The sequence below is a fragment of the Synchiropus splendidus genome, chromosome 16 (assembly GCF_027744825.2).
Source record: "Synchiropus splendidus isolate RoL2022-P1 chromosome 16, RoL_Sspl_1.0, whole genome shotgun sequence".
NCBI lineage: Eukaryota > Metazoa > Chordata > Actinopteri > Syngnathiformes > Callionymidae > Synchiropus > Synchiropus splendidus.
The window spans coordinates 18,421,473-18,548,567 of record NC_071349.1 but is presented as its reverse complement, the minus strand read 5'-3'; the positions used below and the strand labels follow the sequence as shown (position 1 = coordinate 18,548,567).

General features: G+C 43.6%; 11 protein-coding genes and 2 long non-coding RNA genes across 24 annotated transcripts; 6 read left to right on the top strand and 7 right to left on the bottom strand.

Moving 5' to 3' along the window:
- Nucleotides 1-466: 466 nt before the first annotated feature.
- larp1b (La ribonucleoprotein 1B) lies at nucleotides 467-18,294 on the bottom strand. 4 transcript variants are annotated; one of them, XM_053845923.1, is made up of 19 exons: nucleotides 16,104-18,294; nucleotides 13,463-13,524; nucleotides 12,650-12,706; nucleotides 11,792-12,020; nucleotides 10,837-11,007; nucleotides 10,456-10,581; nucleotides 10,208-10,370; nucleotides 8,895-9,039; nucleotides 8,582-8,759; nucleotides 7,739-7,908; nucleotides 6,936-7,289; nucleotides 4,958-5,066; nucleotides 4,452-4,621; nucleotides 4,272-4,378; nucleotides 4,026-4,186; nucleotides 3,811-3,955; nucleotides 3,205-3,314; nucleotides 1,746-1,873; nucleotides 467-1,676 (listed from the first exon to the last, which is right to left on the bottom strand). In XM_053845923.1, the coding sequence occupies exons 1-19, from the start codon at nucleotides 16,441-16,443 to the stop codon at nucleotides 1,419-1,421; spliced, it is 3,183 nt and encodes a 1,060-aa protein (XP_053701898.1). In that variant the 5' UTR covers nucleotides 16,444-18,294; the 3' UTR covers nucleotides 467-1,418. The 4 variants fall into 4 exon arrangements, with proteins under 4 accessions (XP_053701898.1, XP_053701899.1, XP_053701900.1 ...); XM_053845924.1 differs by having other exon boundaries at nucleotides 11,798-12,020; XM_053845925.1 differs by lacking the exon at nucleotides 10,837-11,007 and having other exon boundaries at nucleotides 16,104-18,293.
- On the top strand, nucleotides 15,287-23,447 carry LOC128747779 (dr1-associated corepressor). 3 transcript variants are annotated; one of them, XM_053845937.1, is made up of 6 exons: nucleotides 15,287-15,385; nucleotides 20,255-20,327; nucleotides 20,488-20,581; nucleotides 21,027-21,140; nucleotides 21,347-21,437; nucleotides 21,569-23,446. In XM_053845937.1, the coding sequence occupies exons 2-6, from the start codon at nucleotides 20,273-20,275 to the stop codon at nucleotides 21,593-21,595; spliced, it is 381 nt and encodes a 126-aa protein (XP_053701912.1). In that variant the 5' UTR covers nucleotides 15,287-15,385; nucleotides 20,255-20,272; the 3' UTR covers nucleotides 21,596-23,446. The 3 variants fall into 3 exon arrangements, with proteins under 3 accessions (XP_053701912.1, XP_053701908.1, XP_053701909.1); XM_053845933.1 differs by lacking the exon at nucleotides 15,287-15,385 and adding an exon at nucleotides 19,772-19,933 and having other exon boundaries at nucleotides 21,569-23,443; XM_053845934.1 differs by lacking the exon at nucleotides 15,287-15,385 and adding an exon at nucleotides 19,796-19,859 and having other exon boundaries at nucleotides 21,569-23,447.
- On the bottom strand, nucleotides 21,985-26,075 carry LOC128747775 (activator of 90 kDa heat shock protein ATPase homolog 1-like). Its single transcript, XM_053845927.1, has 9 exons — nucleotides 25,863-26,075; nucleotides 24,494-24,684; nucleotides 24,327-24,409; nucleotides 24,140-24,257; nucleotides 23,969-24,060; nucleotides 23,762-23,890; nucleotides 23,594-23,695; nucleotides 23,479-23,530; nucleotides 21,985-22,709 (listed from the first exon to the last, which is right to left on the bottom strand). The coding sequence occupies exons 1-9, from the start codon at nucleotides 25,940-25,942 to the stop codon at nucleotides 22,537-22,539; spliced, it is 1,020 nt and encodes a 339-aa protein (XP_053701902.1). The 5' UTR covers nucleotides 25,943-26,075; the 3' UTR covers nucleotides 21,985-22,536.
- Nucleotides 26,076-27,770: 1,695 nt separating this feature from the next.
- cdca4 (cell division cycle associated 4) lies at nucleotides 27,771-33,783 on the top strand. 4 transcript variants are annotated; one of them, XM_053845931.1, is made up of 2 exons: nucleotides 27,771-27,981; nucleotides 30,996-33,783. In XM_053845931.1, the coding sequence occupies exon 2, from the start codon at nucleotides 31,421-31,423 to the stop codon at nucleotides 32,336-32,338; it is 918 nt and encodes a 305-aa protein (XP_053701906.1). In that variant the 5' UTR covers nucleotides 27,771-27,981; nucleotides 30,996-31,420; the 3' UTR covers nucleotides 32,339-33,783. The 4 variants fall into 4 exon arrangements, with proteins under 4 accessions (XP_053701906.1, XP_053701905.1, XP_053701903.1 ...); XM_053845930.1 differs by having other exon boundaries at nucleotides 29,568-33,783; XM_053845928.1 differs by having other exon boundaries at nucleotides 27,771-31,133; nucleotides 31,412-33,783.
- Nucleotides 33,784-36,100: 2,317 nt separating this feature from the next.
- On the top strand, nucleotides 36,101-40,167 carry si:dkey-177p2.6 (uncharacterized protein LOC568712 homolog). Its single transcript, XM_053845932.1, has 2 exons — nucleotides 36,101-36,247; nucleotides 37,365-40,167. The coding sequence occupies exon 2, from the start codon at nucleotides 37,370-37,372 to the stop codon at nucleotides 38,096-38,098; it is 729 nt and encodes a 242-aa protein (XP_053701907.1). The 5' UTR covers nucleotides 36,101-36,247; nucleotides 37,365-37,369; the 3' UTR covers nucleotides 38,099-40,167.
- Nucleotides 40,168-50,895: 10,728 nt separating this feature from the next.
- Nucleotides 50,896-67,580, top strand: LOC128747773 (protein AHNAK2). Of its 2 annotated transcripts, XM_053845921.1 has the most exons (7): nucleotides 50,896-51,142; nucleotides 55,851-55,900; nucleotides 56,609-56,719; nucleotides 56,811-56,915; nucleotides 57,004-57,157; nucleotides 57,249-57,397; nucleotides 57,484-67,580. In XM_053845921.1, the coding sequence occupies exons 1-7, from the start codon at nucleotides 51,085-51,087 to the stop codon at nucleotides 66,961-66,963; spliced, it is 10,107 nt and encodes a 3,368-aa protein (XP_053701896.1). In that variant the 5' UTR covers nucleotides 50,896-51,084; the 3' UTR covers nucleotides 66,964-67,580. The 2 variants fall into 2 exon arrangements, with proteins under 2 accessions (XP_053701896.1, XP_053701895.1); XM_053845920.1 differs by lacking the exon at nucleotides 50,896-51,142 and having other exon boundaries at nucleotides 55,706-55,900.
- Nucleotides 55,134-68,334, bottom strand: LOC128747780 (uncharacterized). The gene is made up of 3 exons (XR_008412705.1): nucleotides 68,200-68,334; nucleotides 67,614-67,686; nucleotides 55,134-56,684 (listed from the first exon to the last, which is right to left on the bottom strand). It is a non-coding gene; the product is annotated as an uncharacterized LOC128747780 (long non-coding RNA).
- Nucleotides 68,335-78,045: 9,711 nt separating this feature from the next.
- LOC128747853 (uncharacterized) lies at nucleotides 78,046-80,133 on the bottom strand. The gene is made up of 3 exons (XR_008412719.1): nucleotides 79,596-80,133; nucleotides 79,186-79,361; nucleotides 78,046-78,179 (listed from the first exon to the last, which is right to left on the bottom strand). It is a non-coding gene; the product is annotated as an uncharacterized LOC128747853 (long non-coding RNA).
- A 4,042-nt stretch (nucleotides 80,134-84,175) lies between these two features.
- Nucleotides 84,176-96,910, top strand: exoc3l4 (exocyst complex component 3-like 4). 3 transcript variants are annotated; one of them, XM_053846065.1, is made up of 14 exons: nucleotides 84,177-84,402; nucleotides 86,029-86,267; nucleotides 87,009-87,068; nucleotides 87,318-87,539; nucleotides 87,800-88,421; nucleotides 88,501-88,618; nucleotides 89,009-89,134; nucleotides 89,473-89,573; nucleotides 90,220-90,318; nucleotides 90,985-91,108; nucleotides 92,664-92,786; nucleotides 93,102-93,254; nucleotides 95,590-95,711; nucleotides 96,145-96,910. In XM_053846065.1, the coding sequence occupies exons 2-14, from the start codon at nucleotides 86,060-86,062 to the stop codon at nucleotides 96,356-96,358; spliced, it is 2,292 nt and encodes a 763-aa protein (XP_053702040.1). In that variant the 5' UTR covers nucleotides 84,177-84,402; nucleotides 86,029-86,059; the 3' UTR covers nucleotides 96,359-96,910. The 3 variants fall into 3 exon arrangements, with proteins under 3 accessions (XP_053702041.1, XP_053702040.1, XP_053702039.1); XM_053846064.1 differs by having other exon boundaries at nucleotides 96,142-96,910; XM_053846066.1 differs by lacking the exon at nucleotides 87,318-87,539 and having other exon boundaries at nucleotides 84,176-84,402; nucleotides 96,142-96,910.
- A 2,228-nt stretch (nucleotides 96,911-99,138) lies between these two features.
- Nucleotides 99,139-105,087, top strand: tnfaip2b (tumor necrosis factor, alpha-induced protein 2b). The gene is made up of 12 exons (XM_053845340.1): nucleotides 99,139-99,251; nucleotides 100,535-100,748; nucleotides 100,808-101,435; nucleotides 101,937-102,048; nucleotides 103,044-103,166; nucleotides 103,236-103,330; nucleotides 103,390-103,482; nucleotides 103,552-103,678; nucleotides 103,739-103,861; nucleotides 103,921-104,076; nucleotides 104,146-104,267; nucleotides 104,560-105,087. Exons 2-12 carry the CDS (start codon nucleotides 100,541-100,543, stop codon nucleotides 104,702-104,704), a joined length of 1,932 nt encoding a protein of 643 aa, XP_053701315.1. The 5' UTR covers nucleotides 99,139-99,251; nucleotides 100,535-100,540; the 3' UTR covers nucleotides 104,705-105,087.
- Nucleotides 105,088-106,414: 1,327 nt separating this feature from the next.
- gnmt (glycine N-methyltransferase) lies at nucleotides 106,415-111,968 on the bottom strand. The gene is made up of 6 exons (XM_053846047.1): nucleotides 111,700-111,968; nucleotides 109,385-109,512; nucleotides 109,208-109,321; nucleotides 108,746-108,888; nucleotides 108,553-108,674; nucleotides 106,415-107,102 (listed from the first exon to the last, which is right to left on the bottom strand). Exons 1-6 carry the CDS (start codon nucleotides 111,906-111,908, stop codon nucleotides 106,931-106,933), a joined length of 888 nt encoding a protein of 295 aa, XP_053702022.1. The 5' UTR covers nucleotides 111,909-111,968; the 3' UTR covers nucleotides 106,415-106,930.
- A 2,372-nt stretch (nucleotides 111,969-114,340) lies between these two features.
- LOC128747835 (thrombomodulin) lies at nucleotides 114,341-116,038 on the bottom strand. The gene has a single exon (XM_053846040.1). It carries the CDS (start codon nucleotides 115,933-115,935, stop codon nucleotides 114,880-114,882), a length of 1,056 nt encoding a protein of 351 aa, XP_053702015.1. The 5' UTR covers nucleotides 115,936-116,038; the 3' UTR covers nucleotides 114,341-114,879.
- Nucleotides 116,039-117,183: 1,145 nt separating this feature from the next.
- On the bottom strand, nucleotides 117,184-119,114 carry LOC128747834 (complement component C1q receptor-like). Its single transcript, XM_053846038.1, has one exon. The coding sequence runs from the start codon at nucleotides 118,922-118,924 to the stop codon at nucleotides 117,302-117,304; it is 1,623 nt and encodes a 540-aa protein (XP_053702013.1). The 5' UTR covers nucleotides 118,925-119,114; the 3' UTR covers nucleotides 117,184-117,301.
- Between the last annotated feature and the right edge of the window lie 7,981 nt (nucleotides 119,115-127,095).

Sequence of the window (127,095 nt, the reverse complement as noted above, 5' to 3'; positions counted from 1 at the left end):
TTGGATTCCATCCATCCGAACCTGTGTGGACTTGTTTACGCTCTCCCCAGCATTCATAGGGCTCCACTGAGAACTCTGGTTTCCTCCCACCGTCCAATTTAATAGCTCAAAAATCTCTGTGAATCTACATGTGTGTGCTGCAGTGGCAACCTGTCCAGGGTGTCCCCCGCCTCCAGCCCCCGACTGCTCCATCAAGGGAGTGGCATGCAGCCTGGATGCTTTTAAATGGATCACTTTTACACGATCATACTATTGAAAGCTGCACGACAAAAATACTGCGTTTCAAACATCAAAGTCGGCGCAGACTCTGGGCTTTATGTCTTAGTCAGCAGCCGCAGTTCTTTGTTTTTGGAAGCAGAAACCTGCCGGTCAGGCTGCGCGCCGCGCCTGCCAGATAGTAAACAGCGAGACGCCCTAGTTGCTGCTCCACCTCTGGGAAAAGATCACACAGACACAGGCTCCTACAATCAAGTGTTACTTTATATTTTTTGCATTTTACATTTCAAGACTCCGACATTAACATGCATGGTATCATCCTAAAACACACTCAAACCAAACTATTGATAAAATAAATCACTTCTTAAAATCAAAAGAATAATCAAATAGCAAATGATTTTTTATAGTATTTACATTTTTTTTTCTTTAAAGTCAACGCTAAAACCTTTTAAAGTCCATTTGGAAAAGAAAAGGAAAGGATTAAAGTGCTCTAAAGCACCAGCCTCAAACAGAACAGAAGGTAAATGTCAAGCTAGAATAAACAGATACTAAGCCGAAACCCAACATACTACCAGAAATTATATTCCATGAGCAAAAGCCGTTCCAAACTGCCGGGATCTCCTAAGACTATTCGGTCAATCAAGTCGAAGTCACATACAAATGAGAGCAAAACAATAAATTATACGGTCTCTTGGTGTCGCGGGGGGGGACGCGGTGCTCAGTTCATTGAAGTTGCACTGGTAAAGATTGGCCTGGATCACTGTCAAGCTCAGGTCCGAATGATTGTCACCATGAATTAACTGATGGAACCAAAGTGATTGGTGAGTAAACACTTCTCACCGTTGTGGCACTGACTCTCCCTGAGGGAGGGGTGGGGGTCAGAGTAAGGCACCAGACTCGTGGCACTCATGGTGGAGCAGCTCTGCTCTCAAGCTGAGGAGGTCGGGAAACCTCTCGAGGAGTTTGGCATCTCACAGAGTAAAAAGTTAAAATGCAACAGGAATGCATTTTTTTGTAGTTTTTTTTTTTCGTTTCTGTAAACCAACAGGCTGCTCAGACTCAAGCGCGCTGCCTTCGCTTTACGTTCAAATGAAATGCTCTGAGAACAAAAATCTAAATTCCTCTTCACACCCTTTGTCGAGAGTAAAAGCCGCGCCCTGCTCCACGGCACTTTCTAAAAAAAAAAAACCTCTTGAGGCACTTCATTTATTTGGTGCTGCGCTTTTTTTCACCGTCGCCGGCTCGGCCTTCTTCCCCAGGACGGCTGCTGTTTTAGGGGCGGTGAGAGGAGGAGCGGCGGCAGCGGCGTTGGAGCCAGATGCAGCGGGTTTAGCCGAAGACTTGGCGGCAGCCTGCATGGGCTTTGAGGTAGTGTTGGAAGGATGGCGCCGACGCCGGGCCTCGTCCCCAGCCGAGGACGAGTGGCGCCTCCTCCTGCCTCCTTCCTCTCCGCTCGGGGGCTGCGGACACAGAAGCCAGGGCCATCAACGGCAGCACTTTGGAAACGTGAACTGGGCCCGGAGACTCACCACGACCCGAAAATCCTCCAGGTTTTTGAACTGGGAGAGATGCTCCTGGAGCTGGGGGTCGATTGGTTGGTTTTTAATCCTGGAATACTTGAGGAAAGCCCAGAACTTCTCCAGCCCATAGAGCTGCCCTGAAAGCAGAGCACACATCGACCCTGAACGCAACATCACGACACTTTCATATACAAAGAATTGAAATATTATATAATACATTAACAATAGCATAAAATTCCAATGACATAAAACCCATGCACACAAGAAGAATAAAAAAAAAAACCCTTCCACAAATTTACAGCAAAAAAAAAAAACACTTTTTTTCCTTCAGAAATGGATCAAAAAAAGTTTTGTGTCCTTCAACCTTTGTATTAAGTCGTGCAGCTGTTTGTGATATCAAGCATCATGTGCTCGTGGCTAATCTTCACTCATCTGTGACCCAAACGTTTCATGTGGAGCTTGGATCATCTCAGTTCCTGAGCCACACCATGTGACCTGACTGTCCCTGTGGTGCTACCACGACAGGAGCCGGTTTCAGCTGGGTCGGCTTCATCAGGAGGTTCTGCCTGCTGGCACCGTCCCAGAGACAGTTGAGCGTCTGAACACTCCACCTCACTGAAACCACCTCTGACGTGATACACCCAGGCCTTTAAAAAGAAAACCACGCTGACGGACGAGCTCCGGTTTGAGGAAGGTTTTACTAAACACAAAAATAACTCGGCTGGAAATAAAATGGCCGACAGCTGTTCTGCTCCAGTGAGTCATCAGCTTTGAGTCGAAAAATTAACTTGCTTTTTTTAGCTGTGTTACATGCTGCTTGCTGACTGAGATGGTGCACAGTAGAGATGGGACCAAAAAAGTTATCAGGATAAATGTGGTCATTTCAGAGATAACAATAATGATCAGGATAAATCCATGTTCCTTCTCCTCCATGTGTTGGACACTACAGTCTCTCTTGACACTGTTTGATGATGGAACTCAGGAGTGGAGTTTGTCTCCAGCATCATGGTTTGTTGACGTCTCAATAGAACAGTTAACTCAGTGCAGAGATGAGAAACTCAATGTTTCTGGTAGAAGCCGCTGGTGTCTGACAGGCTGCTCTGCCAGCTTTATTTAGGGGTTAAATGGAGCCGTCTGTCTGCTGTGTCTCATGTCTCTGAACAGTTGACTTGAACTATGGAGCACTCTGGACACGTTTCCTAGATGCTACTGAAGAAACATTATAAATCAGGTGAAGAAGTGATCATGGAGTCAGATTCTATTCTCCAGATCATGATCCAAACTGTTAGTCCTTTGTCTTGTGTGGTGAGCCGCGTGTTTATCAGATTTATGGTGCGATGCAGAATTGTCTCCGTGGAGATTGTGTTTGGCAGGGTATGGTGTACGGTAAGTTAACTTCCACTTCAACTCAGAACTAAGGTCAGAGCACATGGTTCCAGCAGGTGAGCAGATGCTCTTTTTCACTTACCTTTCTCAAAGTCTTTCAGCGTCTCCTCTTGAAAGTCCTTGAACAGATCCAACCTGAATCTCTTCTCCAAACCGTAGCTGTAGTATCTGAAGAGACATTCCAGTCCGTACCTGGCAGGAAAACCACAGCGGAGAGGTTGAACAGGCTCAGAAGCCAAAGACCCATCACCTCAGAGGGAGTCTGGTGAAGGGCCTCAGAAGCTGGGGCAGCATCTTGTCAGCGTTCCTGAACCCACACACTCCCAGGTGAGAGCGCTGAGGGTGAGACGCTCCAACAGTCGGCCAAGAATGCAACCTGGCAGGACTGTGACAACACCTGCCTCCTTCCTTAAGCCAGGAACAATGATGCTGCTGTGGAAAGACCCACACACGCAGCTAACCTCCTGCTCCGAGAGCAAAACTGCATTTTGAGTTTCAGAACAGTTTTTTCATTTGAGCTTCGTGATGCCTGTCGGTCATCAGTGGTCATTTTAAGCTTGTTGCTGCAGGACTGTTATGTTTCTGAGACACAACCATCTGTAACACCTGCCGATAGCCTGAGAGGGCGCTGCACTCTGAGAACACGCAGTTCAGGAACTACCTAGGTCAAGGTCAGACGACCCCTCACCTGTAGTTTTCTTTGGCGTCCTCCACCGCGCACTGCTTGAAGTCCTCGTACATTTTCCTGTTGAAGTTGTCCCTCAGGAAGAAGGACCAGAACCTGAAGAGGGTGTTCATCTCCTGAGACTGGCCGATGCCCAACCGTTTCCTCTCTGAGGGACACCCAAACATTAGCTTCAAGACTTCAATGCTTCAGAGGCCGATCCGGACGTGGCACGTTACCATTGAGGCACCTCCGTCGGTACTTGTGGTAGCCTTGCTGAGTGAAGCCGTTGTCCCTCAGCAGATCATGTGACGGGTGCCAGAACTTGGGCAGGGACTGGGGCGTGCAGCCGTAGCTCCCCGACAGCGGGGCTCCCTCTGACGGCGAGGCATTTGAGCTGCTGCAGAGCAATATGGGACACACGCTTCCATGTCAGCGGGAGAGGCCCAGCTCTAATGTGGCTTGAGTGCAGCCGGGGGTCTGACCTGATGGATGCAGAGCGCGGCCGATGCTCGCGGGAGTCCATCACCCAGCCAATGTGAGCCTCCTGTGGGGGGTTGGAGCTGTGGCGTGTCTTCTTTTTCCTCGGCGTCTGAAGCAGAAGACCAGCAGCTGGTCACTTTAGCGAGGTAACACAAAACGGTCTGTAACTCCGGAGGACTCACCTGTCCATCCACGGTGACGCTCTCCTTCATTACGGGGTAGAATCGCGGGGTTTTGGTGGGGTCCTGGCGTCCAGGGGTCCGAGGTGTTTTGGGAGTCCTGGGCTGATGATCGCTGGAAGACTCGGGCACTGTTTTCGGCAGCGAGCGCGCCATTTCTGCTTCATTGGCCACTGCAGAAACAAGTGGATCAAAGTGATCCGGGAAGCTTGAAGGACTATGCAGCACAGAGAGCCAAAGCATTACGACCATGTGCGTGTCACTGTTTCAATTCAGTTCAGTAAATGGTGGGGTGGGTCTCTCGCTGGATCAGACCTCCACTAGCACTCCCTAGTGACACAGTTTAAGATGCTGGCGCTGCCATCTGGCACCTTCAGCAGTGGAAGATGGGCAACACGCCCAAACCAACCATGATGCACGAGTCGAACACCAATCTTCCAATGAAGAGCAGAACTGAACTACTCACAATGAGGACATGCTTCTGCATGAACATGGCTGCGGTGACTCACCAGGCATGAGGGGCAGCTCCTGAGTGGGGTCCACAGGAACCTTCGGGGTCAGAGTTTCAAATTCATCTTTGCTGATCATGTTCAGCTTCTTGAAGTTCTCTGCCTCCTGCTGAAAGAATACAGAGGGGCATATTGACTAGAAAGTCACCAGTCTCTCACTAGTCTGCAGTCATGGACTCCGGTCCACCAGTGACGTTGCAGTCAATGTCGTTGGAGGAAATTGGACATTTGAAATGTGATCACAGCGTGGCATTATTGACTTCTTTTATATGGTGTGTGATGGCAAGTAGCATGTAGATTGAAGCAGTGTGTTGTATCTGCACTTGTTCTCCCAGATCCATGTGACTCATCCACATGTTCAGGTGTTTTTACTGCATCACAATATCCGTGTTGCCTGTGAACATCACACCTCAAACCGCAGTTCTGATTGAGATCAAAGATCAACCTTTTGCAGTCTTGATTCGGCTCTGCCCACAGAGCAAAGACATTTCTGTGCCATCAGTCTTGAACTTGTAAAAAAAAAAAGTTTAGAATCTGCAAAACCTTTTAATTCATAAATATAATTTGAAACAAAAAAAAAAACCTTTCAAATTACTTACTATTAATTTTCACGCTGCATTGAAAAGTTCTTCTTCGTATTCAAACCTTAATAATGTATCAAAACATTTTTCGGAATGTGTTTATTTTTTTCGAATTCAAACCTCGGTGGCATCCCTCCACACATTGGGGACTAACCAAATAAAAACCACCACGTGGCAGTCAAGCTCTGGTCGCCACCATCCAGGCGTGTGATGAACAGCAGATGTGCACTGTACTTTAAACCTGGCCTGCCAGCGCCAGGCCTATCACTAACCAGGTGACCTCGGCTCGTGTGTGCTCAGGCGTGATCGTTCCCACATGTGCAGACGTTACTCGCAACCTTTGCCCTCTGAGCACGCTGACGCTGCAAAAGGCTGTATGTGCCTTTCATTCAGGATGAGTGGCGTATGTGCAGCAGTAAAACTGCTCAACACAGTGGGATTACATAATTGTCTTGTTCCTCCACTCCTTCTCAGGTCAGTCGCTCAGAAAATCAGGTCCGGCCACTCAGGACCAGGGTTGTGACACACATGCGCGCTTCAGTCGTGGGGGGTAAATAGACCTCTATATTGGTCTCATCTACTGGACGTGGAATCGGCTTCTCAGCTCTGTCACACGGTCTCCACGTGCGAGCTAAGCTAGCCCCTAACGTCTGACCCCTGTGCACACGATCCGATCGCCCAGATATTCATAAATAAATCGTTTTGTTTGTCTTTATTCCACAACTATCTTGAGAAAACTCTCTACCTTTATTCAGTTGATATCAGTGCATGCACCTTTGAAAGCAAAAATCTTGGTTGAAACTGTATTGTTTACAAGTCATGCTTAACCCGCAGTAAAACATAACAAAATACCTGTAAGAAAACTTGTACTAACAGGATGGACAACAATCATCTCCATGTCACCATAAACCCTGCCTCAACTTGCCTAGTAGCTTCAGCTGACGGCCTCAGACCAGGACAACGGTCAGCAATTTGGTTTAAAAAAAAAAAAATTGACATAATATTACTTGACTCGTTCACTGGATACTGCATACAACTGTCTGCACTCATTTCTATTGTATGAATGGTGAGTACAAAACGGTGAGTACTTTGAGGTTTTTTTGCTGTTCAGTATGTAGCAGTAACATTTTTGATGGTGTAATAACTGTCTGAAAATACATTAACATAAAACATTCAAAAACTGCCGCTGAGGAACTGTACCGACCACTAAGGAGAATTGCTGGAGATTACCGTAATGACAGGTGTATGCGTACCACGCTAAAGCGTTATTGAGTAGTTGAAGTGTGCATGTTAAAGTAGTCGCCGAGTTGGAATCCATGAAACAGACCTGACTATTGACTGTTAACTCCAGTTATTCCATGACAGTGCGGCCAACAGATGTGTAACAGCCAACCAACCTTGGTGCACTCCAGCTGCTCCACTCCCTTCCACAGGTCCTGCTCGTAGTAGTACAGGCCGTCGTTGATGGCTTTGGCCAAGTCGGCTGTGATTTTGGCTCGGGACTCGTGGTTGCCGGTGCGGTCGCCTCCGGGATGCTTGCGCATGTACGGCGGCGTCTGGGTGACGATGAGAATCTTGTTGACGTCCTGATCGTCCAGTTCGTAGTCCGAGTCGTCCTCGTCCGACCAATCGGTGAACTTGTTTTTGCGCGGGGCCAACTGCTCCATTTCCTCATCGAACATGAAGTCAAGCTCCTCCTGGTCGGGCTCCCCTGGTAAAGGGGCCAGTTGGAGGGGAGAGACGCTACGTTCCTGCAGCAGAGCAGTTGCATGTTCACAGAAGCTTCCAATGTGTCCCTAATAGTAGTATAGCATGGGACCTGCTGATGGCCATAACAGTGACATACATTTTCATCCGAATATTGTTCATCTTCAACATAAAATAATACATGAGATTCAAAGTACATGATCCAGATAGTTTGACCAGAGGGGATAGAAGAAGCGAAAGATGAATCAAGAGTTCACAGAAAGATCTTTTTGATGGGGGGGTGGAGGGGTAAGTACTCAACTGAAGAGGGAAGATCAATTTGGAGCACTGGAGGAGGGGAGGGGGTGAGGCTCACATCTGCATCAACATACTGATGTGGGAGATGGAGGATGAAAAGGAGCAGACAGCAGAAGATACGTGAAGAGACGGGGAGAAGGGAAGGTTGTCAGTGGAAAACAAATGTTCCAACTCCACAGTCAGCCTCACTCAGTACCTTTCCCTTGCTCAAGGGCTGTCGATGGCGCTTCTCCACCTGTATCCAGGAGTCCGGGGGGACGTTGTGGGTGCCAGAGGGGGGAAGCGCATCCTTGTCGGTCGGGTCGGAGCCGGTCGAGGTCTGAGGTAGGGTGGACTCAGATGTAGGCTCTTTCACAGGCGATGAAGCTGGAGAAGAAAACAACGCTGTCAGCTCCTATCTGGGCCAAAACGCCAGGCCGTGCAATAGACACTGACGTGCATGAGAGCAGTCCACTACAGAAGACACCGTTGAAGAAGTTGTTTTACTGAATACATCTTTGTCACAGGCCGAACAAAAAAAAGACAACTTGTATTAGGATTTGAAAAAAAAATCTAAAAAACAGACAATAAGCAAATAATGAAAATGTGTCATTTAATTAAATATTTAGTAACGAAAAATACATGGAATTTCACATAAAACACCATTTAACAGTTAATTTTACTTCTATAAATAAATAAAATAAATAAAACCACACTATTATTTGGACAGGAAAAAGGTCCAGCAACCATTGAAAATGACTCAGCGATTGAGATTTTGGACCAGGTCAGAATCACTGATTCAAATCCCGACTTACCAGCCTTTTTTGTGTGTGATGGAGAAGAAACTATTCCAAGATCGGGGTTGATAAAAAATAAAAATAAAAAAAAAGATAACTACACTGTTTCTAAATATACACACTCTTTACGACCCCCATGATTTGCAGACAGACAGAACCAAATGTTCAGGCATCTAGTTATCCACGTCTTGAGCAGCAAAATCAAACTACAATTGACTCCTCATTCAAAATCAATACTTGGATAAACTTATCACATCAGTCACCAGTGTTTGTAGAGTTGAGTGTCTGACGCGGAACAAACTCTGGACAGTTGATCAGCTGAGAGAAATCGGTCCGAGGGGAACCCACGACGGCCGGGGCAGGGATCGGCCAACGCTCCGGGTCAACCTTACATCGGATCCGCTCGTCGACAAGTTCCAGTTCTTCACTACTCTTCAGGGCCTTCAGAGGAGAAGAGGGAAACACAGCCTTCATGACTCTTGTGAATCAGTACCGTACTTTACGTCACACTCACAAATAAAATTCCCAAACTAGGGAAAAGTGGGACATAAATGGATTTAGATTTGCTGCGTGTACCTCCATTATGAGGTTGACGTCAGTGGTTAGAGCCTGGACTCGGTGGAAGCTGGCGATGAGAGAGATGGGAAGGAAGCCCTGCGCGTCCATCTTTCTTCTCAGGAAGAAGTCTCTTTCAAGGTTGTGCAGGCTGAAGTAGTACTCACTGCAAGACATACATGGGATTCGCTTGGATCTGGTGCAGTGTCCGAAGTCGAGGGTCATCATTGAATTCTTACAATGAAAAGTTAGTGAAAAGCACTGTGGTAAAATGCATATTCTAATTTGGTATCAGTTATTTAAATCCATCTTTGCTCCAGGGTCAGTGTGGTCACTTTGCATATCAAATAGTGTCTCACAATTTAAATAGAAAGCTGAGGAGATGAGTTGGGTTTGATGAGCGATGGTAATAAAAATCAAACAAGAATCGATGGCCGTCGGTGGATAAAATGTCAAATGGAACTCGTGCTTGATTTTTGGACCCACTTTGATCATCCGTAAAGTAGTCAGTCAAAAGAGAAGTGAAAATGCCGAATCCAAAACAAAGACTGGTTAAAAAAGGGAGCATTTTCTGCTGTAAAAAAAAAAAGCGCATTGTCTGTATGACTGAATCTTCAGGCCAAAAAGACTCTGCGTTTCTGTCGGGGGCGCACACGCTCGCGAACAAAAGCCTGCACACACTCAGCCTGCAGGCTGTGGGGCCCATCATCGCCGAGCTCGTGCAGGGAAACTCTGGCTGACTGAGCAGCCTGAATACAGCTGAAGGAGACGAGAGGGAAGATGACACTGGCGCCCCCCTCCTCCACTGTCATGCCCCCACCATGAAACACACTTTTATACATTAGCCACTCATGACTGGCTAGAATAACTCATCTCATTCAAGACTCAGGAGTATATTTAGTGGACCATCTGAGCATGTGCAACACACTTGTCCAAGGAGGCCAAGCCAAGGAGTCACAAAGCAAGTGCTGCCCCCTGCAGGAGACCTTAAACAGTCGGGACATCAAGCCAATTGATTCATACTGATAAAAAAATATATATCTTTACCGGGGACACCCTGGAGCTCAATAGTATGGTAGCTTTTCATTGTTCAATTTTCATTTTAGACAACACACTTACCTCCAAGTTATGTAACATTGTGACGTTATTTTTATTGTATTTTTAATCTACAATATATTGAATACACCTCCATAGCACAGAGATGTTTCTATGGAGGTAAATATTAGCTGTTTATGTTTCAATGGAATGTTGCATCAGAATGACTGATAGTACAACACAACTCTAAAACAAACAACTTGGTTTGTAGACAAAATGAAAATGTTGAAGTCACTCACATTTGGCGTTTGATATACTCTTTAAGTAGCTTTTCATCCACTGTGTACATCTGTACTTTGTTGCCGTCGTCGTAGTAATAAACCATGTTGTTGCCAAACTCTGAGGATTGGCCCCCGGAGCCATCGGACTGGGAGTCCCTGTAACTTGTGAACTCAAAGCGACCTGAAGGAAACCATGGGAGACTCTGTATTATTTCCACGGTTTCCAAGGAAACGCATTCATACTGTAAAAGCACAATTACACTTGCCTCGTCCACGACCTCTCCCGCGGCCACGACCCTTCCCTCTGCCTCGGATTCCACCACGTATGCTGCCGCCGTCGCTTCTGACAGTGGAAGAATCGTCCCCAAAATCTCTCGGTTCCCTCCTCCAACCTGTGAAAAAAGCAAGCAAAGATTTTAACTTGTTCCAAACCATTACAAACGTAAACATTAGTTGGTCAGCTATGTAGCAAGCAGTGAAAGCTGATTCTCAGGGATCCACATTTGTGTAAAGGGTTGATAACTCACAAGTGCATTAGCAAAACGCGCTTAGTACCGGACAACAATCAAACACAAGAAGTCAAGACAGACACAACCGCAAAGCCAAAGTAGCAGAAGGACAACAACAGCGAGCTACAGGCCACTTACTCCTGCCATCATGCGCCCTGCTACTATGCAGCGTGCGATTGGGCGACGTCAGGTCGGGAGATTCGCTTTTGGGTTCAGTGTCAGAGCACGCCGGGACCCAGCCGTGAGTCTTGGTGCCTTCCTCTTGGGTCCCTTCCTCCAGGGGCAGCGAAAGCCACTTACGTTTGTTACCTAGCAATAATCGCACACCGGAAACAACAGCTTGAAGAGACTTGACCCTGAAAACGCTGGCGAGTCTTTTTGTCACAGAGTAGCAAGTTTGGTGCTGGAAACGTCAGAGGGCTTTGGAATTTGGATGCATGTGCTGCGCAGGTAGTTCAGGATGAATGACTTGCTATGGAAACAGCAAAAATACTTAAGATTGTAGGGCGACAATTAAAAAGCAAAAATCTTTTATACGAAACTTTTGAAAAGCTTATTTTGTACTATTAAATTGGTGACACAAACTAAATGGGCTCTTTTTATGACGTATTTTAGCAAATGAATTTTCGTTTTATCTATTCTAATCTACTTTGCTAATAAATTCACATTTAATATACTACTTTTTATTTAGACATACTTTTTTTACGTTTACAATTTACGTGTTTCGTGAATCTGTTTTTTCACTGGCTGCCACAGTAATGGCTTCAAAAGAAACTCAAAAAATATTGAGGATATTGTTGCAGAAGGGTCCAACAAATTGATTTTCAAACAGCTGGGATTAGTGCCAACTATTTCAGTGCATCCAAACTGATTAAAAAAAGCAAACAGCACATGCACCAATCTGCAGCAAATCAGATCAAAAGTCAATCAAACACTCATCTGTGCAGGAATTGTTCCTGTCCTTTCACGTTCTTCTCAGCGAATTGGGCCAAATTCAAATGAAATAATTTGGTTGGACAGTGAATAAATATGCACAGAGGTCAGGTGATTGCGAACATGCTGGATTTTAGAAGAGAAAAAAAACCCTCCTCACCCTCACCTCCTCTCTTCTTCAGGCTGGCGTTTTTAGCGTCCTGTCCCACCTTCTCTTTATCCTTAGTCACCTCCTCCACAGGCTCGATGGGAGTCTCCTGGTTCTCTTTACTTTCTCCGCCATCGTGACTGCTCTCGGACTTCCTGTCAGGTCGCTCTCTCCTCTTCTCCTTGTCTCGGCGTGGAGGAGGAGGCTTCTTCCCATTGTTGTTCAAAACATTTTGTTGTTGCTGGAATATGGACAGTGCAACATTACTAGACCAGTAGGCACATACAACAAGGTTCTGTGTGAAGAGGAAGAGAAAGTAAACTATTTATAAACTAGGGAAAACAATGTTTTCAAATATTGCTGTAGCAAAGAAGAAAACCTGGCGCTTTTACAAACTTGCACCTCAAAAAGCAGGAAATTCAAAGGATGTTCAAGACAGTTATGAATTTCAAAATCCATAATTCTCCTCAAGCACAAAAAAGGGGGGCACTGCTAAGTTTACCAGTGGCCTAGCTATTTACAAGTCTGTGTTTTTAAGTATATCTGGAACAAGAAAAGAAACCTGCTGACATTCATTTGAGAAAACGACTCAAAATCGATTTTTCTTGTATTTGTATGACAAAAACTCATAAACACAGTTGTTTACACATACACGCTTAGTGACCTTTTCACTTGAAAGAGAAACAAATATACCTAAAGAAATTAAACAATTTGGAGAAAAAAAACAAACAGAAAGGCACATTTAGAAAACTGCCCTCTTGTGGAGAAATGAGTTACTAAAACATGACTCCTTGACATGGACGATGTAACTCAAGCTTCAGCTCAGTGTCTGTGCTGTTATTTTCCCCCCACGATCAGCAAACACACTACCTCCTTAGCAAGTTCACCAGGTGTGGGCCAGTTGGTGATGTCACTGAAGTCACTTGACTGCACAGAAGAGAAAGACAACAAACAAAAACAGGAGGATTCAGAGACTATTTTGTACAATGAATAAACTGTGGATCAACAGTGGGAGGTCAGTGATCCGCTTCAAACAAACACGTCCAACACACTCGTGGTGGGTGATGAAGGTTAGACAGTTCAAAACTGTGCAGTCATTACAGTCAAAAACAAAGATGCTTGACTATACAGTAAGTGAAGATGAAAGATCCTGATTGCAAGTCTGCTGTCTCACCCAACATTACACTGAAAGCATAAGTGGGGAAACAATTTTATCCATCTTTAGCAGCATTTTCCTTTTAAAATATTGAAACTAGTTGGTACGCAGCTATCACAAGAAAACGTGAATTACATACCATAAGATCCACTTTATCACTTTTTGTCAAATTACACGTCTCATTTCTTCAACATAAATTTCTTTAATATGTGTTTGAAGTTGTGTGTTCATTAAAATTCTAAAATAGTTCCCTTAAAGGTTGATCTTTGATCTCATTTGGTGGAAAAACTTGTCTGGAGAGTAAACATTAGAACCAGAGAGCAAATGGAACCACTGAGTGTTTGGATGGTGACAGATGTCAATTTTCCCATCCTGCACTCAGTAACAAACGTGAAGATGAAGAAACATGAAGTGTTTTTCCCCCCAAAATACAAGACCCCACTAAACAAAATTTCCCAGTCCAAGAATCTCTTTCCCTTGTTTTAACTGAGAAACTAGTGTAGAGCAGTGAATAAAGGGTTAATTACCTTGCTGGATTTTCTGGTTCTGGGCTTTGTGGCACGGACAACCTTCAAAGCATTCTGTTGATCTGGAAGAGCAGAGTGAATAAGTGTAATCATTCTATCCAGCAAAATGAAGAGTTTTGAGGCCCCTGATAGAAACCGCTGTGAAACTAGGCGGGTTGCTCAACAGCCAAGTGAGCAGCCGGACTCCAGTGACGGTGTGTTTGAGAGCATTTGGAATTTCTTCCTCGGCCTCGGGGGGGTTGTGTGTCTTAATGAATGTTGGGTGTTTTGTGTAAAACCAGCGGCGGTATGTGGATTTGTCTTTGCAGGCAGCTGGGAGTGGCACGCTGTAGCACGACAGTCCCTATCGCTCTGCTGGGGATGGCAGCTTTGATAACAGTGACCGGGCTCCTGCAAGAAGCCTGTAGACTCACACCCGCCCTGCTGGTTGTACATTAACTGTAAAACGATGCCGGTGCTCCTGCCAGAGCTGCGCAATTCAAATATAGCTCCTCTTGGTGCCCTGCGCTCTTCGACACACTTTCACTGGAGCATTTGAAACGGTTACTGTTGCACTCAAGGCCTGAGCGTCCCACTTCACGAAAACCCTGTCCTATCAGCCTGTTGCGAGGGGAAATGTAAACAAATCGCCAACACAAATCAAACATTCTCAGGTGCAGCGCAACTCCAGCAAATATCCAGGAATTTGTGAAGTTTTCAGTAAGGTGTGTCACACTGAGCTGTCAAGCTGCCAACGGCCTCATGAAATAATGGAACGCAGACAGAACAAAGCTCATTTGTGTGATAATAATATCACTCATCCTAGTAGTACTACTGCGCTTTGGTCATGGACTAGCTGGTTTAGATAATATGCAAAGCCTTTAATCACATGGAGTTTTTCTTTTTTGGGGGGGGTGCAGATATTATCAATAAAACCAAAGAACAACAGCCAAACTTGGTACTATTATAATTACTATAATTATAATTACACTGGGTGATAAAGAGTGTTTTCGGCATTTGTGCCAGATTGGAGCCACTACTTTGTCTTTGGGAGATTGTGTTGGGGTGAACTGAAGCCGGTTGGTGGAGGTTTGCGCTCTCCGAGTGCTTTTCTAGCTACATTTGAATTGCTTTTCATGCTGTCATCTAGCCGTCACCACCACGCTTTAATAACATCATATCTTTGCTCAATTCTTACCAATTTGGAATGACAACAAAGACTCCTTGAAATTTAGAAGTAGGTAGGCAACTCCAATTTTCCCAGAGATTTCTGCCAACAAACAGATAAATTCCGAAAAAAAAAAAAACGCCTCTGCTGCAACTCACCGTTGATATTTGAGGTGTAATATATGCGCAAAAATGTCAATAAAACTTTTAGAAGTTTGCTCTTGGCGTGTTTCTCTCCGGTGACGACATCAGCAGTGTATGTGAGGATAAAATATTTATTTTTTTAATCACATTACTTATCTACTGCATATCCTATATTGTATTTAATGTTGCGATTATGTTCACACCATTTTTCCCACAGTGTTTATCAAACACTTTGCTGCATTTAATAATGTCAATAACGTGTTTACTAATTGTTTACTTACACTTTAATGTGAATATGCTTCACTGTTTGTCTGTTCAATATAAATGTTATAGTAAATAGCTTTGCAAACTGACTTACTGAATCGCTGGAAAAGCAGCCTGTCATGAGCGAATGTACATTTCTTTCTACAGTATATAAAGCATATTACACCCCAAACATCAACAGAGGGGATCGGCCATTTTTTGGTCAGAACCCGTCAGTGGAAATGCCCTGTAACTCCGCCTCCAGACAATTTGAGGAGCTGAGAGAATAAATGCTATCACATTACTGACCTCCTGTAGGAAGTATGTGCTTTCTACTTCCTGTACCTTTCAGTAATGGAGCGAAAGAATGAGGCATTTGCTGTGGTGTAGGTGAGTTACATTAAGAACAGCTTTGCAATAGACACCTCAAATGCAACTCTGATGAGGTGAAATAAACATTGGTTGACAGAAAACATGTATTCACCTTAAACTAACTTTGACAGGCGTTAATAAATAGGCCCCACTGGTTCCGAGAGAACACGCATCATTTCAGCAGCTTCACAACTTTCACACCTGCCAAACCACTTTTCTGACAGACTCGCTGGATCACTGGTGACAGCGGAGCGGAGTCGCCTGGTGGGAGGACCTGAGTGCGGCCAGGCCATTGGACGCGCACAACATGTGTTTTTTAACGCCAACAGCATCTCGCACACTCGCCCGTGGCCTTCATGAGCAGACCTCCCTCAGAAGCACACGATCCCTGCGATTCTGGCAGAATTCTGGCCGCGTGTTGGCTGTAGTTTGGTGTCAAACCCAGGCAGATGCTAACATGCTACAGCAGTAGCACTTGTCAGCGTTCAACACGTGGTGCCACCCGAGTCCGGAGGGGGAAGGGGCAGATAGGCTCCACTTCAGTGCTGACGTTCACATTTAACAACTTCATTCATCTATAAATAATCCCTAAACGAAGCATGTCACACGAATAAACGCGCAATTCCGGCGTGTTTTCTAGCCACCAAGCTGTCAACTGCAGAGACAACGTGCTCCTGTCGCTCAGCGAGCTGCCATATTGTGACATTCTCAAGTGTTTTTTCACCGACTTACTCACCTTTCTCCTGCGATGTAATGTTGGGGACCGACACTCTGCCTGTGGTTCTCTTGGTCCAGGCGTTGACTTTCGGCAGTGGAGCCTCCACAACTTTCCTCTTGACGGTCTCCACTGGCTCGGAGGTGCCGCCGCTTTGCTCGTTCTCTTTGTCGTTTTCCTGGCAGTTTTCGAGCTCGTCCGCGGGGGCCTCGGCGAGGACCTTCTCCGCGTCCATCTGCGCTTCACCTTCTTGCTCCACGGCTGAACTTTGCAGCGGAGCCTCCACGAACTTGTCTGGCTCCGCGTCCGGGGCTGCTGTCAAACCCGAGTCCAACTGACTGCTCTCGACCTCGGCGGACATCCTGCTGGTTCCCTGGCAGTACACGCGGTTAAATCCAGTGTGAAAGTCTGGTCCCGGCTTCCTTGACCTGGAGAAAAGTTGTGAGACGCTCGGGGGGTCCCCACATCCACAACTTCAGGAGAACAACTTCAGGGCCGGAGTAGCTAGCTCGGCTAACTAGCTAGCTGGCGACCGTGCAGGCGTCAGCAAGCGAAATTCGGCTCGTTTGCCTCGCCCGTCGACCGCCTCATTTCAACAGAGCGCCGTTCAAAAACGTTTAGAAGACAGCGGCTGTCCTGGCTCCTCACCTGCGAGTGTTTTTTGGAACTTTTCAAACTAGTGCGGTGCTGAAGTTCGCCTGCTGCTACTGCTGCTGCTGCTGACTTCTACTCCACGCTGCAGCAACGAGCTCTGCCTGTAAACACTGACTCTGCTGCCCCCGCAGGTGGCTGCGCGCTACTACAACCTCAGGACGTGTACGACAATGTCGGGGTTGAATTCTGACCATTTTAGGAAAGTTGTTGCTTTCCACGCCCGATGTTTGTCACCACCAAGGCAGCACCGGCGCCGCAGTTGCACATTCAAGGCAATATTTTCTTATTATTTGCTTCAGCATCTGTTTTGGGCCGCGACGACATCGCCGACTATCGACCGGGAATATTCAAATCACATTTTGAGCGATAAAATATGACGTTTCAAAAGAGCGTTTCATGAAAGTGTTTACTTTTAACAACACAACAATCAGACGAGTCGCTCGAGTTTGTCAACCCGCCCACCTTGTCGTGACTAGTTGACTGTCGATATGGTTGTAATTTAACGCTATTCGACTTTTTAACGAAGTTTTCGAGTGACTATTTACAACAGTGTAACCACACAAGTTTGTGCTTGTCAGCCTGTACACGTCATGCATGGCATACATGTCCACTCACCATAAAGATAAATCGTGACTAGTCGACTATGAAAATAGTCGTTATTTGCTACACTAATTCAATTTTACTTGACTCATCCTATTTGGGCATCTTTTTTATCTTTTGCTTGACAAACCTAATGACAAATGCTGCTTCTCATGGACCACCATCATGGGCAGAGGATTGTTGTGTTCTTGTCTATCCTCAGGAGGACGCCGCAGTATTGTTAGTCATTCACCTTATGACTGAAGAATCTAATGTCCAAACTGGAAAGACCAGAACCAATGGTCCCAGAGTTAGAGGCTGGTGCTCATCCCGGCTGCTGCTCACATAAACAAGCTATTAAAGGTTATGGACAGAAATAAACTTCATCAAACAGCAGTACAAAGGCAGAAATCAGTCTTAAACAACCCTAAATCAATCTATGCAGGAGGCAATGTAAAGTCAGTGACATTAGCTGGAAAGGCTTCATCACTGAGGCCCCGGGAAACACAAGAGGAAAAGCTTCAGGTCAAGATATGGTTCATGTCATGACAACATCCCATAATCGTACCATTGGTGGGCAGAGAAGTGTTATTGGATCTGAAAACATACCCTCTAACCTGCAGGTTGAAACTGAGGGAGTAAAATGAAATGCAAGAAAATAGGACAAATATTGTGCTACTTGGGCATCTACACATTTCAGTCGACAATTTCTGTGCCGTAAATATTAATGAAGCACCAATGATTTACAAGAGCAGTTGTTAATCCCATATATCTCAACATTTTTTTCATTTAGGAAAATAAGTGTGAAAGTGCCTCTAAGGAATCTACAGCGATAATACAATTGTAAAATCTAATGAAACAGACGACTATATTGCTCCATAGGCCTTTCGCCAGTCCTTTGACAGTGAAGCGGAAACAATCCGCCGTGAAGAAACTCAAATCGATTCCTGATGTAAACAAACAAAATTAATAATAATACAAACATCTCCCTTACTCCCCCCACTCCACCACATTATACAGTGATTATTATATAATATAGTATCATAGTTATTATATATCATACAATGATCATGTGTAGTAAAAAGTAATGACAAAAAGAATTAATAAAATGAGGTCAGTGAAGTATTTTTAAAAAATGGCATTACACAGACAGACAAATAATGAATGAGAAAACCATTAATTACATTTTAAAAATTAAAAAGATAGAATAAATTCAACGGGACAAAAAAAGTAAAATGTTGTGCTGCAGTCTATCTACTGAAGTGAAACTATGATACACAATAATAATGGTGATGTACCGAGCTTGCAGGCTCCATATACCTGTGTGTTTAATACTACTTTTATTTTGAACGTTATGCTCATGGTGCCCACCAGGGGCAGTCAAGAGCCCTCCCCAAACTCCCGCACCTATCACTCACTCATCTTTTATGTGGCGTTTTCTGAATATCTGAGCATTAATTTGCTGTTATTAAGATTGTTGACAATGATTAAGCCCGGTGTGTTTTCTTCTTTACAGCCCGCTGCTGCTGAGACTTTTACGCTCCCTTACTGACCCCTAGTGTTTGGATGTTGAACTGACCGGATTCGTGTCGTTGTTCTTGCCTTTTATTTTTTATTTCAAGGAAACTTCTATCATTGTTTAAAATGAAATACCACTGAATACTAAAAATATTAATGTAAACTTATGGAAATCAAACCTTTTTTAGCTGCATGAGCAAATATCCATACGTTTATTATCACCACCATCATAAATCCAATAAGGTATTATTAAAATACTCATCCAAAACTCACGGTTACTTCACGTCTGCACCTTTCACATATTCGACTGAAAAAAATCCAATAAATATCAATAGAAAAACGAACTTATTCCTTAGTACACGAATCATAAAAGCTTCCACCTGGGAGGATGAAACTGACGCCACAGAAACATACTATTACAAGCGAGATGAAATCACTCACAAGAATAATAAACAGTCATATCCAGAAATAAATTCAAACTAAGTGACCTAAATAGTTACCTCATCCACTCCCTGTTTCCTCTTCACTGTCACGTCTGAAAGAGACAAAAACAGCACCGTGTTTCCTTTAAATACGCAACATTCAAAATATAAGAAAAGTAGTTGAACTTGCCCAGCAGCAAATGCGCAGATGACAGATAACAAGTAAAGCAACATGTTGGTGTCCGATTGTCCCACCTTCTGTTGCACAAATTACAAAGCAGAAAAGGAACTTTATAGCAAAATAACAGTCTGAACATGCGTTCACATTTCAGGCTAAAAACAACCTCATATTTACATCACAGACCAACCCTTCATTATCATCGTAGATTCATTACTATTCAGAGTTAAAAAAAAAACAAAAACAAAAACGTTTTCGTGCCTAAATGTCGCTAATAAGTGACGTATCTCGGGGCCGTGACGTCACCGCCGCGGCCACCTGCGTTGACCTCAGCTGTGATTGTCCGGCATCACATTTCCGGGGTTACTTCCTACCTGAGGTAAACAAATGGACGCGGCGGCTGTTTGCGGCGAAAACATGAGAAATGTGAGCGACCAGCGCGAACTAAGCCCACTAAAATGCCCGGAAAGAAAAAGAAATATAACGTTTGCTTCCCCCCGGTGAGTAGCGCGACTGTTGAACAGAGTTACTTCGCTGTGATTTACCGGTTTAGCTGCTAACTGAGGTCGAAACTTTGTTGTGACAGCGTCACGAATTACTGCCAAAATGGGGCGGAAAAAGCAGCTTGGACAACGAGCCAGGCTCGTTCATATATATATATATATATATATATATATATATATATATATATATATATATATATATATATATATATCAGAATTGTCTGTCTGTCTGGCTCCGTGTGAGTTAAATAATTGCGTGAGGAAATTGAAGATGTCACTTTAAAAGATGACTTGTCTGTTTATTTTTATTTTTTAAAGAGTCGCATAAAGAAGATCATGCAGAAGGACCCAGAGGTGGGGAGGATCGCCAAAGCTGTCCCTGTTGTCATCTGTATCCTTCCTGAGCTGCCAAAACAATTCGTTCTCCTCATTGTTTCATGCTCGAGTTTGGACTGCAGCTTCTATGTTTTCATATTTTGAAGCCATGATCAGTGTTCTGAAGTGAACCGGCTAATACGAGGCAACTCTGTGTCCTGAACGCCGCACCTCAGCTCGAGTGTTGGAGATGTTTATCAAGTCACTGTTGTTGAAAACCTGCCTCATCACCGAGTCCAAGTCCAGCGGGACCATGTCCGTCTCTCACATGTGAGTCCATCTTGCCACGGTGGATTATTGATCTGGTTTTTAACTCACCCTGATAAAGCTTGTCATCATTGTTTATCATAACAGGGGCAGCTACATTTCCTCAGGGGCCACAGTATTAACTGCTTAGTGTTTGGGGCCGTCAGGCCTAAAGAAAGAAGGAAAATGTAACTTTAAAATTTGGGATATGAGAAACAGAAAAACTGTAATCACACCATGACATTATATGGTTGATATGCTCTTTTTTTCTATTATTAAATACGTTAATAAATATTGTTATAAGTACTTTGTCAATGTCTTTTATTCATTGATTTTGAGGCTACAAATACTGTTATACTTATTAAAATGATCTAATCAAATAAAAAAAGAAAACGAATGATATATTTAGACTTCAAATAGCTGTGATTGGTGCTGCTCTAAACTCTAGACCTCGCCTCACCCCTCACAGGATGCAGTGCATCGAGTCCGAGTCCCTCTTCCACTTTCTCAAAGACTTGGCGGAGCAAGCTGTGCTGAAAGCTCAGAAGGACAACCGGAGCCAAAGTTTGTGGCCCCTTTACAGGTAACACTCAAGAGGGGAGGAGGCTGGGAGAAAATAAAAGGTCAAACTGGATTCATAATCTGAAAGTGATGTGGTTGAACAAAAGAAAAAAAAAAGAACCCATCTCTAATCTAAAATCGGACATGGCTATGTAAGGTGTGTTGGGTTTTTTCTCAGCTCAAGACAAGGTTCACTTTAACCCGAAACTCAACTTCCCTTCTGTCAAGGTCAAAGCTGCACGAAATTTCAGTGAAAAAGTCTTCGGACGTCGGCACGAGGCAAAGAATGGACTCTCTGGATCAGGACTCCAGCTCCAGTGTAAAGTCACTCCTTCGTTCCCATTTAATAACAACAGCACCATCAAGCGGCCATGCTGTTAATTACATCATTAAACTGCCTATTTGATATAAATGTTTCCATTTAAAAATATGCATTTTTTTCTCTCGTAGGAGGCGGAGCTCTTCATCTGCCTTTGATTTGTCAGGTGTGACTGCAAGCGTCTGCGTCTTTGAAGTCATTTAATTTCATTATTTCTGTTGGAGCGAAGTGTTGAAATGTACATAAGTCGTAAATACGTTCTGTTCAAAGCATTGAGATTTAATTTGGGATTTTCTTTTTGACAATGGAAAAAATAATTTACTAATTTAGATGAATATTATATAAAGAAGATTGAACAATTGTTTTTGTTTTAAAGGTACTTGTTGATTGGACGTATTGTTTAACTGGATGCCCAGTACATTTCCCCCCTCAAATTGGAAGTGGTTTTCTTTCCATCCTGGTACTTTGTGGTTTCTGTTTTGAGCGTTTTTAAATTAAATTAACGTTTTTTAAAACAGCAAACCTTTAATGCCAAGATTAAAGAGCAAATTAAAACGAGATGGAGCACATACATGGACTGCTTTATTCCAAGAAACTAGTCTCTTGTTTACAGAATGAAATGAGGAATAAATAGATTTGCAATTGAGTTCAGCGTGTGTTATCCGTCTGCTGCTCACCTGGTGACAGCTGCAGCGGAGGCGGGCGCTCGGATGGTGAACGCACATAAATTAATCATTTGAAATGAGATAAACCAGTGAATTTCTGCGGACAACGTCCAGCAGGTGACACGTACAGCAAAAGAAGACTTTAAATTGTCGACATCTCTTCCGTAACAACAGAAACATTGATTTTATTAACGGTTAATTCTGTCACTTAACGGAAGGACGACTCTCACTTTCAGTCCGACAAGGATCAGTCCGTCCAGGCTGGGTCCAAATTATTGAAGGGAAAAAAAAAAAACTAAAAAAAATTTAAAACCATTCACTCAAAAACATTTGAATCTTCCACTGGATCTCCTAAATGATATCGTGCGGTGGGGATGCATGTGCCCGAAAGATCAAGACAGTTAAAAAAGAGAAACCAAAACAGGCGAGCAGCTTCAGAAGAGGCTCGCTCCGTAGCCAAAAGTCTGTTTAATAGCTTCAAAGTAGTATCGCTTCCAGCCTTCTTTCGTCCTCTCCTCTTCGTTCTCGGGGACGCCGCGGAACTCCACCTTCAGCTCCGTGTCGCTGCCCCGGTCCACAAAGTTCATGGTGATGGCCGAGTAATGCTCTGGAACGTAGTCGCATCAGTGAAATCATCGTTCTTTCAACCAAAGAAAAACACTGTGGGATAAAGATTGACCGCCCGGTTTTGGTGCTGAATTTAAGGTTATCAAAAGAAAATACTCCAAAAAGTGCACTACGACAGTACGGCAGCCATGACATGTAAAGCTATAGTTTATTTACTGCCTTGGAAATAAATATTATTTTGCAGGTAAAAACATAGTTGCCTTGTTTTGTATTTTGTATATTGTTTCATTGTTTTTAATTTATATTTGTTTATCTGCAGTTATATTTTTATGTAAATCCTGCTCTGATCAGGATAGTTTTTTTTCCTTGTCAATTTTTTCAACTTTCCGAATGTCGCGCAGCCTTCTCCTGAGGAACCAGTCTCACTTTCATGACCCCCGAAAACTCTGTCAAGTGCTGGTGCTTTAAAAACCGTCTTTAATTTGTGGCATTGAAGCCTAGTAACACATTTTCACGTGCGTGTGCTTTCCATGACAGAGTGAAAAAACTCATGCTGCTGCCAAGTGAGCAGCGAGTAGGGAGGAGCACGTGATTGTCATTCACATATCACGCGTTATCGGCCAATCATGATCGCAGACCAATTGGTCGTCGCATCCCTAGTATCCAATATTTTCGTGGATATGAATGTGAAATTTGCATCTTCAGTTGAAGTCATCGTTAATGAGTTGTCTCATGAACAATACTGATCTGACAGGAAGTACTGCCAGCAAATCAAGGCAGTGTGGTGGGTGTAATAAAGGTGTACTTACCACTTGGCCAGTTGTTATACCGCCACTTCATGACTATTTTCTCATCACGCACCTGATGGACGAGCAAACGTCGGTGAGCGACCAAACTCATCGATAAACAACCAGCAACACTTACCAGCTCTGTAAATTCACCAAAGACGTTTCCATCCAGCAGCCGAAACTTGCCGCCTTTCTCCCCCTCCACTGTTGCTGCAGCATGTGTGAACGCCTGCACCATCTGGAAGCACCATCCAATGAGTCACCACCGACCCAGAACTGCACTGAGGTAACGGTCGACACTCACTTCCTGGTTGAGAAACACTCTGTACAGATCGGCGGGAGACGTGAGGAATTTTTCCCTCATGCTGAATTTACAGGTGGGGATCTTGACGCCAGTGTTGACAGGGGCAGCCGTGCCACCTGAAGACGAAATCTGCCCCACACATCACCACAAGGGTAAGAGGTTATATGGCATTACACTGGATTACAGCCTATTCACGTTGGTATTCACCTGAGTTTTGTTTAGCTTGGCTTTCGACTGGGACGTGGCCTGTGGGGGGGGCACTCCGTTGGCCGTCGGCAGAATCATACCCTGTGTAAACTCTGCAAGGATGCAGAAGAGAAATGTTTAAAAGGGCAGACGAGGTTTGGTTGGAAACAGGAAGTGGATTTTAGGGTTCACCTGTTTTCAAGTATCCAACATAGCTTCCAAGAGCTTCACGGATCTTCTCCGCACCTTTTGTTTTCATGAGTTTCAGCAGCGGCGTCTCTGGTTCATCTTTGCCCAGAGAAACGGAAATCTGCACGGAGATTAGACCATTAAATTCATGCCACCGGACCAGGACCAAGATTTCAGAGAGGACACTTACATCAAGATCCTCCATGTCGTTTTCATCGGACAGGTTTGGGACTTCGATAGTTCCTTTATACTTTAATCCAGCTTTCGATTTCCCTGGCAGATTTAAAATTTTAAATTAAAATTGGAGGTGGTCGACACATTTATCTGGTTCAAGTGAATCTTTGAAGTGACACCTACCGGTCCAAGTTGCTTCGAGGAGCCACTCGTAGAAGAATATAAGTTTCCCTTTTCTGTTATTGATGGAGGCCTCTCCTTTCACCTTGCCGACCTCGGTAATCTCGCAGGCCCCTTCTTCATTTTCCACTTTTAACCCCATTAACAGAGATGTTAACTTTTCTGTCGACCAGTTTGTTGCATCTCGTTCAGTCCTGAAAGGTCAAGATAAACGTGATATAAAGTGAACAAATGGCCACTCCTCATCATAAACATTCATCAGACTCCAACACAGGCACCACAGGACGTGCAGCTGATATAAATATTCCAGAGTGACTGAAGCAGCAACAGAGGATTCCTCTGCTGGAAGTGTATTTTTAGCTCCAGTCCACCCTTACATGCAGTGCACCTCCTATAAGGTGCCACTTTAAAGAATCGATGATATTTAGAAACATGAATTAACTGACTTAACCCAATTAAACAGAAATTCTAACCACTTCTATTCATATAAATACCTTAAACAGATACACACCAAGCAGTTCATTGGGCCTGGGAACGAGATCGTCTCTGTCCCTGTTCTATTCACAGGTCTTTGTTAGACGACTTGTGAATGATAGTCAAGATGTTTATGTTTTGTTTGGGACACTTAACAATAATCAAATACCTTAAAGTGAAATTTGAATTAGCAGTGATGCAAGTTTATGATCCAGCAACTACTTTTCGACACAACTTTGGTCCTGTAAACAGACGGATCAGTAAATCTTTCAATCATAATTCACACCGGGCGATACTATTACAGTACTGCCTGTACAGTATACAGGCTTTAGCGAGGTCGACTACCACACACCACAGTGAACTTCATTCACGTCGATAACAATCTCTAACATTAACATTAATTCTATCCCACGTGCTACACTGGGCAGTACATCGTTTAGTGAGGGTAGAATAATCAAGATCGAACTGAACACCCGGTAATTCATGTGTACTGTAAGTGTAACACGTTGTGGTGATGCTACCACCAGCCCACATGCTTTCCCCAGGACTTCCTCACTCAAATAGCCATTATTATTACAAAAAACGGTCATGCAACGTAGTAAGTCATGAAATCACGACTGTTATAACGCAGTGCGAATGTTTTGATTGAGATAACATCAAAACAGGCATGTGGAGCTAACCAACGGAGCTAACTTTAAATCGACCGCTCTCGTCCATTGTTGTGCTTAAAATGTTTAATTTTTATTTTCTCAACACAACCGACCTACATACTCTTTTAAGTTTAGAGTGAGTAGTGTACAAGAATAAGGATGAATCTTCCGGTGGATATATGGATACTAACGTGATGCTAGCATTAGCCGGCTAGTTAGCCGAATGTGTCCTTTTCTGAGGGTCTCACCAGTGCCAGTTGTTGACATTAGTAGCGTCGGCTCTTTCCTCCACGATCCAGCGCGGGTCTCCTTCTCCCCATTTCGCCATGTTAGCTGCGGTATAAGGACTGAACGACCCAAACGGGGTGAGTACTCGGACTGATGATGACGCCGGGCCGGCCACCCTTGTTCTAGAAGCCTCTGCGTGCTGCCTGCGACAGTAGCGGTGCTCACGCGCAAACTCGCCGACCGAGGAAATTGCTGGAAACGGAACTTTACAGGACGTCGGAGAAAATAAAAGGTCCGCCCCGGACCGGAAGTATAATTATAGGTAAATAGCGTCGGAGTTACGCGTGTAGTTCGACGACATAACTTTACTGCAATTTGGCTTAACATTGATGGAGTAATTCTACCATTTTGGGGGCTATTTTTAAAAAAAAAAAATTAAAGCTATCTTAGCAACACAACTATTAGTAAAATAAGAACAACAATAACACTAAGACACTTTACGACAAGGTATTTTTCCAATATCAATCTATTTTGAGGGAAAAGAAATAGGAATAACTCATGAAAATGATCTAATTTAAAATTTCAATATAACTATTAGTAGATATGGAGGGAGGGAAACACATGGAATGAGGAGTGTGCAGCAGGCTTTCAATTCTAAATATAACTTAGAGAAGCTATATTTAGAATTTGAAACCTAATGATTGATGAAAAAAAGTATGTTTTTTGTGGTTTCGCTCCGGCCTCGTGACAGCTGCATCGATGCCAGCGAAGGGCCACATTGGCTCCTGTCCCACACTACACTCCCAGGTGATTTAAGGACTTTAAAGTGACGCTCAGAGACCATTTTCCAGGTGTTCCCAAGATGGAGAACAGAATACGATCCTGCTTTGTCACTCTTGCCTGTATATAAATACTACCCTGAAATTACTTTTACATTTTCCTCTACAGTTTTTCTTTTGGCTTGGTCTGATTATATTGAAATGTGTAACACCAGGAGATCTAAAATTACAGTAGAAATAAAAGGGTCACCGAGCTAAATGACAGGAACGATGAAAAGCAATTGTCTTTTGTGACTTGAATATTAAAAATAGGGAAATTGTCCTTACACTATGGTACTATATGTTTGATTATCTATTATTTTATTTTATTTAAATACTCTCGGTATAAAAAAAATAAAATAAAAAAAAACAGAAGATTTCGGGATCATAAAAAAAATGTGAAAAATGTAACATAGGGTCATTTCAATAAAATGTTTGTCAATTATTATTAATGGCAACAAAGGTTCTCAAAACAATAAAAATAGAAAATGAACAAAGACATTTTATATAAAGCAGAAGATCTGCATAAAAACATGAATATGATTTTGAAAAAAAGGCCATAGTGTAGAGGAACAGAGAAAAGTTAAAATTATAATTATCATCAAAATAATCTAATTCAGAAATAAAAGCAAATGAAAAACATAATGAACACTTGAAAAAAGGGTAATATCTGGAATTGAAATCCCAACTCTGCATGTGCTATGACCGGCTGCATAGATACAGGTAAAGGGTCGCATGTGGCCCGGGCCACCTCTCTCTCTAAATCATCCAGAGATGTAGGTGTAGTGTGTGTTTGAGGGGACAGCTTTCATCTTTCTCTCCTGTTCTGTGAAGACAGACCTTGGAGCCCACAACGTCCAAAAACCATTCAGTCAGCATGAGTGATTGTGAGTCGCATGTTTAAATTCATGTGTGAGTGAATGGACCACTATTCAAACGTGCCCCCCTCACAGCTGTGATTTAAGTTGCAATGACAGATTTTTGTAGAATATTTCCGGACATAATATTAACGTAAACAAAGAAACAAAAAATACCTTTTTATAATGTGAATAAAATGTACGCTCGCTCCCCTGAAAATGCCGTGATCGGGCATGTGCTTATTTGGAAAGTCAGAGAGGAATCTGAGGAGGCATATGGCAGGCTGCTGTGCACCCCTCCCCCGCCTTCCCCTCCGCCGCTCCGCAGCAGCAGCAGCAGCAGCAGGACAGAGGTACTTCAGTTTTTGAAGCCGTGGCATGAATGATCTCATCTGAACCTGATCTCCGCTTTCCCTGCCGTCGATCCTATGACCGAGACTGGAATAAAATAACGCCAACAGAAGGTGAGTAGGACCTCGGACACCGTTAGTCGCTTACCGCGGGTATCTAGAGGTTTGATTTAACGTCTTGTTCCAGTCCGCCAGCGGCAAAACTCTTGTTTTTTTACTCAGAGAAAGGAGGAAGGACCGCGGAGAATGGGGTGGGCGCTCGGCTAATTAGCATGCTAACACTCCGTTTAACCCGGACCGCACGTCGAGGGCTCGTTCCGAGTCAACCCGTGATGTTAGTTTAGTTAACGACCTTTCTAATCACCACGTGGATATAAATGTGAGCGATCCGAGTTCGCTACTCGAGTCGGCGCTAGCCGGTTAGCCGTTAGCTCCCAGTTAAAATGGCCTCATTGTCACTCGGCAGTTCAGACGCTGGGAAGACAAAGCATGCGGCAGCCACGACTGCACGCTGCCAGCTGCGCGTCTACACCCGCAGCGAACACAGATAACCCCCGGCTCTTTACTGCGCGGCGTCTTATCGCTCAGGTGAAGACGCGGAGCCTAAACGGCGTGGTGGTTTGTTCATTAGTTAGTAATAAATTTGGGGCCGTGTGAGCGGTGGGGGATGGGCCGCGCAGCAGCCATTGACGTAAAGCGAGGCTGCGTTGTGTTTGGCTGATATCCGAGAGAAAGCCCAGATACGCTTCAATACCAGTCGAGAATAACGCAACAATTTAGCCATATTCACAGTTACATCGTGTTGATAACCGGTTACACCTGAACCAAAACCCGTACGCGGCTTGTTTGGCTTGTCACAGCGTCCCGATGTTAATGATGTTGATATTGTTTTGCTGTTGTTTAAATGATAAACGAAAGTCTCTCTTGTTATCGTGTAGATCACCAGTCACTGCTTTAATAGTCCAGTCAGTTGCGGACTCCTGGTATAACACATAACACCGGGTTATTCAGTGATACACGTGTTCCTTTAATGTCGGGTAATAAATCAAAATTACAAATGAATTGACATGTTGCGACAAGTAGAGATAATCGGTTATAAACGACTGACTAGTCGCCTCCAGCTGTGGCGCCGTCGGCTCAGCTCGCTACTTCAACGATGAAATGTCAAGTTTCCAAACCGCATTTAACGGTGTTTACTACGTACAACATTACAATCGGACAAGTCGCGTGTACAGTGCGCGTCACCTGCCGGCAAGTTGGCGTATTAAGACAGTCGTGACTAGCTGCTTGTCAATATGGTTGTAGCACATAACTAGTGTTTAGGACAAACATTTTGTTATGACTGTTTACAACAGTATAATTACACAAATCTGCGTGTTCATCTAAGATAAGCTTGCTAAGATAGATGTTGACTCGTCCTAGTTGTTAGTTGCAGCCCTACTGTCACTGATCCGTGTGCTTTAGTTTAGAAAAATCCTTCCTACATGATAGCTATGATCCAATTCTTGATTGAATGAATGAATTTGATCTATTATGTCTTTTCTTCAGGGACCTAGCACCCCTTAGTTTCTCTCGTTTAACAGGAAAAAACCATACACAAGAAGATACAAGAAGACAACACACATAATTGTTAATTTCTTTCACTTGTGTTTTAGATTCCTGGGCACTTCCTTAATGTCTTCTGTCCCTTACTTTGTCAGGAAATGTTATTCTATGAAAGCGGGGAGTCGAGCCATTCATTCCATTATTGGTATGGATCACTTGTATGGATTTTTTTAATTGTATATTCAGATTATTGCAGTCCACCTGTGGTAAATGGAGTGAAGACGGTAGTTGTGATTTTTGCATGTAATGTATGTGGGCTCGCTGAAGAAGCACAATTAAACCATCTCCTGTATGGACCATTAAGAACATAATGATTTGTTCTGTAATGGTTACTTTTTCACGTGTCTTGTACTAATAATTTTCATATTGTGTGGTGTCTTTTGATAAGTTATTTTTGTTTCTAATGTCTCCTGGGTGTTTTTGGTGAAATGTCATTTGGAAAGGCAGCGATTATTTGAAAGAAAAAAAAACATCTCATGAGTGTGTGCAGGAGATGGCATCGACTCAGCTGTAGTTTTCTGTGAGAAGAAGGTCATTCATTTAATGCATTTGTAACATAAAATCCCTGACTGACTGTAAAAAGAAAGTCTTGTGTTGCTGTCCAATTTTTTTATACTAGTGTGACCGTTAAATAAAAATTCCACCTTCCATTTCTGTCAGAATGTGATACCAATCTGTCAATTTGTCTGGCAATATCTGTTCAAGATGATATCAAGCACCAAGACTAACTTGTTTTAACTGAAGAATATATCTAAATCTGAGGACTAACATTGTCTTTTTGTTAAAAGAAAATCTCTCCTCTGATCAGGAAATACACCTCAAACTAAGACGTGGAATCTGGAATGTTTGCAGTCAGTGTAAGCCGCTTGTAGTCTCAACTGTTTAGTGAAGCATCTCTCTGTGAAGTCAATTGTTAAGTGAAGAATTACTAGCCCAAGCGCCATGTCGCGCTCTTGCAGAGCAGCTGCTCCGACCAGAAGCATCTGCCCGATGGAAAATGCAACGCCTCAGACTGTTGCACTGCTCAGGCACATCTATTTATTGGAATCTGTTTATTTTGGGGGGGGGGTTACGGGACGTTAAACGTTGGCAGGAGGCTTGTTTCACTCCTTTTTAGACATTTTTGTTTCAATGGGAGCGCGTCAACATAAGGATGACGATACCCCCTCCCCTCCCCACTTCAGAGAGACAATCTTGTTCTACTAGTTCTGAGGCGTGTGTTGCGAGTAGACCTGGAAACGTAATATCTTTTGTAAATATTTGTGTGGCACGAGCATAAAATGGTGTTTTTGTGTTGTGAATAATGTTGTTTTTGCATTTTAAGGACATTCCTTCCTAAAAAGCTACACTGAGGAGGAACCCCTTTTATTGAGTACAAGATTTTGCCTAACTTGAGTGATGTCTTTTTTTTGTGACAAAGGTCTGTCTAGTCTTACTTTGATGCAGTGTCCACTTTCAGTTGGTAACATGCTATTTTCGGTGGCTCAGTGGTCTGTTAAAAGTGTGGTTGTTCCGCCCAGCAGGAGTCTTGCCTCTGACTGGCCTAAAATGGGCAGAAATGGTGCTGAACAAAAGCCGCTTGTCACTCGTACAAAAGTACTAGAAGCGTTGCAGCCTGGACCAAGCTGTTATGCTATTGCCTGTGCCTCTCAACAGGAAAGGTATAGCAAACATCAAGATAAAACCACCACAGACAATTCACTGTTAAATGTAAAGCTCACACACCTAGTGTTTTTTTTTCTTAATTCAGTCAGCTCACTACAGTTCGCTTTAATGTAAATACCATATAGCCTTATTACATTATACACATCAGTCACATGACACTAGTGAAATTATTTTCATCTTAGAAAACAAAAGTCTCAAATTTACTGTGATACATTTTCATAAATCTAAAAGGTTTTCATCCGTCTGACTTTGACTTTCTTCTCATCATCACCAGAGAGACAACATGTTCCCCAAGGGCACCAAGCGCAAGTTCTCCGACTCTGGAGAAGAGCCAGTATCCACTGGGGACCAGTGTCTGCCGGTTCCTGCTGCGGCAGCTCGGACGCTCTCCTCCACGTACAGTCTGCAGCGGCAGTCTTTGCTTGACATGTCGCTTATCAAGCTGCAGCTCTGCCACATGCTGGTGGAACCCAACCTCTGTCGCTCAGTGCTCATCGCCAACACGGTGAGGCAGATCCAAGAAGAGATGACCCAGGATGGCACCTGGCAGATCATGACCCAAGCCCTGGCAGCTGCTCAGTGCCCGACCGATCGCCTGGTAGCCACAGAGGTTCTGTGTCGGCAGACTGATGCTGCAGCTCAGGCGCTGCAAAGCCCCAAACCTTTTGCTGTGGTGGGGCTCGAGGAAGGGTATCACTCGGAGGAAGTGGTGATGGAGGGCGAGGTGGAGACAGAAGTTAGCATGTCTACATTGTCACCCGTTTCCACGCAGTTGTCGTCCGCATCTTACCTCGCAGCGCCCTTCGGAATGGGGCCCTGCTGGGGCGAAGAAGATGAGGACGGCGACTGCGAAGAGGATGAAGAGGACAGCGAGGAGTGCTTGTCCGAGGCTGAGGAGGGGGACGGGGACCATCCCACGGCAGACACGAGGTCAGAGGAACAGGTTTTTGGGACATTTGAGATCAAACACCCCGCACCACCACCTGACTCTGCGCTCGAGGAGCTCTTTTCAGATGTGGACCCGTCCTACTATGATCTCGATACGGTGCTGACAGGCATGCAAACTGCTCCCAAAATGGGGCCGTATGATTTGTTAGAGAGCCTCTCCTCTCACGCACCCGCTGCCCTGAGCTCCAGCTCCACATGCAGGTCAGACCTGAATGAACTGGATCACATCATGGAGATAATCGTGGGGTCCTGAGGGTGATCACGTCTGGGGACCCTCATGGACCCCTACCAGACTATGCGCAGTTCACATGCGTGTTATGAATGTGGTAATGTTACATGCAGGCAGGAGGTTCTCTGACAAGGTGGAAACTGAAGTGTTGACCTTTTTTATTTTAGCAAAATAAAACTTTACAAAGCCAACGTGGCCTGTCAATCAAACAGTTTCCCCCTTGCTGAAGAGCTCCGCCCATGTCTGCACAGAGGCAATGATAATTAACTATACCATGTTGCATTCTTATTTACATATTTACTTGTTTACGTCTGATGTTCTGGCCCCACCTGGGAGCTGTTCTGTCCATTTCTATTTATTCTTACATCAACCGTGGAACAATTCATCACACTACACACACACACACACACACACATCCAGAAGCAGAACAAATTGTAAGCCCAAATCTATGAATCGATGCATATTTTCCTAAAGATATGAGGAACTATGAATGGATTATATGTATATGTACGTATGTGTATATAGAAATATATTTTTTGCATTATACAGCTGGGGAATTTTAAAAATATAATTTGATAAAATTATTACCGTTCCCGCCCTCGACACGGTTTTTTTAAGATTTTAATGTAGCCAGAGTTAAGACGGTGTCTTCCCTCGGTTTGGCATCTTGAGTCGACTGTGTCCTGACTGACGCTCGCAAACCTTAAAGGCGCTGTTCTGTCATTTTTCTCAAAAGCTTTACGCAGAGAGGGAAAATAACTGCCAATCTCCTTGTCAGCACCACTTTGGTTTGTTGACAGTGAAGTAATAATAGTCATTTTCCGGCCCTGCTCGTCCGACTGATCTCATTAATATCAGCTTTTCCTGCTGCATTTGGAGAAACCCCAGGTTGATAACTGCATCAAGAAGCCATATTGCTTTAACTCATTTGTCTGAACTTCAAATGAAGACTTCTCTATGTAAACCCGTCTAATTTATTGTCTTTATTTATTGTATTTATTATATCTAGGTACAGACGATACAATAATGGATACAAAAGAACCATCCGCCACAAAATAATTTCCCATTGGTTTCAATCCGGTTCCTATTTATTCTCGTCCTTATGAGTAATTACTGGGCTTCTATGGCGATCACTATGCAGCTCTGTCATACGCATCTCAAAATGATTGTACACGACTCAAATGTCCCTTATTCTCTCTTATGCAACCAGTTGCCTTCCTCATGAATAAAATCCAATGCATTTTTGGTGATGAAGAGACTAACTCAGGCAAACAAATTGTATTGACGAAAATACAGTATTAAGACACACTTGATACCACAGCACTCCTGAAGGATGTCACTCTGGTCTGAATGGGAGCTAGAATTTCAAAGACTAATTACCGTTGTAAAATGTATGCATTTTTTTTATATCGAGGAAAAACATTGTAGCATCTTTGTAAATATTTTTTATAATAAAAGGTGCAACTATTTGTGTGTCGTCCTCTGTGTGTTCTCTGACTGTCTCGATCAATCTAGCATTGCACTAGTTTGTGGGGTCAAACAGAGGTGTGGTGAGGTGTCGGGCAGTTACTTCTAATTTGAATTTTATTTGCCTAACTTAATTGCTAAATAAAGTAGAGTGGTGGGTCTGACCTGGTCTGGCTTTGGGACCCAGCATGACCCCTATTGTAAATGTATATTTAAGATATACACAGACCTGTCACACAATATCACAGCTTTTTTTTTAAATCCTGGAAAATGATATCATCTACATATGGTTTCTGAGCCACCAGATGAGAAGGACTGTATTAGAGTAAGCCTCAGGAAGAATATAAAAAGTAAGGCAGACCTTTGGTGGGTCTTCAGGTAAGTGCCGGCAGCATTACCAACATTTCCTGCCTTCAGTGAACCAAAAGAATAGAATAGATTGAAGTGAAATGATGAAGTCTCCTCCATGTGAAATGAAGGTAGGCTTAGACCAAGTGTGTTCATGAATAGAAGTTGAGTGAACCTTTACGTCTCAATATATATCAGATTGTTTCAAGTGTTGTGCATTTGCCGACCCTCAGTTTTAATAGTGAAATAAAACAACATCAAAACAAGAAAGGTGTTGCCTTCAGTGCTGAAGGCTGTTCACATGAGAATGTGTCCTCATATGCTCTCACATGACTGCTGAGATACTGTTTCACTCAAAACAAAAACAGCACTATTGTCTGTCCTAGTGTGAGATATCGTCAACATCTCTTCATTTTGCTTAGTTTTGGACATTATGAATATTCCTGAGGAGTAAAAAAAAAGGTGCAGGTCGCCAGTGGGTCTGCTGCCTCCTCTTGGTTACGCTGTGGTTAAACATTAATGGTCTCTCAGTGACTCAGCAGAAAAAAGCAGAGGAGAGCTGGTCATCAGAAGCCATTGTGTCTCAAACATGATCCTCAAAGAACGGGCCGTCGTCGGCGTCTCATGTGTCCTTCAATACTTTTAGGCAGAAAAACATTTTTTCCATCTCTGTTTTGGTTTCTCCTCCTACGGAGTTGTGCGGTTCTGTCGTTCCTCACAAATGAAAGTATTATTTCCAACATTTTTCCATTCTGGATTCATACTGGAACCTGATGGTTTGCAATATAATCAAACCTGCAGTGAGAGAAGGGGCGAAGAAAAGTCTGCTCTTCAGACACTTTCTCATATCATTCATGTAAAGAGAAGTGCAAAAAAAAGAGTTCTATTTTGGGGGTGATAGGGGTAATAAAGCAGAAGTCTGTTTAAAATGATGAATACAAATTACAGAATTGTGAACCTGATATTAATAGATTTAAGCTAAAACATTTTTGTCAAACATCAATTCACCGGATTCTCATTAGATCACTTCAAAATAAGTCAGATATTTCAGTGTACTTGTTTGAACACTGACTTAAAAAGGACACATTTAAAAACAGCATTTAGCTCATTAGCCGGGACTTTTTCTATTTGTCATAATAGTCACGACTAACAACATAGTAACAACTAAATAAACAAACAAGTGGGTAAATGGAAATTCAAACTTTTTTTTGTTTCTTTTTAAACCGCAGACACTTGATACAGACCCATTTAATTCTGCCCTAAATTACGCATTGATAAGTAGGTCAGTGAATGCTGCCACGGCGTGTTGACTTCAATGTTCAAGGAGGAAGGAAGACAAAAATGAAGAAGCTGAAGTTGTGGCAGCGGCGGTGCAGGAAGAAACGTGATTGAAGAGACTCCTTTTATGGTGGTCACCCTCCTCCCATCCGGTCATGCTCCGTCCCCCTCCTCCTCCCACTTGAGTCATCTGTCTCTTTAAAATGATGCGTTCAGGTTCAGTCGCTTCTCGCCGATATTTTCGGTTCCTTTTAGCGATACTTGTGATATACCGCACACAAAGATACCATGTAAACTGACGGCAACAGGCATTATCAGTTGGAATGTATTACAAAACATATGACTGACAACATATTCAGTCAAACTAGTAACTGCACCCGGATGGCGCCTTGAAGTTGTGCTAGCATTTAGCAGTCAATAAGATAACGTCGCCACATTAACATAATGAATGCGTATTTATAAAGTTAAAATAAAGGGGTACGTTAATGTATTATCGAGAAGTATCCATTTTCAATCCGTCGCTTTCGTTGCTCACGTGTACGTTTGTAAAGTGCTCAGTTTTCCGAGCCGCACCGAAATGCACCAGCAGCTCTCGTCAGAACAGACGTCCGCACATTCGCAGCCCCGTGAGTGGAGGAGGTGGAGGCTTGATCAGCGGGTGCGCGGACCAATCACAGGCGCGCCTCGCCCTGGCCACACCCCCATCTTTCAGCCCACCCTCTGCTCAGCTGCCGCGGACCGAACATTCCTCATCTCCGGACGAGATCACGGCGACGAAGCCCGACGAGCCCGAATTCAACGAATCTACCATTTCCATGACTCTCCGAAGGGGCACGTAAGGTAAACCGATTTAATCCCAATAACCACATATGATTTTAACTCTCTTTTCAGCCGAGTTAGTGGTTGTTGTGTGTGTTTAGCGGTAGTCGAAGTTTAACATAGAAATAACGGGAGTTAGAGTGAGAATTACAATATCATTATTGATCATGAAGTCAATACTTTACACATATTATTATATAACAGCATAATCCCATTTATAAGAGCATGAATTCAAGTGTCGGCGTTGACTCACTTCTATATGGATGAGTAGTCTGACATCCTGTACTGAGTCATTTCTGTGTAATGTCTGCACGTTTGGAGCAGTGAAGTTATCCTACATGCCCTCAAGAGTCAAAGCGCGTTTAGAGTTTTAATGCATGTGTAATGGCGGGATATTCAGGGGACACGGTAAAGCAGACACGTTGTGACTGTTACATAAATTAGATGCTGGTGCAGCTCAGAGCAGCAGTTCGAATCACTTGTGGATAATCGGAATACGCTGTGTGGATATGCTGTTGAAAAGTTGCTGTGTCTCTGTTTAACTTATGGTGCAACTGCAGTAGCACAACTCTTTCTTCCCAGCTAAGTTGTACAGGATGTGTATATGGATTTACATATCAGTCCATATGCCTGAATAATGGATACGACATGCAACTTGATGTACCAAAATGGAGCTCTTGGTTTTATGTAACAAAGCAGAAGTGGGCAGAAATGAATAAAGGACAAATGTTTGTGACATTTTACTGCTACTAAAACACATTCATAAAAGCCTTTGATTGATGTAATAGAAAAGTATGCTTGGGTCTTACAGCGTTTTGGGGCAGGTATTGAGCATCCAGTCAGATAGAATGTTCTTGTAAAGTGGGTGGAGCTGATGTGAATCATCAGCAGGGGTGACTGGCTCACTCGGTCTTATAGAGCCATGAAAACTTGCCAGTTACCAAGCTGAAAACGGCGTTTGACGCTCACAGCGTGGAAGGTTGTAGTACTGTTTTTAAACGTGTAAATGGCTGGACTGAAGTTTCATCTTACACAAAACAAGGTGATCTAATTGAGCTTGGTAAATTGAATACAACAGACGAGTGATGGAGCTGTCTGCTGTCAGCCGCTTACAATGTTTCACATGAATCTTCTGTAGGTTCGATGTTGGGTCGCGGCGTGAAGAGGAAGTGGAGCTGTGTGGAGGACATTCACACTGCTGTGAAAGAAGAGGAGCAGCAGGATGGGTTGGGGGATGTGGAAGCTGCTAACTTCAGATCGGAGGACATGAGCCACCTGCAGCAGCGTCAGCGGGTGTTCGGCCTCTGTTTGCAGAAGCTGCAGCGCTACCAGGCCGGCATGGACCTCAGTCTGCGTCGCTCCGTGCTGCTCATCAACACTCTCCGGCAGCTGCAGGAGGACATGCAGAGCGACGCGTCGGCCAAACCGGATATGTTTCTCAATGGTGTCCATACTGACTCGCATCTACTCAGGGACGACATGGCCGTCACCTGCTCTGGGTGCTCGGAGGCCGACCAGCAGAGCGTTTCTCTGTTCCCCGCACCAATCCAAGAACCGTCTTCACAGGAAGAGCTAAGCTCTGACCCACAGAAAGCACTGCCTGCTTATAGCGACGCTGTAAACACCACGGGTTACCTCACTGACTTTGCCCTGGACGACATCTTCGATGACATCGACACGTCCATGTATGAGACGGCCGATCTGCCCTCGGCCTGGGCGATGGGCTCTCTGTGGCCGATGAGTGTGTCTCTATGGGCGGAGGAGGATTTAAAAATGCGGCCCGGGAGCCACTCCAACTCTGGGAGTCACCAGTCTTGTCTGATGGACCTGAATGAGCTGGATCACATCATGGAGATTCTGGTGAAGTCCTGATCGAAGTAAGGACCTTTACAAGAGTTGTAAAGCAGTGACTTTTGGAAGAATGCAGTATAAAATACTGTTCCTGATGGATTCTACCATTTTTCAAGAAGTCTTTTGTTCAATTTTGCATGTCCTTATATTGCAATCAATGTTTTCACAACTGAAATTCGAACAACTCGACCATTTTTGGTCACACAGTAGCACCTCTCCTTTACAGACTAGTGTACGTCACCACCTCCAAAATATAGGATTCGAAACTATGTTCACACCAGGCTAAAGCGCTACAATACATGAGCGACTGGCACGACATGTTTGGGGCGACATGTTTCGCTGCCTCAAATCTGATTAACCAATCAGAGCCCAGATATCAAGTCCATCAATAAGACAGAGTCAAGTTTGCCTCAGAAGGCTCTGGTAGACCTGGAGATGGCAGCGTCCAAAAGTGTTTTTTATGTTAACATGTCCACAGTTGATAAAGGGCTACAATTCTGCTTCACCCATCCACCATTTTGACTTCTCACTAACTTAAGTCCTCCCAGCAAACGGACCTACTTGATGTTGCTCATCACACGGGTACTAGTAGTGCGACAATTCAGAGTGAACGTACCTTTGGTGCCATTTTACTTCTCAACTCAAATCATCAAAGAAAAAAAGCTGGACCAATTTGCGAGCACGTACTTGTGTATGTGTCATTACGTAATAGTCACAGAGTAACGTCTGACCAGGCTAAAGACATTTTGTAAATCTAGAATGATAAAAGTTCATTTCTGACAAACCAGCAAACGTAACTGAGTTCCTCCTCGTCTCGGCACGTTTTTTTTTAAATGCCTGACTCAGTCTGAGTCGCCACTAAGACATGTTCAGTCAGGTCCTGGTTGATTATTAATTAAATCCCTTTATTTACTGAGGCTGATCTGCTGGCGTCCAAAGTGTCTTTCGCTGTCCAACGTGGACGCTGTCTCTAAAACCAGCCATTTATTTATTTATATTTAAAGTCAGGTGACTCAAGCAGGAAGACAGTGATCAGGGGAGGGGGGTGGAGGGTCACCTCATTTGTTCTCTTTATTCTCCTATTTATGAATGAAACTCGACCACAAACTTTCTTCTCTGTATGTGTTCATGATTGGTTTTGTGTGCGTGTAACTTATGATGGCTCTTTGAAGAGTGTCATGGATGCTGGTGGTTCTCCTCTACGGCAGCTGGCATGAAGAAAACATGTATTTACCAGTATATCTGAATTGTAAAGCAGAGACTCCTATGTATTTTTATGGCCTTTATGGTATACATTTTACACCCAGGACAAATCTGTACAAACTCTCCTAGATCGTAGAAGACTTCTGAAGCATGTGTATGGTTTCTCCTGCTCTACCTCTCATGTTAGCCAGTTTACTTCCACTGAAAACAGTACCTTTGTTTCTGTCCAAAGAAGCCAAAGACATGTATTCTTCATCACATTTTGACAACGTGCCTTTCCTACTGAGCAGAACTCTTAAACTGTGCTGCGGCTCATGGCGTTAAAGGTGCAATTTGAAAAGGAACGAAGAGCCAGAGCCGCCATCGTCTCTCCCTTCTTCTTGGCCTTTTTTTTCTGTGCTTGCTGAGCACCACTTGCATATGAGCTTAATGTTTCCTGACAGGCTGACAGCAAACTAGCTGAGGGAGGAGGTGTTGGAGAGGGCTGGGAGGGAAAATGCGAGGAGGAAGTGGAGGAGGGGAGGAAACCGCCTACGTCACTTTTCCAGTAGGAGGAGCTTGGTGCTTGTTTTGCCCAGACTCTCACCAACATCCAATCACATGGGTTGTGGAGGAAGCACACTGCCTCAAACAACAACTTGTTTTGATGGTTCCTGCACAGGCAGATACACTATGAAGCTGTTGGAACTCAACCTGAGTATTCTTTTTCTATAACCTGTATGAGGGCAAAACTGTGTCGTACTTGAGGGCCTACAAAGCACAACAGTCCGCGTCGATGGTCAGATGATATTAATGTATTCAAATGAAGCATTTGCTGGGTGTAATTGATAATGTATTTTTTCTGTGAAATATTTTATAGATTTTATTCAAAATACAGTTAATTGCCAAAAAAAGCTGTCTGTGTCCTTATTCTTTGACAGTCTCACTGTGTTTTACTTCTAGCAACATTTGTGTCTAAGGAAAAAAAACGAATCTGCAGGATGATACTCTATTGCACACATTAAGCCACCGACTGGGTCTCTCAGAAGCAAAACGTATTTCACCCCGAGTATGATCTTACAGGCATCATGAACCACCAATTACATAAAATATACATATCACATATCTTTACTCTCACAACAGATCGTATATCATCAGCAAACATCGTAGTCCTTGGCGACATCTCCCTCACTTTGTCTGTCTGACTCTCCATAACTGGCAGAATTTATGTCCCTGCATTTTTTTGTGAGAGTTCTGCGGTTGTCAGAGGAGTGTCTGACATATCCAATATACAGTACATGGACTTGGATTGAGGTCAGGTGGGAAGCATAAAAACATTTTCCACAAGAGGTTGAACCTATGTGACACACAAAAGCTGTGAGGCTTGAGTTGTGAGTTCAATATGATAGCTCTCATCCAGGCATGTCCAAAGTCAGGCCTGGGGTCCATTTGCGGGCCTGGTCTCAAAAGTCACGTGGCCTACAGTCTATGTCAGAAAATGTTGGTTTTTCTGGCAGAGAATGTAAAATTCAAGCGCTCACATGTCCACACGCTGAAGCAACAGCATTAGTGAATAAATTATGTTATTGTTTCTGTGCATCTGTTTGAAACTAACGAATGCAGGCACGTGACTTTAATCGATGGGATGATGTGTGTGTCATGGCAATCGTGCTAAAGCACACCTGGTTCAGGTGAGCACAGGCTAACAGAGGACAAGGGGCCATCGTCGTCAGCAAGGTTCAGAATGAATGGCTCGAGTGCAAGTGAGTGCATTCATCTGATTTTAACAAAACTTGGGTCAGCCATCACCACTCATTCTAACCATAGACAGACGCACAGTAGAGAGAGATGACAGTCACAACCTCTTTGTAGTGTTACAGCAATGTGAAGAGAGAGCCTGTATAGGACATTTGAAGCACTAGTCATCTGTCCAGAGAGACTCCTGCCTCTTCACCTGAAGCACTGTTACAGTACTCTTTCCATGTTGCCTCAAACAAACTACAACTGAAGCAAAAACCATTGCAGTGCTCTTTGAGGTCGAACCACGCCTCAGTTCGTCCGCTCTTTTACTGGAAGCATGGGAAGTACCAACGGAATTTAAGTTTATATAAAGAGGAGCCTGCAAGCCTGCGACCAGGGTAACATACAAAATGGCTACTACAGCAGCGGTAAAAATAAGTGTTTGCTTCCCTCTGCTGGACATACGACGCAAACCAAGTGAGGATGACGGTGCATTTATCTGCGATGACCTCTTCCCATTCTAATGCTGACACAAGCATTGTAATTTTATATGGGACTTTACTGTAGTCAACAGTAAATATATGTCCTATCTCTAACGATTTTAAATAAAACATTGCACCAAGATCCATACAAGTGCTATATGTGAAATATGATGAAGGTGGTGAAATAGAATTCCCTAAATGGCCCAGGGTGCCGGCAAAAGCCCATCCTTTAGAAGGTGTGAGATGGATTTGATGCACGGAGTTTCGAAGACGATTTATGAAACATTCTGCTTTAGCAGATAGTAGCAGGGAATATGGAATCATCATCTGTGGTGCTATTAACAAGACTTTCCGTGGGATTAACTTTTTCCACACAATTGATCGACTTTTTAAATAAATATTGTAAGGCACTTTATAATATTTGAGGTAATTTATTCCAGACAGGAATGGTGCTTCATAGCTGACCCCTCCATATCTCAAGGCTGTGGGAATACGGCTGCCAAATTTCTACACTCATAATAACTGTTTTGATCAGTTCATTTTTCATTCATCTTGGCACAGTGCAGTCATCATGCATCACTTTGATCTTTAAGAAGTTCGAGAGCAACCTCTCTGTAAAAGGAGTTCCCGCTGCCCATGTCCTTTTCGGGCTTGAGGGAGTGTCCGTCTGCATGCGAGCGTGCTGCCGTGCACCGGCCTGGTTTTATGTTTCCCTGCAGACACACATCACCTCACTGCAGTGGAGACCTGCCTCCGTCTCCCTGATGCTGACTCATCACGTGCAAATAAACTGCAGCTACAACAATATTATGCTCAGTACAGCTAAACGGTCTTTGAAAAGACCATAAGGCTTTTCATGAACCTGAAGTGGGTTTTAAGAGAAGACAGATCTGGTGCAGTTTCAGAGTAAAGTGGTCACTGTAAAATGTGTTGACCAAATTACTAACCTACTATTACTAAAACTCTTTAAACTTCCACACCAATCCCACACTGTAAATAAAATAATAAATTTGCTAGAAAATTGTAACTCTACTAGAAAGGCACTGGGACAGTACATACCTCTGCTGAGCCACCCATTTACACCCAAAAGTGATTTTCATGTGTCTGCCTTACATGTATGTTATCTATATAATTTGTGTTAAATATATTCATGGTGCTCAATTGGACAACAGGTGGCAGTACCACCAGAAGAAGTACATTGCGATCCACATTTTCACTCATGAAAGTTGATTCATTCCTGTAATTCGGCTAGACGTAGCCATTTATAAGCTCAGGAGCTTTACAATCTTCGTAGATGAAACAGTCAAAATGCACGGGACACCCTGGACAGGTGGCCAGTCCACCACAAGCCACATGTAATTGGACAACCACTCGTATTCACGTAACAATTAAGAGGCACCGACTGATCAAACAAATGGAGTCAACCATGTTTTAAACCCAGGAAGACACAACCATAGTACACACAGAAAGGACCCCGATATTCCCCATATGTAGGGTTGAACCAGGGACCTTGGGGTCTAAACTGAAACAAGCTCAGATTCAAGAATGAGAGACTAGCACATGGACAAAGAAAATATCACATCACAATTGCTACAAACATTGACGCTAGCTAGCCGAAACAAGATATTCATTCCTGCACCAATCCATGACAGGATACAGGCAAATGCATTCGCCTGGTGCCCTTATTTTTTTGGACGCACAAATATGTAGCTTCAAAGTGCAATAGAGTGACCATCCTTGTCTGAGTATGAAAATTAAAAGTGTAATAGTCAAACATTCACATGAACTTGGCCCGTAACAATCACTTCATTCAAACCTGAACAGTTGATTTATCATGCCTCTTCAAGTCACGCTGCCACAACCTTCCCTTCATGATCTTGAGGTTGAAGATTATCAGGGTCTTCATATGACAGCTATATGTCCCAGCATGGAAGATTTTAAATCAAGAAATGTCTCGTGACTGTGGACAGTGTCTGTGAACTCAGGCTGTCTACGGCTGATACGGAATGTGTATCAAAAGCATCATATTTCAGCAATTTACAAGCCTCTCAGACATGTCTGACGAAACATTTTCAGGTATGAAATGTGAATATCATGCACTGATGGATTTTCACCCGCATCAAGTTTTTTTTTTCATGTGAAAACAAATTAACGTCTGGTATGTTGTTTTCTAGACTGCTGACTGAACGATGAGAGAGTGCTTGTTTGCACAAGATGATTGGTTAATAGACAGTGAGATTCATGGAATGTTGGAGTCTCGTGCCAATAAATGTAACTTTGAACAGAAACTCAATCCCCAAATGGACAAAAAGACAAAACTAAAATTGTGTTTGAATTTGAATTTACTATCTATTTATTAAATCTATTAAATTTATTATCTAATATTTCCAAACAGAGTGAGACGATAAGTATGAAATAGACAAGGTCTACCTACATTGTCTTGGTCAGAAAAGGTGGTTGGAGTCTACCTGGTTTACCTGAATTTTAAGGAGCTCGGAAAGTACAGCACATTGTGCATGTGCCACTAAAGCGCAGTGCTGATGATGGGGGTGCTGAGCAGTAGGTGAATACAACAATCCTTGCCTCACTATAATGCATTCCACCAAGAATTTTGCTGTGGGTGAGAATCATTGACAGTTCAGAATATGGAGGAGCAGCTGGTCTTCCATCAGGAAGTCTAATTCGGTGGATGCCTATTAGGATGAACGCGGTGCATTTGTATTAGGACTAAAGCATGCACAACATGCCAATAGCATTTCACGTGGTGCGGTAACACTTTCACACAGAAAGGCCTCACTGTAGAGCCGGTTTTGAAACGTAGTCAAATTCAGCTAACCACAATGCCTTTGTCACGTAAACAGCAGCATCGGACATTAAACTGCTTCATTTTCCTCACACCTTGTGTCGCCAATGGACATTGGGTAAAACTACTCAACGGACCTCGAGCCACTCTCCTCTTACGAGTGTTGTTTCTCCCTCTTTCCTTCCTGATTTGTGGCACACGTCTGGAGCCAATCATCTCCTATTCACTTGATCTTAAGAACACGTGGACTCCAGCAACGTGTGCCAGATCGACTCCGTTTGTCCCCACTGGTAATTTGCTCTGTTTGTTGCGCTCTTCCGTGTTCTGAGTTTTTGTATTTTGATTCCCTTTGTCTCCCTACTTTCTACTTGTGCGTTCGTTTTCTCTGCTCGCACTCTTTCTCCCGGACTCTTTTGGATTTCTTTTCTTTTCTCCCGATTCGATGATGCCTTTTGTTGTATATTTAGTATTATTTATCAAACCATTGTATTTGACTCGCATCCTGCCTCCAGTGACTCTTGCATCACTGCAATTGGGTTCCGCCCCGCGTCTCTCTGACATAACAGGTTCGTCTTGATCAAGGATCACTACACTCAGCTGTCACTATGGCCATCGTGGATGTGAGCAGAGATCACTATGCTTGGTGGTGCTGTATCCCAAGCAGAATCGGTACCAAAAATGACCCTTCCAGACCTTGTTCACTAATGTTCCTCTATGTGGGAGAAGCCTTTTAATCACATTGAGTTGGAGACAGGTTCTGACACGATACAAACTTGAGAATTGCAGCTCAATTCAGTAATCAGCAAACACTTGTCTAAAGTCCCGGCAATCTTTAGTGATAGTATGGGGTAATGATGGCATGGGACAAGTGAACTGGACAAAAACATGTCTCACGTTACTGTCCCTAGGTGAAAGTAATTACACTGTTGCAAGGGTTTGTGTAACATAATCACAGAAACTCCAAAATCATATGGCATGAAAAACAGTGCAACTCAAAGTTTGAGACCTTTGTCTCTGAACACTGAGGATTCTGGGGATTTTGAAGAATTTTAAGGATGCTCGTACCGTGACCAGACACCAAACTAAAACCTGCTTGTACGACTAAGGAAAGACTTGTGCAAATCAATCCTCACCCTGACATGGATGACTTCAGGTTACGAAGGAAAAAAAAAACAGAGGATAAGTGGATACAAGAAATGCCAAAGCAAATTCCTCATTTATGAAAGTTTTCTTCCTGGAAGAAACGTGGATTCTACGCTGACAGTGATGAGTCTCGGCCAGGAATTAACCACAATCCTAAAGACGTTAGAGGAGAACAAGAGTGAACTTGTACCACAGGGCTGCAGTGAGTCCACATCCCAATCTAATTTGCTTCAAATTAATCATAAATGTGGCTAATTAAAGGCAAAGTAGAAGCGATTAGTGTGAAGATCAGACACGTGTGTAAAAACGTGCTTTCATGCTACATGCATCATGTGGAAATCACATGAGATGGCTACATTTTTCACTTATATTGATGCTTCAAAGAGAAGCAACGATGCAGGAGGACAAGAAGAAGGTCCTGATCCAGCTTGAGGTGAACCTAGGTCTGTCCAGTACAGAGTTCGTACACTCCCCTCGTGCTTGTGTGTCCTGTTTTCAGACACCAGGATGTCTCCCACAGACCAAAAACATTCATGACTGGTGTCTAAATTGTCTATAGAGGTCAGTGTGTGTGAAGAGGAGATGGAGGAAAAACCTTTGGGTTGTTTGACTGATGACCATAAAACAGATAAGTCACAGAACTCCTTGGACGCAAAAAAAACAAGAACGCCACTGAACAAGATGGCAGGGAACAAGAAAGCATGTGTAGCCCACGTACGGCTGACTATTATTTTAATCCTCCCAGTATAGGTGCTTCTTGTGGACAGAGATATACTATGATATCTCAGTGATAGTCAAGAGCCACTTGGAAAAAAATATTTACGTGTGACATTGCACTAGCAAACACTGTAGCAGCCGAAAATTTGAAAAATATTTGTAAGTTTTCAAGCTGTATACAGGCTTTAATAACAATTATTACAGAAAAAAATATATAAATCCGTTGACTATTGTGGCACAGCATAAGATGTTCACATTCCAATCATACTTCATGTCACGCTAAGCACGTGGATCTTGAATGGGTAAACAAAGCGAGGCAGCCATGTGAACGGTTACACAACCAGCGGGAGTGAATCCATTCATCTGCACCGAAATGCATTTTAACAGATGCGCAGTCCATGACATTGCATGACGAGCAGCTGCTGGGGAGTAAAGATCCAATGTCCAAGAGAAGTAAGATGAAGCCTGTTGCTCGATACTTTCATTAGTCTACACAGAAATGTGGAAATCACAAGATCATCTCTGTCATTACTTCATGCTGATGCATTTTTAATGAATAGTTTCAGTCCCATCATCAACTCTTTCAATGTCTTTGGCAGCTACATGTCAATATGGGGGATTTTTGGTCATTTGTTTGGACACGGAAGGTTAATAGAAGAAGAGGAAAACAACCAGTGAGGTTCATGGATAAGGCAAACTGGATAAGATAAACTGGAGGAGCCCAAATTGCTGTGGTGACCTCTAAAAAAATCACACACATCAATTTGTTTCAACTGCTAGAAAGAATCACAATAATCGCTATTTCTTCTCGACCATGAACATAAATGAATACATCAAAACGATCAGCATAGAGGAGGTAGAAGAAAGTGGAGGTAGTTACTCTTTGTGTGATCAGCAGACTTTGGTTCCAAATGTGTCACACTCGATAGAAGCGCTGGTGTCTTGGAGTTTCTGATACTAGCTTACTTCCTACAAATATCAATTCTTTTGTTGCATCACTTAAATAAAAAAGAAGACAATAGTTACTTGTATTAAAAACATGTAGTGCTTGTAAATGTCCTGTGAGACAAATAAAATATTTAACAAACTCAATTTTTGTCCCATCTAGGGCAAACCATCTTTGTCTTCTCCGTGAAAAAGTCTTAATTCTAAAATCTATATTACGACCACAAAACATGCCCCCAATAACGCCTGCACCATTGCCTGTAATTTTAAAGCAAACTTCACATCCTGAATTCAGCGAAATAAAATCCACTATTCATAAAGAAGTGATTGAACAGCTTTAACTCGGTTAGGATCATGTGACTTCAGCTGAGATCATGGGTCGTGGACAAGTCCTGATGCGCATTCCAGCAGAAGTATTTTGATGAGATCTGCTGAGCAAAACACAGATCGCGGTCGGGCCCTGACCACATACTCGGCTTGTCCCCGAGTGAACGTGTTATCAGTGCATGAGGATGTCAAGTGAAACTCATCAGCAACAAATTAACCCTACTTATTCAATGAAAATGAAGGAAACACAAGTATATACAGAGTAATAACACTATGTGTTTATTATGTTATGAACATAGTCACAGCACTACAGTGCATTCAAAAAGTTGTCTGAAACACAAGTTTATTTTACGTGTCAAATACGTAAGGTATTCATAAGTGTTAAATTAATTTCCTCTGCTTATTCCCTAATGCAATGTCTTAATACATGATTTTTATTACATGTTTCAACGGCAATTATTTAAGTGTTCTTTTAATGACGTTTGATGTGTAATATTTCTGAGTAGTTTGTACGTTTGATGTGTGGGGGAGAAAGTATCAAAAAAAGTGCTGAATCAGACCACAATGAAAATGAATAGAAACAGACTGATACAGATGGTTTTGAACAATAAGAATCAATCCAAACTGAAAACTAGCCAAAGAAAAAATGAATCAAGCAGCATCAACAAATCAGGCCACAAGATGATTGTATTAGTTTTCAAAATCAGTTATCAAAGAGACAGATCATGTGCATGGTTTGAGGTCAGAAATTGATTTTAAATGACAATGTATTTTGAACTGAAGCCAGAACAAAATGCCATGTCATCGTCCTGTGTCCCGTAGGAAACACAAGAAAGGGGATTTATCTTAGAACTGGTCATTTCCATCCAATGTCTGTAACTAGTTCAGTCAAAATTCTGTCATTTTTGACAATGTATTCATGCCAATATCAAAAGGTGATGGAACAGCAAGCACATGCAAATGAAAAACCTCAAAATCAAGCCCTCCTATATACAAGCAGTTTTGACATAGACAGTACCATTTGTTGTTTTAACCAAGGGATCACGACTCTGGTTAATAATTCATCAGAGTACACGAGAGTCCGTCTTCAACAATGACATAGCAAATATCGTAAAAGTTCCATCATCATTCAGTATTCATTGAAGGAGTATTGAGGGAGAAGCTTGCAAAGTGCAGACCTCCACTAAAGATGCTCATCTCGACCCATATTTTTTCCGCTATGATTACATTCTTTAGTATTTGAAACAGCAATATGATTTATCGGAGTTCCAGAAGTTGCTGCAACACACTCCACCCTGCAATTCTAGATGCAATAGACTGACACACTTTTCAAAACGACAATATGAACCACCACCAAAATGTCCTCTGTTGCGTGAGTTATTTTGCAAACATATTGACGGAGAACTAAACGTTGGACGAGCACAAAAGCATGAAAATTCAAACGGCATACCAATATTACAGCAGCGCTGGCAGAAGCTGCAACAATGAAGATCGATAAGTCGCCAGGCCATCCCAGGGCTCGTAGAAGCAGATAACATTATAGGCCCAACAACTTGTCGCAGAGTAAATGTCTTATCAGCTACCAAACTGTGATGATGTAAGTGGAATTCATTAGCCACAAACGAGCTTAAAACAACAAGCCTTTGCCTAAAGTGAACTAGACACATCTTGATACGCAGTAATTACAAACCATACCGTAATAATTGCTCAAAGGAATCGAGGCGGCTCATTGTATATGGTTTGATGATTTGAATCACTGATAGATGCAAATTCACGTCAGCAATGAGCAGTTTTTGGCTTTGGATGGAAACCAGTGTGCTCAGTAGAAACCAGTGGTAGCAAAGGGAGTAGTAAGGCTGATGTGCCAGGGATAGCTGCACTTCCTGGCTGAGTAAATCAGGGACATTGATCAGGGCAGAATTGAAACATTCTTCTTAGATCTAGGAGTTAAAGGAGACTGTCTGTCTTGTATTTGTTATGTGTTCCTGACAAAAGCGAGCTTGTCTGAGCATATGACGTGAGCAAAAGTCCTCGTGCTAGCGTAACGGACCAGATTACAGCTTGGTGATGTAGCGGAGCTTGTACAGTTCATACATACTTGGGAAGTCATCTGTGCAATTGAAATTCTTGTGAGAATATAAACTGTACTGACAGAGGAAAAAGAGGGTAAATGCATCTTCTGTATACCATGTACAAGAATAAAAAAAAATCACTGACACCAGCATCTATTGGCTAATGTAGCTGATACCTGCTCCGCCAGTCAGTCCAAAATGCTACCTTGCATTTCCTCTGTATTGATCGGAACACTTGCTGCAACATTGCTAATGCGCTGCTACACTCTTCGCTCCAAACATCACTTAGCACAACAGACGGGATGGGTGTGGATTCACTGGGTTTCAGTGTGTGTCTGTGCCAGCAGCCGACAGGTAGGCTTATCATCGGACATGACTGTATGTGGGTCCCCATCACATGTAGTAGCATCCGGCAATGCTTCATTGAGAAAAGTGAAAGACAGCTATTCTGTTGAGTGGTGCAATAACTCTCTCCAACTACTGAATAACATGCATCTGTTTTTGAAGCAAACATTCAGCATCAAATAGCTGGACTGGACAGCAATTTCCTGTACTGCCTTTACTGCCCTATAATTACAGTCATCCCTCTGCACTTATAAGTGAGTCTGTCTTTGTGGTTGATGCTTTCTTTATCGCTTTATACAGTAGTTTGGTTGTCATTGAGGAGTTACACAACTTCAATGACAACTTTAGCTGCAGCGACTATAAACGACAACATTCAACATGAAAGGCTGATTTGAAAAACATCAGTAGCAGTAAGAACATATATATTTTCCCGGGCGGACTCATCCCCACTGTTCTTAGCATGAATATGAATATTTTGTGTATTGCAAAATCGATTTCAAATATTAACTTGATGCATAATTTCAAAACAGTTCTTGTGGAATCATGGTGATACATGAAAGTAGGATTCAATCATGGACGGCGACCAACCCTTATTTGGTCAGAGTCTGTCTATCAGTGGTATTCTACAGTTTGTCTTTCTCATCCATCTGGTCATCACATTGAATTAATTAGTCTCCTCTAACTGACCTAATCTTCTGGACTAATTTCGACACGTGTAATCTGTTTATTCATTCATCCTCCTATCGCAATATAGAGCTTTTAACTGCATACACAGAACTTAAATGGAGTTATCGAGTCTCCGTGTCAGTGAACTATTTCTGATCCTTCTGTCACTGCAGGATTCAGAGATCACATCCTGAGTGTCCTTGTCTTATTAGGCTGATCGTTGACAGTCCTCCACAGAGGGCGGAAGAAGGGCAAACAAAGTAAGAGGAGGAGAACAGAGGGATGTGTCAGACAGAGGTGGGGTGATTGGGGGAAGATGGAGGGGGGGTTGCTCCTCCCATAATTAAGTTAGTGTGCTGCACTGGAGGTCCATGTTCACGGGCCATTCAAGGGAGTTTCCATCACTCGCAGGACAGCAGTGAGCTCTCTCACTGTCTCATCTTCCGGCATTTTCTGCGACTCATCCTTTGCTGTATCAGGCCGGCAGGCAGATTAGGCCAGGACGAGTCGAGGGGACGCTGCAGAAGCTCTGCGCTTTCGCTCTGCCAAGACCCCTTCTCTGCTGCCTCCACAGCCGCTTCCATCATGTGTGACTGTTTCCATCTGGCCTTCCCCAACTGGCATGACACCTCCTCAGGGACGGGTGAGAGTCTTCCTCTCTTCTTACTGTATTTGCGGAGCAATTCACAATTTTAGCAGCAGGGATCAGTGTTGCAGAGTCAGAGAGAAAAAGAGACGAGGAGGGATGCTCAGCGTCTGCTGTGTTATTGACCCGCAGAGAGTGCTGGGTGTGTCTGCAGAGTGCAGAGGAGTGTTTGAAGATCGTGCCTGTGTGGGAGCTGCACATCTCCCACCTGCTGCCTCTTAAGATGACTGACAAGCAAATGTGGAAAATTTCAAACACCAGGAAACAGTCATGACATGCCGCCTGAACTATGAGAAATGTGTGGCCGGTGAAACATGTGTGGCTTAAAGTTTACCACCTGATGCATTACATCATCTCAGAACAGCAAAGTGGTGTGGGCACTAAGAAGATTAGACGGTCCAGTGTTCTTTTCACTGCCGTAATTTGTATGCCTGTCTGTTTTATTCCATTACAGCTGGCGTCTACTTAAAACAGGGCAGTGGCTGCCCAAACAAGGAAAAGGATTTTAATCCCGAAAACATTTGGTTGGCAGTTTGCAATATTGCCCCAGGTTCGAAGTTGCATCACAGTCTGATCAAAACCACGAGCTCATTATACTAAACAAATCTTGGTCATTAGTATAGCTGGGACACCACCACTTAGACAAGTGAAATGTTCCATATGAATGACATGGTCAAAATGTTAAATGGGTTGACATACAGCTCATATGGGGCTCATCAGTTTTGTTGTACCCATATTTAACTATAGTATGAAGACAATTATTTTATTTCTAAATGAGTAGAAAAAATGTGTTGTAATTTAAAATTTGCGTGAATATAATATAAATATTACCATTATTTGAAAATGGTGGAATTATGTTTCTTATGTTTCTTATACCGTTTCTTAATATGAAAAGCCTGTGATAAAGTAGCAAAATCAAAAATTATTAAAAAATGTATTTAAAAATATATATTCTTATAGATTTTCTGGGGGGTAAAACCGGTGGTGAATTAATAAAAAAATTAATTAAAAAAAAAACATAAAAAACACTTTTTAGTAGCAAAAATATTCAAAAGTAGACACTTAGAAAATGCTAATTCCATAAAAAGTGAAAATATAAAAAAATTGGAAACAAAAGATTCTACAGGCATTTGTTTTTGTCTTTACTTCATCTCTTTAACTACAGGATATGGTCAGCACCGTAATATAATACACTATAAATCCTAAGATATGCGTATTTCACTACTGTTTTTCCACAGAAAACCTTTTTCAAAATGTTGTTTGCCAGCCACCCACATATCATTTGCAGCATCCAAGCATCTGTTTCGCTGCGGTAACTAAGAAAAAGCCCTTATTTGCATCAGCCTCGTTCAGTCATGTTCAGTGGAAGCAAAAAAAAAGAGTGGTACAGTAGAAGAACAGTCAGCGAATGTAATAAAACTCTGTGCAGCAGAGAAAGATTCACCAGGGTTAATGGCTTTACTTCTGCCGCTACTTTACGTGTAATTTGCTGGGAGATGTGGAGAGGCGTCTTGACATGCAAGGTCAGTGAGAGAAAGAAAAACAGAGTGATAAAGAAGGTTTGCTCGGTTCTCGGAAGTGAGCCAGACCTATTGGCTGCTCAGCTCAGCGGTGGAGCCTGAAGCTTTAAACCACTCGGCTCCATCAGCCTTCTGAATCGATATTTCACTTGTACAAGAGTTTACGTTGAGCGGCTATCACTCTAGCAACTCAAACTCTGAGGGAGAAGTAAGCTCAACCACGTGGTGTTGACTACTGAATTCAACGAATGTATCTGGTCAAAAACCATTTTCTTTTGATGTTCCGGGATCATTTGAAATTTTCACTGCAGTGTTCTGGCATAAGGAAGCTCACTTTCCACAAACATCGCGTCACACTTGTCTCACTTGTTCTCACTCTTCGGATGAGAAGCAACAATCAAAGCACTGTGCTCTGAATAAATGAGCCTCCGATCTCAGCATCCTGTCATGTGATTGTGATTGCTCCATATCCTCTCATGATGAGGTGTTTTTGTGCATTTTGTGTTAAATTAGTTTCAAGGTCTACGATGACCGGTTCTGTATCTTGAGGAAGATTCTATCTATGGTGACAGCCCTTGACACCTTAAAGAGGCGGGGCGTGGGAAGGGCTTTTAAAAGCTTTATAGGTTCATACATCGGAAAACAAAGATGTATTTATGGTTTTGACAGACTTTATCCAATCGCCAAGGTCCTGGAGGAATTGCTGCTTTCACGCAACATAATCACATTAGATTTTAAAGATATAAATGAACTCCTCGTTATAATCTCACACACAACATGAACACATTTATTGTCTTCTGAATAATTCAGGGGAGTCACGGCAATAGCCAGGCTAAGTATATGCATCGGCACTAGGCAAACACTATTATGTTTTCAGACTGAAATTCCCCCCTGCCTCTTTAAATCCAATCTATCTCCTGATCAATAAAAGCATCGTCTGAAAAGAACATGGCCCAAAAAGGGCCCTACTGGTTGCCATTTAGATAAAATTCATTTTAAAAACTTCATTCAATCACTACATAAACAATACAATTACAAGTACTCCATCATCAATCATTAGTGACAGTCGCGATCCACACGTGTACAGTTGTGACTCGAATGATTTGCACAAGGAGCAGCAAGAAATAACCAATACATCTCCCCATCATGCCAAAAGCTACCAAATCCTCTCCAGAGCTCTGAGCACACAGACACTCTGTGACTGAGCCGCTGGAAAATGACACATGATAGTGGACAGGCCTGAGAGACCCGGACATTCTGCTTAATTCAATCTATCTAATCAGTTCAAATTCACTTTGTCAAGACACAGCCGGCCCTCAGCGGCTCTTTTCATACCTTAAACAGACCACTGGTTGACAAACAACAATTTATGATGTCTAATTTGACCATTCAACAGGTTTTCTTCAACTAGTATGGAAACTAAATAATCATGTTTTCAGAACAATATAATCTTATCAGCCGACTTTCACTTAACTATGACTTGAGCCATGTATTATTTAAATACGCAACAGTCACGATGTTCACAACTGTATTCCAATGTCAAATATTATTATAATTAATCACACACTACTTATCAACCTTCTGTATCATGAAGGACATTTTTGTCATTAACTGCCATGGCTGTTTGTGCATTTGATACATTTTTGGAAGAAAACATATGTAACATTCGACTTTGTCAGGTGCTGCTGAGACAATAATAATCCTCGCTAAGACAGATAAAACAAAACAGTTCACTTTTCTGTGTAGAAAACAACAGCAGCATCAAATCAGTGTATTCAATAGTGCGTCAGAGCAGGCCAGAGTGAGCTCAAGATATAGTAAATAAAAACAACAACAGTGTCATTTCCGATTTTATTTATTAAAATAGTTTGGAAAATAACTTTAAATTCTTGTTCTTCATGTTAAAAAGCAATTTATGCCAAATCACCATAGAAGTCACAATGGAACTATGAAATCAGCTCCCAGCCCAGTGCACAACTACTGTTAGCTTGCATGACTTTAAATGTGCCCCACCCTGGTGACCATATGACAGTCACAGTATCACTCAAGAGACAAGGAGCTTTAAGAGCAGACTGACACAATGCAAGCATCACTAGATAGTCGGCAGGCAATAATGACCATTTGAGCAGGGTATAGTCTGTGCATTTTTTTTCTGTGCTTCACGTCTTAATAAAACATTATTGCAGATAATATTTACTATTTAAAGTCATTTTTGAATTAGTTTATTTTTACAATGATGTTGGAACACTCAATAAAAAATTAAAAAATAATAATAATTTCATTCAAATAGAGCCAAATAGTTGAAGTTTTGGATGGGATTTTTATGGATATGGAAGTTATTTTTTCTCTTTAACCACATATGCTCATAAAAAATAGAATTACAATGAAACAAAAAAAATCCACTTGTACAAAGATTTGGAACATAATCATAGAAATCTTTTACTCAAAAATCTCAACCACCCGTAGGAGAGTTTTAACCCCTGAAATTATGATGATTCAGTAGCACTTTTTGTGGAAAAAAGGGACTAAAATTGAAAACAAATTCAATGTGTAACCGAACACCAACAGGGAAATGATAACACAATGACTAATCTGATTCATTTGGTCGGACTTTCCATTTTTGGAAACCAAGAAAGGCGAGCCAGTCTAATCTGTCGATCGATACGATGGATCAGTTAGCAGACAAGGAAGGCAGCTGATCTCTTGGGGAATCATTGCCAGGAAGAACTCTGAATAGGCTCAGTCTCATCTCCAATATCAAACTCCTCGTCAAAACATGAAGGCCTTTCATGGCAACAGCCAGTAGCATGAAGGAGGCATGTCTCATAATTACGTGTGAGCAAGTGATGCTGTGGAGTTTTACCGTGCGCTGGTAGCCGTTGTGTGTTTAGAGAGACAGTCTCCTTATTAACATTAAATTGCTGAATATACCCACACAACTGAGTGCTTACCTGTTTGCTGTTGTTCTAATTGCAAGAATTGCTGACACTGCATTAGCGCAGTGAAACACTCACAGTAATGCAGCCACATGGGAATCTCTCTAATAGCTGTATAAGAGGCAGATTATTTGTTGTAATGATTGCAATGCACTTGTGGTTTCTTGATTTATATGTCGTCAAAAATGGACACTTACCTTCTTCCTCACGCGCCGTCAGTTAAATGTTGTTGTTTTGTTTATTTGACAGGAGCAGGGCGAAGGCTCCGAGGACCAGATCCGGGTGGCCCGGACGACTCAGTAAGTACAATGATTAACCATAAAAGACGGTTTAGAATTGTAAGCTAGTAGCCAGTAGGAAGATCTTTGGTTTGAATCTAGCCTGAGGCAACCACACACCTCTCTGTGCAGAGCATGTATACTCTATTTGCTTGTAACCTTTTGACAAAGCACTCTGGTTTCCTCCCACAGTCCAAAAGGGTTAACTGATGACTCTGAATTGTCCTGTGTTAGTAATTGTATGTCTCCTGATGGACAAGGGACCTGCTCTTGCCTATTGAAGTTATGACACACTTGCTACTTTAGAATCCAGGAAAAAGTGGAAGAAAATAAAAGAATAAAATAACAACATTTCTAATTCGTCAGTGGTTTTGCTCTTCTGTGTACTGTTTAAACAAAGTTATTTGGAATACATAGGGTATTGATTCAAACATGAATCAGTTTTGAATTATTGTAATGACACGATATAAAAAGGAATCATTGTTAAGATTTCCATCAAAATGTGTGACTTACAGTCTAGCTCGCACGACAAGTGAGACAATTTGTAACTGCCAAGCAGCTGAACTTCCAGTCAGACGACGATGTGAGTGAAGTGTTATTTTCACACATATCTTGGTCCATTTTCCACACTTTTTTTCAAATCACAGCTTCACTGAGTTGCAATATATTTCAAGTATTACCACCCTGAGAAAACAGCGGTGGGTACTTACTGACCCGTTATCCCTGCAGGTATGCGAGGAACCATCTCAGTACACGGAGGGAGAAAGGCCGCGCCCTCAAGGGTCATCGCCAGTGGACGAGTATCCTGAAACAGAGAGGTTTTCTGACAGTGATAAGGAGGTATAGCTAGCTATCGCTTCAAAAGCTTGTGAAACTATTGACAATGTTCAGATGAAACTTTTGTTTCTCATGATGATATTTTTTGTTTTAGTTTGAAACAGACCGGCACAGTAAAAAGAAAGAAAAGAAAAATCGAAAGTCTGGATTTGGCCACATGTTTGAAAAAAGCTCAACACCTAAAATGAGCAAGCTTAAGGTATAACGCAAAATCCTTATAGTATTTACAGTTAGATCAGGTAACAGGTAATGGAGGAAATAACAAAAAAGCCTCTGTGTTTGTGCAGGAAGCTCAGAGCCCTGATTCTGGAGTGATAGTGAAAACAGCGAAAGATGGATCTGCAGAAGGTCTTGTATATGGAGGAGGAGGCAAAGAAGGAATCTTCATTAAAGAGGTCGTCCCTGAATCGCCTGCCTCGAAAAGTCTGAAATTAAGAGAGGGTAAGTGACAGAAAATAGTTTTCTCAAGTACCTGGAAACTATCATAACCTCAGAATTCAAACGCTGAATATTTCCCATTTTTCTCTCTTAGGTGATCAAATCTTGAGTGCCACAGTGTATTTTGACAATGTACCCTATGAGGATGCAGTTCAGATCCTAGAGCATGCTCAAGCTTACAACGTGAAACTGTGTTTGAAACGCAAGCCTGAGATCACTGGAGTCGAGTCCGACGTCATCCCTGTAAATATTCTTGCAAGTTTGGCACTCTTTAATTGGTGTTTATCTTTAAGCTAAAATTACATTTATGTGTTGTTTCTGCTCAACAGGAGGATGGATCTTACAATTTAGAAATGAGGGACAGAGAAAAGTCCAGGAGACGTGGTGATGCTCGCATTTCATGGCCTAAATTTCCTACCCTTGGAAAAGGACGGAAGTCACATTTTAAAAGGTCTCATAGTTCCTCAGAGGCGGATGAACAGAGAAAGTTGGAGTTAAGTCCTACCACAAGTGACACTGAATCCCCGGTAAAATCCCAAGATGTCCTCAAAGGGAAGAAGCGGAACAAGATGAAGCTTTCCTCTTTGACAAAAACAAGTCGGGTAACTTCTTCTGATGGACAGGACACTGATGCTCCAATAACTGGGTATGAGATTGAAACACGGGAAATGAAAATGTCCCTTGAGAGTCCTTCCAAGGAAGTCGAAGGTGGAGAAGTAGACCCTGAGGACTCAAGACAAGTCATACCTCAATCCCCCGATAAGGTGGAACTCATTTCCATAGATACCACCTTGAAATCAGCTGATTTACCGAGTCCAACGAAGTCTCCAGATGGTAAAAAGAAAAAGAAGGAAAAGTCTGAGATGAAGATAAGAATTCTGGGAAAAGACAAGTCCTCAAAAAAAGATGCCAAAGCTAAAGCCTCCCCAAAAAGGCTAAAGACTCTTGGAGCTAGTCTTGACATTTCAGAGAGAACAAAAACTGAGGAATCGGATGGAACCAAATCTGTCGATGCTGCAGTGGTTGAAAAGGACTCTGGGAAGGACCAAACAGATTTATCTGATATTGCCCTTTTTGAAGAATCTCCACAGAAAAGCAAAGAGAAAACAAAGAAAAAAAGAATTAAAGACAAGACAAGTCCAAAATTTAAACTACCCAAAATAGGATTTGTTGACTATACAGTCGAGCAATCGCAAAAAACAATGCTAGCAGATGATCAGGGATGTGTCACGACACAGCCAGGTGAGAGTAAGGACGACCTTTATGGCAGCCTATCAAAAGATGGTTTCTCCAGAACTCAACTTCCTAAGCGAGAAGATATTGAGATTCCAGGAATGGAAGATGCATCTCGTAAAAGAATAAACGGAAATGGGGAAACTTTACAACTATCAATTGATGTTAACAGTGTAAAAGAAGCAGTTTCAAAACTGCCAGGATACAAACTACCCCAAGTGGACCCAGATGGCGTGCTCATCCCAGCGGAAATAATCGTCATAGATGCAAACGCACAGAGAATATCTGTGAAAAGTCCGACAAAGGTCACAGACAGCAGTGCAAAGAAAGGATCAAAACCTGACACCTTATCTTGTGATGTAACTTCACATGGAGTGGAAATTCCCACAGATGGGATTGAATACATTGATTCAGCCGGTTCCCCGGACAAGGAAGAACGGAGAACAGCTTTGGTGACAGACATTAAAGTTCAAGCAGACTGTGGGAATGCAGGTGTGGAAAGGACAATTACCCTACCCAAAGACGGAGATGACAAAGCAGAAGCAGAGGCTGTGCAAAAGGTTGCCATCAAAACACCGGACAAACAAGTAATGGGAGGCTTTTTCAAAATGCCCACTTTCAGCATTTCAATGCCCAAATTCACAGGCTCTGTAGTTGACTCAAGCAAAACAAGCGCAGTTTTACCAGAAGCTCAAGTTGAAGTCAAAACAAATGAAAATAATTTAATTGCTGAACAAAAACTGGAAATTCAGACGCCCACAATAGAAATAAAAAACAAAAACAATGAATTTGAAGAACAAAATGGGCAGTTTGAAAAGTCAGTCTTGGACATGACAATTCCAAAATCTGAAGTCAGTGGAGAAGCAGAGATGGAAGTGCCCAAAACTGAAAATCAAGATCAGTCTGCTGAAATGAAACTAAAATCCCCTGATATAAAAATTGAGGCAAAAAGTGCAACAGATTCACCATCAAAATTTTGGATGCCAAAATTTAAACTGCCGAGGTTTGACATTGGCTTTAGAGAGGTGGATACAGGTGTAGCCATTAATGGGTCTGACATTAACACAGAAGCAAAGGCTGGTGTTGATAGCGCTCCAACTGTTGAGCTTGAAGGTGTCTCGCTGGATGAAAAAATAAAGGCTGAGGACGATGGACAAGAAAGCAAGGCTAAGATGCCAGATCTTAGTTTATCTATGCAACTAACCAAAGATGTCGAGGTAAAGGTGCCAGAGGACCAAACAGTTGAATTGAAAGTTGAACTTCCTACCCCTGCTATTGATGGTAAAGATTCAGAAGTGAAACTAGATGGGCATGGAGCCAAATTTAAAATGCCCAAGTTTAAAATCCCCAAATTTGGAGTTGGCCTAGCAACAGTCTCTGCAGAGGCACCTAATGTGGATACAGATGTTAAAGTTATTTGCTCTGACTTTCCAGTGACAGAGAAGGACTTAAACATTGCCTCTACTAGTATTGGCATTGATGACTCTGTCACAGAGATTGGTGGCGAAGTCAATATTCCAAACATTGAAGCAGGAGTCAAACTTCCAGATGTCCATCAAACAGCAGCAGATTCCAAACCAGCAGATGGCCAAGCAGATGGTCGAGGAGGAAAGTTCAAAATGCCGAAGTTTGGAATTAGATTGCCAAAGGTTGAAGTGGCAGAAAAGGAACTGACCCTATCACAAAAAGATTCCAATGTTACATTAGCAACATCTGAAGCAAAGATTAAGGGACCTGATTTTGAACCTAAAGACCTGACAGTTGACGTGAACATCAAATCACCCGAGGTAACAATTGGAACCAAAAATGTGGATGATTCCTCAAAATTCAAAATGCCTAAATTCAAGCTTCCAAAGGTTGGAGGGGGTTCAGCAACTGCCTCTATTGAAGTTTCGGATGTCGACACAGATGCCCAAATCAAAGGTGCCGACATTAATATTCCCGAAGATGAGGCCGTTATTGACTTAGTGACCCCAAAAGTTGAAGTCGATGCTCCATCAGTGGAGGTAAAAACTACAGGAAGTGTAGAGGGAGGTAAAGGAAGCAAGTTTCGAATGCCCCATCTTGGTATATCAGTGCCAAAAGTGAAAGCTCCAAAGATTGATTTGAAGGTGTCCGACTGCAAAGCTGCCACGGAAATCCCAGAAACAGGTGATACACTGGGACATGGAGGGATTTTGGTTCCAGAACAGGACATTGAGGTCAAACTTTCAGAGCCTCATCAGACTGATGCAGATGACAAGCAATCAGACAAAGAAGTAGATGGGCATGGAGGCAAGTTGAAATTGCCAAAGTTTGGAATTAAAATGCCAAAAGTGAAAGCACCAGCAATTGCTTTGACTCTGCCTTCAAAAGAAACAGTGGAGACGTCAACAGAAGCTGGATTGGAAGTCCCTGAGGCAGCCCTGGAGGAAACCTCGCTGAATGTGGAAATCAAATCTCCAGAGATAGTAGCTGCTGCCAAAAGTTCTGATGAATCCACTCCCAAATATAAGACGAAAAAATTTAAACTACCCAAGTTTGGAGCAAAAGCTTCCACAGGAAAGACCAATGTTGGCATCCAACCCATTGAATCTGAAATGGAAGTTGATGTTAATTTGACAGAGAAAGAGCGAAATGTTGTCCCACCAGAGGTGAGTGTCAAAATTCCACATTCGTCCAAGTTTGAGGCAGACTTTGGAAAGATAGATGTTTCAATTCCTGCAGCATCAGGCCAAAAGACTGACGGTGAATCAAAAGGAGGATTGAAAATGCCAGTTTTAGGAATCAAAATGCCCAAATTAAAAGGAGCTGAGGTTGACCTATCAAAGAAGACAGAGGTGTCAGCGCGAGGCACCAAAGCTTCTGTCGAACTAACTGACATTAAACCTATTGAACCAATCCCAACAGTGGGGCTCAAAGTTGATGTTCAGGAGGGCGTTAAAACAACAATTAAAGATTTAGAAGAGCCTAAAATGGAGATTGATCTAGAACGCAAAACGATGCAAACAGAAAAAGAACTGGGAACCAAAGATGTTCATGGTGCTGTGGAAATCGAAGGAAGCAGATTTAAAATGCCGAAATTTGGATTATCCAAGCCAAAATTCAAAGTACCTGAAATTGATTTAAACCTGAAGAAGACAGATGTTGAAGTAGAGAACAAACTTAAAGATGTTGACACCACATTGACAGCAGAGATCACATGCCCAGAGATGAAGACAGAGGTGACCCTCCCTGATCCTGAGGTCAAAGTGCCTGAAGCTGAAGTTGAAATCAAGGCATTAGAGAATGACAATACACCTGAAAATTTGAATCAGTCTCCATCAAAGTTTAAGCTACCATCGTTTAAATTCCCAAAATTTGGTGGATCTCCAAAAGTCAAAGTAGATGTCCAGGTACCGGAGCTAGAAACAGAGTTCCAAAAGGAGGCTCCAAATCTCACAGGGGGAAAACAGGAGGACGTGGACTTAGAATTCCAAATGCCCAAAGCTGACCTGGAAGCATCGAAGCCAGAAATAGATTTAAGCCAATTAAAGTGTGATGTACCAGAAGTATCACTAGAAGTCAAAGGTCCAGAGGGAGGACAAGAATTGCCATCACCTGATGTAGAAATGAAAGCGCCTGAGCTGAATATAGGAGTTCAAACTGCAGAGAGTTCACCATCAAAGTTTTGGTTACCTTCTTTCAAATTACCCAAATTCGGATTTGGTGTTGTAAGTAGTACAACCGTCCCCGATAAGGATCATGATGTAATCATTGACAGCCAAGATGAAGTTGTCGAAATAGTCCTGGAAAAGGGCCAGCCGTCTATAGACATAAAAACAAAAGAAGAGAAAGAGCACATGGATGTGACACTGCCATCAGTCCAAACTAACACTGAATCCCTGTGTGTTGACCTAAGAGGAGATGAAAACGTTTCCACTGAAATCAACGTACCCACTGAGGATACCAAAGGATACCAATCTAAATTTAAGATGCCAACATTCAAAGTACCAAAATTAGGAATCGGCACTCCAAGTGCAACCATTGAAGTGCCTGATGTGAAGAAGAGTCTTAAAGTTGATGGCCATGAAGTGGTTAGTATTGCAGCACCAGCATTAGACATGGAGACTCCCAGACTTGAGCTTGAAGGAAAAAATACAGAACTTGTAAAGTTGGGTTTATCAGTACCTGAAGTTAAGGGCCCTTCCCTAGATATAAGCGCACCAAAACAGGATGTGAGTGTAGCAATACCCTCTGTTGAAGCTGATGTTCAACTCCCAGATGTTGAAACAAAAGACGTCTCTGCCACAGTGGAATTAAAGTCACCTGAAATGAAAGCTGTGGCTAAAACGGCGAAAGGCTCTCCATCAAAGTTTAAAATGCCGTCGTTCAAATTGCCGAGAATAGGAATCGGAAGTCACCAGGTGACTTTAGACGCATCAGGGCCATCAGTTGATGGTAATGTCGACGTTGAGGTGGCGTGCAAACCCAACATTGAAAGTGCAAGACCTGAGCAAGAGAGCAAAGAAATCAAAGTTGAGCTACCTCAAGTTGAAGTGAAATCACCTGACGTAAGAACATCAAGCAAAGATTTGGACGTCGCCTTACCAGAGGTTACAGCTGAGGTTGAGTTACCAGATGTCAAGCTGGAATCTCCAGCCAAAGTGGAATTGAAATCTTCTGAACTGAAAGCTGAATTGAAAGGATCACCCTCAAAATTTAAGATGCCGGCGTTCAAAATACCTAAATTTGGAGTGGGTTTTTCAAGCGGAAGCACGGAAACCCCTGATGTTGACAAGGTTAAAATTGATGACAAGGATGAGGTTTTGCAAGTGAGCATTGACATCCCGCAAAGTGACATCAGCTTGGAAACAAAGCAGCAGAAAGGAATTGAGATCAATCTCCCGAAATTGAGGACCTCAGTACCAGAAGTCAAAGATGCAGGCATTGATTTAAATGCCTCAAACAAAGAGGTGGACATCAATTTACCAGCTGTTGGAATTGATGTTCAATTGCCAGATATTGAACTAAAAGAAACCCAAAAAGTAGAAGTGAAATCTCCCGAAAAGAAAGCAATGACTGTTGATGCTAAGGGATCGCCGTCTAAATTTAAGATGCCATCATTCAAATTACCTAAATTTGGAGTTAGCATTCCAAGTGCAACAACACAACCCCCTGATGTCGACAGTAGACTTATTATTGATGAAAATAAAGAGGTTGGAGGCCTGAGCATTGTACTCCCAGACATTAGCACGATCCCATCCATGGAAGTTCAAATGACTGGTCCAGAAGAGCACGGGAAAGAAATAAAAACTGTGCCCGTAGATGTTCAACTCCCAGAAACTGAAGTGATGGACTCCTCCGCCACAGTTGAATTTAAACCCCCTGAAATTAAAGGAGCTATTAAGGAGACCAAAGGATCAGCTTCGAAATTCAAAATGCCAAGCTTCAAACTGCCAAAAATTGGGATTGGCACTCCAAATGCAACAGTGGAAGAGCCAGAGGTAGACAAAAGCATCCAAGGAAACGACGAGATCAGCGCCCAGATTAGCTTTGAAACTCCTGAGATTGGCCATGAGGGGAAAGAAGTTGACCTACAACTACCCACCATGGGTATCTCAGGACCTGAAGTCAAAGGATCTCACCTTGACATGGACCCATCCCAAAAAATACAAATGGAGTCACTGGTGAAAGTTGACGTCAAATCTCCTGAAGTCAAAGCAGTCTTAAAAGAAGAAAAAGGCTCACCGTCAAAATTCAAGATGCCATCACTGAAATTACCTAAAATCGGACGAGGAAGTGCAACTGTTGCAGTCCCTGAGGTTGACCCCAGTCTGAAAACCGAAGACAAAGAAGAAGTCATAAGCGTTAGCATGGTTGCCCCACACAGTGTTGTCTGCTCATCCGTTGGCATTGATCTTAGTGGGCCACAGCTTGAGGGGAAAGAGGTTAAGCTGGAACAACCAAATGTCGATGTATCTGCATCTCATGTAGATGTCACTCTGCCAAAAGTGAAAGCTGGTGTTGATCATGAAACAAAGGAAGCAAAAGTGGAGATGGTATCTACTGAAATCAAAGCAGCAACTAAAGATGCAAAAGCTTCACCATCAAAATTCAAAATGCCAGCTTTTAAACTACCCAAAATCGGAATTGGGTCGTCAAGTGCAACTGCTGAAGTACCAGAGATTGACAGTGGTCTTAAAACTGAGGGTGAGGCAGTAGAGGTTAGTATGACAGCACCGTCGATCACCATTGAAAGTACCAAGACTGAGCATGAAGGCAAAGGAGTTCAGATTGCCCTTCCAGCCCAACTCAAAGGACCTGCGGTGGACATCACACTACCATCAATAAAGTCGGACATTCAGCTCCAAGACAGTGAGTTCAAGGAATCATCTGCAAAAGTTGAATTTGAGACTCCAGGTGTAAAAGCTGCTGCCAAAGATGCAAAGGGATCACCATCTAAATTTAAGATGCCATCATTAAAGTTACCAAAATTTGGATCTCAAAGCGCAGCAGTTGACGTGACTAAAGGAAATGCAGATGTTGTAGTAGAAACTACAGATGAGGAACACGACAGGAAAGAGATGGAAGTTCAACTGTCTGATATTGATTCATCTGCACCTAAAGTAGATGGCGGAGAAGTGGATATAAGTTTGCTGCATAAAAATGTGGATGTCTTTCTACCAAAACTCGAGGCAGAATTTCACCACGAAATTAAACCTCCCACTCTTGATATATCCACAGATAAAGCGCAGGATTCATCTAGTGATGGCACACCAGCAACCAACCTTGAGGACAAAATAAAAAAGTCAAAGTTTTCATTCCCTAAATTCTCATTTTCAAAACAAACTTCTAAAGACTTTCAGGTTAATGCCAGCCAACCCACCGTCGATGTTTTGATAGCAGAAGGAAAAGTGGAAGTCATAGAGCCGCCTGCGGAAGTGAAACTAGTGGAAAGCAGTGCAGAAATTGAAGGAAAAGAAGGCAAGTTTAAAATGCCAAAGCTTGGAATCTCACTGACAAAACCAAAGAGTACCGAAAGTGATTTAGCTTTATCTAAAACAGACGACAATGCTACACTCCCAAAAGTTGAAATTACGAGGCAGGAAGTAAAGGAGCAAGCGGAAGTAAATGCACAGGCGAATGGAAGTGAAAGAGAGGGAACAGGAAGCAAGTTCAAAATACCAAGCTTTGGCTTCTCAGTACAAGGAGGTGACAACGATGGTGGGTTATCCACAAAGGATATTGAAGTCCAGTTGCCAGAGGTAGAGGCAAAGGTGCAACTTTCAGAGGAGGAAATGGAACCAACAAAAATGTCTGAAACTAAAGCCATTGAAACAGCGACAGAGGTAAAAGATGCTGGCGGGTCACCTTTCAAATTTAAATTGCCATCTCTGAAGATGTCCTTATTTAGAAGTCAAGCCACCACAGAAACTTCAATGACAGACAAAGAAAGTGAAACGAGACTTGAAGGAGCAAACCTGGAGGAGGACATGTCCGTCACAGAAAGCCCTGTTGTTGAGCATGAAGAGGACACTTCTAAACCTGAAATATCGGTTGCTGAGGAGACTAAAACTGAAGATGCGCCTGCAAGTCCAGTCTCTCCCAGTAGATTCCAACTACCCTTATTTAAAATTCCAACACTGGGCTTTTCAAGACCACAACCCGAAGAAGAATATATGTCAGTCGAAAGCAAAAACGATCAGCTTGAGATCAAAGTAGAGTCAAAGTCACCCAAATCACCAAAATCAGCGTTGGCCTCAGTGGGTGACATGATGCAGAATCTCACTATTGAATTTGATGTGTCTAAAGAGGAAGTGGAACATGTCGAAACTACAAATGGAACGCTGGAAAAGCAGGTGGAGGCAAAGGTGAAGCCAAAAGAAGACGTTCAGGAGTCACCCAAAAGATCTGATTGGGGTGGATGGTTCAAGTTCCCCACGTTCGGGCTGTCGTCTCCATCAGAACAGCGGAAGAGGGAAAATGTGGACGAAGAAGTAAGTCCCACCAGCTCTGTCCAGTCGTCAGATGCTTTTGCTGATGTCAGCTCCACAATAACCAGTGAGCCAACAGGCCTCTCTCCGTCTTCACCTACCAAAGTCACCGTCAAGTACACAGATCCCGATGACAAGATACACAGTAGCATAACCGCTTCCACTAAGAGAACTCAGGTAATATCAGTGGAGCCAATGATGGCAGAGAAAATAACCAATCTTTCTTCTGGAGTTTCGTCGTCGTCTGAAGACACACTCAGACTTGAATCCGGGAAGATTCATCTCCTGACGTCAAACATCCAAGCCACCCCGGAGTCCCACCACACAAAGCTTGTAACGTACGTCCATGACCAGTCAGAAGGAGGCCTTGCCATTGAAACAGAAGCAGGTGGACCCAGAAGTCCTGAACACCCATGGACTGGCAAGATTGGCTTTGAAAAACAAGTGATTCAGACACAGTCAAGTGAAAGTAGAGAAACCGTTGTCATCACCAAACAGGTCACACGCGTACTCAACCCGGCTGCAGAACCGATCACCCACGAAACAGCAACATCCATCCGGCAGCTTAAAGAAACAGTCCATTCTGAGAAAATGAGATTTTTTGATAAAGCCAAGAAATAAAAGTTGGTTTTAACCACAATATATCCTCAAGATTGATGCCGGAGAACATGACATCGACATCTTTTTTAGGCACTGGTTAATGCTAAATGATGACGTTACGCTGTGTCAAAATGCTAGATAGATTCTAAACGTCTGCAAATGTGTAACTCAGCAACATCAACTATATTTGCTTGTGTGTACAGGAAGCCTTGTATTTTGCTTATCAATGTACAATAATGTCAGAGTTGCTTGTTTTCTCATATAACACTACGGGCAAATCTTGGTGATAAATCATTCATAGAAGATCATTTGCATTTTATGGCTCAACTAATATGTATATAAACAATCCAGATAACCAAAAGCCATAATGTATAAAATGCATATTTAAAAACAAAGGTGGAATGAAACAGTCAATAAAGCTGGTATAATGCTGGAATATTTTTAAATATATTTTGCTTTAGATCTGATTTGCTACAATAATGTGTATTTATGCTACATATACAACTGCCTTACTGTATAAATGGCAACATTACTTTTGCTGTGGAAAGAATTTTTATTGACCCTTTATTCTGTACTGCAGTGTTTGTATTATACGTCAATTTTAACTTGACTTGTTTGCAATTATGAACAATAAACACTCTAACATCGAAGATGAGTGACTGTTCTTCTACCTCGAGCTCATCGTACGTCCATCATCTGCTTTTGGGCTGGAGACGTTCCTGGGGGGTTTGTGTTGTTTCAGATCTGCACACCAGAGGGAGACAGAGATTCTAATTACATTCGCTGTGACCCATTAAATCTTAATAATTACACTGACACGTTATTTTCTCGTTTGAAGTAATAACTGCAACATCAAATACTAACACTAAGTCTATTTAACCTTTCAATTACCTTTTGTTGTTTATGGAACAACTTTCTGAAGCCTTTATTGCGGCTCTCATTAAAAAAAGATGCACTAAAGATCATACTTTTCTGAGCTATTGAGACTATTATTATTATTATCATTATTAAAATATGTCAAACGATGCGATTAGAGACATTGGTAAGCGAATGGGTTTATGCATATGGTGGGGGTAGAGAGAACACTCACTTATTCACTTGATAAAATACAAAAATAACCATTTAAATCCCTCAGAAACAGAATGAGCGCAACCTGCTAAAACACAAAATACGTTAGCTACATGTTAGCTATTTATGTGCTACAGGACGCTTTCGTAGTTTTAATAGCTAATTTCGGTTGAAGCACAGCTTACTTACCTGGAGCTAAGACAAAATGTACGACTAAAACCCACTTTAAATGCTCTAAGTTGGTCAAATTCATTATAATACGGACTAAATGGGCACCAAACTACGAAATTGACGATGTAATGCTAACATTCACAGTATCACAAGTATCACCACTGTGAACGTGAGGCCATGATGCCTTCAGGGCCTCTCGTAAAATATCCATTAATCGACAATTGCTTAAAAATGACTATGGACATCAATCATAAATGATCTAGTGAATTAAAAAAAACGTCCCTTAATAATTTGTCGTTGTCATAGGTAATTTTCTCCCAGATTCCCATGTTAAGCATTAAAACAAGCCTTTTACGAGGAGTCATGTTCGAGTCTTGCCCATCTGCTGTTGCCGGCGAATTCTTTAATTAATGATAACCGCCTGCAGGACCCGTTTTATTTTGCGGAATGAGCCCCAAACACTTGGCTTTGGGAGTCTTCGCCAGACATTTTATTTTTTTGCGTTTATTTGAGGAACCTGACGTCCGACTACTTTAACGAGGAAGTGTCCCTGTTCCGTTTTATTTAATTTATTCACATCAAGACACGTGATTTACTGTCTCTTACAACAATCGCTTGAATGTTGTTTCGAGTGAGATGAAGTGCCTACATCGATAAATGTGGTTTAACCGCTATCCTGACAATGTACAAATGCGGAATTTCCTATCGTCGATGAATGCGCCACGAGCGCTTGCTTATTGCGCATGCTCCAAACACTTGATCGCGAACGGCAACTTAACCGGGAGCCTTCGCCGCCTCTCGCCCACAACATCCCGCATCATCATCATCATCATCTTCACCACCACCATCATCATCATCATCTGCAGCAGCAGCAGAATCAGTGTGATGTAGACGTTCCTGCTCTGAGAAACTGGATCCTGCCGCACACAGGTACGCTGCTTTTATTTTCTTTTCACCTGTGTGTTCACTTTTAAATCCTACATTACATTACATTATTGAGTATTGAAACAACTTTGCCTTGAAACTTAAGAAACATTCACTTCAATAGTGGATTGAAAGACGGATTTCTGACGTGAGGTAATTTGCCGATCAGCAGTGAAAAGTGTAGGTGGCTGGTTTTTCCTTTCAGTACAGCAATATCTACCTGTCGTCTGTGACTCTGGATTCCTTGAACTTATTTATGCTTAAATAATTTGAAACAAGCACATTTAAAATAGAGATTAAGAGTAACATTTGTATCATGTCACTTTACTTTTTAATATATGCAAAATTTAATGATGAAAATAGTTTTAAAAATAGCCTGACATTGTTAACATGACAAGGGTGTATTGAAAGACTCCAACGCAGTGTTGAGATGTGTTGCAGTGAAATAGGGGCTTTAGCCTAGAGCTCCTTCTCTGTTATGAAAGGTTAAGGTCAGTTTTCATGCAAATCAATCCTCATCACTTTTAAAACACCATAAGAAGTAGGATGTATGTGGGTTATAAGATGCTGATGTTCAATGGATTCGATGGATGGTTCATGGTTAAGCTGTTCATGAGGGGATCCAAGACCTCCTCTCCAGGAGTCGTCATCATTACCTCATGATCACCTTTCATCTTGTTGAGGTTTGGAAACCTCCTGAAGGAGGGCGACCATGTGACCTCCTTTTCATTCTCCAGGTTTTTCTTTCAAATCTTGAGGTGGCTCTGAGGGAACCTAGGCCCTTTCTGTGGGTGCTTGTCTGGGTTTCCTCTGGGTGCTCTGGTTTCCTCCTGCAGTCCAAAAACATATTGAGATTTCCATTAAAAAAAGACTGTCATTAGCTTCCACAAAACAACCCATGCCTACAGTGAAAACTGCCGATGCCTTCAGCCACTGCAGAATTCATTTGGTCTCTGCTCTGTATAGTCAGTTATTTTGGCCTTTCCTGATTTATTTAATAATATTTCAGACTGAGAGTTGTAGACTTTCACCTGAGAACTGAATCCTAGTTTCAGGCCAGAAAAAAAAAATCCTTCACGCTCAAAAGGGGAATTTGCTGTGAAGAGCGTCTCTGCATGTATTTGGAATTTGGATAAAACGTGTGACAACTTCAGAGAAACTGGAGATTGGAGACAGCTGTCCACTTGGAATCGGAGTTGTGAAGTCACGCTAGTGAAGTTATGAGCCACAGCTTCCTCTAACACCACTTGAAACCCTGAAAGAGGAAGGATATTTGATGATGCTGCACATCAATACTGGTGATGCAGAGTAAGATTTAATGGAAAGAAAATATTAACATCCATATTTCCAGCCTTTTCTTTTATTTTTCTATGCACTTAGGAAGGTAAAAGACTTCTTTACAATAATATAGTAATTAACCCATGCGATTTTTTCTTCAGTTACAATAGTTGAACACTTCTTTTAAGGCTATTAATTCATTAGTTCTTGCAATTCTAAGGTTAGTTATTTACCCACTAAAAATAAATACTGAGATTTTCTGTTTCTTTCTGGTAAAGTAATGTTCTGCAGTAATATTTTGTGAGTGCACACCAAGAAGGTCTGCGGTTCAAGTGCAGCTGGAGGCAACGCAGGGTTGAGGGTGGATTTTTAGTGTGGAGTTGTGTTCCTTGCGTGGGTTTCTTCCTGGTGCTCTGGTTTCCTCCCACTGACCAAAAACACAGACGTTAATTGATGACTGTATGTATAATGATTATGATGATCATAACAGCTAGGATGAGGCTCCATGAAACAGTTCTTTTCATTTTCAGCGCTCAGTAGGTGGCGCTCTTCAGCTAAAAATGATCATGGAAAAGATTTTGCAACTGAGACTGCCATCTAGTGGGCTCTGAAAAACAGGACATGGATTCGTGAAGCCTCATGAGCCCATTACTCCTAACATTCTTTATTGAGGCAAATGAGTGGCACAAAGTGAATAAATAAGTTGTGTCTTTGCTGCATGGCTTTTTGTCATCAAAAATATTTCCTTGAACCCTTCGTCCATCCATCCATCCATCATGCGTGGATGGTGAAGAATGCCAGAACCTCCTAGTGGCCTTTAATACCATGACAGGGAAACACCTAGGAAGGATCCCAACTACCGCCACTGGTGACTGCAGGGATAGTGTCTTGCAGTTTTGCCTATACTGCCCCCAGCTGGCTAGAGTGAGTGCTGAGAAAATATGATACCAACAGCGAAGGAAGAGGTTGTGTATCAGAATTGGACCCACTGAGTGCGTGAGCGCCACCTAAAGGAGACACCGTGAGGAGAAGACGATTCAAGTCTGGTTAAATCTGAAAGCGGTGGATGGAATTAAATTGAGTGGCACAGTTTAGAACTCCTTCTTCTCCCGAAATGAGCGATACAGAGTCCTCATGACATGATGTCAGTCTTTTGGACCCAATCTAAGTTTATCAGAATGCATCGTCACTATAGGAGAGTCTATTCTGGTCCTTTATGATACATGACGAATCCGAAATCATGTTTCGCCTTGAAAACAAAAGCCAGACTGATTGAAATTCCAGCGTCAGTCACGCTCCACATCGCGGCATCAGGCATAAGTCATGCGCTAACTCTCAGCTGCTACCTACAGAGGCTTCTCTTTCAAAGCCCAGACGTGCGATCCGGCCTCTGTGACCGTGCCGATTCCATCCCGGGAGACAATCGGAGCTTCTGAGGTGGAATAAAAGAGCCGTTGTCTCGGCGCGGCGGTGGAGGGGCCGAGGCCACTCCAGGTTGAGAAAGTCTCCCGACAACTTGAGGGGGACCGTGATTGCTAAATAATGGCTCAGATGAATGAAGCCAAATCAGCCTTGCACACTCAGCCGTCCTCAAGTTCTCCGGCAGTAGGAGAGGCATCATATCGCGACGGCTGATCCCTATGGCAACAGCAACCGCTGATAGCCGTCTGATTGAATGGAGGGTGGCGTTTCTGATAACTTGTCATGTGTCACATCTGTCTCAGTCTGGAGGCTGGTTTCTGGGCTGAGGCAAAGCACATTAATAATAGGATTCCAAAAGGCTCTGCGCTCCATTGACCCCTACTGTGAGCTGTCTGGAATTGTCTCGAACAGAATGGTTGTGAAGAAAGAACCAAGGGACCCTCCATGCATATGCCCCGCTCCTCACATGACCGCGTGACACTTCATACCAGGTGTGAACACAAGCATGACAAATTGAGGTCACGCTGATGGATGGAGTTCCACGAAGCTTTCCACAGTCACGTCGACTGAAATATCTGAAATATACAAAACACATCTTCGGATATTTCACCTCTGACATTTTGGTCATTCAAATTATATTTGATTATCAACGATAGCCGGAATTGATTGTGTTTTTTCACAATACAACGGTAAGTAAATGGTATATTTTAGGGGTTTTCGGTGTTCTGGTCGCTTATGCAGTAAAAAAAAAAAATGTGCAAAGAAAGGGGTGACATTTAAACAATAAAGCAGTAATTGCCCCAAACAAAAATGGCTGACCATTATGTAGACCTTTTCAGTTGAATTATACATTACATTAAAACCAATGCACAAAATAAAAACATGAAATGCAGTAACTTGTTTTTAGCAAGGCAAAATTGGTAAACCTGCTCCCAAAAAATGGGTTTGCTTTATTTAAAAATGAGCACAAAAATGACACATGAATCGTATATGAAAGCGCGATAATGGCACCTGAGCTGGACTTAGAACACGCCTGCCCTCGGACACTGGATGTATTTCAGTGTCCTGCTTGTCACCTTGTCAACGGCTGGTTTAAAAAAGAATAAAATAAAATACCAAAAATAAGACAACTTTTGATAATGAAAAACAATGTACTACATAAAGTATGATAATGATATCCCAATATTTTGCCCACGGTATCGATAATATCACGATCATATTCCAATAATATCACGATACTACGACTCTACAATTGATATTACGGTGCCAGAGGTTTCGTCCTCAATACATCACAATATCCATCACTTCATAAATTCCGAATTTATTGACTGCACTGAATCCATTTCACATGAATGACAGCTAAGTATAACAGCACGTCCGATATCTTGCTATGTTCAAGCTCAGGACAATGAAGGTCACGTGTTGTTTGGCCTGTATATGTCACCTTTGTGGGACATATAGAGGAGATTGATGGAGGTGGTGAAGGAGGACATGAGGTTTGAAGGTTTGGGAGAAGAGGAAGCAGAGGACAGGGGGAGATGGAGGAAGGTGATGCGCTGTGGCCACCGAGAGAGAAGAAGAAGTTGAGGTGTTGTGACGTTGAAGTTCTGGGAGCTAACCCAGCGAGCCTTGACCAATAGAAAGAAATCCACCCCTCACCACCTGTGCTCCTCTCCCGCTGCATGATGTCATCTTCTGATGATCCAGACTGATCCAGTGTCACAGACAGGCAGGGAACTGAAGAGCTCCATCACACTCACCAGAGAGTTGACATTCGACAGTAACCGAGACATCGGCCAGATCCTGGTGGAAAAAGTGATCAATATTAACATGTCACTGACTTATTTAGCAGAGCTTGAGGGAGCGAGATATGCCAGTGACCTAACATGGAACATGAGGATGACTACAGATGAACAAAATGATGTATTGTACAGCAACACCTCCTGGTGTTGCTATCCCAATTATAGAAGGGACACTAATGAGGTTAGTAATGCACAACATTTAAAGGAGCTGTGATGAGTAGCTTTGGCAACCGGAGCTGGAAAGCTCTGTTGCATTGTACTTGAAGGTTAAAATTAGCATGTAGCCAATGTCCTTTCAGACGAAATTGAAGATGAACTCGCTGGTGATGCCACAGTGCCTGTAATGACCTGGAAAGATACCTCAGTTGCCGCTGTTGAATAAATAATGCGGGAATGGAAATGTGACCCTTGTCAGTGGAAATCCAACTGCCCGCCGGTTCGAGCCACTAGAGGGCGTCTGTCGTTGGATGCTGAACACCACCTTGTGTTACACGGTAGTGGGGTCAGACTTGAGCGCCCCCATGTGGCCATTACGTATTTCCCGCTCTCTTTCTTAACCTTTTTGATCTCTTGAACAAATGGGCCCGGGGCCCTTTCAATAGAACTGATTCATGACTCTTGACTTTGTTTGTGGTCAACAACCATATTTAATCTACTTACACGCAAACAAACCAAAAGCTTGTGAAATGACATGAAGCCACGTGATCATCGCGGAGATTTTTATTTGCCATCGAAAAGACCAACTACTACTAAAGAAAAAAATACACTTGTTGAGAAAATGAAATTCAGTATAAAATAAAGAATAAGAATAAATAAATAAGAATAAATATAATGTATTTTATTTAAACTCCAAAGAAGACATAAGTAAAGTGTAAATGAAAGTATCGCAATAACAGTTTTGACTGTTAGCGGGGGGCACTTTCTTTCTCATTTTTTCTTTTCAAAACCTCTCCATAGTTGGTATCTCTCACAGTCAGTGCAGTGACACACTACTGGCACCATATGAAGGTACTGTATTAAAGTGAGCATCTCGCAGCCCTCATGGCCCAAACGTGGCCCTCTAGGGAGGCTCTCGCGGCCCAACCATGGGCCCTGGCCCTATGGTTAAGAATCACTGCTTTAAAGCAATGAATGGCGAAACAACTGATGGTGAATCGTCTTCTCCACTAGGATGGCTGAGGTGATGAACTCTCTGGAACCGACAGCGGAGGACTTTGGAGGTGGAGCAGGAGCAGAGGAGGATGCTGTATCCTTTAGAATGGAAATGCCATCTCTGGTTCAGGCCAGAAGCCTTCATGTTTATTTGGAATCGGCTGGTGGAACAAAGTCGTTTTTGGGGTGACCCAGTAGCAAGTCTCTTTGGCTCAATCTCTGGTTATCTGGACTAGTTTCTGTTGCCTTACTTTCCAGTTTCTAAATTTCCATCTCAACTAACGGGTGATTTGGATGGAAACAGATGCCCCAGATGGTCGAGTACAAAAACACAGGCAGCTTAGCAAAGAAGAGTCCTACACTTGTATGTGAAAATGTTCTTTTTTAAACGTATATTTATGCTACTTAACTATCCAAATAATGATGTAAAGTAGCGGCACTTTGTTTAATTGTGATCAATGTGTTGCTTTGCAAGACTTAAAGTTTATTAGCATATTCCTATAAATAATTAAAAGTGAAAATATTTTAAAGAAACAGCAAACGAATAACGTATAAAAAAAAAAAAAAAAAAAAAAAAAAAAATATATATATATATATATATATATATATATATATATATATGTAGTTTCTGTACCTCTATTATATACTGATGCGACCAACCTTACATTGAGCGTCCAGATATGCCCTGACACCCATGAACGGTACCCCAAACTCTCCAAAAGGCTTCCATCCATCGTGGTGGAGCCCACAGATGCAGCTGAGGTGGAGAGTGGCGAGCTCCGCTGGCCGCCGGACGATCCAGGAACTCCGGTTGCTGAAAGAGAAATTAGTGAGGCGCAAACCTCAGGTAAGGAACTCTCATCTCAGGGCGAGTGGTGAAGATATACTGCATTACAAGACTTTTATGTTTGGAAAGATCACCAGCAGCTTTGAGTGAGTAATGTGTTTCGATGGTACTTATATGTTCAGCTGATGCGGTTGGACTTAAAGACCTCATCTATTTCCATCCATTTCCGTTACGTAATGTCCACTTCAGTTGCATCCACACTGGTTAGATCAGTCATTTCCCTGGAGTCCAACTCAGGGCCCGGGGGCCAAAACGAGGCCCTCCAATTCACCTTAAATGGCGCTACATCTCTTTTTTTCTTCAGGTACGGAGCATTTCCAAGAAGGCCTGGATTCAGCAGCTTCAGGGACAGACACACAGGACTCCAACTGACCAGTGTCCTCCACAATAACTGCTGGATCTTTCTGACCGGCAACAAGTGGGTGAGACACCACAGAGGCAGTGGAGCAGATACGATTTAGTCTTGCCGCCAGACACAGATTGAAAGTCTTCTTCCTTTTCATTTGCAAATACAGACTCGACATAGTCATGTTTGTGTGAAGGGGCCTTGGAATGAACAGAGTTTAGTGCTTGTTTATTGTTCTGCCTCATTTACCGAGTTCTGTTTAACTGATTGTACTTTAAATCTAAGATTTTATACGGCAGCACCGGAGACCTTCCGTCGATACTGATGCTATCTGATGTCACCGTTAAACAAAGCTGTGTACTGCCATTAGACTCACGAGGATTTTCTATGTGTTTGTACTAGGGTCACTGCAGAATCGCAGCACAATTACAGTTATTCATTGTACAGTTATTATTACCTCATGTCCTTATGGTGGTTAATAGTCTATGGTTTACTGACCAAAACAGACCTTACTGTAGTGGCAGAAACAGTCGGTGAGGTCGCTGGGTTTTGGACTGTTTTTAAAGCAGAGTGCAACACATATTACCATGAATAAACTCCTTATTTATAGAATGGTAACACAATGTTTGCAACACCATTATTGCTGGTTATTAACTATAAATAAGACAGTATTCAGCTTATTAACTGTTAATATCTGATCCCCAATCTGAGGTGTTTCTATAGTCACAAATGAAACATTTATATTCCTAAAAAAATAACTGTACAAATCTACTGAAACAGACAACAGTTTAATGAGAAACATACTAAATCAGAATGTTCCATTTCATAGGGATTATGGAAGTAATGGAGCAGTGTAGAAGAGGTCCTGAATAGAGTTAAGCTTGAGGTCACCCTTAACTAGGGGCATGGGACCGCCTCGTCGACGTGATGCGCTTGTGAGGCTTCGTGAAACCTCATTTTCAGATTTTGCTCTAAAATCATAGGACTGGAACAAACCTTTTCAATGACGCCTCACGTCATTTTTAAACTGAGAGCGCCACCTGCTGAGCTCTGAAAACGAGGGCACTGTTTCATGAAGCCTCAGAAGCGCAACATTAAATAGCAGCAGTCGGCGTGTTCTTTGTGAACATGTTTATTGCTTTGCATGAAGTTAGAGTTGGTGATTAGCTAGAAAAAAACAAAGCTCACAACATGCTACTTGTAAACGTTCCTTCAGAACCCAGTAACATCATGTGACCTGCGTGGCTTCGGAAGCTCAGTCGTGCCATAAAACTACTGTTACCGTCGGTAGCTAATGTAACATGTTCTGGAAATGACTTTATTTCACGTGCGTACCACTGTAGTTTGGTGATTTATTTATTTTGTAACAATAGATGTGTTGCGAGTACTTGATCATTCAATATTTAGATTTATTTACTCAAATATATGGGCACATACTTGTCAGTAGTTGTGTTTCTGTTGGACTGTAAAGAGCAATATGTTGACTAATAGAGGATTTTGCTACAATAACAGAGGTCGGAGTTTATCATAGATTTATCTCAATGTATAGACTTGGGATTTTATAACACTAATTATTGCACAAAAATAAAAGTTTTCAAAGTTCCGTTTGCCTCTGTATTTTCTGTTTCAAGCTGAAATAGTTTTGTTCAGCAGGAGAAAATAAAGTCGCACATTTTAAATTAAAGATTTGCCCACACCTCTGCAGCAACTAAGAAGCGATTCACACATGCACACCTTCCAACAATGACGACCTCTTACACAACTCGCAGCAGCAAACATCCCACACTCACAACTGATCATTTTCACCGGCGGACTCGGGTTGAAAATCGCTTCATTCTCTGCCTGATGACAAATGGGAAAAGCAAACACATGATTTGATGGTTTGAAGTGTTTATGTCCGGTGCGACGCGCACACTTATCCAGCTAAAGGTCATATACGAGGCTCGATCCAGACGGAGACGGAAGGAAGGAGCTGCGTCTCATTCCGCTCACGCCTGCTTTGCTCAGTGGAAGTGACCTTTTTGAACGACATCCTTCAGAAGAACACTTCGTCGCAGCAAGCTGGGTCACCCCTGGGGAGCTGAGGAGGGCTGCAGGAGATGGACCGGGCGGGGGGGGGAGCTCCAATGTCAATTATACTTCAAATGTCACAAGCTGGTTTTTCAGGGGCGGAAGGAAGACTTAAAGAAGACCACACTCTTGCTTCTCTAGCTTGTTCTGCTGCCTTCTGTGATGGACAACAAACAGATGATTTACTTTCATGTCGGATTATGACCACCTAAGCTAGACCTGAAGCGCCACCTTGCTAAACTCATCCAGTTTTGGGGGGTTTGTGTGGCCTACCTTAGTGTCAGGCTATTTAGTTACCCCTCTTTTCCTCATGCGTTTGACCCAGGTGCATGTTGTTAGTTTCTTCAGGGTTTGATAGAGCTCACAGACTAGTTCGTAATCTCAAAATGGCATCTTCAAATCTGCCTCATCGTAGCATGAACGATGGTTCTGCTTCTTTGCTTTTTAACCGCTTTCAGGGGCGAAAGATGAAGCGCTAAAATAGACAGCATTCATATGAAATTGACTTGGTGCTACCTAACTGTCGAATGCAGAGTTCAACAAAGGTCTATTCAAGATAGTAAATGAAGAAAAGGAGCACCAGAAAAAGAAACAAACCATCCTTTTCCGGTTGAGAACCATGGCGTCAGACTTAGAGGAGCTGATCCTCATCCCTGCCGCTTCACACTCAGATGCAAACTGACCTAGCGAGAGCTGAAGGTCCAGCTTATTGGCATGGAAGTCAAAGCGCGTCCTGAACCTTGATCTGCGACAGCCATTCCTTTCACGAGACCGTTCTGCATCTGACACCATCCGTCACACTGAATGGAGAAAAACTTGCCTCACCCTCTTTGAACCTTCGTTTTCAGTGGAAAAAAACTGCACTTCAAAGTGAAAATTCCACGACCCAGTGCTGCCTCACGGTGAAGATGGAATGAGGAGTTTGGGAAGGTAATAATATCATTGGTTTGGTGCTGATCTGCATTCTGATTGAAGCACCACTTTAGGGAAGTATGTGTTATTGAGTGGCTGAGACGACCGTTTCTGAAGAAGCCATCACGATTGTTTCCTAACTAAATTCCTATGACTAAGATCGGGTGAAGGCCAAACAACTGAAACACAGTGCAAATTTGATGAAATTAGCCAACAACTGGATGCAGAAAGATTGTTTGAAGAGCACTTACTCGGTGGACTGCAGCCAACACGGAGCCCCGTCTCCTCGGAGGCCTCTCAGTTCACCGCCCACTCGCTCGCACACCTCCATGTTCCCGTCCTCCTGGCTGCTCCGCACGCTGCCATGCCAGGATTTGTTTGCAGAAAGTTCACATACATTTGAGTGAGCAGAGCTGCTGCTGCGGCGCTGGAAAGGAAATAACATTTTTTTTTTAGAGTTGCTAACAAACTTCAAGTTTTATAAGCAGCTGTCAACGCTATCCTCAAGAAACCTCTTGATAAACATGTGTTCCATTTACAGTTGGACAAATACAAATGTTCGGAATGTTTGGTGCGTTTCATTCAATCTAAACTTCAATATGGGAAATATAACATTGCGTGATGTCATCGTGGGGGCGGGGCTATGTTGCGTTCAACTTACCTGGGTTTTCTGAAAGCAGTCGAGCTAGCGATGTAAACAACATTCATCGCGTTAAAACAAGTTTGCCAGATGAGCGTTTGTTCAATCCTAATGTTCCACTTAAACAGCAAAGCTCGTGTTACCCCAGTAACGTTCCTATGAATAGTAAATGTCACTGTAATCAATTCTGGATGTGGCTCCTCTGCAGGTGTGGAGCGCAGCCGTCAAGAAGTGGGAAGTCGCCTGGGAAGGAAGTCCAGAGAATGCGTGCTTCTGCTAGCATTAGCGTAACACAGGCGTCACATGCGGCAGGAAATAACTGATAGTAGCTTCACTGGCTGATGAACGACGAGGTCAGCGGTGAAAACAAACAAAACTGTCTGGTGGAAGCACTGGTGTACGGTGGCCCAGATGGACAAATTACATCACAAAAGAAAAGCACAACCACATCATGCGTGACAAAAATGGACAGGCAGTTACAAAAACAGAGTGACAAATACAATACACAAAACACTCAGCACTCTTTCGCTAATGCTGGTGCTCATTGGCTAAAACTAGCAATCACTGGCTAATGCTGGCACTCACTAGCTAATGCTGGGGCTCACTGGCTAATGCTGACGTTTATTTGCTAATGCTGCTGTTCATTGGCTAATGCTGGTGCTCATTGGCTAAAGTTAGCGGTCATTGGCTAATGCTGGTGCTCATTGGCTAAAGTTAGCAGTCATTGGCTAATGCTGGCACTCATTAGCTAATGCTGGTGCTCATTGGCTAAAGCTAGCGATCATTGGCTAACGCTGGCACTCATTAGCTAATGCTGGTGCTCACTGGCTAAAGTTAGCAGTCATTGGCTAATGCTAGTGCTCACAAATACAGAGGGAAAGTGCAACCACAAAACAAAAACAGCTACATGTTTGGACTGTCATCACCCTACATGGCCGCTGTACGAGTCACAAGAAGACACAGGTTTGTGCTTGTACTGGAAAAACCTGCCATTTTCTTCTTGTCTGCTTCTGAGCCACAACATCTCTGGGCCTCCTGCCGGTCACCTACAATGCTACCTGACCGGGCTGACCCTAACTTTCCTGCTGGAGGAGAAGGGTCAGGGCTTCTTCCTCGGACTGAAACTATCAACAAGTTGAGTGAGTCTGGTCAGTGGTGAGCTTGTGAATGGTCACATCACAGTGGCTTCCCCTCTCCACACAGACTATCGATCCAGATGTTCTCGCCATCTAAACAAACCCTACCTCTAATCGGAAACGCCAGTGATTTTCAGCCCAACATTTCACCCGCAGAGTTTCGGCTGAGCAGCAGTTGACTCCTCCTGTATTCCTGTGGCAGTCAGTGAGAATATTCAGCGGCAGCAGTTCCCCGGGGAGAGCGGCGATGCAGAGTGTCTCTGTGACCCGCTGCTTCTTGTGCTTCAACATCCATCACCGAGCGCCGCGCTGACTAAAATAAGATGCGCTCCGGTATATGAAATCAGGGCCAGGACTCTTGTTAGAGCGGTAGAAACAACAGCTCGCCCTCTTCAGCTCATTCCTCTGGTAAATATTTTCAATGGAAACCCTACATATTTCAACATTTAATGGACTGATGATCCCAGATGTTGACCTTCAGTGACGGTTTGTATCGCGAACACCTTCCTGTCACAGGTGCGTTTGCCTGGATACTGCCTGCTCCACAGGATGGCAGAGGAAGGGTAGGTGTTCCAGAGCAACAGTGGAACAGCTGGGGTGCACTCTCTCAGGAGCAGGCCGATCAAACCGGGGGGGGGCCGGGTTATTTTAGGAACCGCTGCAGAGACCCCTCCCACCTATCACGACACTGACAGCTCCCGCTTTTCATTTGCAAATACCTCAATTAGGGGACGAAAGGACGCGGTCAGATGAAATCCCCATTTAGGGGTCTATTCACTGAAAACAAGTGGTGAGCATGTGCGGCGGGATAAAAATACATCTGAGAGCGAACCTGTGTTTGATGCTTGCACAACACAGTCGTGCGTCCTCCGGTCTTTTGAGCGCAGCCGCTGATGTAAAAGGCCACCTTGAGTGAAGAAACAGGACGTATACAACGGCGTCTATTTTACTTCAGGTGGACAAGCCACAGATCCCTTGTTGATTTCACTTATTAGCTTGATCCGACTCAGAAATCTTCTGCCGCAAATGTGTAAATTGCGGTGAAAGAGGTGAGAGGAAAGATCATTTCTGTTCCTGGCCTTCAGATATACAGGTGTATAAAGTGAAGCAGGGGGCGCTAGATTGTGAGCTGCTTGTTCCCATGCCAAATGGAACCACCTCCTTTTGAAATCCATTCAATTTAAACACAAGGTTTATTATTAGCCTAAGCACTTGTTGTTTGAAAGTTGCTGGAGTTCAGATTTGACAACCTCAACGTTTAGTACTTCAAGGTTTGCCAGAAATCTGTCGCTTCAAATCTACTGAAATTGCAACTTCACCACTCCGAATATGCTGCATCCCAGGGTCTAATGCTGGCGCTCATTAGCTAATGCTATCGCTCACTGGCTAATGCTAGCACACATTGGCTAGTGCTAGCGCTCATTGGCTAATGCTGGAGCTCATTGGCTAATGCTAGTGCTCACTGGCTAATGCTAGCACTCATTGGCTAATGCTAACACTCAATGGCTAATGCTAGCACTCATTGGCTAATGCTAGCACTCATTGGCTAGTGCTAGCGCTCATTGGCTCATGCTGCAGCTCATTGGCTAATGCTAGTGCTCACTGGCTAGTGCTAGCGCTCACTGGCTAATGCTGGAGCTCATTCACTAATGCTAGTGCTCACTGGCTAGTGCTAGCGCTCACTGGCTAATGCTAGCACTCATTGGCTAATGCTGGAGCTCATTGGGGTGCGCGAGAGGTGCGCGCGATTTGCGCGTACTTGGCCTCAATTTAATATTTCATTGCCATGAATTAGTCTTTTGTTCCCCAAAATTCGCATTTTGTGCACCCATTTTACTTATTTTGTGGCCGTGATTTCATTGTTTTGCCTTGTCAGGTCTGGGGCTCAGTAGGACCGAACATATTTTGTCTCCATAGTTAAACTCTGAGGTTGTATACAACCCAGTCACTTTTTATTTAACAGCACATGCAATGCAACGCTGTCTCTTCAAGTCATGTTCTACCCACTGACACCATCTCCATCTATACGTCTCCGTTACCTACATAAAGTTGAGGAAACTTGTCGTTGTTTCCACAAACACTCCTCATCGAACCACCGCGGCGAGTCAGTTGCTGTGACAGTTAATAAAAGCCGCTGCCGACAAATATTAAATTCGACAGTCTGACAGCTCGAACGTTGCTGAAATCCACCCAGAGCAAGTTGATGAGAAGGTTGGCTGGGTGTTATTTTGTCACGTCGCTCTGGGGGAGCAAATATAACGCTCATGAATAATGACAGACAGTGGGAAAATGCAGGTCGCTCTTATTATAATTCCATCAGACCTCACATCAGCTAACCTTGTCTGGCAACTCATTTACAGTGATGCGATATAAAGACTGCTGGGTTGACGCTGTAGCATGGTGGTAAAGCAGATGAGGATCAACACGTGAGTCCAAGGACCTGCACGACCTGAAATTCCCAGGTTGACCTCCTCACTTTTGAATAAAAGAACTATATAGCTACAGTTTTCCATCCAACGTCAGTCACATACAGTCGAGAATCCTTTCACAGATCTGGTTTACATCCCTGGTCTACTGTGAGACAGGTGCTGGGGCTTCATGAAACAGTGTCCCCATTTTCAGAGCTCATTGTTTTGAAAATAATGTGCGATTTCATCAAAAATTGCTGTTATACTCCAAAGATTTTAGAGCCGAGAGTGCCCTCCAGTGGGCTCTTAAAATCAAGGCACTGTTTCATGAAGCCTCATATTCACTACCATCTAGTCACCAGTGCTGGCAAAGGACCTGTCGCCCAAGGAGACAGACAAAGACGGTGTGGAGAAGAAGTAAATAAAAGCTATAACTCAACACAAACATGGACTTCTGGGGCCTTATTTATAAACTTTCGCATGTCCTCCTCAGTGTCATTCTTCTGTGGTTTCGGAGTCTGAGTCACAGCGGCTCCATGTGATCAAATATAGTCTCTCAAACAAAAGTTTATTCAATGGAAGCGGGACCTGCTCTTATCTTCCGGGACTCTGATCCCATTGCTAGTTGCCAAGAAACGGTGACGAAACACATGGAGCAGCCATGAAAGGGGTGCAGAAGAAAAAGAGGGTCTGATTAAAAGGCAACACCTCTAATACCGCAGGGGAAGAAAATGCGAGTTTTAATCTGAATAAACTCAGTCAGGCCTCGCACGTTTCAGTGTAGCTGAACAGTGCCCCCTGCAGGTAAGAAAGGGAACAACATGCGTCCTTGACTGCTATTGAACAGTCGTTTACACAATTTAACTGTTCACTTAAGTGTTTGAACTTAGCTTCAGTTCACCCTGATATCACATTGTGTGTGGCAGTTCAGCAGAAGTTCCTGCCCCTCATGTTTGGTGTTGTGTGTCCCGGCGGGGCAAATACTGCAGCGCCACATTCCAGGTGGAATGAAAACACCCTTGAAACTGATCGTGCTGATAGAGGAAGTAAAAGTAAAAAGCTGCTCTCTTTGCTCAGACACACGTCGAGCGAAGACTCGTATTTGCTGGTCACACCTCCTGCGCTCTTACTCTGTCATACATTAACCATTCCTTCCTTATAATAATCACCGAGAGGTGATCTTTGACATTTGTCCTTGTGGAGTTGCTGAGTGTACTTCAGTTTCCTCTCACCTCCAGAGTCCAGAGGACGCTCCTGGCAGAGGTTCCTCAGCTCAGCTCGCAGGTAAGTCACGGATTTATCCACCTATAATCTCTTCACATGTCCTTTGATACACGTCTCTTTTCCATTCTCCGCTCAGTGAGAGAGTGATATGTGATGGTTCAATATTTGCTTTGCACAATGGAGCAGTTAATTCACCAGAGCGAAGGTAAAAACACTTTCGTCTCAAGTGACTTGGAGGTTTACTGTGTTTACTGGGTTCTAGTCCAGTCACAAAATGAAGATCTGTTTTTAGGCACAAGTTGACTATATCTGCTGGCAAAAGCAGAAGGAGTCGACTCTATTTTGATCCAGCCTGCATCCTGATTTATTCTAGTCTATTTTATATCTTCCCATCAGAATCAAGAAAAAGAAAGAGTCTGCAGTATGCGATGTGTTAATAACACTGACTTCATCCATTATAACAAGAATTTCAGATGATTTATTTAATTCAGAACACTTTTGCTGACTCGGCTTTGACACGGCCCAGGGGCCAAATGTGGCCCTCTGCCTTCTTTTATGAGGCCGTCATGAGTTAAGAGTGAAAGTGAAAAAAAAAAATTAATTGAAGTATAAATGTAACTCTTGAGTTATTTTTTTTTTTTTGGGTTCTACCGAGTATGTTTTTTCCTTACTTCATGAGAAATGAGAAAAAAAACATGTTCATACAAGAAAAAAAAACCCACGTTCGTACGTCGGATGTAGGATAGCCATTTAAATGACCATTTAAATGGTCAGTCCATTGAGATATAGGTGCTGTCGGAGCATCATCATGGGTCGTCCCACATCCGACTTAGACTTGGACTTTCTTTATTGTCATTGCAAAAAAACACATCACCATATTATGGCAACAAAATTTCAGTCTGAGTCAAAAACAAAACTATATGTCCATAAATAAATAAAAATCTGATGTACAAACGTGTTTTTTTCTCATAAGAACGAATTGTCTTGTAACAAAATGTTTTTTGTGTGCAAACTTACCATGGCAGTTGAGCGCATCCGTATTATTCAAAGCAAATACATAAATACATTGATGATATATTTTTGCCATATTCCCAACCTCTTTCTGGAGACATTTTAGGCAGATACAATTCCTGCATTTTCTATCTGCAAATAGCATGTTATATATACTGACACTCAACACCTAAAGATTTTCACAAATGAAAAGAGATTTTCCACAGGACTTGTGACTAAGCACAAGTGCGCTTTGGCTGAGCTTCCTATGGTGGCGGACCTCTGCATTTTTTCAATTGAACCAAGTGAGTCATGGCTTAAAAAAAGGTTGACCAAATAAACCTCTCGCTCCGACACACAAATCAGGTCAAAAGGTGGACCACAGACTGCAATAGAATAAATATATGAATTGTTAATGTTTTAGAAATCTGTGTAACAAGTGCATTTTAATGTTTAATATTCCGATATTTCCTTGTTGATGATGCCACTCGGTAGTCACCATTTCACTGAACAGCTATACTTCCTGGAAAAGAACCATTTCATGAAGACACTTTTGGATAGAAGTTTGGGAAGAGCAGCACGCTGCCGTCTCAGTCGTGTGTTTACACGTACCACAGCCATGTTTCCTGTAAACATGGCAACCTGACCTGTAGAACTGGAAACTTAGAAGCACCTCTCTTTCCCACACCTCCGCAGGCACAGCTGGTCGGATGACACTCGCCTCGCAATGGCAGACAGAGGGAGCCAAGTCTTCGGGGACGGCCAGTCCCCCAGCAGCAACGGCACCGAGGCAGGTGGCATGTTCGGCACCATCAGGAAGAGTTTCCGTCAGGTCATAGAGAAGAGCCCGATCTCACCAAAGAACTTGGTAGGAAAGCTCAAAACAGACGCCAACACCAGCGACTCAGCGCGTCCAGACGCTCCACCATCACCTAGTGAGTAACTCTTCCTTCTACTTCACTCAATGGACATTATATTGAGATTATATTGAGAATATACACACACCACAACCCCGCACCTTTGCTGACAAATCTCCAGATTATTGTTATATTCATGAGACACTGCAGCCTTAATCTCATTTTCCCAAACGTCTACACTAATGTTGATGCACTTCCTGCCTCTACAAAGAGTCAAAAAGAAGAGAAAAAAGTGCTCTTTTCTCAATCTTGCACCATTTTAGATAATAAGATCTGAGTGCAAGAGATGAGGGATGATGATGAGAGACATGTCCTCGCTTCGCACTTGGCCTCCGCTCTTTGTGTGGAAGCTGTTTCCATGGAGAAGCCTCCTAATTTGCCCTAAGTCTGTGTGGCAGGATGTGTGAAGAGAACTTTCACTCCTTCCTGTTAATTCACAAGCTTTTTTCGAAGGTTTCAGACAGTCACAAAGTGACGTGTTGAGAGCAGGGACCGCTGATCTGTACCTACAGTCCTGGATATTTTTAGATTCTTGTGGAAAGGGTTTGTTGTCGCTGCACAAGTCAAAGGTGTGGATCACACCCTTTCATGCATTTCCTTTAAGTTGCGGGGACTTTCACTTTCACTTCAGGTTGTTTTCATCATGCTGTCATCAGTCAGTCATTCCTCTGTGGCGTTTAAGGGCAACCACATGTCAACACCTGCTTTATGATGAACTCACTCACACGCCAGCGGCAGTGAAGACCTTTTTGTTTTCAGGTCCAAGTACCGGCTCTACGCTCAGCTCACCACTGAGGGGTCTGAGTCGCTCCAGAACAGGTGAAATGACTGTGGCTCCATTCTATTGAAAAGAAAAACATCCTTGTCATTTATGGTGCTATTGTTATTATATAAAGGGGAAATATTTTGTTTTAAGTGAATAAACATGGGGACACAACAGAAGGAAAGATGAAGGGTAATTTACTTGGATTATACCAGTGTTTGTCTTTAAACTTATCTTTTAACTTCAATTTTATCCCGGTGGATTTTCAAGTTGAGAGTTTAACAACAAGCGCTTCTCAAACCCAGATCCCAACATAGCTGCGTTCAGTGATATTATGCAGAAGAAAGGAGCGTTCATCCGGAGAAGCCTGAGAATGAGCAAAAACAAGAGTAAAGAAAAGAGCCCCAGACCGGAGTCGGTCACCGAGGAGTGTGAACTGGCGAAGGCAGTGGCAGCAGAGGAGGAGGCAGAGGAGGAGTTGGAGGAGACCTACACGCTGCCCGAAATACCCACCACGCCTTTGTCAGGTACGATCCCGCCTAAAAAGGACTATGAACATCTGTCGAGAAGTTTGGACACGAAGGAGAGTCTGCGAGTCTAACATTCAAAGTGATGTAGGGCAGTGTTTCTTAACCATAGGGCCGCGAGCGCCCCCTAGAGGCCCGCTAGAAGTTTTTTTTGTTACAAGACGTTCAGTTTTGTAATGGGAATATAGAAATATCTCACATATCTTTGTTGTTGTTTTTTTTTAATCCTCACAAAGCATCTTCTTTTATCTGATCCACAGTGATGCAGATCAACAAGCTGATCGAGATGGAGGTGCTGGAGGAGGCACACCTCAATCTCTTGGCGCTGAGACTTGAGTTCCAGCAGGAGTGGAAGAGCTGTGGAGGCGGTGACTCCACCGTGGAGTTTGCAAAGAAGGAGAAGGACCTGAACCTTTTATACGGGGAGCTGAGGAACAAAATCAACACCATTGTTCGCGACTCGAACTCCTTGCCGTCTAGGAATAAGGGTCTGCTGGTGCACGTCGCTCGCATCATCCAGGAGGAGGACAGAAGGTCTCAGGAGGCGGGTGGGCTTCCAGGGAGCTGGATGGAGGCCTGGAAGGAGGCCGTGTGCGAGGGGGTGAAAGCCAAGGTGAAGAATGTCCACTTGGAGCAGAGTGAACACAACGCCTCCTGGCTGTCTGTGCACTTGGGGCTGCTGGGGAGCGCCATCGTCCAGGATCTAGAGAATGTGAAGCGTGACCTGAGTGGGTCCTACCCACCGAGCTTCAGCGTCTTCAGCACGTATGTGAGCAGCTACAACAGCGTTATAGGTCAACATGTGAAGACTCTGGAGCAGCAAGCCACGGAGCTGAAGGACCTTTACGCTCTGCTGGACTGGATCATTCACCGGTACCAAAGGTCAGCGCCGGCGCTTTTTCCATCCGATCAGTGAGGTTGGGTGACTCATTAAAATGTTTGTGCTGTGTGGACTTGATAGCGAGAAGATCATGGGAAGTATTTCTCTCCAGCCGAACATGAAGAATGAGAGCGCAGAGATAACGCTGGAGGAGAACTTCCTTCTGCAGCTGAGGGAGAAGTACTGCAGCCGGGTGAAGGTAGCACACCACCGTTCATGCATCAGTCAAACAATAGAAACATACTGTATATGAGAATATTTCATTTATTTATTTATCCTCACATTTGTTTACTGTTACCGTGCAACCACAGGGAAATACATAAGTGAATAAGAGTTGAAATATAAAATAAAACACATATATAAAAGAGGGCTTAAAACTATTTACTCACATAAAAGATAAAAAAATAAATAAATATAATTTATTTTAATATAAATGCCCCAATCTTTTGGCCTTCCACTGAGTCACAGACTAATTTCAACTCACCTAAAATTGACAAAAGTTATTTTTCTTTTTAAATGTAAGAATAGTTCCGGTGCAACTGGTGCACCAGCCTCTGTTTGTCTTCCCTGAAACACGTGTTCTCTGCAGGTTGACCTGAGAGCTTGTCTGGACAGAGTCATCCGGAGCGAAAGTGATGAGGTGTGGGCCAATAGAATGAGACCTGCCACAGACGAGAACTACCTGGATTCGCAGTTCCACATGGACTTGTGGACGGTACGGCTCCTTTTTTTGCTCCTACAGACAAGCTCATAAAGGTGTTTAATTTTTATGTTACATTTTGGCCAATTGTTTCTTTCATAGATTCCTTGTTTTTTTAAATGAGATTTTACCTCTAAATGACCCTTCTACAATCATTAATAAATAATATAATAAATAATATTCTTCCGTTAGCTATGCATTGTTTCTGTAAGCAAAGCTGAGTTAAGCATTGGTATAACTTTTCTTAAACCTCTAACAGAAAAATGTTGTATAAACTGTTGACATCTATCATCTGTCCAGCAGAGGGGAGCAGAGACTCGCGTCCTCTCAACTCCACTCTCATGTCTTTTCAGAACATAAAGGGGCGCGTGCGCAACTCTCAGACGATTGACCCCGAACTGGGTCAACAAGTGGCCGCTTCCAGTCTCTCGGAACTGAAGGATTTCCCCAAGAGGTAACGTTGTCATCCAAGGAGACGGAGATGAAGTTCATTTCACCCCCGCGTCAAACAAAGAATAATAATAATGTAACAACTCTTTCATCTGAAGCTGATCGAAAAGGGGCTGAGAGAAGAGCAATTTCTCATTTTTTATTTTTCTGTATCTATCTTTAATCTATATTCTTTGTTTCTTCATGAAGTCCCTGTTGATTTTCAGAGTTCCCTAAGTGAGAGCCGCACTTGCCGGCCCCTGAATCCCTCATCAAACACCTGTCCATCACTTGTCTACTTCAAACCCTCGTCAGTCACGAGTATTCGGTTGTGTCGGCAGTACTTTGACAACGCTGTCTGAACACCAGCACATTACTATGTTGATCCCAGGTGACCCACAAGTCATCCTCACTTTGTGAGATTTGCGTTCGTGCTGTCAGAAAGAGAAATGAAGCCTTTATCTTCAGCTGACAGCAGCAAAACAAAGAACAGGATGTGGTCACTTGACAAAACACCATACACTTGGGAAACTGCCTGTGTTGAGACATTTCGGACATTTGATTTGACTTGTTACGCAAGGATTTATGAATGATGGACGAAAAGGCAAAAAATACGACCCATCAATCTACTCTGCAATTGTTTTGACTCATCTCTGTTTTCCCTCGCGCAGGTTTGAGTCTGAGTTCCGAAGTCACTGCTCCGCTCTGAAACACGAGCCTTTATGGACTGACTATCAGATCACTTACATAAACAGCTTCACCGCTTTACAGTAAGTCACACGAGGACACGTTTTTCCCACTCGATATGTTCAGGTCTTTATGTGACTCTTCATTAAACAGATTTATTTCAGCTTTAGTGAGTCTGAACTGTGGTTTTACATGTGTTTGTAATGCATAATTTATCCATGAAAGACGCCTCTGAAATGTCGTCGAGTCCTGTGTGAAGTCAGTCTCTTCTATAACCGTACCCTGAAGTGAGCCGAGCTGAGAAACCGAAAGTTGACATTTCCGGGGCCCAGGCCAACCTCATGAGCGCATAAGCTTCACCTCCTTTTATTTTCTCTTTGCTTGTGATGCAAGCTCTGACTTGGTGAGTGGTGTAACTTAAACCACGTGATTTCTGAGAATCTGCTGTGCGAGTCTGAGGCGCTTCTCATGGTCAGAATACACTGAAGATCCTCTGGTGCCACCCTTGGTTGGAAACAGCTGCACACAAATTCTTCTAAAAAGAAAAGCAAAACAAACCAAAAATGCTTTTGCCAAGTCTTCATTTCTTTGGTATGACATATTTTCAGCCTGTTTTGGACCCCATACTGATGAAAAATATCATTCTTCCCCCATTTCATTGGACAGAGATTCGATTTTAGAGAAGAGTAAAGTTGGAACTGGACGAGCCAGCCGTAAAGTCTAGTGTTTCCATTTGCTTGTCTCCACAGGGAGCACATGGAGGAGTACCAGAGCATGAGTCCGCTGCAGATGGAAGGGTTGAAGAGAGAGGTGAAGTGGTTGATCACGCGCCTCCTGCAGGACATGGAAGACCAGTTCAAGGAGGATGTGAAGGTGCGATGACTGGAATCGAATCATCTCTTGGCGTTTTTGTCCTGCTGGATCATGAACTAGCATTGGAAGTGGGTTTTCTCTGGTCAGTCTGTGGCTTCATATCTCGGCTGATAAAACAAGTTCACTCATGCATCACTGATGAGGCTTTGTGAAACAGCATCCTCGTTTTCAGAGCCGACTAGGTGGCACTCTGCTCTGGAATCGTTGGGTCAGTGAAAGCGCTCATCATATATGAACTGAGAGCGCCACCTAGTGGGCTCTGAAAATGAGGATGCTGTTTCACGAAGACTCATCAGACGTCAAGGCCTTTTTGTTGCTGTGGATGACAGAAAATAAGGTCGTTACCTCTGACATCATTTCATCACCAACATGCCGCCAAAGCTGGGATGGGAGTGGAGGAGCTACAGTACCTTCAGTGAGGAAAGGACCCATTAACTGTGGGGAGACTGCAGCAGACATAGACCCCGACCAGGACCAATGAGGGGGCGAGAACAAAACCAAACTGAATACTGAATATCGAAGCATGAGTCTATAAGTCATGAAGACACACTTGTCTTTCTTCTTCTTCTTCTTCTTCTTCTTCTTCTTCTTCTTCTTCTATCTCTTTGGGCTTCTCCCTTCAGTAATGGCCACAGTGGATCACCTTCCTCCATCTCCCCCTGTCCTCTGCTTCCTCTTCTCTCAAACCTTCAAACCTCATGTCCTCCTTCACCACCTCCATCAATCTCCTCTGTGGCCTTCCTCTCCACCTTCTGCCTGGCAGTTCCAACATCTCAACATCTTCATCTACCAATGTACTGGCTCTCTCTCCCTCCTCTGTACATGTCCAAACCTCCATCCAGCCTCTCTGACTTGGTCTCCTAAACACCTGAGCACATGTGCTGTCCCTCTGATCCTATCATCATCCTGCTCACTCCCAGAGAGAAGCTCAGCATCTTCATCTCTGCTACCTCCAGCTCTGCCTCCTGTCTTCTCCTCAGTGCCACTGTTTCCAAACCATACAACGTTGCTGGCCTCACCACCCTTTTGGACACTTTCCCTTTCATCCTTGCCGACACCCTTTTGTCACACATCACACCTGACACTTTTCTCCAATGATTCCATCCTGCCTGCACCCGCTTCTTCACCTCTTCCTCACACTCTCCATTGAGCCTCAGTATTTCAAACTCTCCACCGTCTTTATCTCTCCATCCTGTAACTTCACCTGTCCACTTGGCTCCCTCTCATTCACACACATGGATTCCGTCTTACTGCAGTTAACCTTCATTCCTCTCCTTTCTAAGACACACCTCCACCTCTCTAGCTGATCTTCCACTTGCTCCACACACGTCTTTCTTACTGCATAATACATCTGTGTCATTTTTATTCCAAAATAAATCAAGAGCTGAAATGCTTTCATTGGAACAAACTAGTGCTTTCACACAGCTGCAACACAGATAAAACAAACAAACTAAAAAAGCATGATCCATGAAAAAAACATTCCACTTTTAGCCACGTGCTGTTCTTTGCCAAGGAGCTACCAGGAGACAGATGTGACCCGACTGTTTGTCTGCAGCCGTTCCTGAGGAGGATGATGACCAGGAAGTGGCTGACCAACGATGATGACTTTAAGAAGCTGGAGTCTCGAACGGCGCGGCTTGGTGACCACTGCTCTGTGATGAGGCCTCCACATGCACAAGTGAGCAGATATGTAGCCTGGAATATCCAGTGTCTCTGTCTGGACCAGCTTCACACGGATTGTTGTTTTTAACGGTGAAACAACGGTGACAATAACAAGTCAAATAACTCCGCTAAACTGTGACCATCTTTAAATCATAACAGAAATATGAGTGTCTGGTGAGGAGATCCTCAGAATCTTGGAAATTCCGGCGCTCTCTCTTTCAAACCGGGGCTCGGGTGACTGAATAGGTGGAAGTGGCAGGACCGTGCGATTCAGCTGCTGATGTCTGCTTCCTCTTTCTTTCGTCCGTGCTTTGGTGTGTGTTGCCGGCAGGAGTTGGCAAGTCGCCTGCACTTCCACGTGGTGAAGGAGTATATCGGCCAGTTGATGAAAGGCAACTACTCCTGCAAGAACCGTAAACACGAGGCTGCAGCCAAAAAGATCCAGCAGCAGTGGGTCCAACTGGTGAACCTCTTCGAGGACATGGTAGGTTTTTAATGGCACCATCAGGGGCCGATGTTTGTTTCCTGTCTTTCACGGAGTTCTTGTGCTCTTCCATCCAAAAGCCCTTTGACCCATCATTTCCTGATGCTCAGGAAAAAGTGGAAAGTCATAGACCGACTCTCAGGAAAGAGCATAGGTTAGATTTGTTGTTCAGCCAAAGAAATCCATCCTGCTGGATGACCAGGGCCTCAGACTTGCAGGCCACTCGCAGGCCACTGGATGCCTTAGGTGTCCATCTTCATCAAGGCTGTCGCCCCCGCAGGGCAGCCCCTTGTCGACCAATGAGAGAGGGTCACTGTGTAAATGATGGCCGCTAAGCTTTACCTTGGGAACACACTGACACTCAAGGTGCAGCTTCCCGACTGATATATCCACAGTTTTGTTGCCAGTTTGGTGTTTTCTTGACTTGACTTGACTTGACTTGTTTTGACTTGACTTAGCTTGACGTGGCTTGACTTAGCTTGGCATGACTTGACTTTGCTTGCCTTGTTTTGACTTGACCTGTTTTGACTTGACTTGGCTTGACTTAGCTTGACTTGACTTGACTTTGCTTGGCTTGTTTTGACTTGACTTGACTTAGCTTGACTTGGCTTGACTTTGCTTGTTTTGACTTGGCTTAGCTTGGCCTGGCATGACCTGTTTTGACTTGACTTGACTTTGCTTGGCTTGTTTTGACTTGGCTTAGCTTGGCTTGGCATGGCCTCTTTTGACTTGACTGGACATGACTTGAATTGGCTTGACTTGACTTCACCTGTTTTGACTTGACTTGACTTGGCTTAGCTTGACTTGACTTGACTTGACTAAGCTTGACTTGACTTGACTTGTCTTTGCTTGGCTTGTTTTGACTTGGCTTAGCTTGGCTTGGCATGGCCTCTTTTGACTTGACTGGACATGACTTGAATTGGCTTGACTTGACTTCACCTGTTTTGACTTGACTTGACTTGGCTTAGCTTGACTTGACTTGACTTGACTAAGCTTGACTTGACTTGACTTGTCTTTGCTTGGCTTGTTTTGACTTGACTTGACTTAGCTTGACTTGGCTTGACTTAGCTTGTTTTGACTTGTCTTTGCTTGGCTTGTTTTGACTTGACTTGACTTAGCTTGACTTGACTTGACTTGACTAAGCTTGACTTGACTTGACTTGTCTTTGCTTGGCTTGTTTTGACTTGACTTGACTTAGCTTGACTTGGCTTGACTTTGCTTGTTTTGACTTGGCTTAGCTTGGCCTGGCATGACCTGTTTTGACTTGACTTGACTTTGCTTGGCTTGTTTTGACTTGGCTTAGCTTGGCTTGGCATGGCCTCTTTTGACTTGACTGGACATGACTTGAATTGGCTTGACTTGACTTCACCTGTTTTGACTTGACTTGACTTGGCTTAGCTTGACTTGACTTGACTTGACTAAGCTTGACTTGACTTGACTTGTCTTTGCTTGGCTTGTTTTGACTTGGCTTAGCTTGGCTTGGCATGGCCTCTTTTGACTTGACTGGACATGACTTGAATTGGCTTGACTTGACTTCACCTGTTTTGACTTGACTTGACTTGGCTTAGCTTGACTTGACTTGACTTGACTAAGCTTGACTTGACTTGACTTGTCTTTGCTTGGCTTGTTTTGACTTGACTTGACTTAGCTTGACTTGGCTTGACTTAGCTTGTTTTGACTTGTCTTTGCTTGGCTTGTTTTGACTTGACTTGACTTAGCTTGACTTGACTTGACTTGACTAAGCTTGACTTGACTTGACTTGTCTTTGCTTGGCTTGTTTTGACTTGACTTGACTTAGCTTGACTTGGCTTGACTTAGCTTGTTTTGACTTGGCTTAGCTTGGCCTAGCATGACTTGTTTTGACTTGACTTGACTTTGCTTGGCTTGTTTTGCCTTGGCTTAGCTTGGCTTGGCCTATTTTGACTTAACTTGACTTGACTTGACTTGACCTGTTTTGACTTAACTTGACTTTGTTTGGCTTGTTTTGACTTGACTTGACTTGACGTTGCGCACAGACTCGGCAAACCAGACTGCGACTGACCAAGGACACATTAGGAGAGGAACCCTAAAAGTGAAGAAAGCAGGGATTTGCAGGGAAGACTGATGGAGGCCAGGTGGTTTGGACACATGGAGATGAAGGAGGAGAAAGACAGGCTCAAGACAGGTCAGAGAAGCTCTTATTCCCAGTCTGCAGTCCAGGCCCAGCTGACTCGGTGGTGAAAAGTCCTCATCTTATCAGAAGTGCAGAGATTTCCGGGACTCTTATCTGAGGGTTGCGAGTTAAAGGTCACTGACAGGATCTGTTTTGTCTCTGCTCCCCTCTTCCCTGGTGAAGAACTCGCCTCACGAATGGCTGCACCCGGTGGGGCACGACCTGAGCAACGTCATCAAGCAGAAAAACAAGGCCGACATCAAGAACCACCTCCAGCCTCTGGTGGAGCACTACCCCGACTTCAGGTGGGCCGAAGACCTCGCTGCTCTGAGTCATGTAACCCGCGGACGGAGGAGTCACTCGCAGTCATGTGACACCACAAAATAAGCCAGCAGTTTTCATGACCCTCTTTCCCAAGGTTTCCTTGGGCTTCAGCCGCTTTCTTTTACCGGAGTGTTTTGAAAACAACAACACTTTTTCTCTAGCCTCGGGACCTTCCACCTTCCTTAAAAAAAACCTCGCATCTACCAAGTGAAACCAGTTTGAAACTTCAATTTTGATATGGAAAAGGTGATTTCTGCTTTTCTTCTGAGGAAGTTGTGTTGTGTGAGTGACTCCAGATGACCTTTCTCTTGCCATGGCTGCACCCGGCTGCAGGCGTGAGCCTTGTGAGTCCTTGTCATGGCCTTACCCAACAATTCTTGCCTAACAATGGCGACTGTGTCCCGCCCACAGCAGGAAGAACCTGGTGGCGCTTCTGCATTTCCGTGGCTTGATGCGTGGACGGGAGCATCAGAGCATCCTTCAGAAGCTCTCGGAGCTGAAGAGGAACGTGAACCCGGCGGAGATCAACAAGCACCAGGTGCTGTTCAGCGACATGCTGGTGTCAGTCAACACGGACTGTCTGTCCAACCTGCCCTTCTCCTGCCTCAGCTTCCTGCTCCCAAGCTAGACGTGTGGATACCGTACCATCGATGTGAACTAGCGTGTCACGAGTGCCTCCCCCCTAAACTGTTTAGTTTCTATGATCTTCTCTCCATGTAAAAGCTGCTTTCTTGTTCACCGTGTCTTCTGGTTGGAGGAGTGAGGCACTGTTTTCTGCTCCTCTGAGAATGAAATGTCAAACCACCAAGGCTGCCAATGTAAATAAAAAGCTCTTTAAACACCTTCAGTCCTATTGATCAAAAGAAAGTTGAATCTGTTCACACGAGCTTAAATGTCAGCCAGGAGCCAACTCTTATACCCATGAAATGGTGTTAAAGTCCCAGTCCTACCAGCAAATGTTACATGCAGCTCAAGCCCCATCTGGCTGGGACAGTCTCCAGACCCTAAAAAAATAAAAATAAAAATAAAAAATACATGAAAAATACATGTAAAAACAAAAAAACCTGTGAATTCCTGTACTTCACATTTTTATTTCCTCGTATTTCACATGTAAATAAAATAAAATAAATGAATAAACAGGTTTTTCTTTAGGTGACACTTTAATCCCACCACAGTACTGACTTAACTACCCTCAACACACTGACCGTTAGAACTCATCACACAGTTTTAAACACCACATTCGTCATAACTTTACCACTTTAGAGTCTGATATTTGTTATGGAACGTTTGAGTATTGCAGCACCCACTTCCTGCAGCGCTCTGTGGGTGGGTTTTTTTTTTCCATTTCTCCTTTCAAAATCATTTCATGTTTGTCAAATCAAAATGCCCAGATTTATGACTGTCTTTTGGCACGAGGAATCTGCAGTATTCTGCTGCTGGGACAGGAAGCTTCAGATCTTCGGTTATTAAAGGCCTTCCAGGCAGTGAGAGGAGGCAGCCTTGGCTCCCCCGAGTGTTTTCCACATGGATGCACCCGGGCGGCCTCCTAGCCTGAGCAACCATCGAGGGAGGAGTCGCAGTGACCTCTGGAAAAATTCATAAACAACAAATGATTTGAGAAACAAAGTGGAGCCATAAAAAATGAATCAGAAATGAAAAATGGATTTTTAAAAAATACCTAAAAATGAGTTAAAAATTGTTTATATGATAGCTATTATACTATTAAATCCAGTTGTATTAAAAAAAAAAAAAATATATATATATATATATATAACTCTCTCTCTCTCTATATATATATGATATATAAGATAAAAATGCCCTTAAAAAAAGAAAAAAAAATATATATATATATGTATATATTTTTTTTTTAAAGAAAATATAGAAAATATATTTTTTTGGGGGGGTACACTATATTTTCTTTAAAAAAAAAAAAAAAAATATATATATATATATATATTTTATATAAAAAAAATTATATATAAAATAATAATAAAATATAGTGTACCCCCCCCCCAAAAAAAATATATATATATATATATTTTTTTTTCTTTCTTTTTTGGGGGGTACACTATATTTTCTTAAAAATAAAAAAAATAAAAATAAAAAATTTGTTCATCTCTCCAGGAAAAGCCTTGTTTCAACCTGTCCGTCGAATCAAGAACTCAAGGATTTCATCCGTTTCCTTGTGTGTGGAAGTTCCAATCCTCTCCTCCTTTTCCAAGAAGATCCTATGAGCCATCCTTTGTTTAACCCTGTCAACCCAGTTTTACTGCTCCTCCGGATTAAGCACGCAGTGATTCAGGTCTGCTGCCCATGAATCACAACACGTCTTGAGCAGTCAAATCTGAGAAATGAAGGGGATTATTTTATGGCTCTTCCCATAAAGCGCTACAGTTGAGGCTCAGATAACAGTGGATTTTCCAGGTGTCAAAGGTTAAACTAACTTGAGTGGGTGAGTCACTACTTTAACAATGATAATAAAAATGATAGATATAGATTTAAGACAGTTAGGAGCCATAAAAAGATCAACAAAAAAAAAAAAAAAAAACTTGATATGACTCAGAAAAATGTAGCGTGAAACTCAAGCTCGGGTGGTGTTGTAGTCGAGTCGCATTCAGAGAGAAAAACCAATGACAGCGCTTAGCTTCTTGAATTATTCTGAGGAAAATGACTGCCGTCATCATGTGACTTGAGCTTTTGTGTTCTGTTTAGTCTCAGTGTGGCGTCCACTCGGTCTCGGGCCTGATGGTCTCCACTCTGGAAAATAAAGTCCCCATCGATAGATCCAGCACGTGGAGGACACGTGTGCTCAGGTCCCATGTGGAGAGCTACAGTTGGGGTGGTGCTGGAGCGGGTCTGCATTTCAAGGTTATCAGTCGAATGGATACTAAAGGGCCAGAGGCCAAGTCTGCCATTAAAACCAGATGAAAGCGCAGCCGTGGGGACGAGCCCTGGAGGCGGGAGAGGGACTTTTGTGAAATGCAGGTCGGGTGTGATCATTTTAACACAGTTGTTGGGAGGAGGATTGAATGAAAGGGTCGAAGAAGAGTGATCAAGTGGGTCACCAGGGCGTCCGACTGAGGGTTATTTGTTTTGGGAGACTGTGATTTACTGAGTTGTAGAGGTCACTCACCCGGTCAGAGACAAGCTCGTCTCCCACGTACTGACAACTGAGAGCACCGCTGTTGTTTCACACCTCTTTTGTGAATCATTATTGATCATAACTGCAACACGTTCTGCTGCATCTTATCCATTAGAACAAAAGCCTGCCGCACCTTTCATCACGCTATTGCGCCTAAAAAGTGAAGGTGAAAGTGAAAAGATGGAGTTTCCAGCGTGAGCAGGGGTTTTTTCAGAGGGTGTGGGTGAGGGATGGGGGCGTGGAGGGGGCGGGGCTCTGCCTCTCAGTATTATTTACAGGGAAGGAAATGTGAACTTCAAGTAGATCCTGTAACGGTCGTCCACACGTGAGGAGCAGATCAGTGGGAGGAAAGAATTGTCCTCAAAGCAAACACAGACTGGTGAGTGAGATGTTTGAACAGATCCAAGCCTCCTTTATTCTTGTGAAGCTGCGTATCTTAATGCAGTACTCATGTGTTTTCACCCTTGTTTATACTTATGAAGCTGCGTTACTTCATAATACCTTTGGATTTTTGGTACAATTTAATGCAATACTTGTGTTTTCATCCTTATTTACACTAGTAAAGCGACGTTACTTCATAATATCTTTGAATTTTTGGTACGATTTAATGCCGTACTCATGTATTTTCACCCTTGTTTATACTTGTGAAGCTGCGTTACTTCATAATACCTTTGGATTTTTGGTACAATTTAATGCAATACTTGTGTTTTCATCCTTATTTACACTAGTAAAGCGACGTTACTTCATAATATCTTTGAATTTTTGGTACAATTTAATGCAGTACTCATGTGTTTTCACCCTTGTTTATACTTGTGAAGTTGCGTTACTTCATAATAAGTTTGGATTTTTGGTACAATTTAATGCAATAGTTGTGTTTTCATCCTTATTTACACTAGTAAAGCGACTTTTGGATTTTTGGCATAATTTAATGCAGTACTCATGTGTTTTCACCCTTGTTTATACTTATGAAGCTGCGTTACTTCATAATACCTTTGGATTTTTGGTACAATTTAATGCAATACTTGTGTTTTCATCCTTATTTACACTAGTAAAGCGACGTTACTTCATAATATCTTTGAATTTTTGGTACAATTTAATGCAGTACTCATGTGTTTTCACCCTTGTTTATAATTATGAAGCTGCGTTACTTCATAATAAGTTTGGATTTTTGGTACAATTAAATGCAATACTTGTGTTTTCATCCTTATTTACACTAGTAAAGCGACGTTACTTCATAATACCTTTGGATTTTTGGTACGATTTAATGCAGTACTCATGTATTTTCACCCTTGTTTATACTTGTGAAGTTGCGCTACTTCATAATAAGTTTGGATTTTTGGTACAATGTAATGCAATACTTGTGTTTTCATGCAAATGCATTTGTGTGTTTCCCCCAGTGGTTAAACATTAGGCTCCAGATGAGGTTAAAACGTGGCAACTGGATTTGACAAGTATTTTCCAAAGTGCCTCTAAAGATAATAAAGATAAACATAATAAAGATCACAAAGTCAGTTGGTGCGATTGTTGTCTGCTACCGTGGCTGAGCCTCAACATGATACAGGAGGAACTATATTAGCATATTGTAGTTTAACCGCTTCCTGTGTCAGTGTGGGACATGGTTCTGAGTGCGTGTTAGTGTGAAAATGTTTGCTGCTTCTCTAGATCAACATGAGGCTCCGGTCCAAATCCACCGAGGCCGAGACGCTGAGGGTCAACGCCCCCACGGAGCCGAGCGGGAAACCACCCGCAGGACGGAGGTTGAAGATGAAATTCCCCAAAATCTGGGCGGGCAACAAAGGGCAGAAGGACCCGAAAACCATCCAAGTTCCAGGGGACAGACAAGACCCTGCGGTTTTGGAGGAGGAGCCTGACAAAGGTGAAGTAGGTTTTGGAGCGTCCACTCAGAAGCTGACATCTTATGTGTCTCGATCTCAGGGATCCTCTCCTTCGACCAAAACGTGGAGCAGCGTCACTTTTATGAAGCGGCAGTTCAGCTGGTGCAGAGGGAGCAGCTGTTGTTCGGTGGCGGGAGTCAGTCAGAAGACCATAGGGAAGCCCTCATGCTTGCTACAGACCACAAAATCCTGGAGACCATTGTGCTGCAGACCATAAAAGAGTCGCTGAACAAGGGGCAGGATGCTGCTGCTCTAGCGTCTGCGGTCAACGCCATCCAGCTGCAAGAGGAGCAGGACCAACTGACCAATCAGAGCGGCAGCTCCGCAGCCTCCTGGAGACCCAGCAGGTGGCGGCACCTGCACGACACGATGCTGGCCAGCCTGGTGGAGGAGCGGCTGGAAAACCCTTCGGTCTCCTGTGAAAGTCCGCAGCAACAGTCGAGCATCCAGGCGGGCGTCCAGAGGGTGGGCCTGCAGCTGAAGGAGGACCTGCTGACGGTGGCGAAGGCGGTCCAGACCTGCTACCCTCCGGAGAGGAACATCTGCCAGCTCTACGCTGAGCTGTACCACAAGAACATGAGCGACCACCTCAAGAAGATTGTCGACTTTGTTCTGGATGATGGCGACTGCACCTTCCTGCTCCGATGGGTCACGGAGTTTTACCCCGGGTACGGATCTGCTTCCTATCTAGATTCCCTGTCTTGCTTTGAGGACCGATGTTCCCGAGGATGAAAACACTTACTGCCTCTGCTAATAATGGTGTTACACCTACGAGCGGATTCTTTTGGAAGAATTGTGTGTGGTAGAATTGTGTTTCTCAACTCAAGAAAAAGACGTTTGACACTTAGTTTCATGTAATATGACTCTGCAAACAACAGTAAATCTTTGTTGACTGTATTATATTGAGCAACACGCAACAGCCCATGGCATATTCTCCAGACCAGATACAAATGAAAAATAAAGTCGGGATGGCAGCGCCCCAAAGTACACAAGACGGCACGGGATGAGCCTGGTGAACCGAGGAGAAAGTTCATCTCTCTGTGTTGTTTACTCGTGGCACTACTGTCCCTCATGTTCCAGTAGATTCCAACTATACTTTTGGATACCACCGTTAGATGTCAGTGGAGATGTGATGTGCTCATTGTTTTCCTCTTGCCGTTCTCCAACAGACTGTACAAAAGCGCTGATTTGGCCTCTCAGATCGACACTGAAGCTCTTGGAAGGCTGCTGCCTGTGGAGCTGCTGGGCCCTCTGGAGCAGCAGTACCTGAGCAGACAGAAGGTTTGGAACAATGTTTTCCTGCCCTCACGCCGCTAGACTTATTCGTGCAAACAAGAGGGCAACGTTGTTGGAGTCTGGATGGTCACGAGAGACAGCAAGATTTAGATTTGGTTTTAACACTTACAGAGATGAAACTATGGGGGGTAACATTAAAGTGTAGTGTCTCAAAAGTAACAAATATTTGCTAAATCTGTGAAAATATTGCCAAAGATTTCTGTCAAATCAGGAAGAAACGTCTTTAAAACGGATTTAGTGTTACGAGTCAAGACGTGGAGTGGGACCCAAGTGCAGTGGTGAAAGTCACAGGCGGCTGGAGCGAGTCAAAAGCAATATTTTAATCATCAATAATAAGAAAACTACAACAGAAAGTGTCACCGAACCGGGAGAGTTAAACTTAAATCTGTAAACAGAGAGACAAATACACAATGAAGAGAAATAGTAAAAACCACAGAACAAAGCAGGAAACACACAGAAACAGAGGAAGGAACTAAAACTCTAACTCAGCCACCAGGGTTTCAGAGAGAGTAGAATTAGAGCACAGAGAGCGAACAAACAAGGAGAACCAATTTACCACCGGGAACAATAGGAGACGATCCGGCACATGTTGCTGGAGTCCAGGTGTCTTTCTACACAGGTGATCAGGGAGTGATTGGCTCCAGCCGTGTGCCACAGGAACAGGAAGGAACGAGGGAGAAACAAAACAGGACTCAAGAGACAAAATAAAAGCAGAATCATGACATTTCGATTTAATGTTTAGATTTAGATTCAGCATTTAGTTTTAAAACTTGCAGAGATGAAACAACGGGACGTAACATTAAAGTGTGGTGTCTGAAATGTAACAAATCTGTGAAAATATTGCCAAAGATTTCTGCTAAATCGGTGAGACACCATGCGTCTTCATTTTTACATCCGGCGCCCCACATACAGACAGTGTTAGTTTTCTTAACCAACTCTTGCTTGAGGCGCCGAGTGACATCAGAAGGTGGTTTCTTCAGGTGGAGATGATGACGTTCATCACTCGAGTTCTGGAGGAAGCCAAGGAAATGTGGAGGAACGGAGACGAGCCCACGCTGGAGGACGGCTGCTTCGTCAGCCCGGTGTCCTACGACATCATTCAGGTATTTCAACGGAGTCTTGCGAGGTCACCAGAGGACGTGAGACCAGCGTCTCCTTCTTCACGCCCTCAGCTCATCAATGGAATCGTCAGGTCGGCTGAAATAGTCGTCGGCGACCGGGAGAAGGCGCAGTGTGTGGCGAGCGGACTGAGCGACTCGCTGTGCAGGTAACGCCCGACCCTCAGCTCCACCTGAGAGTGGAGACCCACCGCCTCACCTCTTCCAGGTTCAGAGACTTCCAAGACGACGTCATGAAACACAACAAGCCCAACAGCAGGTCCTTCATCAAAGCCAACCTGGGCTGTATTCACCAGTTCAGGTGAGTCACTCGCCGTCCAAGCGGCGCCACTGTCCCCAGCTCCTCCTGAGACGTGTCCTCCGCGTGCAGGGATTTCATCCAGAGGAAGAGCTCCTTGTTTCCTCCCGACGTCGCGGAGAAGTCCCTGGCCATCCTGGCTGACATGAAACAATCGGCTCACCTGTTTTTACTAAGTCCGTTCCACAAGGTGCTGAAGGTGAGTCGCCTGCCTCGCGCCATCGCGACACAACCATATTGATCACCTGTGTCTTCGCAGCCAAACTACAGAAAGCTTGGAACCTGCGACTGGCTCAACAGCTCGGCGTTGATGGCGACGATGATGGACAGCATGGAGAATGAGGTCCAGAGTCTGGAGGGCTCTCTGGAGTCTTGTCACCAGGTAGAGAAAGATCTCATGCAGGTCTGCGTGTGTCGCGGTAAAGACGAGGACTTTTGCAGGAGCTGATGGGTCAGCTGCACCAGGAAGTGGCGGTGGAGTACGTCAGGCGGCTGCTGAGGGGAGGAGTCAAGCTGAAGAGCCCGGCCCTGCAGCAGGCCGCCTTTGTTCGAGTCACGAGTGACGCTGAGAGTCTGCACAGCTTGTTCAGTGAGCAGGTGAGTCGATGAAGAAAGGCGCCCAGGGAACGGACAGGTATGGTGACCACCCTGTGTTCCTGGGCGCAGGGATCGAAAGAAGACTGGCTGAAGGACGTCTTGGTGATGATCGCCGGAGTGCTGGGCCTCCAGGATCTTCCAGCCATACAGATGCAAGTGGTCACGCTGGGCAGCACGTACCCAGACCTCAGGTGCGCCATCCCGCTCTCTTACCGACCTCAGTTTCAACTTCTTCTGAGACTGGGTGAAGGTTTAACACCAGTTCAACCTTGATGAGGCTTCATGAAACAATAGCTTTACTTTCAGAGACCGGTGGGGGGCGCTGTTGGTTTAAATAATGCAAGGTTTCATTGTAGTTATCTGAATCTAAAAAGCCTTCAAAACCAGACCCTGTTTCACGAAGCCTCATGTGAGCATCGCTAGTCTCAGCACCGTCACCTCCAAACATCCTCCCTCAGTCAGCCCTTCTTCATCTCTCCACAGTGAGAAACAGATCTCTGCTCTGCTGAAGCTCAAGACCAACCTCTCCAAGGAGGACAGGAGGACGGTCAAAAGTACTTGGTCGGACGCGTTGAGAGAGATCAGCGTGTCTCCCACCCACGCTTTCTTTTCCAGGGTGTTCCACTGAATGCACTGGCGGCTGGGGAAAGGTACCCGCGGGCGGGGTTTTGTTGACTCTGACTGAACTGCAGTAGATTCTGGGTGGCAGATTGTAGGAATCTCCGGGCCACGTGTTGCTTCCTTGCCTGTGATTGGCTGATCAGCACTTTTCCCGCTGCCCCACGAGTAGCGTCATGAGCGAGAAGCAGTTTCTTCTATCATATAATGATGGATATTCACTGGGTGACATGTTATCATGAACACTCTACATATATTACACCATGTGACTTGATGCTGGTACTATAAGGTGGAATGTTGCTCAGCTTTGGCACTTGTTTATGTTCATATTCATGCTTATGTCTCCGCCGTGTTGAGTGTGTTTTTTGCGGGACTGTCCTGATATGCACTGTACTTTTGAAGTTTTTATTGAAACATTGAATAAAAAACCATGTGCTCTCACACTTGCTTTGGTTGTCCCCTGCCTGTCGCCCTGAGTAGCTGGGCTCCAGCACCCGGGTCCTTGTCCTTTGTGTACTTCCACCCTGGAAAACGTGGCAAGGTGCAAAAATAGTGGTTGGACGGTTTCCACTGTGACAGCTCATATAAACAGTTTCAGAGAATTCCCGGAAGTCATTAACCCTGAGAAGAATGTGCCGCTGTCCCAGCTGAGCGTTCTTTTTTTTCTGTGAATCACCCTTGACTGGAGCCGGTGAGAACAGAGCGGGATTTACGGTAAACATGTCTGCGTCTGGGATGCTGCGGGGAAGAGGGCCAACGGAAAAGGTGGGGCGTCCAGCGTTCCTCGGGACAGGACTTCCTCAGGCAGCGTGAGCGAGGATGGCAGCATGCCTCTTTGTATTCTCATCCTGGCAAGTCCCAGGTCCACAAACAAGCCATGTTGGCTTTTGGTTCATGGAAATTGGGAGGAAAATTGAAAATGACAAACATCCAGTCGACCTGTCAGGTGAGGCCATGAAAGAAAAGGACTGAAAATCACACCTCTCTTCTCACACATTTATTAATTTTTCTCTTGTAATGCAAGTTATTTTTGCTAAATGAATGTCCACGTGAGATACGATTGTGGATTCATTCTCAAAATCTGAGTGGAATCTGAGTAGAATTTTCTGTCCTGTTCTGCTTATTGTTGCTCAAGTCCTGTGTGTTTGGATATTGCGTTCCTTCCGTGTTTCATCACCACACCATGGTGCGTGCAGTGTCCCTAAATATAAGCTCGACACTTGAAGAAAACAAAGCAACACGATGCTGACAGGCAAAAAATGTAATGTGCATCGATCTAAACAAGAAGAGGTTACATTTCAATTTCTCATCTCCATTTATATTTATAAATGCTATTTATAGGTTATTAGATGATATAATATTAGGTATAAGAGTTTTTTTTTTTCTTTCCTAATAATATATTTTTTATTTAAATGTCTTGATACTTTCTTTAAATGAAAAACAATGCAGAATTGTAATTTTAATTGAAGTAATATATTTCTAAAAACATAAACATTTATTGAAACTTAAATATCATTATGTATTATATGTTTTTCTTATTTCATTCGCCCCTTCACTTGTGTAAATGAGCGTGAACTCATCTTTAGCGTTCATGTTCTGCGCGTGCGCACAGGTTTGACACACACGTGTGAAGAGGTGGAGTCAAGCGCCACCTATCGTTGAGGAGGAGCCTGCAATATACTCCTCTGACATGACTGGACAAACAAGGTGGCTGCTCATGTGAAGTGCTTAAAGACACTCTTTGGTGTTTATTTCAGGAAAAAAACATTCCAAAAAGCAACATTCTCTTCACTGTCAGTCAACTGGAAGAAAGACCATTCACATTTTCAGGTGGACTACGAGAGAGCTCCTGGTCTGATGCAGGCGAAGCTACACACAAGGAACACAGATGGAGTTAGAGGAACTGAATTGGAAGAGAATTACTCATCTCTCAACAGAAGACAAAAAATAAAGGGCTTAAAACTCACACTGAAGGCATTTGGTGTGAAATGATATTTGGTTTTCAGTCATTTTGGAACGAGAGCATGTCACAGCTACTGTCCATGGCTTAAGACACGTGTGGTCAATTCACAACATTTTACAATAAAACTTTACACACAGCTCGTCTGAAACACGTATAAAAGACTTGTTTTGATTGGTGCGTCGGAAGGTAAAACTTCAGAAACACAGAAACGTTTTCAACGCTGGCCTTCTTTGGGTCGGCGGGACGTAAACAGTGGACGGCGGCTGGCGGCCTTCAGGCGCTCTTCTTGCAGACGTGGATGAAGTAGCACGGCGCCTGCGCCTGACCAGGACTGTATTCCTTGAAGTCTCCGTAGACGCTGTGCTCCACTTTGCCGCCGAAGGCTTCGCTCAGCAGCGACTTGAAGTTGTCCAGGCGGTGAGGGTAGTAGGAGAGGCGGAACTTGCTGGAAACAGCAGGGATTCAAGGGAGACGATGAGGAAACAAGTCTAACAAACGGCAGAAGATGGCATCATCCAGCCCTCAACACCAGGCGTCTGACCTCAGTTAGAGCCCAGTTGCATGAGCATGAAGTGCCACTGACCTCGTCCCATTTTCAGCTGCCAACGCAAAGTTGCCACTAGATTCATGACACGTTTAGAGAAATGACCACCAGAGTGTGGCGGTGATTTAACCCTTTAAACGCCAATTTTCAACGTTTTAAAAGGCAACTCAGCGGTTAGAGATGAAGACGTCACCTGGTGGCGGCCATGGTGAATTACAGAAGTTTTACGGACGTCGCACACATAGCTCAAGCAACAACCACGCTAATGGCAGGGCATCATCGCTGGTATTTTCTGCTGCCGATTATTACTTTCACATACCCAAGACGCAGTGTTTTGTTTTGACATTGCCTCCAGCACTTTCACGAAACCTTTGTCATTTGTTTTTGCTGTTAGACAGTGCAGCATTGTACAGCAGCAATCCTCCGATTATCGGCTCCGGGCCAGTCGTCAGGAGTGAAAATTTGATTTTCTAAAGTGTAATTTTAGTTTTATTGAGCTATTTTTTTCAGTATTAAATTCCTAATATTCATAGTTTTTTCCTCATGTTTTCTAAAATGTATTTACTTTTGGTCATGTAGTCGTGTCGTCCGGTGCATGTTCAGTTTTTAAAAGGCTCTTGAATCACTTCACAGCTTCATTTGAAATGAACATAAACATATTATTTAGAGGTTCATAACTCGAATGAATGATAAAATGCAAGTGGAGTACGGAAATATGAGCCTGAACATCGGACTTCAACATGTTAATCTTCATGAATTCATGAAAGTCCCGGCCCTAATAAAAACAGAATAAAATGTGTACAAGAGAAAGGCACAAAAGTACAATAGTGAGACACAATGTTATTCTCATTATTTTGAGGGAAATAAATCTCCATGAAACGCTCACTTGAAGGGACTTGACTGTTAAAATCAAATTCACACACAAAAGGATAAAAATATTAGCAAGGTTCCGATGACTTTCACAAGGTGTATTTATGTACAGTTGAATCAATAATGACTAGACAAACACTAAACACCAAGGCTTCAGATGCATTTCCAGACGACCGGTCACCACATCAACATAGTTCTCCCCCAACTAACTTCCTCCTCTACCTCTTACTTCTATTCTATGTTCAGCTTATTTCATTGTTCAGGCTGGAAAATTTAGATTTTACAATATATAAATAAATAAAAATAAAATAAACTTGTAAAAAAAGTAAACCACTATAAGTTCTTAAGCAGAACAAAACAATATTTCTCTTTTTTTTCGCCTGAAAATAGAGTTCTGAGCATGTAATAGGATAACACGAGTATGGCTGTGTGTGCAGCAGTGGTGGTGTTTGAAGCCTTCCCTGCGTGGTTCCGCTCTCACCTGACGTCAGGAAGGTCCTGAGCCTTGGCCTGGGGCACCTGGATGGTGTAGTCCAGCGTGATCATGTGAGGCTTGTTGTTGACCCACAGCACTGAGGTGGAGATGTCCTGCGTGAGGTCGCTCTGCAACACAGCAGCAGGCAGCAGCTCAGGGAACCACCGGCGGCGGAAGCCTCCTCAGCACTCTCTGGTACCTTGTAGTAGATGTTCTTGCCCTGCGGCGCTCTGCCGGTCTCCAGGATGTAGTCGTAGTTGCGGTGGTCGATGATGAGGATCCCGCCTGGTTTGACCATGCTGGCGATGTTGTGCAGGGCCAGTTTCTGGTCGCTCTGGTCCCCTGTGGGCGGAGACAAGAAGTGATAAGCGCCGTGAGAGTTGGTGAGAGCTCGCGAGCTGCTTTGTTTTGGGAAGCTGGGTTGGACTTCAGACACAGCAGACCAAGGACGGGTCCTTCGAGTCCTGCAAAAACACCTCTTTTTTTAAGCTAGTTCTCTTTGCTCCTCAAAACTGGTGAGTGGAGAAATCCTTCGCTCACTGGAGGGTGTTGTCTTCTGGCTCAGCTCTTTCCTCCCTCACTCACAAACAAGACCTCAAGACACTTCAATTCCTCTCATTTCCCCATGGAGAACCGAGGTCTCAAGCCGAAAGTCCAGTACCTTTGAAGTCTGGTAGATGGGCAAACGAGTTCCCGAGGCAGATGACAGCGTCGAATCCGTGGCCTGGTTTCTGGATGTCCTCCGGCAGATTCAGCCAGTTGGCCTCCTCGATCACTGAGGGACAAGAGTGGAATCTGAAACTCGATCGGCGGCGAGGCAAAGGCGGCGGACTCCTACCCCACTCGTCGAAGGCCTTCTCTTTCCTCCGCTCCCACCTGGACTTGAGCGCGTACTTCAGCATCTTGTCACTGGCGTCCACACTGGTGACACTGAAGCCTTCCTCCACCAGCATGATGGAGTCCACGCTGCAGGGCCACACAGCCACGTTAGCCAGTCATGAGTCATGAGGCAGGCAGCAACCTTCCAACCAACCAGTCGTGTACATACAAAAACGAATGACTCACAAGTAAATTATGCAGATGGCACAGTATTACATATTCAGCGTTATATTCATGAAATAAATGACTCTTTTTATTTGACTTGATTTTTTTTTTTAAATGCACAAGTATTTTCCCCGGAATTAAACATTTTTTTCTTTCCATTTTTTTCCCGTATTATATAAAGTCAGGAAAACATATTTTTGTCAGTGTTCATACATAACAAACATGAGGGGAAATAATATAAAAATACATTAAATTCAAAAAACAAATAAACCAATTATTTTAACTTTTTGTCTACTTAAAATGCTTTTCCATGCTCTTAAACATATTTAAGACTTTTGTAATGCAATTTCTATTAAAATTTATACTGCATACTGGTACCGGCAAAAAATCTTTTATGAGAAATACTAACTTACATTTTAAACATAATAGTATACATACACACACACACACACATATATATAATATATATATTTCAAATGCAACAATTATTATTATCATTGTACTATTATTATTATTATTTTATGATTATTTTAAATGTTTTTGTACCGCAAAATTGTTTTAATGAGAAACAACTTACATTGAAACACAAAAGATATATCTAAAAAAATATTGTTATTAGTATGGTATTATTATTTATTTTTGTACACATATATATACATACATATATTGTATATATAAATACACTGAATGACATTTCATTTGAAAGTTGGATGAATTTGCCGCCAACAGAAAATTATTACACGATAATAAGAGTTGATAACAACTACGTGCCTGAACTCTCCATTGTGTGATCCTTTCTTAGACGCTCACTGATGGTCCTCATGTCTAAACCCACTATCCACATGTTCTGGGTGTGTGTTGGTGAAAAGCAAGCGAACGCTCAGAAGGTGAAGTGGACTGGCAGCCGTTACATGATCCTGTCTCTCAACATCAGTAACCAATAGAGCCAAAAATAGTGGCCCCACTCGTAACCTCAGCGGCAGAGACCAGCACGCTTCTGTGTCCCCGCAGGGCTGCTGCGGTGGAATGAGGTCAAAGTGGAGATGGCCAGTTGCACAATGTTTATGCTGGTGTTTACAAGACGCTGCAGTGTCACTTATTAATCCAGCTGGGGAGGACAATCGATGGAGAGCATTTAAGGATTTTGGAGAGCAGGCTCTTGCATCAGCCTGAATCCAGGTCAGTCGAGGTGCGACGGGTCAAAACATGTGGAGTCGGTGACCTTGCTCCTGATAAACTATCAGTGAAGGTAAACACTGGAGGAACTTGGAGCGGCTCGCGTCTCAACTGAACAACACACGGAGACTCAATAGAACTGGCGCTGTTTCACCGCTTCTGTCACGTAACATGAACTGTAAATAAAATACACTCAAACAGAAAAGCCAGCCTTAAGTTACTTCTAATGTTATTGTGACTGTTGATCACAATAATTATTGGATTTTACTGAAATATCTAACCGTTTTCATCTGATTCCCAAATGTTTTGATCATAACTTTCTCAGCATGTTTCATCAGCATCATCTGCTTCAACATAGCTCAATGAGGTCCACTCGAGTGGGGATGCGTTTGATCATATCAGCCGACGTGATTCAACAGGAGCTACAGTATGACACGATGTGTGTGTCATTAGACTGTAATGACTAAATCAAGTCTTCATCTTGTTTGAACTGAAGCTCCATGCTCCACATCTTCGTTGAGCCACAGTTACTAAAATTAGTAACCTACTGAGAAGCCCGAATTAGTCACATTAAAATGTCACATTTAAAACGTTCATTTGAGACCAGGAAGGATAACTGGGATCAAAGGACAGTCCGAGCTTATTTACACTAAGAGAACGGCGTAAATTGATAGCTAATATAACGCGGAAACACTCAGACAAATGATAATTACACGTTGTAATTACTATGTAAAAGCATAGATGCCGGTTGACTTAGCAAGGAGGTCGGTGTTTTCGCTTGAAACTTAAGTTATCGCCTCCGAATTGGGGGTTAGAGTGTAGCAGAGGCTCAACATCCAGGTCCAGGCCCGTTATTTCACCTGACACGCCGCACACTCGAGACCTACGAGGTGAGTCCCGCCATGGTCAGAAGCGTCTCCTAAGTGACGTTACCCGGTTCCGCAGGCGACGTCCAGGACCCTGCGCACGCCCTGCTGCCTCAGGAGGGACACCAGCCAGCTCTTGTACTCCAGGGTCCGGCTCTGCGTGTCGCCGATGTAGAGCTCCCAGACTTTGGCCGCCTTGCCGTCGGCGTACTGATCGGGGAGACCTTCGGCGGCCACGCCGAGGGAGCGGGTTCGGAACACGCTGTCGACCGACATCCTGCTCGCTTCTTCCAGTCCGACTGAGCGATCGCTGGCCTGGCACCTCCGCCAATGTTTAGGTTATCATTTATATGAGCGACGGCAGGAGGACAAACTTTCAGCCAATCACGCGCCGCCAGGAATCGACGCCTTCTTTCTGGTTGGACAGATTCGGAGGCTGTCAGCGGAGGCGCTCGACTTCCGTGTTTACGTATTTACGTCACGGCTAACTGCACCCTGAGCTTGTCTAGCACGGACTTTTTTTGGAAACTGAACAGAAGCCATTTCTGAATACTGTTTCGATGTCATTGATTGATACATAAACAAGTAAAACTAGAAGCGGTCTGATGAACGTAGATTTTATGTCAACGTGTAGCAGGCTTCACTCCCACTTTCCCCTGTAAGACAACGCCCAGGACAAAAATAACTAAACTTGCCATTGCGACTGCGCTGTATTGGACGTTTCTTCACAAACGGAAACGAATATTATCAACCAATTACTGTTCTTCTTCCATATAAAGTGTAATGGTATAAACTATGATTGAAGATTCAGGCAAAACAAAGTTATTTTGTCTGCTTCTAAGGTAAGATATTTTCTTTATTAAGAATTTTAACTTTGGAACTGAAAAGCATTGTGACTGAAGTCTGAATGTCGTGTTTTGTTTATCGCAACCGTTGATTTTTATATATATTAAAATATATTTGATGTGTAATTTAAATTTAAATAGTTCAATGGGAACTCACCAACACAATTCAAAGAAATGTATCGATTATTAAAAAAAAAAAAAAAAGGAAGCACTGCCTAAATGGAACATTTCAATATATTTTATATATATATATATATATATATATATATATATATATATATATATATATATATATATATATATATATATATATATATATATATATATATATATTTCAATATATATATATATATATATATATATATATATATATATATATATATATATATATATATATATATATATATATATATATATGTTCCATTTAAGCAATGCTTTCATTGCACAGAAAAGATTATGAAGCGTGTGATGCCAGAACAGAAGCTGACTACGTGACTTCTCAGACTTGTTGGTTCAGTTTAACAAACGTTAAAATCGGCGAGCGATGAAGCGCCACAGAGCCACCGTGCGCCTCCGCTTGGTTCCCCCTGCTGCTGTCACCTCCTCCTTCTCTTATTGGCCGACAAAGTTCAGGACGGGCCACATGACGTGGGCAGATAAGAGGAGGTTATCGCAGGCGCAGCCAGCTGCCTGGCGGTGAGACCTGCTCCCTTATCCACCTGCTACATAACCACGTTTCTTCAGACGGACATGAACCGACAACTCTGGGTGAATGAGGTCAGAACAGTTGGCTCATCGAACATAGGAGGATCGGAGCTGCGGCTGAGACTTGACCTTTCACAAGAGGCAGTTGTGCGAAGAATGAAGCGCTCACGACATGCAACATCATGATTCCATGACACACTACACTACATTCCAGAGTTCATCAGGGAAGACAGAGTGGTTTTGTGTGTTGTTTGTGTGAGCAGTTTAATCCAAAACTGAAGGCTTTTGTGAACGTTTTTTGAGGGTGTCTTCTAGGTTTGTCGACCTTTGACCTTTTGTTGTGAGGTTTATATGGTTTGTTTTTATGTATTACAGTTCATAAAGTTACCAAACTAAGAGGTAAACTAATGTTTGGTGTGTTAAACTCAGGATGAAATCGTGCTTTAGGATCATTGAACGGTCTGAAGTTCAGGGGCGCTGAGCGTCGGTCCGTGTCTGCCAATGTTTGCCTCCCTGGTGAGGAGCAGGAACCCGCTCTAAAGTAATGACTCCTTATCTCCTGTTCTGGACTGGTGCGGACTGAGCGAGCTTGAGGCGGCGCCCGCTGACATCCTTCGGGTTCCTGCCGTTTGTAGGTCAACACGCTGTTGCCGTGGACTTTGATTCGGTTGGGGACCGTATTACGAGCCCTGTTGGTTTTGGTTTTCTATTAACTGAAGCCAACGATGACTCTCTGAGGGTCTCGACAAGCTGGTGTCAGACGTCGCCTCTGCTCCGGTGTTACTTCTTAGTACAAATGTTTACATTCCTCATCTGAAATTAAGATGTTTTCTCAATAATTTTGAGAACATTTCCCCCAAAAAGAAAACTAAAATTATGGACCGCCGCTTTGGTCAGCATGAAAATGAGCCACTAGGGGGCAGCACACACTCTCTTTTGTCGAGGGCAAAAATAACATTGTCGATCAGGCAACGATAAATCGAATACCTGCATGCGTGAATTAATGATCATAATAATAATAATAACTATTATTATTATTATTATTAAGAAGAATAATAATTAATTCAGAAGCACAAACAACAGACGAACGCAAATTGAAGTAAAATGATAGTAAAATTCATTTTACTGAACTTAAAAGTGAGAAGAAAATACCCCAAATATCAGACCCGCCCCCAGTCTAATTTTGTGAGCTTGTTATTCATACAAAAGCAAATCTGGTTTAGAAAGAAAAGTTTTACAAAACAAAAAACAAACAACAAATATATATATATATATATAAAATTATATATACTGTATATACATATACACAGTATGTAATAATACTGTGCCCATGAAAAAAAAACTATTTCATTTAATACAGAAATTTAAGCAACATTTTATTTATATATTTATTTTTTTAAGCCTAAAGGAATAATAATAAACAAAAAATGTTAAAGTGCAGAAAAAGATAACAACAACAATAAAAAACAATAAAAAAACCTATTGGTTTAAACTGTCCAGTCTGAAGACAGTTCCCTCTCCTGGGTCGAAGCCAGCTAGGAGCAGCCATGCAGTATTAGCATGCTAATAATGCAAAACTAGCTAATGATGAGTGTTTGGAAAAAATACATCTACTGTCTGTAGTGTTGTGAAGAGGCGGTTGTCAGCAGGTGCTCCTGATATTTGAGCAGAAACAGAGGAAAGTGAACCGGATTGAGTCAGCGCACCACGCTGTCCGCCGCCGCCGCTGTCGCCGTCACCTGCTGCAGGTTTATCTCGCGGCGCTTCTGGCGCCTGACAATGTAACATCTCCCCACACAGATAAGCAGGATCACCGCCGCCGCCAGCAAAAGCCAGATCCAGATGAAGCCGACGGCAGACAGCGAGGGGCTCTTCACAGACTCATCACTGGGTTCGGGCCTTGTCTCCTCAGCTCTGACGCACGCCGCCCCCTTCAGGATGAAGCCGTCCTGGCAGGAGCACAGGAAGCTCCCGAAAGTGTTGCGACACAGCTGCGGGCACTGATCCATGGCGCACTCGTCGATGTCCTCGCAGAAGTCGTCGTTCATGATGTAGCCGTCGGCGCAGTCGCAGGAGTCCTGGCCGCGGCACACGGGCGGACACTTCTCCTGGTCGCAGTGCACCCTGCAGCGCCGCGGGTCGCCGCTGTCCGGCGCGAAGCCCTTCTCACAGGAGCAGCTGTAGCCGCCGCTGGCGGGGTTGCAAATCTGCTGACACGGCGCGTCCGAGCAGCCCTTCTTGCTCTGGAAGACCCTGGGCTCCGACAGTGGCTGCGCCGCGCAGGCGTCTCTGCGGCGAGTCCTGCAGAGGAAGCCGTCGCTCAGGTCCGAACAAAGCCGCTCGCTGAACACCTGCGGCCTGGAGACGGCCACGCAGCGTGGAGAGCAGACTTCCGCGCCGTCCCTCCAGGTGGCAGCAGTGGGGATGGCGCTCCCGCGTGCCTGAAGCCACTGGTAACCTCGGAGCGGGTCGGACATGTTGCTGCAGACGCGCTCCGGCAGACGCAGGCCGATCCAGAACTCTCCACGCAGGCCTGCGGCCGAAGCCCGCAGCAGCCGCTCCTCCTCCGGAGACTGACTGGTCAGTAGCTCCCCGTCGTCACGGCGACACCTCTGCTCCGCTGTTGAGAAATCCACCCGGGACTCATGGACGACAACACAGCTGCTTCCGGTGCAGACGGGCCGACACGGGCCGCACCGCGATCCGCGGAATCCCAGGATGAGAGTCCAAACCAGCAGCGGGAAACAGGCCATTGCAGGTCGTGCTGCGGCGCAGAGAGAGATGTGGCTGCTTCATGCCCAGCTCCTGCTGCAGCCACGGGCTGCGGAAGGAACGTAACCACAGGAAGGAAACCAGATAAAGTCCAAACGACTGTGTTGGTCCAACGACCGCACAGGTTTGGTTTGTTTTTTTCTTTTGACTCAGCCTTGATGTTATGAGCGAGGACACTCTTTCTAGGGTGGTGGGACTCGTGAGCGTGGTGAAAATATGTTGCTGTTTCCTGTTGTGCATGATGCAACTTGTACAGGCACAGCGCACACACACACACACACATTTGTTTTTCTATCCTTGCGGGATCATTGCGAGGTTTCTCATTGACACATCACCCTTTCCCCAGCCTCTAAACATAACCATCCATAACACATGGCTCACCTGAACCAGGACTCTGAAGCAAACTGGAACCCAGTTATTTTGAGGCATTCACCCTAAAACTGAGGCTTAATCTTGTGGGGACCAGCAAAAGGTCCCCAGAAAGTCAGACAGTCCTCACAAGGAGAGTATTTTGTCAAGAGTTGGTCCCTGCAAAAGATGATAAACAAACCCAAACCTTCCAACAATTCACTTATAATAACCGAGTTATTTTGACGATTTCACCCTCTAAATAAGGCTTAACCTTGTGGGGACCGGCATATGGTCCCCACAAATAGCTCCAAATCACAAAAGGTCCCCACAAGGAGGTGTGTTTCCAAGAATTGGTCCCCACAAGTGTAGCTATACAAATACAAATGCAAACACACACATACACGTTTGTATTTCTTTCCTTGTGGGGACATTGTGAGGGCCTCTCATGGCCATCACCCTTTCCCCAGCCTCTAAACCGAGCCATCCAAAACACATGGCTCACCTGAACCAAACTGGAACCCAGCTGTAATGACCCAGATATTTTGAATTCTTCCTCAAATTGAGCCTTCACCTCACTAAAGGTCCCCACAAAGCCATTCGGTTCTCACAAGGAGAGTGTTTTGTCAGGAAGTAGGCTTGGTCACAGTAGGATAATCGCACGTACAGAAAGACACACCCCCACATGCTGCACACAACACAATGGGCAAACACACTGGACAGACACACACACACACACATATCTACTTCCTGTCTTTAGAGAGACAGAGAGCGAGCGAGTACACACTCATCACTTTGTCTCACACAATACACACAGTAAAACATATGCACAGTCACAGTAAAAGGCTCATCTGCACCACACACAAACACACACAGCTGTTCACCTCTTTAATGATGACATCACAGTTTTGACTCGATGACACTGGGACACACATATACAGAGTTGCGCGTGTCACATAAATTAATAAATACACAATATCCAGGCCGGCGTCCATGACATCACAAGTCGTCTGTTAAAATGGACTCGTAGAGTTTCTCCAGTCGCGGGTCCAGACCTGAGGAGACCCAACAGTATCCGTCCGTCGTCGCGTTCTTCTTGGCTTCTTTCTTCGCCAGTCGGCATCGGTAAATCGCTACGGCAACCGTCACGGTGATGAGAAGAAGCAGAGGCAGAACCGACCCGAGCACACAGACCAGAACCCGGGTGTTGAGAGTCTCGGAGAAGCTAACCGCTAACGTCGCGTTGCCAGTTCGGTCCAGAGTCAGGTTGAGCGCGTGGGTCAGCGTCAGGTCGGTGAAAGTGGACGGGTGTTGCACTTGGTCGGGACGTTCCGTCATGTTTTCCAGCGTTTGGTTGGAGAGCTCCGGAAGGCAGGCGTGACCGGAGGAGGTGGGGCGGAAGCCGAGCGGGCAGGTGCACACGTACCCGCCTTGGGTGTTGATGCACTGGAACAGGCAGCGGTGGGACGCACACTCGTCCACGTCCTCACAAGAGAAGCCGTCGGCAGCTAGAGCGAATCCTCGGTCACAGAAGCAGGAGAACGACCCGATGGTGTTCCAGCAGCTGTGGGAACACCTGGACTCCCGGCACTCGTCCACGTCGGTGCACTCCCCGTCCAACATCTTGAATCCCACCTCACACTGGCACCGGAACCCTCCTGGGGTGTTGACGCAGACCTGACCCGGGCAGACTTGCGACTGGCACTCGTCCACGTCGGTGCAGTTGCGTTGGTTCCGTTCCAGTTCGTACCCGACGTCACACTCACAGGAGAAGCCGAGGTGGTCTGCCACGCAGCGGTGTTCGCACGGACTCACGGCACACGGGTCTGGGCTCTGACAGGAGACGCCGTCGTCTCTCAGGTGGTATCCCTCCCGGCAGGAGCATCGCACCTTCTCTGCCTCCTGGTGGCACACGTGCTCACACCCGCCGTTCTGGCTGGTGCAGTCCAGCTGTTTACAGAACGGGCCAGGGAGAGTCCAGCGCTCGGTTCCGGTGCACACAGAGGTGTAGGACTGGAGGCCGCGGCACGTGATTTTGGCGTAAGTCCCGAGGGGCAACGACTCTATGCTGCTCCTCAGCGGCTCCTCTGAGAAGGGTGCGATGTAAGTCACCCGTCCCGACCCCAGCAGCGTCAGAGCCCCACACATCCCTCTGAAGTAGAACTTGCAGACGTAAAAAGACCGAACTTTACAAGCACCGGAAACCCACCGGAGCCGGTTCTCCCCGCCGGCGCTGTAGCTGAGCCGCACACATCTCTCGGTGCAGGTGTCCACCGGCTCCTTCTCCCAGTTGGAGTAGCTGGACTCGGCCTCGCCAGAGACCCACTTGAACCCTCGGAGGGGTTTGTCAGTCAGCACGCAGTCGCCCTTGTGGAGCTTCAGTCCGATCCAGAACCTCAGGGCTCCATCCTGGACCTGCGAGAGCAGCGAGCGCAGCACGTCCTCCTCCTCTCTGTCCCTCACCGTCATCAGGTAGCCGCCGTTGTGGAAGCAGTTGTTGGTGGCCTTGTTGAAGTTCACCTCGTCCTTATGCAGAGTGTAGCAAGCGTCCGAGGTGCACAGCGTGCCGTCGTCTGCTCCAGAGGACCTGAAGAGGAGCAGCAGGAGGAAAACCCACTTCATACTGGCCTCCAGAGCTCCGCCGCTCGACCAGGCAGAGTGTTGTTGTGCGCTCAGCGAGAGACAAACAAGAGTTGCCGGAGCGAGAGCAACATTCCCGGTGCTGTATCCTGTTTGACTCGGCAGCTGAAGACGGAAATAATGCTTGGTTGGAGCGCCACGTCTTTCTTGTGCCCCTCGCAGACGGGTTCCGTTTTGGAGCAGAAAACAATGGGCGGCTCAGGAGTGTTTTGACTGGCTCTCCAGATGTCTCCGGCCCACGGCAGACCTCCCCTGGACCAGCCGACCAGATACATGCATCTGAGAACACCAGTGCAGAGCCGGGCTGGAAGGTCTTCTTCCTCAGTCTCTTCAGATTCAGTGCGCCATCTTACATCTCCACCGCTGACAAATAAACATGCGATAACACGTTCAGTTACAACTGAACAATTTGAAGCCGCTGATAGGCAGCGTTTATAGAAACCTCCAGTCTATCGAAAATATGAATAAAACCAAGCGTTAAAAATTAAATTGTCAAGACAAAAATAAAAATAAAAATATATCATACAAATCATTTTTAAAATTTTAATTCATTTTACATGAATAATAATAATAATACCATTTTTTTTGCTTTACCTAAATGAAATATTTTAAGTTAAAAAAGAAAAAAAGTATTTTAAATGAATTTAAACAACGTCATTCAGCACTGGAAATTAAATACATTTCAATACATCTTTAGTGAAATGACGATAAACAAACAGAGGAAACAAAGTAATTAAACCTTCTGCTAAAGCAAAGACTTTATGTTTAATGTAACTTCCATTATTTTTTTTAAAGGAGGATTTATTATTAATATTATTAACCACAATAATAATGTAATTATGGTTATGGCTAATAATAATTATTATTACATTTATTATATAATAATTATCATCAACAACAACAACAACAATGATAATAATAATAATAATAAAGAATTACAATTTAAATTCCACAAACTATTGAGTTATTTTATTTCTATAAACTCTATACACAATTTCAACACACGCAGGGATGTTTGCAACTCGTACGTTATGAATGCTGGAAAAGAAAGAGCTGTGTTTTTCAGCATGATCCATCCATTGTCCTGCTCTTTGAATAGCTCCACTTAAGTTGTCAACACATGTGCGAGTCAAAAAGGCAGGAAACACTGGTGATGACAGATGAGTGAAGCTTCTCAGTAATTTATGCACTAAAACTGAGTTTCTACTGAAGCGGCCAGTGACTGTGGAGAGAGCTGTTTCCCTTCAACTTCACTTGTTGCTTGTGCTGTGAGGTGCAGACAGATCTGTGTGCAGTTTCTCCAGGGCAGCTCCTCGTGTTGCTGGACTCACGGCGGACAAGCAGCTTCACCCTTGTGCTCTCATGGAGCTTATTTATGAAGTCACTGCAGTCGTTTCCTGGGTTTGTTTGGAGACATCATTTACTCTCAAGCACAATGACCGGAAGCTGAGTAACTGCTCCACCCATGCTCTCACAGACGCCTCCGAAACGGTCGCTGAACTTTTCATTGTTGCTGTTTTACTGAGGAATTCCAAGTTTGGGAGTCGCTGACCCGCACAGCCACAACGCTGAAGCCTCAAAGACCCTATTTTTTTTGTTGTTTAGGGTCTGTTTTAGGAGCAGCTCAGCAATGAGACAGTGGAGGTTTATGATCAGTCCACTCTACCACGGCGGGGACCAGGACCTGCGCTACACTGGAGCACTGGAGGAACAGCTGCTTAACCAATCGCAACCAGTCAGTTTCCGCTATGAACCCAGGAGAATCCCAACCAACTTGACGTGCAGCCATAGCTTTCCTTGGCACTGGATGAAACCAACACAACTGTCAGCTTCTCGCACGACATTTCAAGATCTAATCAAACACCGACTCGGTGTTTGATTAGATCTTGTCATCGACAGGTCTTTCATGAACGATTGCAACATCCAGGTGTTGATGCGAGCGCTGCTGTTTTGACTTGTTAACTACGCAAACAAACGTTTTCCCAGAGAGTTTTGTCCCGACACCAGCCTGGGACCACCTCTCAGTCGCAGATACAAATCTAGAATGGAATAAAAGAGCAGAAAAAAAACTTGGAACCCGCTTCAATAAAGATGGTCTCACTCTATGGACTGTGAAAAGTCTCCTAATCCCTCCTGTCGTCGGGTTTAGGTTTTCAAGGTCTTGTGTACAAGGCGATTAGCTATAACATAAGCCGTCCCTAGTTCCAAGCACACTACCTCCCTTTGCCTCTCTGGTAAAGGGCCCCTCGGTTGGTCAACTCAGTCAGCCTCTTGTTGCGGACACGGTTCTAAATCTATAATAAGCATATCAACTATACCTTATTATATTAGTGAGTAGTGTCGGCGCTTCACTGAGCGGGTTATTTAATTAGCCCGACCTGTTAAGAAACAGGTTCTTGACCTTACAATGCTACACCTTATCGTAGTCTCTTTACTTAACTTCGTTTAGGGACTCATGATCGGATCCTAAATCCATTCCTTTCAAGTAACATTTTCCCCATAAATGCCTAAAACTACCACCTAATCATTAACACAATAATTCAGGATGGAATAATGCTGCCATGTGAGACACTCATTAAATGTGCAACAGGAGGAAATCAAACAATAACTCACCTATAACCCAATTGATGGTAGTAGGTAGGAGCCAGTTGATTCTTTAGTAGTCAGGGATCCACGCCGTTGTGCCTTTTCAGTACTTAATTCGTACTCAATTTTATTTTGTTTTTTGTCACAAAAATGTTTCTTCAAAAAATTAATAAAAAATAGTAAAAACAGCAAAGTCAACCAAAAACAATAAAATCCATAAACTCAAGGGTATTGCCAGACGCTGATACCCAACAATATCAAAAGTACCGCCAGACGCTGGTACTAGTACATATACTTCAAAAACCATATAATCAAAAATACTTCAAAAACCGTATAATTAAAAATACTTCAAAACCATATAATCAAAATTACTTCAATAACCATATAATCAAAAACTCTTCAAAAACCGTATAATTAAGAATACTTCAAAACCATATAATCAAAATTACTTCAATAACCATATAATCAAAAACACTTCAAAAGCCGTATAATTAAAATACATCAAAACCATATAATCAAAATTACTTCAAAAGCCGTATAATTAAAAATACTTAAATCATATAATCAAAATTACTTCAATAAAAAGGATTCATTCAGAAATAGTAAAAGAGAAATAAAAGATGAGTTGAAATCAAATGGTCCGAGAGCAAACAGCAAGAGCACCGTCCCAAGATAAGATAAAAACTTACGGCGGACAAACGCGGGCGAAGATCCAAAAAGAGCAAGAACTCAGGGTCACATCTCCGAGCGCTTATATAGCGACACACGGCTTTGAAGACATACCGACATCCGTTTTCTCACGCCAAGCCAATTAGTCATATCTATAACTTATCTTGTTTTTTCTCCAGGTGGCCTTTTGAAGTTCCTCCCTCAAAAGGATACATGTTCGGTGATAGATCATATTAGTGTCAATTGCGTCAGCACTTACATCATTTTTTACGTCACTGATGCCCGGTTCACCATATTAGGTCAGTACATCCACTCCATTTTGTCAGCACGTGCGCACAGGTTCAAACTAAGTTCAAGATGGCCGCTCTCTCATGACTTCAGATGAGCGCGCCTTCAAGGTCATTCTCAGATCCAAGCACACAGCTGTTCGTGAGTTCAAACGCGCATGATCAAACGCATACAGGTTCACTAAAGTTTGAAACATTAAACAATTAATGATAAAAAATCAAAAACAATATCAAATATTATTTAGCAGGTTTTGATTATAATATTTTCGAACTTCCAGTGTATACAACATCCCCCTCCGAAAATATCGTCCTTCACCATTTGTCCAGTTCCATCGATTCATCTTCTTCATCTTTCTCATCTTTTGCATTCATTCGGGACTCAAGCTCCTTCAAATCTTCCTCCTTCAGCCTTCTCAGCACATTCATATAGTAGTCGAACAATTTCTGTGCAGACTCCTTGCCTCTACCGGTAGATGTCGTGGCGGCGTGCGTTGAAGGAGGAGTGAGGTCGCTTCCTCTGCTCGGACGATTAGGCATGGTGGGATCTGGACTCTCAGCTCGGGGGGTGGTAGGAGAGTATTCGTTCCGCTCAGGCGTAACAGGGGTCGAAACTCTGGGGGTATTCGGACGCACCGGAGATGATGTGTTCACAGGATCAGCCGACCCTGAAGATGTGTTCACAGGGTCAGCCGACCCCGTGGAGGTAACATTAGCTGGGACATCTGTGAGCTGTTTTGAGTCTGGGAAGACAAATTTGTTTTTTATCAGATTTAACCCACATTGATGACCATTTTTCAGGACATGGCCCTCATGTTTACATAGGAGTAGATTCTTGAGAGTTATTACATTACCTTCACAATAGTTGCAATTTGTTGCACCGGTGTCTTCCGGAGATTTTGATTGATCTTTCGGATTTTCTTCATCCGTCTCACCTTCAGTTAGCGAGGTGTCACTCTGCTGTGATCGAGGAAAGGACTGCAGGTGTACGTACGTTGGTACGGACACGGAGGCCCTTGAACGTCTGGGTGCCCTTGGGGCGGGAGTAGCTCCCGAATCCGAGTTAGCAGATGGTCCTGTATCAGACAGACAGTTGTTCCCCTGCCCAGGAGGCGAAGCAAACTGAAATACCCAACCGCTTCTGGATGTCGCAGCTCTCTCTACCCAGCGTCTCGCCGGATTTGTTCTCCGAGGAAAGGGCCTCCCACCGCGCCTAAATCTCTGCTTGTGCTGCTCGAGCATAGCAGGGCGCTTCCAGTCACGTTCTCCCTTCAACACAGCCAGAGCTTCTTTCTCATTTCCGCTTATTACCAGTTGGGCAAAATTCTGCCATGAGACTGGTCCTTGAACATGCCACCCCAATGCGGTGGGCACTGTTGTTCTATTTTTCAATAATTTGCTCATCCACTCGAAGTAACCACGAGGGCAAAATCCTCCCTGATAATGGTGTAGACGAAACCCCCCATGCCATAATCTACCATGTTCACTGAGTATCAAGTCCTCCCAGTCCTCATACACGCTCACATCGTCTCTTAGCCACTGAGTCACCATCAGTAAGTTTGGGTCACGGAGGTGAATCTGGTCCCCTGGAGGTCGGTAACCTGGCTGTATGTTTCCCGGCCCCCAAGGTCTAGCGGGACTAATGAACCCCAAATCTTTATCATACACTTCTCCCACCTGTTCCGTTTTTAACACCATTCCCTGCACCACATATGGAGGATGAAATCCTCCCTGTTCAATCCAGGATGTCTGCCCAGGTCCTATAGTACAGTGGTACACCCTAAGGGCGTACGTGGTCAATGGGGGCAGCTTATCATCCCCTGGGAATGTGAACTCCCAGTGTTCGGCACATACCACTGGAAGCCAGTGTACTAATGGCTCATTCTCCTGGCACATTACCACGAAACGTGGCCATGCCTGGAGGATGAACGGGGTCTCTTTTTCAAATGACCACACGATCTTTCTCGTTGGTTTGATTTCGAGGGGCACCCATATCTTTTGGACCTTCTTTCGGTGATCTTGAGTGACGACGCCGCGTGATACTTTTGCTGTAAATCTCATGTGGGGCTTATTCCTCCAATATTCAATCATTTTGGTGGAGGGTCCCCAACTAAAAACCCTACGGCGTCCTATGTCTGCAGGGCGGACTTTGGTTTTAGGATCAAGGGGCTCCATGATCACATCCAGAGCTAACAGCACATTCGTCTCCTTTGTGCCCCATGGATCCCATTGATCCGCCTTGTCGTTCCCGTCCGTAATCACAATTGAGCCCTGTAGAAACATTACAAAATGTTAATTTTGAGAAGGTCTACTAACAGCAGACGCCATTCCAAACAACCTAATGTCGTTAGGAGTTTTCCATAATTTCATGGGATAACAGGTCCCCATCAGATAACCTATATAAAACATAGAGACATACAAGGAAGTTCCTCCAGCTAATTTTTTAATCAGGACCCATATCATCAGAATCATCCATTGCCCTGTAAGATTTAGTGCTGCCTTTTTATACCTCCCCAGGGTTGACCAAATTAATGTCAGCAATAAACCTATGAGTACAAGATATATCACTGTTCCTGCTATATTGCAATAGGTGCACTGAGAATCTGTGCAAAGTAGTAAAGTCAATTCGGTGTACAAACTGTCCAGAATGTATACTACGGTGACCGCGGTCGGCCAAAGCCACGGTCTCTGAGGACTAAGATTCAATGCAGCGACTCCAATAAGGCCGAATGATGTGTGTAAAGGGGTTACTTTCCTAACTAAAAAGCGAATGCACCCTACTATTAATCCGAGGATGCATCCCAGACAAGTTTTTTGCTTATGTAATGGAGGAACAAATATTACTTGTAAAATGGACAGTATTGCAAGATCAATAAAATCTGCCCCTACCTGGGGAGGACTCTCGGGGTGATACCCGGTGGTGTTCGTCTGGTTGCTTGCCATGTTCAGTGCGACTAAACGTGAGATATTTGCTGCGCTGCTCTTTGCAGGTGCTTGCAGGTGGAGGCGTTACCTTGAGTCCCCTGTTGATGTAGGCGGAGCGTCAGTATGTCTCCTCCAATGTATGCCCATGTCAGCATCATCCAGAAGATAGTCCAAACACTATCTCCTGGATCCGTGCAGTGTTCAAACACTTTTGGGTGTTTAATGTAATCGTGGGTAATAAGCCATGGAGCTCAGTGTATCGTTCTGTAACATTGTATCATTTTGCCATTTAGTCAATCCTTCAGTGATGTCATAAACCAATGCCTTGGCACTGATTAGGATGTATTTTTCTGTTATTATAGTGGTTGTTTCAACCTTTCTCCATTTTGACAAGTATTTGGCTGAAGGCGGCACTCATCCACATCCTCTGTACAGTGTTGGCCAGTCCACTCTGGAGGGCACTGACAGTTGTAAGTGTTGACTCCATCCATGCAAGTCCCTCTGTTAGCTTGGCCGCCACAAGCCAGTTATCCCTGTGGTAGCTTTTCTGACACCAATCTTTTCTGTTGGAGAAGTAGGTAATTTTAAAATTAAGTGATTCATATATTATTATGATGGTGCCGAACACCCATATTAAGGTCATAAATTTAATCCTGAGGTTTTCCTTATTCGCTTCCCCCTCAGGTACTTTTGTAGCCGATACCTTAATCCTTAAGACATAAGCAGGTTGCCTAATTCAAACCTAGCTATACCATTTGTCCATTGACTTTTTTCCACTTTTCTTGCTTGGTGCCGTTTTCCTCCTCCGTCTTTCTGTCCCGTCCAGGGCACGCACAGATTCGTGCCTCAAAACACCTTCTCCCCAGCACGTTACCATCAGTGGTTTCCAGCGTAAGGATGGTGAGGATAGGCCGGCGATTCATGCCCCCCATGCATGAGCTGTTGCACATGTATGACAGCAAAATGGTCATATGGCGAGAGCCAAGCTGAGGCGGTTCATACGGCACAGTCACACTATGCCTCTTCGTGTTGGGGTCTTCATAATACAGTGCCAGTTCTGCTTACCAAAAGTGGCCCACTAGGCGGCTCGCTTGGGACGGTGCTCATGCTTGTACTTTGCATCTCCAGACCAAATGAGGGCAAAAACAGGCGCAGCACAAAGGACACAGTCACCAGGCTCATAGTTAGACCAACTAACACTGGTGGTGGAGTGAGTATAGGGCATAACAATCCCTTTTTTCCAGGAATGATTAACACCATCCCAGGCCATGACCAAAAGGCCATTATTTGGGAAGACTCGGTCGGGGAGCATCTTCACATAGTCCTCCCCAACCCCCTGAACCCAACCTGGCACATGGTCTCGGTCAGCTTCCATCCTGATTTTTATACTTAAGTCGTAGTTGCTTGGGGTGGTACTTGTGGCCATCTTTACCCGTAAGTACGTTCCCTTCTACTTTTACTATTGTGGTAGATTTTCCGGTGGCGAGTATCCACACCTCACTTCCCACCTGTAACGATACAGAGGGCTCGTGAGAGTGGGCAGGGGTAGAGCCCCGTAACTTGGGGAGACTGAGTTGTTGGTTAATGGCAAAGAGGTTTTCAGGTAAGTGCCATCTGTGCTTATACAGTAGTATTTGTGATTTTGCCGCGCATACTGCACGTTCCGCGGACTCTGTTAGTGTTGGATTG

Excerpts from the sequence above, each read along its gene's own strand:
- larp1b (XM_053845923.1), bottom strand. The coding sequence starts at position 16,443 with ATGTCCGCCGAGGTCGAGAGCAGTCAGTTGGACTCGGGTTTGACAGCA. Across the intron at positions 9,040-10,207 it reads GAGTATATCAAACGCCAAAT|TGAGTACTACTTCAGCCTGC; the intron begins GTGAGTGACTTC and ends TATGTCTTGCAG. Across the intron at positions 3,956-4,025 it reads CCGACGGAGGTGCCTCAATG|AGAGGAAACGGTTGGGCATC; the intron begins GTAACGTGCCAC and ends GGTGTCCCTCAG.
- LOC128747779 (XM_053845933.1), top strand. The coding sequence starts at position 19,892 with ATGCCCGGAAAGAAAAAGAAATATAACGTTTGCTTCCCCCCG. Across the intron at positions 19,934-20,254 it reads ATAACGTTTGCTTCCCCCCG|AGTCGCATAAAGAAGATCAT; the intron begins GTGAGTAGCGCG and ends TATTTTTTAAAG. Across the intron at positions 21,438-21,568 it reads ATCAGGACTCCAGCTCCAGT|GAGGCGGAGCTCTTCATCTG; the intron begins GTAAAGTCACTC and ends TTTCTCTCGTAG.
- LOC128747775 (XM_053845927.1), bottom strand. The coding sequence starts at position 25,942 with ATGGCGAAATGGGGAGAAGGAGACCCGCGCTGGATCGTGGAGGAAAGA. Across the intron at positions 23,531-23,593 it reads TTGGTGAATTTACAGAGCTG|GTGCGTGATGAGAAAATAGT; the intron begins GTAAGTGTTGCT and ends CTCGTCCATCAG. Across the intron at positions 22,710-23,478 it reads GTATAACAACTGGCCAAGTG|AGCATTACTCGGCCATCACC; the intron begins GTAAGTACACCT and ends ACTACGTTCCAG.
- cdca4 (XM_053845931.1), top strand. The coding sequence starts at position 31,421 with ATGTTCCCCAAGGGCACCAAGCGCAAGTTCTCCGACTCTGGAGAAGAG.
- si:dkey-177p2.6 (XM_053845932.1), top strand. The coding sequence starts at position 37,370 with ATGTTGGGTCGCGGCGTGAAGAGGAAGTGGAGCTGTGTGGAGGACATT.
- LOC128747773 (XM_053845920.1), top strand. The coding sequence starts at position 55,775 with ATGTCGTCAAAAATGGACACTTACCTTCTTCCTCACGCGCCGTCAGTT. Across the intron at positions 56,720-56,810 it reads TTTCTGACAGTGATAAGGAG|TTTGAAACAGACCGGCACAG; the intron begins GTATAGCTAGCT and ends TTTTTGTTTTAG. Across the intron at positions 57,158-57,248 it reads AAGTCTGAAATTAAGAGAGG|GTGATCAAATCTTGAGTGCC; the intron begins GTAAGTGACAGA and ends TTTCTCTCTTAG.
- exoc3l4 (XM_053846064.1), top strand. The coding sequence starts at position 86,060 with ATGGCAGACAGAGGGAGCCAAGTCTTCGGGGACGGCCAGTCCCCCAGC. Across the intron at positions 87,540-87,799 it reads ACCCACCACGCCTTTGTCAG|TGATGCAGATCAACAAGCTG; the intron begins GTACGATCCCGC and ends TCTGATCCACAG. Across the intron at positions 95,712-96,141 it reads GAGCACTACCCCGACTTCAG|CAGGAAGAACCTGGTGGCGC; the intron begins GTGGGCCGAAGA and ends TCCCGCCCACAG.
- tnfaip2b (XM_053845340.1), top strand. The coding sequence starts at position 100,541 with ATGAGGCTCCGGTCCAAATCCACCGAGGCCGAGACGCTGAGGGTCAAC. Across the intron at positions 100,749-100,807 it reads GGAGGAGGAGCCTGACAAAG|GGATCCTCTCCTTCGACCAA; the intron begins GTGAAGTAGGTT and ends TCTCGATCTCAG. Across the intron at positions 103,483-103,551 it reads GGCTGTATTCACCAGTTCAG|GGATTTCATCCAGAGGAAGA; the intron begins GTGAGTCACTCG and ends CTCCGCGTGCAG.
- gnmt (XM_053846047.1), bottom strand. The coding sequence starts at position 111,908 with ATGTCGGTCGACAGCGTGTTCCGAACCCGCTCCCTCGGCGTGGCCGCC. Across the intron at positions 108,889-109,207 it reads CCATCTACCAGACTTCAAAG|GGGACCAGAGCGACCAGAAA; the intron begins GTACTGGACTTT and ends CTCCGCCCACAG. Across the intron at positions 108,675-108,745 it reads GCAAGAACATCTACTACAAG|AGCGACCTCACGCAGGACAT; the intron begins GTACCAGAGAGT and ends GCTGTGTTGCAG.
- LOC128747835 (XM_053846040.1), bottom strand. The coding sequence starts at position 115,935 with ATGGCCTGTTTCCCGCTGCTGGTTTGGACTCTCATCCTGGGATTCCGC.
- LOC128747834 (XM_053846038.1), bottom strand. The coding sequence starts at position 118,924 with ATGAAGTGGGTTTTCCTCCTGCTGCTCCTCTTCAGGTCCTCTGGAGCA.